Source organism: Nymphaea colorata, chromosome 1, assembly GCF_008831285.2.
Source record: "Nymphaea colorata isolate Beijing-Zhang1983 chromosome 1, ASM883128v2, whole genome shotgun sequence".
NCBI lineage: Eukaryota > Viridiplantae > Streptophyta > Magnoliopsida > Nymphaeales > Nymphaeaceae > Nymphaea > Nymphaea colorata.
The window spans coordinates 384,027-502,142 of NC_045138.2; the positions used below are offsets into that span (position 1 = coordinate 384,027).

At 35.7% G+C, this 118,116-nt stretch overlaps 3 protein-coding genes and 2 pseudogenes across 4 annotated transcripts in view; 4 read left to right on the top strand and 1 right to left on the bottom strand.

Annotated features, from left to right (window-relative positions):
• Positions 1–554: 554 nt before the first annotated feature.
• On the bottom strand, positions 555–2,295 carry LOC116266294 (transcription factor MYB77-like). Of its 2 annotated transcripts, none has more exons than XM_031647454.1 (2): positions 2,067–2,295; positions 555–1,445 (listed from the first exon to the last, which is right to left on the bottom strand). In XM_031647454.1, the coding sequence occupies exons 1-2, from the start codon at positions 2,266–2,268 to the stop codon at positions 745–747; spliced, it is 903 nt and encodes a 300-aa protein (XP_031503314.1). In that variant the 5' UTR covers positions 2,269–2,295; the 3' UTR covers positions 555–744. The 2 variants fall into 2 exon arrangements, with proteins under 2 accessions (XP_031503314.1, XP_031503307.1); XM_031647447.1 differs by having other exon boundaries at positions 555–1,511.
• Positions 2,296–21,844: 19,549 nt separating this feature from the next.
• LOC116260704 (uncharacterized) lies at positions 21,845–47,171 on the top strand. The gene is made up of 5 exons (XM_031639144.1): positions 21,845–22,337; positions 22,672–23,114; positions 36,537–36,679; positions 36,910–37,141; positions 47,049–47,171. The coding sequence occupies exons 1-5, from the start codon at positions 21,845–21,847 to the stop codon at positions 47,169–47,171; spliced, it is 1,434 nt and encodes a 477-aa protein (XP_031495004.1).
• Positions 47,172–54,948: 7,777 nt separating this feature from the next.
• LOC116260738 (alcohol dehydrogenase 2-like) lies at positions 54,949–57,378 on the top strand (annotated as a pseudogene).
• Positions 57,379–98,687: 41,309 nt separating this feature from the next.
• LOC116250133 (alcohol dehydrogenase 1-like) lies at positions 98,688–101,284 on the top strand (annotated as a pseudogene).
• A 16,655-nt stretch (positions 101,285–117,939) lies between these two features.
• LOC116245706 (transcription factor MYB77-like) overlaps positions 117,940–118,116 on the top strand; it is a 1,638-nt gene continuing 1,461 nt past the window's right edge. Inside the window, exon 1 of the mRNA XM_031617217.1 lies at positions 117,940–118,116. This exon is cut by the window's right edge and continues 30 nt beyond it. Within this exon, the coding sequence (XP_031473077.1) occupies positions 117,954–118,116 (163 nt within the window). The 5' untranslated portion in view covers positions 117,940–117,953.

A 118,116-nucleotide genomic window follows, 5' to 3' on the forward strand; every position in this document is an offset into this window, starting at 1 on the left:
AATGATATATATATATATATATATATAAAAGAGAGTCTCAAAATACACTAATGATACACTTCGCTAGCTTATTATGAGATCATCCGGCGGTAATTAAATGTTCGACTTGATTGGAGAAGAAGGCATCAGTTTGGCCGGAAGTTCACCTGTGGACCCGAACCAAATAAAGAATCTTAAATAAATGCATGTATGGTTGACAGATCACAGTAGTCTCCAACTTCTTTCCCTTTTTCTTCGAAATCTACCTACAAAGAAAAATCCCATGATTTTTCATTTCTGATTTTGGTTTTCTCAGGATAATCTATCTCAATAACTTGTAAAGATTAAAACATGGACAAAATCAACCGAAAAAGAAGGAATATAATAGAAGTTTCTTTTACTGCAGTAATACTACAGCAAAAAAGAACTGTCGCCAAAATAAATTCCGTTTCCAGATACACCATGTTTATAAAACTCTGGTTAAAATCATGATGCTTCCAACGTGGGTTTTTTGCTCCCGATTACATAACAATCCATGCATGCAAATATGCAAAAAAAAAGTGAAATATGCAGGAATAATTATTACCATTAGTAAAATTGTTTAGCACTAGCAGTTCAAGAACTACAAAGAGGCTGTCCATTGAATTATGAACAGAAAAGCTGGGAAAAGGGATTAAAAAAAAAGTAAAAAAACTCAAGAGATAGAGAAAGACTTGGCATTGTTTCAAAAAAGAGAAGAACTACAACTCTTGGAAAGAAGCAAAATTAAGTCCCAACTCCAAGAAAGTCTATGAATCCAACATTCTTTTGCATGGTACAGGAATCCTCTGGTTCCTCACTGTGGCTGTTGATAACCCTGAACTTCTGCGGACCAGCAGAACTCTCCCCATAGCTACTCAGTTCATTCATGGTTGTCACTCCATTGCTGCATTCCTCAGTACTCAAACTAGAAAACCCAAGAAAATTAGGAGGGACTACTCTTCTGTAGTTAACCTGGCCTTGGAAGCCATTGCTCCAATGACCACCACAGATAGAAGGGTCATGATAGTTATAAGGGAAGAAAGCACTGTCCCTTCTTTCTCCAGGGATAATGCTCCCTATGATTGTTCTGGTGATCTCCGATGCCGGAAATGCCCAAGAAGCTGCCGCCATCTGCTGCGGCAACACAAGAAACCCGTCTTTGATCTCCTTGCAGAGGCCTGAATTGATGGTATCAGCAGCTTCTTCGTCTGTGGAAGGCTTGGTTAGAAAGTTGCTCATGGTGATGTCCCCAGGGCTGCTGCTGATGAAGTTGTGAGACCTTCTCTTCCCAAAGAGGCGGCACCGCTCGCGGCTCCGCCGGGCCATGATCACATGCCAGTGGTTCTTGACAGCATTATCTGTTCTTCCAGGGAAGAATCTTGCTATGAGAGCCCATTTGTTGCCATGGACCCTGTGGGCATTAAGAAGTCTTTCTTCCTCCTCCTCTGAAAAGGGCCTCCTGTTAATCCTAGGGTCAAGCTGATTAAACCACCTTAATCTACAACTCTTACCTACAAGCAACAACAAACCCCAGAAAAGAGAAAAAATCAATATCGGCATCCTGTGCTAATTAAGGAAGTTGTGAACTTACATCAATAATGACAATAATTTAACTGAATCTTTTAGAAAACAAGTTTTAGATCATCGTATGTTTGTTCTTTCATTCAAAAGAGTTTCTTTTAAGCATATAAACATGCTAACGTTATTCAGAAATGGAGTTTTGATTGTTAAACTGGGTAAACATGGCTGCTTGTGGGGTTTGAGCTCGAAATTAGACCTCTTGGTTAAGATGGTGCAACTCTACCAGGTCCGCCTTCATTCTGGCCTGGTTATTTTATTATCATCAACTCTAATTTCTCCTCGAGGACATGAACACGATGGGAATATGCTGCGAAATTGACGAAGAATGAAAGGTTTCTTGTTTTTGCTGCTTGACCGTGTTGCTGATTTCAACACTTGTTATTGAAATTCATAAAGGAGGAAGAAAAGAAGATGAAGAATACCAACTTGTGCAAGAACTTTTGCAAGAGAGAGAGAGAGAGAGAGAGATGTTCTACAGCATGTACCTGAGCGACCTTGGAGTTTCTCTGCGATGGAATTCCAATTCTGAGGGCCGTATTGCTCCACGAGCTGTCTGAGCTTTTCGTCCTCTCCTGGCCTCCAGTGGCCGCGGGGACATGTCTTTGCCTCGTCGACGTTGGTGGCGGTGGTGCCGGTGCCGGTGGTGGTGGTGGTGGTGACTGAAGCGCCACCACTTGCCTCATCCATCCTTGACGACCTCAATCGACTCCTCAATTCTTCATCTTCTCTGTATCTTCCGATAACTTATAGAAGTTAGAGAGAGAGAAAGAGAGAGGTCACATTAGTGTAGTTTAGGGGTCACTTTTGTTGGTTCTGCACGATATGAAGGTGCAGGACTTGCGTGTAATCCATTCGTTACAAATTCCCCATCAAACTTACCAATTCCCTAACTTCCTTAACAATATTCTCTCTCTCTAGCAATTTTGGACAAATTGGTCTTCTTTATTAGTTGGGCCAATGACCAAAATGATCCTTGACTTCTCATATAATCTATATTTAGATATTGATGTCTACACAGTGTTGCAACAACCACATTACTAAGTGGTCTATGTTGGTCATCAGACCATTATGGCTGTTCAATAGAATGCCCAACTAACAGATCCTCTTTCTCTTCCCTTTCTCTTAAGCTTTCCTGCACGAGAATGTTGAAGCTTATTAGGACTTTGCACCTTATAATTTTGTTCTATTCACCCTAATAATCTCTGTCCTTTAACCTTATATATAAGATGAGACATTCTATTCTAAATTCTTTTCGAAGATTAGTTGCTTTACAGTGGTTTGGTCATCAGGTAAAAAGGAGACATACGTGGTAAATCTCAATCCACATCCGACCCTTGAGTTATGCATTTGCTGCCCACCTCATGTAAAGATGTAAATTGTTTGGATCCATGAGTTTAAATCCATTTTTTACGGATTTAAACTAGAACAAAAAAATTGAAGTTTTGTATGTTGGGTGAGAAGGTGTAGTATTTCATCAAACCGCCCAACAAGAAATATGAAACCCCTACCATTTTTCCCATCTCCCTAGAATACCAGGTCTGCTTTCAGTGTCTCACAGTGATGAATATTTCAACTTACATGTCAATGCTCTCTTTTTGCAACATAAAAAGTTGATGTCCTGAGGACTCGAAATGAAAACTGGCAGTCTACTACTGCCTACCCACCAAAGATAAATAAATAGAAGATTTGTGTGAATATTAGATTTTTATGAACTAGTCATGATGAAAAGTTCATTTAAGCTGATACCATCTCAAGATTCTTCATCTGATTATGGACCTAGACCCAAAGCCACTCTGGGTGAATGACTCCTAATGCTAGTTGGGACATTGGGTCCCACACCAGATGGAGATTTGGAGGGGCCAGTAGTGTAGACAAGAAAGACTCAACTCAACTTAATTAAAGTGAATTGATTTGACTCATTAAGGCACACAGGCAATTACTCTATGGGCTATTAACTTACAGCTTGTTCAAGTAAGGTGGCTTAACCACTGAAGTTTGGCAGTCATTTCAAGTTAACCATTGATTATGACTTCAAATTTATTTGAAGCTTAGTAAAAAAATGTATTTAATTAAGCAGAAAATTGAGGAGATCAAGATCAAAAGGGAGCTTGAGACAAAGTGGGACCAAACAGAAGCACTTGGTAAGAGCCAGCATATCACATCAAATATAGTCATTTTGATGAACCCTAAAGCTACAAGAAATTGCACTTGGAATAACTTTAACCAAGTTGCATGTGTATACCAACCACATTAAGTTGCCTTGATTTGGACTGCAGTCCAGCTGGGCCATCCCAAATAAGTTCCCTTGGTTAGTTTGCCTTGCCTTTAAATATGCATCCAAAAGGGATTTGATTGCATGTTTGGTCTCATAAAGGAAATCAGTTTCTCTATAAAGTTGCATCCAGCAAGCCATTTGGGGTGGTGGGTGGATCGGAATTGGATCCAACTGTTACCATTCCTGGATCCAGAGAATTAATTGGATCTTTTGTATAGTTGGATCTGGATTCACATTTGACAGTGGTCTAACCTGTTCCACCTTATGGTCACCTCTTTTGACATTGTAGAACTTAGATTAAACTGAAACCACCAGAAAGTCCCCAGTCTGTAAGAAGAAAAGCCTCCTCCTTGAAGGGTAAAGAAGGAAATCAATAATTTTTTTTCTTATTTCTTCCATAAATGGTCAAATTACCCCTCCGACGGGCCGAGCATGTGTGCATGCTTGGCCACCGAACATGCAATGTGCTAGATGTGTCGCACAAGGAATGGTTGGATTCCAATTCACATTAGAGTCATGAACAATGTGCCCATCTATTAGTATCTTGTAATTGGTTATATGTTTGGCCCCCAATACGAGCATGCATGCTCATGGTTCAAAATGACCAAAATGCCCTTCAGAAACAGAGAAACATCCTTGAAGGCAAAAATGAAAAGATAGAAGTACCTATGACAAGGTGGATGTTTGGGTCCAAATGCCCACTGTACCCTCTTAAGTGTTGCCTATTAATATAAAATTCTCTATTACATCTTCGCGCTCATTTTTGTTTCGATCAAATGGGTTTGAACTACAACAAAATTGCTTTAAGTCAATTTACCTAGCTAGGTTTATGAATCCCTCACATTTAACGTACTTAATCTAAAAAATCATGACAAAATGAACTCATATCAGATTTTTGATCCAATCCGATCCATTGACATCTCTAGAAACCAACTAGCCAGGTTGCATTTGTCTATGTTCTTCTGATTTCTTCCAATAAGGAGTCAAAGAAAGACAGAAGCTACAAGTGATATGGAAAGGAGAACAAATCAAACAGAAATGGATAAAATATGGTTATTCTTTGCTCTAAGATATGGTTATTTTATGCCCCACGAAATCAAACTCTGCCTTTTTTCACAAGTCTTAACTAAATACGTGTTGTTCATTTTTTTTATTCTTTCTGGTATGAGTGTTGAGGGTTTGTTAGTGCATTCAATGCATAACCATTGTGCATCGATCACTGCCAAATCTTGCGCGGTTCTGCCTGTGAGTATTTTGATTTTGCTAATTTGTCTTGAACCAGTCAAAAGGAAAATAATACACTCCAATTGGTAAAAAAAATGTGAAGATGAATAGATGGATTAGAGAGTGTTTGATTCGCTGTTCTTTGTCTGTCACTTGCGTCCTATAAAACACTGTTCTGGTGTTACGAGCATACCCTAAGGGGTAGTTTGGCAGTAGGACTCATTGTGAATGTTCAGTGAATCTGCCCAAAAAATTGAGAAAAATTAATAGAACAATAGTTCTAGTGTCCAAATAGATCCATGGTTTCTTATATTAGTTGATTTATCATGCATGCAACAATGGTACAAATTGAGTCTTTCTTTTCTTTATAGCACTGTATAAAAGTTTCGATGTATTTATTTATATTTATAAGAGTAGTGGCCAAATACCATTTGGCGGTTGTCTAGTTGTAGATGTCATTTGGTCTATGAAAGGTGACCAAACCCATGATATATAATTCCTACGCTGGTTTGACTGACTCGGTTCATTCTAAATGCCCTCTAAGAGGTCGTTTGTAGAAAATAAATTTAAACAAAATATGGACATTCAACTATATTTGTAAATACTAATTCAACATAAAAGTCTTTTAATTCAAGTTGTTTTTAACAAAAAACACTTATATATTTTTCTACTATTAAAAATTTGGTGTCATAAGAACCGTTTATTTTTTATTGTTACTAGAAAGACATATTAATTAAAAAAAAAATTGGACTTAGTGTACGATTTTTCCTAAAACATTATTAAGATCATATCTATATGGTTAGGCTATACAACAAAATATTTTAGCAATCAGTTTTTACTGGTCTGGTTTTTTTTCCCTGACCTAGTGATCTGTGAACTACCAATTAGTCATATTACATGCACAAATACACGCACACGCACACGCATCATTTTTCTGCAAAAAAAAAAACTGATTTCTTATTGTAATTTTTCATCATATATGATGGTACAGATAAGCCATGTGGAAATATTGATCTGATCCTGAATCCTTTTCCAGAAATAACGAATTATTAGCCAAAAGTTATTAAAAAGGATTCGTTGTCTTCCCCACCGGAACTAATATTTTAATATATCACCAACCCAACGTCTCTCTTAAGAATATTGACATCTAAGCCTGTTAGTTAGAGAAAATAACTTTGTCCCTAGCGTTCGTTTGGCCCTTCAGAAATTAGATGCTCATATTAAAATCTTCCTGTCGTATTCGTTAAGAGTTTCAGCCAAATAGTTCATGCATCAGTTCATAAGATTTTTATATTAGCTTTGTTGACAAAAGAATACTGGATGTTATTTACGTTAGTTCTACCATGTCCTTCAGCCTTGTTAATTAATTAGATATAATAATATCATTTCTTCTATCTATTTAGCTACCATTCTTCCAAAAAAAATTATATATATATATATATATATATACCATGTTTTTGACATATAAATATATTTTTCAAGTCACTTGATTTTATTATACGTGCCCGTTGGTTTTGAAGTGACATAAAGTTCCTTGCTCACCTTTGCTGGTTGATTCTTATCAAATTCAGATACATATATAAATCACATTTTTATGCTTCCGATGAAAATTGTCAAAATATTGAGATTTTATCAGTATTAATTGGAAAATATTCTTACTTGATGTTTATCTAGACCTCTATAAGCTGAAAATTAAAAATACGCTAATGAGGTCTTTGTGGAACAAATCAAGCATCGGCTCGCATTTTGGCTACCTAATTACTCAACCTTCTTGACACCATAAACAAGAAAGTTGACAAATTTAATTCATGCATTAATCTTTCTCTAGATCACATGCTACATGGTACTTCAATATTAGCTCTCTCCCATTTTCAAAAAGAAAAAACAAAATTTGTTACGGATTCTAATCTAACTCTCGAATAAATTATTTAAGTATCAGCAATCTGGATTGTTTAACTAGATGCATCCTCTTGCGCCCAAAAAAAGAAAAAAATCATATTCAGGGTGGTTTGGATGTATGAACCGATGACGTATGTGTCTTTGCATAAAAAAAACACCAACTCAAGGCATGGCTTAGAGGACAAGTATGCATGTAGATATGAAGCGTGAGCTTTTTTATTACTATTTTCCTCTTTGTTCCTTCACCTTGTTACTTTTATATTGGTACGTAGTTAAACTGTCTATCTAATTAAATAGTTTTTTATGCGCATGCAGTTGCGTCTCCCCCATTTTTCTTTTGCTCGTGAACGGAGAAAACTCGATCTATATATATATATATATATATATATATATATATATATATATATTTTTGGACTGTTCGATTTTACAACAGACGGTCCAAATTTCTCCCTCCCTTCCTCTCTGAACCTGCAATGAGCTGCCGGGGGCTCCGGTTGCAATAAGAGTGGGGAGAGAGGAGAGGAGAGAATCGGGAAGGGAGAGGGAGGGATGCCTGGCCCATCCGATCTAGGATCGGATGGCTCAGATTTGATGTCCTATATATTATATATATAAGACTTTCTTCTGTTATTGAGAAACCGTTAAAAGATTAATATATTCTTCAATTCTCTTTCTCATTGGGTGTGAACAGACGGAAAGGACGATCGGTTGCCCCTTGTGGAAAATCTGAAGGTTTTGGCTTTAAAAGTAAGTCAATACGTCAGTGGTAATTGAAAATTTGGTCGATTGGCTTTTAATTCTTGACGGGGACACAATCTTTTATTGTGTGTTTGTATGGAATAATTCTTGGCTTAGCCCATTTCGTGCTAGATCGGCTTCGTTGACCAAGCAAACCCAGTGAATGGGACGAAGTAATTAAGCTGACAAAGCTTGTTAAGCTTTACGGCTGCAAATGGGTAGCTTCCTATAACACGCTTCATTAGAACAAAATTTAAAAACTTGATGCTAACAAATAGTTACTATATTCGCATTAGCAAATGTATTTCCTGGCAGGCCTATGGTTTATCAAGGCTTTAGCAAGCAACTATTTTAGTCTATTCAGTAGTAAGTTTTCAAATTTTGGTTATCTGGCAACTGTTCCGCATTTGACAGATGATATATATATATATATATATATATATATATATATATATATATATATATATATATATATATATATATAGAGAGAGAGAGAGAGAGAGAGAGAGAGAGAGTACATTTGGTTTAAATTCCAGATAGTACCAGTTAAAGATGAACTTGTCGGTTCTTATCTTTTGTAAACCTCACATATCGTTGAATTAGGTTCATTGTCTGCCGGACTCCGTTTTTGTGAAGTTTTAGTGAATCCATGGTTGGTTGTTGAACCTAAAAATTTCTTAAAAACATATGCACAAACTCCTAAACATAATCCAATCGGGATTTCTCGTACTCTAACTATATATATATATATATAACCACCAAGCTGGACAAGGGCAATATCACGAGAAATCCCAAACAACTGAATGACAGAATTTAATTCTGAATCTTCGATTTCACTCCCTTCGCCATTTTCTTTTACCACATGTTAAGCGCATATGTTAGAATTCATAGTCCAAATTATTTTCACCCAATTGGATGAGGTAAACAAGTCCAATAAGATCTGAATTACTAAATAATTAATTAAGATTTGAGGAGGGATCTCTCTCTCTCTCTCTCTCTGCACATACTTATTTATTTAAATATTTTAATAATTAATTTTCATGGGTAGGGTTTTTCTCTTTTTCCCAGGTGGTCTGGTTTTTACTACCTCAAAGGATATCAAATGTTAGAATTTAAGTTGCAAATATAAAAAATAAGTTACTTTTTCAAGAGTCCAAAGTACCCCTAAGAGAAATTGGGGGTTTTGTTCAAGGGAACTTTTTTGTTTCCTCTCTCTTTCACTCTCTGTCTCTCTCTCTCTTCCTTTGAAGGATATTTTGGACTCTAAAAAAAACAACTTGTTTTCCATATTTGTAATTTAATCTTCACCATCTGATCTCTTTAAAATTAATTCCATAAACAATTACTCTCAAGTCTCATATATGAGAGTCTAATAGCTACCGATTTTTCATTGGTAAGTCCAACAACTCCAGCAAATCTATTCAGTTTACAAGCTGAGGTTAAACCATATTTTTCCCAACCATACTATTTTGGACGCCAACAACGACAACAACATTCGAAAACCCATCAAAGATTAAATATCTCCCAACCGCAATTTCACCACCCACCTTCTCTCTCTCTCATCTGAATCAACACATGCTTAGTTTCTACTTGCGATATATATATATATATATATATATATATATATATATATATATATATATATATATCTGTGTGTGTGTGTGTGTTGTCCCCTGCATATGTAAACTTATGATCTGTGAATTAGTTCAAGTTAACAAAGGTTGAGGCAAATATTCCTTCTGAATTTTTCTCTTTCAGCACCTTTCTAGATCTTTTTTTCAGCTTCAGGCCGTCACCTAACATAGATTGGTATCTTCATTACTTTCAGTTTCTTCTTCTAATCATAACCCATCTATAATGCACCAAGAACAATATGTAATCGTTTTCTAAGTTATGGTATTGTGTATGCTTATTTAACAAGAAATATTGCAGCGTCATCAAGATTTTAAGTGTGATATTAACAAGAGTAGTGACATCTTGCTTGCCTGCTGAAAAATGAGACTGTAGCTAAAGGTACCACCATGGAATTGAAAAGGAAATTTCTTATCGATTTTTGTACTTATGTTGTTTCACGATTGGTTGTTTAGGTTAATCGGTAAACTGAAAGTCAAATAATTTACCTTGTCGCGGTTATCTCATGTTGGATCATTTGGTTCTAGTTAAAGTTTGTGTTTTCCTTAACGGACATATGTTCTTGATCAAGATCCATGGCCTTATTTATATTTACCATAGATTATTAAGGTTTAATTTTGCTATTTTTACTGGGCACAAGTAAGGGATTACCAAGTAGAAGAGCATTGCCAAATATTACATGCATATGAGAACCTGAGAATATAATTAAATTATTTTATTCTTTTGTTACCTTTGACCATGAATTCCATTGTTTTGGATGGCAAATATTTAATCATCTTAGAGCATAGTGAAAGTAACTGCCTGCTACCCAGAATCCAGTCTTCTTTTTTATTTACCAACATGTGATGATTCTCTCCTAAACAAAATTTTTTTGATGTAGAAGATGAATTTTGCACTTAAACTGATTGTTTTCTAAAATAAAAACACTCTAGAAGGAGATGTGTTGTTGCCAACCTGCACATAGCCCAGAAAAAAAAACAATCTGCAACACAAGTCAAGGATAACTTCTCCATTTAGCATCTCGATGGAGCTTAATTTATTTATGAGCACACAGAAAACAGACTAAAAAAGCTCAATTTCCATTGCTTTAAACAAGTAGCAATTGGATTACAGTTGTGGTAGTAGGAAGTTGAAATGAAACCAATTGTCATGAAATTGCTAAACAAAAGAAAATTTTCTAATGAAAGATATCATTACAACAGCGCCATTTTCACAAAGACGTAAAGAAAAATTTAGAATCAATATGATTTTCATATTCAAATAATTAAGAAACTTTTAAAAAAGTCTCAAAGAATTATGACAATGATTCCATGATCATATTACCGTTACTTTTGAATTGTAAACAAGTTATAAATGTCAGTATATTTCCAATATATCAGGTCTAGTATTTGGTAATTTGTAGTTAGCATATGTTAATGATATGAAGTTTCTCAAAAGTACATTTCAAGATTGAAATTAATGCTTGTAATGCATGAGATTAGAGGTGAATGATGAAGTTGTCAATGTACAGATACCAAGAACCCATCATGCTTACAGTGGAATCTATGACTTGTTTAAGTTTAGCTACAGTATTTGATTAGTATAGCTCTTTGATTTAAAATTGCGAGCAAAGTTGGTATCCATCAAAACAACTTGTCACTTCGTTAGTGATGTTTAATCAAACTCAACAAATAGAATTTTTAAGAAAGAAAAGGCAAAAGCAAAAGCAACTTTTCATAAGGAGAAATTACTTTGCAGATAGCTTTTTGTTTCTTTGCCGGCCTTACGAGTAGCTAAAGCTACCTAATCCCCCATATAGGATGTCCAAATTAATGAATGTGCCAATTTATGAACATAAGGTCGATTAGAACGCACAATTAAGGAGATTAGCATTAGTGGCAAATAATGTTACCCTTTTTATTTCAAGAACTTGACATGAATAGATGTTTCACAGGAATGCATGTTCATTCTCATCCAATAGAAGGAGTGCATTAATTTGAATGCATACAACATTTGCTTTTGGGCATTAGTTAGAATTAGGAATTGAATGTTGTGGTTCAGTGTCCTACCAAAATCTTTTTATTCAAAGTAGAAAGTGCACCAATTTGGGAGGGTTCTTTCTGGTGAAACTGCAAGTGCTTGAGCTGTCAATGGCCATTTGGAGACTTAAAGCTTGATGAAGTCACTTCTTTGAAGCAGCAGAGGGTTGGTGCACATCTCCCCATAACCCAAAAAATGTGAGATCATATTGGAGGTGTAACACTACCCAAATGTGCAGATTAAGAGTTAAAATTGGATCCTGTTGAAGTTTTGGTTTTTATTTTCAAGGATCTATGTATATACTTCTGTGTCATATTATTTGTTATGCTAGTCGATAGCCTATTTTTTAAACACAAATTGAAGCTAATCGGAAGGTTTATTATGAGTGAGAGGATTACGACCCACTGCGCTGCCCGAGACAACCTTTTTTCTACTAGAGGGCTTATTGAGATCTACCATGCTCAAGTGAGTCAGTTTTGGGTCAGGTTAAATGATGATCATTTTTATGCATAGTCACAAATAATGTTTCGAAGTGTTAAACAGTGAATTTTTTCTCACGTATAATACGGTGAACTTGAAAAAAGGGAGAAGATACGGTAGATTTTTAAAAAGTTAAAAAAATAAAATAAAAACTAAAAATAGGAGAAAATAAAATAGGTGAGAAACTAATAACACAAACATCAAAAGATAAGTAGATTTGCAATAAATAGAAAATAAAAAATGAAAAAAAACTGTTTGGCTTTAAAACATGAAAAAAGTAAAAAAAAAAAACAGAAAAACGCATTTTTTTGTTTTTAACGTTTTTTCAAAAAATGCATTAAAAATGTATTTTGTCATTTTTAACGTTTTAAAAAAACGTGTTTTTAAATTTTTAAACAGAAATTTAATTTATCCTGATATTTTTGTGTTTTTTTGGAAAAGAATGTGTTTTTTGTGACTATGTTTTTATGTATGTGTATATGTATGTATGCACATATTTATATATGTATATGTACATGCATACGCGTGCATGATGTGTGGAAAGTGGAAGTGAGAGTTGTTTTCTATTCATGACAAGGACTTGAGTAATTGGAGCTGTTATGTGTTATTGGAAACCAAACTGATGCTTGCATTGATTACTATTCACTCCCCATTATAACAAAGGTCAAGTATTGATCCTTCATTCAAACAATGTGGGTGAATATTTGGAGTCATCACGATCCAGGGATTTGGAATGAAAAAAATGAAAAAGAAAAGGCAGAGATCTAAAAACCAAATTATAATCAAAGAGATGAAAATAAAGGAAATGACTAAAACCTAGGCATGGCTCAGCCAAGAAGAATGACATGTTCAGTAGAATGATCAGGAAATTTCCACCTAGAGACCCAACTTTAGACTTAAGTTCAAAAAAAGGGCTTCACATTTTTATTTTTGTAATATACGCCCAACTTTTGATGATAATGTAACAGACATGGACATGGTGGTCCTTTTAAATTTAAAAAAAATATATTCACCATCATTAAAAAAAAAGTCTTTAACTTGTCTCATATGTTAATAGAGTTAGGGAATAATGCTAAAGCTGGGTCTTTATTTGACTTCATCAATAAATTTGAGATTTAAGAAATCATAAACATAAGAACACGACTTGGTTCTTTGCCCTTCCACCTCCGATGGTGAAAGGGTCCAACACCTTACGACACATGGTATAGTTTTCCCACATGTCATCACGTGGTGTGGTCGTCGTAGGTGAAAGACTATAATAAACAAGATACTCTGTGAACATAAATTTTGTTTCAGGCCGATTATGACCAAGAAACCATGTCCCTAAATGGAACTTTGTGCAAAGATCCTTGTGCTCTGTAAAATTCAAATAATTGCCCTCTTTACATTATTTTAATCAAAGAACAAGGAACTTGTATAAGGCAAATCAGGAAAATCTATCCACACGGGCGTACATAGGATTTAAGTAAATCCCTATTCACGTTTGAACATTTCTCCTTCACTTTTTTTTTCTAAGTATCAAAGTTCATTACCTAGTAAGGTGTACTTTATTGGCATTGTTCTCATAAGCAAATATGCTTCAGAATAAATTTAATGATGAATTTATATTCTTAATCCCACTACAGCAAAGATGAGACAAGCAGGTTATATGGAGAGAAGCCATGGAGCATAACCCGGCTGTTTGGCAACAGGGATACTCTGTGATTGTCACATGAATTTGCCTCAAAGATTGGTGCAGACTCATGGGTTATCAAACATGATACTAAAAGGCTTCGTCTTCTTACCAAACCTGTTGATGTTGTTGTTGAAACCTATTGATGCTGTTGTCCATTGCATTGTCACAGTATTTGATGAGACCCACTGCATATTGCTACTGTTAGTGCAGAAGAGATTTGGGTATAGTTTGGATGACAATGATAGAAAATGGGTTTTGTGAAAACCTGATTTTGTAACTCAGTTTCAATTTGGTTCTAGAAATTTAGTTTTTGGATGTTTGGATGGCAGGCTAAAACTTAGTTTTCTAGACTTTTGCTCGCTTAATACCGTTTGGATGAAATTAACATGGTTTCGCCATGTTTTAAATTTGAAAAATGAATCTAAAATTAATTTGTATTAGATCTAAATAGGCCAAATCTAAACTCAGTTTGCTCATTGAGTTATTTTTTGGAGATAATAACTTGGTTTTCTGATGTGTTAATTTTTTTTAAAAAAAATCTACTATTAATTCGTATTGAATCTAGAATAACCAAATCTAACCTTAATTTTACATGTTGCATAAAAATATTGGATAACAATACCAAAATTAGGTCTAGACCCAAATCCATGAAGCTGAAATAGACAACTTGTGAAACTAATGGTGTAATTAATTATACTCAGAGATTAATAGTAGATTTTGAAATTCTTGGAGAAACAAAGAAATGCTTTTCTTTTTCTAAGATGTTTACAAGCGTTTAAAAAAAAAAAACTCAAAAGTGCACCAAACAAACGATTTCCTCCTTAACTCTAATTTTTCATAAAATATGAAGATATTTCACTCAAAGCAACCAGTAACAAAAACCTCTATAATCAGCGAAATAGAATTAGCATGTCCTCATGAAATTTACCAAGGACTAATAATCATAAAAATAAGACAAATTAAGTTATTCATCAAACAGTATTTTCTACAAATTAAATTAAACCATGTTAACTAGTCAGTAAATAAAACCTTTTCCCCCTACCCCAGAGTCCACGGCTGCTTGGGGGCCTTGATGGGAAGCGACACCTGTCAACTAAGCATTGTGCACCGAGTGTTTGCAGTCCATAGGTAGGAGTACAGAGATTAAACTGATGATCGGACTTTCACTACAGTCGAATTGGACTTTCACTACAGTCGAATTTGAAGTTAGAGCACCCATTGTTAGCAACAGTTTGCAAATGATTATGATTTGCGCTATGCCCTAGAGATGTCAAACAGATGGAATACAAATTGGATATAACCTTTGTTATACCTGATTTGTCATATCTTCACATATTTGGATTTGAATACGAATGGAAAAAAAAATATTATACCATATCCCGATCCTATATTTTTAAATTTATAATGCAAATATGAACAAATCCAACTTTTATTTTCACATTCGAATTCCAATCAAACTTTTAAAATATACAAACGGATCTGAACCGACAACGTTCAAAACATATAGATGTTGAAAATAAGATAATCAGTTCTATTTGAATCCTGAATCCAATCCGATATTATTTAAAACTGAATTTGATGCCAATTGCATGTCATTCATAAATCTTAATTCTGATATTCAATTTGACTTACCAATCAGAATGTTGAAATTTCTTTTTGCCATATATGCTTTTCTTAAAGTAGGTTGGTGAGATATCCAATCCAAATCGGATCCATTGACATCCCTATTTTTGCTCATGGAAAGATGTGATTGTGCAATTGGACCTGTCACCTTGATCACCTGTCCCACGAATAAGTGGTTGGACAAATGGGCCATGAGGAAGCGCACACCATTGACAGCCGCGAAAATGGCGACTGGTTGGAAAGCTGAACAAGAAGGTCTTCTCCCCAATCAATGGGCTTCATTTTTCTGCTTATCCATGTCTTACCCAATAGAAAATTGGCAAATTGCACTTCAAAATAGACTACTGGCCACAACCTGTTAACTATGGGCTTTCAGCTCAAGGAGGGGATGTACAAAAGACTGAGTGCAGCTTGACATCCACCAAACAGATGAAAGCTATCATAGAGTTAGTTAAAGATCTACCTTCATATATAGTGCATCCTCATCAGAAATCAACTTACTGGGATTCAACTTAAAAAACTATTTGATTCATGAAGTCTGCCCAACATTAGTCAACTCGTCTTGCTTTTCAAGTATATATATATATATATATATATATATATATATATATATATATATATATATATATATATATATATATATATATATATATATATATATATATATATATATATATGTTCTCTTTTATATGTTTCATTTTTTGCTCCAAATGGATCCCGTAGAGGCTGTTTGGCATCAGGAACATTGTGTGATTGTTTTATAAATTTTTTCCAAATATTGGATACATTCATGGACTACTTGAATGAATTTACCATGAATTTGTCTGAATATTTGTGGCAGATTTTTTGAACACTCCCACAGTGATCTTCATGTCAAACAGACCCTTAGGGATGCGGAGAGCTTGGCTGGTTGGATCTGAACCTGGATCAGGTTTATACTGTATCTGATCCATTTGCAGCCCTACCAAGTCAAGGCCCAGAGAGCCGAGATATAAAGCAACATGGATTGTGATCCAAATCTTTGACGAGTCGGGATGCAGGTCCAAGTTGCGGTCCATATCAACTAAGGAGCAAAAACAGCACAGAAAATATTATCAAAACTGGTTGAATCTGGACCTGGATCAGGTTTATACCATACCTGATCCATTTGCAGCCCTACCAACTCAAGGCCCTGAAAGCAGAGATAAAGTAACATGGATTGTGATCCAAATCTTTGACAGTTGGGACGCAGGTCCAAGTTGAGGTCCATATTAACTAAGGAGCATAAACAGCACAGAAAATATTATCAAAACTGGTTGAATATGGGCCTTGATCAGGTTTCTACCATATCTGATCCATTTGCAGCCGTACCAAGTCAAGGCCCAGAGAGCAGAGATATAAAGCAAACGAGTCGGGGTGCAGTTATTTTTACATATATATGCTAAACTAAAATTTTTGAAATTTACATACAAATTTTTAAATTTGAACGTTGCTGTGAAAACTGGTCGTTGTCGATAGTATTCAGTTGAGGTCTGTCACTTAGATGTAGACTGAACAGGTTAATTGCAACAAGACTCTGTGATCACATGCACTTTTTCACTCACACATTGGTTATATTGCTTGGATATACAATGAATCGAACCAATTTGAACACGACTTGAACTTGTTTGTATATGCTCAACTTGAGCTCGACTTGAACTTGCTTGAGTTATGAGTCATAAAAGAGTCGAGTTCGAGTTCAAACTTGACTTGAGTTGTGTCTTCCCTGTTTGTTAATCTTTGTATGCTGATAATTTTTTTTTATGAATTTTTAACACTTTTTCCATAGTTTCATTTTCATTAAAAAAAAAAATCAAGTAACACATGCTTAAATGAATTGAGCCAAACAATATATAACCCAGCCAAACTCGAGTTGAACTTAAGGCTGGGTGTCAGATCGGGCACCTAGCCTGACTCGGGGCCGGCTCGGGTGGGCCTGACTTAGCCTTGTTTGACTCGATAGTATTTTGAATATTAATTTCATTGATATATATACATACATACATATATACATATATATATATATAATTATAATATTTTATTACAATTATTTATATTTATATAATATTTTACATTAAAAACAAATTTTTAATTTAATCGGGTAGAGCTGAACTCGGTTTGAGCTTTGGTATTGGGTGTTGAGCCAAGCCCGGGCCCTGGTTTCAGGTGTTAGGCCAGGTCCAGGCCTGTATTTTGGGTATCGGATGGACCCCAGCACGACTGGTTATCGAGCCGGGCCGGACCAATGCCCAGGTCTAACTGAACTCCAGTCGAGATCCGCTCACTCGTAGCAGATTCGTAACTTCCTGTATAATCTGCCCTTCACTTGACTCGTATAAAAGAAAACAAATAAGTGTAGCTCGTATCCGGAATATTTATGCCCTAAATTTTCCACTAGTTAACAGTTAAAGACGATTACTCAGAGTGTAGTTAGGATATGGACAAGATCCATGAGCAACCAGTAAAGTTTAAGTGCAGCACGAGGAGTATGGTGCGAGGGCGTCAAATGGTTTGGATTTTTCCTCCAACGAGTGACCTGAATCTTTATATTGGGGTATCGCTAGGGATGTCCACCCTAAGATACAATCTAACGTTTGATTCATATGCAGATTTGACTGGTTAGATTTCATAAGAAAATGCAGATCTGATTAGGAAAACTGGGTGGAGCAACAGGAGTATGGTGCGAGGGCGTCAAATGGTTTGGATTTTTCTTCAAACGAGTGACCCGAATCTTTATATTGGGGTATCGCTAGGGATGTCCACGCTAAGATACAATCTACTGTTTTGATTCATATGCAGATTTGACTGGTTGGATTTCATAAGAAAAATCAGATCTGATTAGGAAAACTGGATGGAGGTTTGTTATCGTATTTCATACCCAATTTCGGTGGACAATTGAATCAGATTACATGGAAAAATTTGGATAATTAGTATTTGTATACCTAAATCTGAATAAGACTCTGATACTCATAAACAATACCAAATTACTCAATTATGTTGATGTTATCTCCGATCCAAATCTAATTAGTCAACGTCCCTAAGCAGTGATTCTATTTCTTTCTATCAGAAATTTTCTGACTTTTATTATCAAAAATAAAAAATATTTGAATACTGCAAAGTCAGCCACGGTCCATTGCCGTGGCGGACAAGTGAGTGGCCCCCACCATTTGAGAGATAAAAGGGCGCAAAGTTGTTTCAACAGATTGAAGAGAAAAAAACAGATCACACTGATACTGATGGGAAAATACATGTGAACGACAGAAACATCTAGAATTTAGTTAAAGAAGCAGAATCTGAATTTAACTAACATGGATGAGAGGAAGAATGGTGTATGGAATCCAAGGAAGAGTGTGAAAGTCAAGGGCTGGGGCCAGTGAAGAATAAGTAACTGAATCAAAGGCTGAATTACTTCCACCGACAAGTGTGCGTGAAGATGGACCCATTCACTCAACTTGATTTTTATGAGGGAAGGGCCAAAGTCTACATGTCAATTGTAATTGTCAGATCCTTATCTTTAGTTCTTCTTTTGCTTTTTTTTCCTTCCACTAGAAAATTGCTGCTGTTTCATGGAACCAACATATATATACATATATATATATATATATGCCAATGTTTAGATTATGACAAGGTTTGGATCTGGCTGTTGGAGTCAATATGTATCTTTGCAACCAAGTCTAAATTTGACTCTTAGTCCACTCAAGATTGAAATAAGTTTGGATTGAATGTCATATATCGGACTTGCTTTTACTTAATGAAATCAGACACCCTAAAGATTAAATTCATTTTATAACTATCTTTTTTTGCTTTAGTTTGTGGGAATACCCTTGGCCTACCGTAAAGAAAATGATGTCTTAGTCACTTTGTCTTTTTTATTGGTGGATACTGTGGATTAAATCCATTTCACAACTGCCTCTTTTTTACTTAGTTTATACAAATACCCTTGGTCTATTGATGCTCTCGCACTATGTGTTCTTTCCTCGTGGTTGGTTTGGATTAAATTCATTTCAGAACTGTGCTTTTTGCTTTAGTTTATTCAGATATCTGACGAGGCTGCAGCCCCTTCCTTTTTTCCTTTAACCTTATTCTGAGTATAGAGTAGTATACATGTCAACTAGAGTGTTGCATCCACCTTTTGCAGTCCCCTACAGTAGGACCCATAATAATTGAGCTAATGCCAAACTTTTGTTGGCCTGTCAGTCTGGCCAACTAAGCTATACCGCTTGGAGCTTTTTTTATACGTGGGGATAGAATGAATTGCAAATGATCAATTTTGTATAGGATTATTACAAACGGACATCAAATGTAAGTTAGCTATTCTACTTTGTGGAATCAAATTTAAATTGAACTAGTCAGATTATGTTGAAAGAAGAAAAAAAAAGAAGAATAAAAAGAGAAGAAATATTCTAGCTATCAGCCACATATTAGATGAATAAGGGACCATAAGGACTACCGATCTCTCAACAATCTGATTTCCATTCTCATATAATACCCATCATGTACATTATATTCTCACCATGCATAGTTTCTCCTATGACACTGTGACATATTTTTTAAATTATTGGTATTTGATTTTTTTAATGTTTTAAAGTGAGAAAAATAATTAATGCCGAGACAACATTAAAAATTTAAGACAAATAATTTCTTTAAAAAATGAATGATTGTCTAGAAAAAAAAAGAAGGGGCCATTGTCAATTTGTTGTTGATTCCTTGATTGGGATTCTAAGAGGAAAAGGAAATACGAGGCATCTAAAGATGGTAGGCTGAACCACACGCAAGTGGACAATGGTAATGTTTATTTCTTTGATGTAAGAATGATTTTTTAATTGGTCAGAGCCAACCTTGCCTAGCTACTGCCACTTCATCATGTTCTGTTGCTATTGTTAGAAAAGCCTTTCACATCCAGTTCTGAGCTCACAGTTTTGCAAACAGAGTTTGTTGAAACTTGAATGACAACAGCTGAACAGGATTAGTATGAGTCCCAAACATTCTGAACCTAAGTTTAAATATGAAACACTCTGTAATGGTCATCATGGGGACATCATCATCTTTGTCTCTTCAAAATAGGGATGACCAGCCTTGAGTTTGGCAAGTTTGATGGCATTCCCTCGTGGCGCGAACAAGTTGTACTTCTAGTCAATGGTCAGTTGGATGGGATAAATAAAATTTTGGATTTTGAAAAAAAAAAAATCATGCATCCAAGCTTTTTACATAATACAATGAGAAATCCGATAAATGTGAGAAAGTGGAAATGTAGGTGATGTAGTAGTTTGTGGTTCAGGAATTTTTTCGGATTTATTTAGCACCAATCATGGACCTTGTCAGCTTGTGGAGCACTTCCTTCGTCTTCCTTATCCTTTCATTTTCAGATTTTAGCAGTGGTCGACCTAAATTTGTTTGGCCTTCCTTCGACCTCCTCTCCTTCCATTTTCAGATTTGTAGTTCTCTTCCTTTGCCAGCTCTTTCTTCTACCAAGAGAAGAACAGAGGAGGAGATGACAACAGTGATCGACACCCTTGTGCAAACACCTATTTCTATTCTGTTGGGGGATGTAATCAGCTTGTTGAAAGAAAAGGTGGACCTCGTCTTGAATGCCAAAGACGATCTCGAGGTGCTCCAGCAGAAGCTGAGATACTTTGAGAAGGCCCTCAAAGTCACACATCACAAGCCCTTTTCAGCAATGAGCGCAACAGAGATCAGGAGGGACAGCTGAAGGATGTTTTTTATGATGCCCAGGACACCATTGAAAGAAACCATACCACGATTGCACTTTGCAAAAGGGACAAGCATTCTGTAACTTCATGGTAAGGAAGCCCTGGACTACTCTGTGCTCTTGCTTTAAGGAACATGTATCTGCTTCCTACAAACTTGCAAATGACATTAAAACTATCAACCAAAAGCTTGATAAAATAAAAGAAAATAATAAGATGATGGAAGATGTGTTTGGAAGAAATATTGGTGGTGAGGGTCCTGTTCATGGTGAAAATGACAATCCCTGAGCGACAACCCATCACATGGGTGCACAACCATCCATAGGTAGGGAGGATGATAAAAAGGACATAGTAAGAAAGCCCGTGTCAAACGACTCTATAGAGAGTAGTAATACACAGGAGGGTGGTGTTTCTATTATTTCTATCGTAGGAAAAGGCAGAATCTGCAGAACAACTCTTGCAAAAATGGTCTTTAAAGAAACCGAAGAACATTTTGGAAAAAGTAGATGGTGGGTTTGTGTTTCAGAGAGACCAAACTGTAAGGATTTGGGGCAGAAAATACTACGGGAAGTGCACAAGGGAACTGGAGAAAACCTTGATTGTTCCTTGAGTGAGTTGTGCACACAATTACGGAATTAGCTCCCAAAGGAAAAATTTTTGTTGGTCCTAGATGATGTGTGGGAACTAAAATGGTGGAACGAAGAGGTAGAGGGAACAATGATGGCGGGTGCAATTCGGAGCACGATTTTGATTACCAGTAGAAAGAAAGATGTTTCAGATGGGATGCGTGCTTCTTATATGCATGAATTACGAGAATTTAGTTTTGACCAAAGCTGATAGTTGTTTCTAAAGGAGGCACTAAGAGAAGGCCAAACAGAAGAAGATTTGGTGACGCATAAGATGAGAGATGTTGGATAGAGAATAGTAAGGAAGTGTGGTGGGTTGTCGCTTGTGATTAAGACGGTAGGGTCGATGATGTGTACCAAGAAAATGCATACAGAAGATTGGAAATTCATCGAGGATAGTAAGATATGGGAATGGGAGATGTCTGCAAACTCATCATCATCCTCTGAAATTGGTGGCAAAATTCTTCCAGGTCTCATGCTGAGCTATAATGACTTGTTGCATTATTTGAAGAGTTTTGTTTATTGTTGCATTTATCCAAAGGATTATGAGATTGAAAGGGAGATATTGATCAGGCAGTGGGTGGCGCATGGATTGATTGAGGAAAAGGAAGGTACATATGTGGAAGTGACAGCAAACCAATACATTAAAGATCTGATGAACCGATGCTTGATTGAAGAAACCAATGATAGATTTTATTGGGGCACTTGTCTGAAGTTGCATGACATTTTGCATGACCTTGCCTTATATATAAGTGGCAAGGAATATAGCCATGTATCTGCTACTGAGCACACCCGCAATCTGTCCTTGCTTGCTGTAGATGGTGCAGAAGTGCAAAAACGTAATGCCTCGGGAGAAGAAAATAAGTTGCTCACATTGTTGTGCAATTCATATTTTGATTCAGACTTGTCTTTGATCTATATTAAACACTTAACTAATTTCAAGTGGTTGAGGGTGTTGTCATTGAGGTGATGGCAAATGGATGATTTGCCAAATTCCATTGAAGACCTTTCACTTCTGAAATATCTCGATCTCTGCTATTCTAAAGTAAGACGGTTGCCCAGTTCAATCGGCAAACTCTGTAACTTGCAAACATTGGATTTAAGTTATAGTTATATTAAGAGTTGCCCAAGGAAATGGGTGAACTTGCAACTTGAGGCATCTTGGCTTGAAAGAGACAAAGGAATCGGAATTTGTAGCGGAAGGTCTGGGGAAGCTTACTAATTTACGAACCTTGCATAGGTTTATGGTATGTGATGACAAAGGGAAGACAAGACGTTGGAATATGAAGGAACTAAAAGACTTGAATAAACTAACGGGGGAATTGTCAATTGAACGTTTTGGTGGGGGAAGGGTGAAAGTAGTTGATGCAAAGAAAGCAGAGCTTAAGGAGAAGCATGAGCTAATTTGGGTGAAATTTGACTTCGAGGCGCGAGAGGATGATAAAGTTGGTAATGCTTCTGAAGAGAGGGGTTTGCTGGAGGCTTTGGAACCTCCACATGGCATAGGGAGGTTGGGAATTTGTGGTTATAAAGGAGATAGGCCTACGTGGAATTTGGACACCAATTACGGGGAGCTACAGATGCTATGCCTAGATGTTTGCATCGCAAAATTTTTGGTTGGTTTTGAAGTGGTCCAGAAAAATGAGTTTTTGTTTTGAAATAGGAAAGAAAGGGACTCGCCCGTCGGTACGAGGGTCGACCGTTCCTGGCGCCTTTATCGGGGGTAATCAACCCAAGGGCTATGTTTATTATTGATGCATTTCGTTTTAATTTGAACATCTCTTTGATTCCATATGTGGTGTAGAAAAATATTGAAAGTTTGATGTTTCAAACTTTTGAAAAGGTTCTTGAAGAGTGCTTGAGTATGTGAAATATTTTGGGAAAACTAGAAGGAAATCCTTGTGAATATCATTGGAAAGCTTGAAAAGTTATTTTGAAATCATTTTAGTGCTTTCTTAAGACATTAAGTAGGTTTTGAGATTTTGCTCTAATTCGGTTACTACATACTTAAAGTTTCATCTTATCTTGCTTAAGTTTTTTTGGAGAGGTGCTTGTAATCATACGTGTCATTAAATGAGTGAAAATGAATGGATGCATTGATCTATATGATTGAAAAGGAAAATCATTCATTCCTACCATAACATTCATCTAGATACATTCCTACCATAACATACATCTAAGATTTTTGTTTTTGTAAATATCATATATATGAAGGAAAGGTCTTTGAAAATGGATTGGGGTTGTAGACCATCAAGCATGAATCTAATATTGGGTCATTACTTGGTTCGTGGACTTGATGAAGTCGGCAAATAAAAAATTAAAATCTTAAACGAAAGAATGGAAAAGATGAAGGAATACATCCAAAGAGGGATGTAGACAAAGAAAAAGATCTTGAAAATCATAAAACCACATGTTGAAAAAGAAAGTTATGTATTTGTATACATATATGAAAGCTTATGAAAATGATGTTTATATCAAGTAGAGAAGAGAAGATCATTTTAGAAAGAGAAAGAGAGATTTTAAAATAGAATACACGTACATATATATATTTATATATACGTATATGAGAGTTTATAAAAGTATGTTAAATCATAGAAACAGAAACAACAAAGAAAGATATTCATGTGCATGCATACGTATATAACATCTATATATGCATACGTTTTTATGAAAATAAAAATCAAGGAATGATTTAAAATAGCTGACTTCAAATTTTGATATAGGCTGGAAGGGAGCTTGGACTCATGCAAGAGCCTAAGCTAAGTCTCCAAGGCCGCATTAGAGAGATTTCTTTTGAAAATGTTTTGAAAAATATGATTTATATAAAAACATAAAATATTTATGGTTTGGTTACAAGGGAATATGTTTCTTCCACCGTCGGGTATGGAAGAAAATCTAGCAACACATCGAGGAACTCTTTAGGGTTCATGCAAATGCAAATTAAAAGGAAACTAATGCGAAATGTCATGCAAATACATATTAACATGTACATATTCGTGAGGGTTTCCCCGGGTTGGACAAGTCCCAACCTCAAAAATTAGTATGAAGATAAAGAATCCCCAAACCACACTCTCATTCCCACCATACATTCACATATAAATGAAAAACCAAGCAACTATGCATGGATAATATATAGACAATATTCAAGGAAGGAAAGAGAGAGAGAGAGAGATGGAAAGAGAAAGATTCAACTAGGAGGAAGGACATGAAGTAACTATGAAATAAAAGATCATCTCATCTTTCCATGCTTTCGGTGCACTTGAGCATAACCTCTTGTCTCTAAAAAAAAAGATTGAATGTTATCTCCCTTGGCCATGGGGAGAGGAAGATGAGATGAAAATGAGGAAAACAAAAGAAGTCTATATTCAAGAAAAGAAATAGCAACAACAACAAGATTATATTTGAGAAAATGAATAACATGATTTAATCGTAGAATGAAAGATTATTTCATATTTTCATGCTCCCGGTGCTCTCGAGTATAGCCTCTTGACTCTAAAATAGAGAGTGAGAGCTATCTCATATGGCCATGAGGAGATAAAGAAGAGAGGAAAGAAAATAAAGAATGGAGTGAGGTTTGGATTACATACCTCTAAATGAAAAAAGCTTAGAGAAAATGAACACCTTAGCTTGAAGATTCTCTTGAGTGAAGCTCCAAGATGATGCCTCCAAGAGAGTTGTAACTTGCTCCAAATTGGAGAAGAAGAGAAATGAAAAGAGGAAGAGGAGGAAAGAAAGAGCTCAAGAGAAATCCTAAGTCTTCAAGTGAGAATACTTTAGGGTTTCTCCCAATGACCACTCTTGCCCAAGATGGGGGAAAGTAGGAGTATTTTTACAGGATTTTGGAGCCAAAATCCATAAAAGACCAAAATTGCCATCTAAAAGGATGTTCTTTGTCAAAAATGAGGGCAAATGAGTCTTGTTTACCAAAAAAACCAAAATTGCCTTCTAAAAGGAGATTCTATATAAAAAAAAAGAGGGGCAAATGGATCTTTTTACCAAAAAGACTAAAATTACCCTTTAAAAAGAGGTTCTTTGTAAAAAAGAATGGGCAAATGGGTCTTGTTTACCAAAAAAACTAAAATTGCTCTCTAAAAGAGGTTATTTGTTAAAAAAGAGGGGCAAACGGGTCTTGTTTACCAAAAAAACCAAAATTACCCTCTAAAAGGAGGTTTTATTTGCATCTCCATAATTTTTAGTTTTTTTGGAGTGCTCCAAAAAAATGAGATTTTTATTTGAAAATAAAAGAGAAACGGACTCACCCGTCGGTACGAGGATCAACCGTTCCCGGTGTCTTTTCCAGGGGTAATCAATCCAAGGGCTATATGTTTATTATTAATGCATTTCATTTTGGCTTAAACATCTTTTCTATATGCAGTGTAAAAGAATATTGAAAGTTTGATGTTTCAAACTTTTGAAAAGGTTCTTGAACAATTGCTTGAGAATGTTAAACATTTTGATGAAAAGTAGAGTTCAGAAATCTTTTAAATATCATTTGAAAAGCTTGGGGAATCACTTTGAGATCATTTTAGTGTTCTCTTAAGACTTTAAGTAGGCTTGAGATTTTTCTCTAATTCGATTACCACCTAATTAGAGTTGCATCTCATCTTGCTTAAATTCTTTTAGAGATGTGTTTGTGCTCATTTGTGATATTGAGTGGAAGTGAATGCATTGATGCATTAATCCTTAGATGAAAGGAAGAAAAATGACTCATTCCTTCCACAACATTCATCTAAGACATTCCTACCATAACATACATCTAATATTTTTGTTTTTATAGTTATCATATATAAGAAAGAAAAGTTTTTGAAAATGGATTGGGATTGAAGACTATCAAGCATGAATCCATTATTGGGTCATTACTTGAGTTGTGGTTTTAATGAAGTCCGTAAATAAAAAATTAAAATCTTAAATGGTAAGATATTGGAAGAATGAAAAAGATGAAGGACTACATCCAAAGAGGGATATAGAGAAAGAAAAAGATCTTGAAAATCATAAAATCACATGTTTTGAAAAAGAAAGATATGTATTTGTATACATGCACAAAAGCTTATGAAAATGATGTTTATATCAAGCAGAGAAGAGAATATCATTTTAGAAAGAGAAAGAGAGATTTTAAAATGGAATACACGTACATATATATATTTATATATACGTATACGAGAGTTTATATGTATGTTAAATCAGAGAAAGAGAAACAACAAAGAAAGATATTCATGTACTTACATACGTATATAACATGCATATACGCATACATTTTCATGAATATGAAAATCAAGGAATGATTTGAAAATAGCCAAGTTCAAATTTTCATATAGACCGAAAGGGAGCTTGGACTCATGCAAGAGCCTAAGCTAAGTCTCCAAGGCCGCATTAGAGAAATTTCTTTTGAAAATGTTTTGAAAAATATGATTTATATAAAAACATAGAACGTTATGATTTAGTTTGCCACAAGGGATATATTTCTTCCACTGTTGGGTATGGAAGAAAAGAAATCAAACAATAAGATGTTCATTAGGGTTCCTAATGGGATGATTAAAAGGAAACTAACGCGAAATGTCATGCAAATGTATATTAATATGTACATATTCGTGAGGGTTTCCCTGAGTTGGACAAGTCCCAACCTCAAAAATAAATATGAAGATAAAGAATCCCCAAACTCATTCCCACCATACATTCACATATAAATGGAAAACCAAGCAACTATGCATGGATAATATATAGACAATATTCAAGGAAGGAAAGAGAGAGAGAGAGAGAGAGATGAAAATAGAAAGATTCAACTATGAGGGAGGGCATGAAGTAACTATGAAATGAAAGATCATCTTATCTTTCCATGCTCCCGGTGCACTTGAGCATAGTCTCTTGTCTTTAAAAAAAGAGATTGAGTGTTATCTCCTTTGGCCATGGGGAGAGGAAGATGAGAAAAAAATGAAGAAAGAAAGAAGTGAGATATTGATTACATACCTCTAGTGAGAATAGCTTTTGGAAAAATAAACACCTTAGCTTGAAGATTACCTTGAGTGAAGCTCCAAGATGATGCCTCCAAGAGGGTTATGGCTTGCTCCAAGTTGGAGAGAAATGGAAAGAGGGAGAGGGAGAGAGAGAGAGAGCTCAAGAGAAACTCTAAGTCTTCAAGTGAGAATACACTATAATTTCTCCCAATGGCTACTCTTGCCCAAGAGGGGGGAAGTAGGGGGTATTTATAGAGGATTTTTGAGCTAGAACCCAAAATTTGAATTTTTTTTTTGTAAAAAAACCAAAATTGCCCTCTAAAATGAGGTTCTTTGTAAAAAAAAGAGAGGCAAATGGGTCTTATTTACCAAAAAGTCCAAAATTGTTCTCTAAAAGAAGGTTCTTTGTCAAAAAGGAGGGGCAAATGGGTCTTGTCTATCAAAAAGACCAAAATTACCCTATAAAAGGAGGCTCTTTGTGAAAAAGGAGGGGCAAGTGGGTCTTGTTTACCTTATAGACCAAAATTTTCCTATAAAAGGAGGGGCAAATGGGTTTTGTTTACCAAAAAGACCAAAATGATCTTCTAAAAGGAGGTTCTTTGTAAAAAATGATGGGCAAATGGGTCTTGTTTACCAAAAAGACCAAAATCACACTCTAAAAAGAGACCTTTTGTTAAAAGGAAGGGCAAATGTGTCTCAAATGCTTGATTTGGATTTGAACTTGGGTTTTTGGATCTAATTTGGATTTGGATTGTGGCTTTGGACCAATTTAGATCCAAAAATTGGGTTTTGTGTTTTTAATAAAAGAGGGCATTCTTTTTCGTAAAATTTGGGGTGATTACAGATACCCCTCTTTGTTACTGAGCCGATGCTAACCGTACTTAGTGACAAAGATAACCACCACAAATTTTTCAAACAAAACATTTTTGGAGAGATGTTTTAGGCTTAACTCCTTACCTAAATGGGTTGTTTGAGCTTATATTGCTGGTTTAACCCCTTGCCAGCATGGGTTTGCTAATATTGAATTCAGGTTTAACCCCCCTGAAATGGGTTGCCTTGGCTCGCATTGCAATTTTTACCCCTTACCTTTGTGCATTGCGTTAGCTTGCAGGTCCAACCGCTTACTTGTGAGGGCTGTGTTGACTTGTAGTGCAAGTTTAACCCCTTTACCTGCGTGGGTTGCTTGGGTTTGCATTGCAGGTTTAACCCCTTGCCTGCGTGGGTTGCTCTTTTGTCCATAGTTTCAGGTTTTACCAATTTTCTAAATGGGTTGCTCAATAACAAGTGACAATGCAAGGAAATAACATTCATCACCTCGAACATCTTTGTTGAAGCAATGATTGAGACCCTATTACTCATTCGTTAGTTGTGACAAGGCTAAATTTTGAACTTGTTAAAATTCCCCAAACTAGCGTTTGGGTTAAGCTTGCTTCAAAAAAGCCCTTAGCCAAACGGCGAAGTTGCGCTTGCTCCATAGAATTCTCTTGTCCAGTAACATGGTTGAGCTAGCTTTTAGAAAGCTCCGAGCCTAGCGGCTGGATTGCGCTTGATCAAATCTTTACCTTAACAGCTGGTTGATTTGATTGGGTTATGATCGTATTTTTTATGGACAATGATAATTGTTCATAAAAAATGTTTGTCTCAAAAGAAATTTAGAAATGCCCTTGAAATATTTAAAAAAATGTCCCAATATTAGCAATTGCCATGATTGATAGGATCTTATTCAAAATAGATTGCTAGGTAGAAGATAAAAGGTTGATGTCTTAGATTGAGACTGAAGCGAATAAAGTAATGAAAATTGCCTCAATCAAATAAGGTATGAGCAAAATTATAAAAATGAGGTATATGTTCCCTTAACAGGGAAATGAGGATGCAAGGTAATGACATATATATGAACTTTGGTATGTAAGAATTTGTGTTTTGTCTCTGAGGTGAAGAAATTGAGACAAAGCTTATAGGAGGGAAATTTGTGATAAAAATATGATAGGTAGATGATAATTCTCATAGTGAGATATCAAGTTGATAATATAGAAAAACATAACATCTCAATTTTGAAAGAATTAAATCTCGAGTAGAGTATAAATATATGAGGTTTGACTCAAGAAGATATAGGTTGAACCGGGGTGAATGAATAAGTCAAAAATTAGATGTCCAACGATTGAAAATATAATATATCGAGGCATTAGCCAAAATCTTGGACTAAATGATGGCCCAATAAAATCATGGAAGTAGTAAAATGGGAAGAAAAACATTTCATATGTGTTGAAGTTAAAAAAATTATTGGGCTAAATATAAGTGTGGAAACAAAGAATGTATGGCACGAGTCAAGCACATGTTGATCACAGACTGAGATTGAGGTGGAGAAAATAATGAAAATTTCCTCAAATGCATAAAAATTAATATGAGAGGGTGAAAGGTAATATCACGTGTCTGAGCTTCGATATCAAAGAATTTTGACATGCAATTGGGACAAAGCTTGTATGAAAGAAATTTGTTGTAGAGGGGCAAATGGGTCTTGTTTACCAAAAAGACCAAAATTGCCTTCTAAAAGGAGGACTTTTTGTTAAAAGGAAGGGCAAATGAGACTCAAATGCTTGATTTGGATTTGAACTTGAGTTTTGGATCTAATTTGGATCCAAAAATGGCGTTCAGTGTTTTGATAAAAGTGCGTAGTCTTTTAAAAAAAGTTGAAGTGATTATAGATGCCCCTCTTTGTTACTAAGCCGGTGTTTGTCGTGCTTAGTGACAAAGATGAGCACTGCAAATTTTTCCAACGAAACATTTTTGGGGAGATGTTTCAGGTTTAACCCTTTACCTGAATGGGTTGTTTGAGCTTATCTTGCATATTTAACCTCTTGCCTGCATGGGTTTGCTAATATTGAATTCAGGTTTAACCCCCCTGAAATGGGTTGCCTTGACTTGCATTGCAAGTTTAACCCCTTACCTGTGTGCATTGCGTTGGCTTGCAGGTTCAACCCCTTACCTGTGTGCATTGCGTTGGCTTGCAGGTTTAACCTCTTACCTGTGTGGACTGCGATGACCTGTAGTGCAGGTTTAACCCCTTTACCTGCATGGGTTGTGATGACTTGTAGTGCAGGTTTAACCCCTATAACGACATGGGTTGCTTTGGCTTGAGTGCAGGTTTAACCCCTTTACTTGCGTGGATTGCTTTGGCTTGCATTGCAGGTTTAACCCCTTGCCTGCGTGGGTTGCTCTTTTGTCCATAGGTTCAGGTTTTACCCCTTTCCTGAATGGATTGCTCAATAACAAGTGGCAATGCCAGGAAATAACCTTCATCACCTCAAACTCCTTTGTTGAAGCAATGGCTAAGACTCTATTGCTCTTTCATTGGTTGTGACAATAAAATTTCCTATCACCTCGAGTGCCTTTTGGTGAAATTTTTGTTTTCACCCAAGGCCAGATTTTGAGCTTGTTAAAATTCCACAAACTAGCGTTTGGGTTGAGCTTGCTTTAAAAAAGCCCTTAGCCAAATGGTCAAGTTACGCTTGCTCCATTAAAATCCCTTGTCTAGTGACATGGTTGAGCTAGCGTTTAGGAAGCTCCGAGCCTAACGGCCGGATTGCGCTTGATCAAATCTTTAGCTTAAGATCTGGTTGATTTGATTGGGATATGATCCCTTTTTCTATGGACAATGATAATTGTTCATGAAAAATATTTGTCGCAAAAGAAATTTAGAAATATCCTTGAAATATTAAAAAAATGCCCTTGTATTAGCAATTGTCATGATTGATAGGATCTTATTCAAAATAGATTGTTAGGTAGAAGATAAAAGGTTGATGTCTTGGATTGAGACTGAGGTGAAGAAAGTAATAAAAATTGTCTCAATCAAATAAGGTATGAACTAAATTATAAAAATGAGCTATATGTTCCCTTAACAGGAAAATTAGGGTGCAAGGTAATGACATATATATGAACTTTGGTATGCAAGAATTTGTGTTTTGTCTCTAAGGTGAAGAAATTGACACAAAGCTTGTAGGAGAGAAATTTATTATAAGAATATGATCGGTAGATGATAATTCTCGTAGCGAGATATCAAGTTGATAATATAGAAAAATGGAACATCTCAATTTCGAAAGAATTAAATCTCGAGTAGAGTATAAATATATGAGGTTTGACTCATGAAGATATAGATTCAACAGGGGTGAATGAATAAGTCAAAAATCAAATGTTCGATGAATGAAAATAGAATGTAATCAGAGCATTAGAAAAAATCTTGGAATAAATGATGACCTAATAAAATCATGGAAGTAGAAAAATGGTAGAAAGATACACCATATGTTTTGAAGCCAAAAAATTATTGGGCTAAATATAAGTTGGGAAACAAAAAAAAATGTACGGCCCGAGTCAAGCACATGTTGATCACAGACTAAGATTGAGGCAGAGAAAATAATGAAAATTGCCTCAAATGCATAAAAATTGATATGAGAGGGTGAAAGGTAATATCACGTGTTTGCACTTAGATATGAAAGAATTACGAGCAATCTATCAATAGACGATGTTTGATTCATGCATGTCTAATGATTGAAAATGGAGTATACTTGAGTACAGCAAAGATTGGCATTCAATTTGGAATAAATGATAGCCCAATGAAATCATGAAAGTAATAAAATAGGAAGAAAAATATACTATGGGTGTTGATGCTAGAAAATTGTCAAGCAAAGTCACGTTTAAGAGTGTGATTCTGGATAAATAAATGATGGATTGACAAAGAGCAACTGATGTCCCAACTTATGGAAGTAGTAGAATACAAAGAACTACACCCTATGAGTGTTGAGGATAGAGAATTATGAGGAAAAAAATGTTAAGTCAAACAAAGTTGGTAATTGAATTAGAAAAACATGAGGTTGGATCAATGAATAAATGAGAGATTGACAAAGTACGATGACATGTAGATTTTGAATCAATTCTACAACAAAAAGATGGACTTGTCAAAGAATAATTGATGACCTATGGAAAGAAAGACACACTCTGTATATTGAAGCTAGAAAGTTATTTGGCTGCATATGAATGAGGGAAAAAATATTGCATGACCTGAGTCAAGTGAGTTGATAATTGAGCCAATAGGTAGCCATCATGTTCAAGAATATGAGGTCGGACAAATAAATAAGGTATTGACAATGTATAATAAAATTTAGATTTTGGAGCAACTCTAGAAAAATAGACTTGCCAAGGAATAATTGATGATCCAATGAAATTATGAAAATAGTAAAATGTGAAGAAAGACACATCATAAGTATTGAAACTTGAAAAAAATATTTGGCTAAAATGAGAACAAAAGAATGCATCACCTAAGTCAAGTAAAGTTCGTAATTGACCCAATAACTGGCTATCATGTTTAAAAATATGAAGTTGGACAAATGAATGAATGAGAGATTGACAAAGTATGATAAAATGCAAATCTTAAAGTAATTCAGGAAAATGGATTTGCTGAATAACAGTATTTGAAAAATCAATGTCATTTAGATAGTAGGGTTAAAGCATGAGCTTATTGTGTGATCATGTTGAAGAGTATATAGAGTTGATCGAAGAAGACATTGATTTAAATAAGAAAATGGAATGTAAAATTATTCAATTGATCAAAGATTGTATAAAAGACAAATATGTAATCATCATACAATGATAAACATCCAACATTTTTGAAAGTCACCTTTATCATGCATATATTTGGAAAATGAGCATAGGACCCTAATTGAATTGGGTTTGATTGAGTATAATTATTTCATATAAGATATGCCAATATACTTTAGCCAAGAGGCTTAGTACGAGCATAGACTTCTTCATTCGGCAGCTAAGGGTAAGGTTTATCAACTTCTTATTAGACACTCGTCGATATACCACAAGTTACCACTCATCGTACTAACGAGGGAGCTTTTCTGCCCAAGGTATGGTCTAGTTGTAAGGCTTAGTCTTGTGCTACCGCCTAAAACCAAACCTGACAATATGATGACCGAGACAAAATAGGTATGGAAAATTTTGAAATATGAAAAATCGTGTAAAATGAGTTGTATCTAATGCAATGTTGCCTACGATGATGATTAAAATAAGAAGAAGAACAAACATTGTCTTCAAACAACTCTTAAATTAAGGAGGGTTGTATTTGATACTAGATCTAGGTGAACATAATTGATCATCTTCAATTAGTCTTATGTGCAAGAATGTAAACATAATCACCAAGCAATGCAATGAAGTGTCAATAGGGTCAAGGTCAAAATAGGGGACATGCTTTATCGTTGGCACTATGTGAGATGTTCAAGTTAGTAAAAATGCATCAATTATAACTATAGCCAAACGATGATGGGTCTCATCACGGTCGCCATCTGTTTGCATCCCCAAAATTTTTGGTTTTTTAGAGTGCTCCAGAAAAATGAGATTTTTATTTGAAAATAAAAGAGAAAGGGACTCGCCCGTCGGTACGAGGATCAACCGTTCCTGTCGCCTTTACCGGGGGTAATCAATCCAAGGGCTATGTTTATTATTGACGTATTTCATTTTAGCTTCAACATCTTTTCTATATGCGGTGTAGAAGAATATTGGAAGTTTGATTTTTCAGACTTTTGAAAAGGTTATTGAACAATTGCTTGAGAATGCGAAACATTTTGATGAAAACTAGAGTTGGAAAATCTTTTAAATATCATTTGAAAAGCTTGGGAAATCACTTTGAAGTCATTTTAGTGTTTTCTTAAGACTTTAAGTAGGCTTGAGATTTTTCTCTAATTCGGTTACCACTTTATTAGAGCGTCATCTCATCTTGCTTAAATTCTTTTAGAGATGTGTTTGTGCTCATTTGTAATATTGAGTGGAAGTGAATGCATGGATGCATTAATCCTAAGATGAATGGAAGAAAAATAACTCATTCCTTCCACAACATTCATCTAAGACATTCCTACCATAACATACATCCAAGATTTTTGTTTTTATAGTTATCATATATAAGAAAGAAAAGTTTTTGAAAATGGATCGGGATTGTAGACCATCAAGCATAAATCCAATATTGGGTCATTACTTGAGTTGTGGTCTTAATAAAGTCGGTAAATAAAAAATTAAAATCTTAAATGGTAAGATATTGGAAGACTGAAAAAGATGAAGGACTACATCTAAAGAGGGATATAAAGAAAGAAAAAGATCTTGAAAATCATAAAATTACATGTTTTGAAAAAGAAAGATATGTATTTGTATACATATATGAAAGCTTATGAAAATGATGTTTGTATCAATTAGAGAAGAGAAGATCATTTTAGAAAGAGAAAGAGAGATTTTAAAATGGAATACACGTACATATATATATATTTATATATACATATACGAGAGTTTATAAAAGTATGTTAAATCATAGAAAGAGAAACAAAGAGAGATATTCATGTGCATGCATACGTATATAACATGCATATATGCATACGTTTTCATGAATATGAAAATCAAGGAATGATTTGAAAATAGCCAACTTCAAATTTTGATATAGACCGAAAGGGAGCTTGGGCTCATGCAAGAGCCTAAGCTAACTCTCCAAGACCGCATTAGAGAGATTTCTTTTGAAAATGTTTTAGAAAATATGATTTATATGAAAACATAGAATGTTATGATTTAGTTTGCCACAAGTGATATATTTCTTCCACCGTTGGGTATGGAAGAAAACAAATCATACAATAAAATATTCATTAGGGTTTCTAATGGGATGATTAAAAGGAAACTAACACGAAATGTCACGCAAATGCATATTAACATATATATATTCATGAGGGTTTCCCTGGGTTGGACAAGTCCCAACCTTAAAAATCAATATGAAGATAAAGAATCCCCAAACCACACTCTTATTCCCACCATACATTCACATATAAATGAAAAACCAAGCAACTATGCATGAATAATATATAGATAATATTTAAGGAAGGAAAGAGAAAAAGATAGAGATGGAAATAGAAATATTCAACTACGAGGGAGGGCATGAAGTAACTATGAAATGAAAGATCATCTCTTCTTTTCATGCTCCCAGTGCACTTGATAGTAGCTTCTTGTCATTAAAAAAAGAGATTGAGTGCTATCTCCTTTAGCCATGGGGAGAGGAAGATGAGAAGAAAATGAAGAAAGAAAGAAGTGAGATATTGATTACATACCTCTAGTAAGAATAGCTTTTGGAAAAATGAACACCTTAACTTGAAGATTCCCTTGAGTGAAGCTCTAAGATGATGCCTCCAAGAGGGTTATGGCTTGCTTCAAGTTGGAGAAAAATGGAAAGAGGAGGAAGGAGATAGTGAGAGCTCAAGAGAAACTCTAAGTATTCAAGTGAGAATACACTAGAGTTTGTCCCAAGGGTTATTCTTGCCTAAGAGGGCGGAAGTGTGGGGGCATTTATAGAGAATTTTGGAGCCAAAACCCAAAATTCAATTTTTTTTTGTAAAATAGTAAAATCGCTCTCTAAAGGAACGTTTTTTCTCAAATATGAGGGGCAAATGGGTCCTTTTTACCAAAAAAGACCAAAATTACCATTTAAAAGGAGGTTCTTTGTCAAAAAAGAGGGGCAGATGAGTCTTGTTTACCAAAAAGACCAAAATTACCCTCTAAAAGGAGGTTATTTGTAAAAAATGAGGGGCAAATAGGTCTTGTTTACCAAAAAGACCAAAATTACCCTCTCAAAAGAGGTTTTTGTCAAAAAGGAGGGGCAAATGGGTCTTGTTTACCAAAAAAACGAAATTACCCTCTAAAAGAAGGTTCTTTGTCAAAAAAGATGAGCGAATATGTCTTATTTACCCAAAAGACCAAAATTACCATCTAAAAGGAGGTTATTTGTCAAAAAGGAGGGGCAAATAGGTCTCAAATGCTTGATTTGGAATTGAACTTGGGTTTTTGGATCTAATTTGGATTTGGATTGTGGCTTTGGACCAATTTAGATCCAAAAATTGGGTTTTGTGTTTTTAATAAAAGAGGACATTCTTTTTGAAAAAATTTAGGGTGATTACACTAGAATATTGCTAATCGTGGGAAACAGTGATAGAAATTAAGTCGTCAGAAGAATTGAAGGTCAGGGACTGCCCAACATTGTGTGAATTGCCGAGCATGCCTTTGTTGAAGTTCTCGAAGTGTGATGGGCTCAACACGATTGGTGACATGCCAGCTTTAAAGAGGTTGTGGTTGTATGACCTGAACATTTTGAAGCAGCTCCCTACTCGCCTTCCTTCACTTGAGGGACTGAGCGTGAATAATTTGCCCAACTGGTAATTAACATTTACTTCTATGCCATGCTTAAGAGAGGCAAGCTTTTACGATTGTCCAAAGATGCAGACACTAGGCTTGATTTCTGCTCTATCGGAGCTAGTGGGGCATGAGGGTCAAGCGACTCATTTCCAAAAGCTGAGAGTGTGGAATTGCCCAAGTGCAAGATTGGGATGGAAATCGCTTGAGAAACTGCGTGAACTCATTGAGTTGAAGTTGGATTCAAAATCAGCAGTACTAGTGCCATTGGCATTGCCATCACAGGTATCGACATTTACACGAATGTTGATGAGGAGGTCAAATGGGGAAGAGTGCCTGAGTGGGTGTGGGGTTTCTCGCAACTGGAGGAATTGTACGTAACCTCTTTCTCTGAGGACATCAGCTTGGGAGGCCACTGGCAGTGCCTCCCGAAGCTCAGAACGCTGTTGCTTGAAGACTTCCCCAATCTGAAATCTCTGGTGGACGTGAATAATATTACTCATGATGAACAAAAACAACAAAATGAAACATGTCCCACCGATGCACAGCAACAGATCGCCTGCCTCTCCAACCTTCAAACGTTGATCATGAATTCATGTCCAGCACTCCATCTGCCGCAGGAAATAACGGACCATCTTGGGGGAAGATTACACGTATATAGATAATGTTATTGAAAATCAGTGACAAATTGTAATTAATTATTTTGGTTAAATATGTGTGTTTCCATTTCGTCGCTTCTTCTTTCTCTCTTTCTCTCCCTCTTGTTTGATTTTGGTCCGATAAATTGAAGTGTTGTTGAACTGAACTGAATTACCTTTTATGCATCAACAGAGTCTCTCATTTGATTTTTTTGTAATTGAGCACAAATATCAATTATGTGAATACCGGCAAATACCATGCATAAATGATAAATGCGGTGCTGTTTGGGTCAAATAGAAGGCAATGTCCGTTGGCTTGAATCGGTACAGATACTATTAACTTACTTTTTTCCTTTAAGAAAATTTAAAAAACAATTTTTAAAAATTATTTTGTTTTATATCTATCAATTGGTGCACAAAGCCCTCGATTAATTAGCCGACGATAAAATCCCAAGTTGGCCATTATCTAAAACTAGGCCTGAGCCTGTCCCGACTCAGAAAACCCGAGCGCGAGCTCGGCTTGGACCTGGCCCGATTAAATTTAAAAATATATTTTTAAATAAAAATTTATACAAATATAATTAATCATAATAAAATATGATATATATATATATATATTAATCCAAAAAAAATTTTAAAAAAAAAGAACACATTATCGGGCCCACCTGAGGTGGCCCGATAAATTATCGGGCCGGCCCGGGTCCCTTTTTTCTGGTTTTGAGTTGGGCTGCATACCGGATACCCGATGGCATCTCACCCCAGGCCAGTGCCCAGGCTTAGGAAAGAAAAATGGGGCAAAAAAACTCTTCCGATAAATAAGAATATATAAAAATTAATAATATTTTTCTATTTTGTTATTAAAATTTATTATTTAGGCATCACTATTAGGTTACTATTGTGGATATTTTAAATTGATACCATCATCATCAAATTTGCTTGTCAAATACCCTATTGATTTTCTCATTGAAGATTTTGATATTAAGAATATATTGTTTAATTAATCTGATCTAATAACAATTTCAGTTCCAATTGGATTCAACCAATTCGCAGAATCGTAAGCTTTCGGATATGATTCAAAAACGATTTTATGATACCGATTGAACCAACTAGGCTTCTTGTAGGTAGGTTGCCAAATATCAGGTAAAAAAAAAAAGACATGTCAACTTTGTACACAATACTTTGGGTGAGAAAATTATTTTCTAGTGTAATTAGTAATCAAATTGAATAGTAGCGGCCCAAGAAATGAGGTTTATATCTCATACTCGGCCCAGCCATCAATATTCAAGTCCATGTTTGGCGCAGCTTGGCTTGACAGTAATGAAATATTAAGAACAAATGTAACCTGACATGATTTGACTGTAATATATATATATATATAATTTGGGCTGTGTACCCTCCCACCAGATGGGTACACCTGATGCCCTGCGATACTTATCACATGCCATATACCAATACTCTTCTTACCATTTAACTTCCACCGACGGCTCCTCCTCCCCCACCTACATCTGCTTTAACGATCCCTACATTAATTTTCTAGATTTTGTGTTAAACAAAATGATCAAACTATTCTTTAAGTACCAAGAAAAGCCACCCGGCTGACCCTTGCCATAAAAAAGAAATAGATTTTAGACCAAAGACAGTGGGAATTTAAAATTTAGACTTTGAGAGAAAGAAAAAAAGAGGGAGACAGAGGGAGAGAGAATTAAAGAGATATATGTTTAAACAGAGAGAAAGAGAGAGAGAGAGAAAAAGAGAGAGAGAGAGAAAAAGAGAGAGAGAGAGAGATTTTAAAAAAGGAGAGTGTGGTTGATAAAAGAGAGAGAGGGAGATAGTTTCAGAAGAAATCAAAAATCAAAGGAAGCAACAAAGAGAAATCAAAGGCAAAGAAAGGGAGAAAGAGGGGGAATAATGAGTGGATTCAGGACCGAAGCTAAGCGTAGATATGTAGTGGGAGAATCATCAGGCCGACCTCTATTTATTCATCCTTTCCAAAATTCGAAGTGCATTGAGAGTTGGAGCTTGGAGACCAAGAACTAAACGGAGACCATTGGCTGCTGCTGATGGGTGAACTCCAAGCTCACATCAATCGCAAATAACTCTTAAGATCACACTAAATTTTTGTTTCTGAAAAAGGATACTAAGTTTTGAACAACTGTAATTTCTCAAGGACAATAAACAAATCTCAATCAGACCCAAATCCAGATCCTTTGATCACTGTCTTGAAAAGCATTCAATTTGGAGGTTTTCCTCTGCTCTTTGGATTCAATTTCTAGAACTGTCCAGCAAGTAGAGACGTCCAATTGAAGGGAAGGGGAGTGGAGAAATTAGCAAGCAGAATTTGTTCACATTAAATTTACTTATATGTCACCTGTTGCATGCACTCTCTACCAATGGTAATGCACAATTACCAGGCATGCAATAGACGTCAATATATTAAATTTGAATCAGATATCTTATCGATCTGTTCCGAAATAATTGGATATGGAAAAAGATTTTTGAATAAACATCCTATATCCTATGCTCTTACACTTTAAAAATTAGTCACATTTGGTTCAATAATTGGATTTAGATTCGGATATGAATGCAAAAATCGGATCCAATCGGACTCAAATCATGAAATCAGATTTTGGATTCAGATTCAGATTTTTGAATGTCAATATGTGAATATTTGAAAAAACAGATACGATAAGAATATATCTGATTCGAATCTGATCCATTGATATCTCTACCTGAAAGTCAGCAATAAATGCACACCTCGACGAGATAAAGTGGTTGAGAGTATCCCCAAGGAAGGGATGTAAAATAATCTCAAGAACTGTAGCATAGCGATTGGCAAATGCACGTGTAGGATGCACGTCGCATGTTCAATTCCCATGGGTGCTACTGTAAAAAATAAGATTGTGATACTCAAGTTACCACCCCCCCCCCATCTGCCAAAGGAGTTAACAAACCATGTTGGAAAAAGCACCGGGTTAACTGTAGTCATAGTCATAAAAAACTGTCTTTTTTTAATAAAAAAAAGACCCCCAGGATAAAAAAAAAATCAAAATAATATAAATAGGAAAAATCTCCTTTTTCTTTCTTTTTTTTTAACTTCAAAATAATTTTTCTGCAATTTTATCATGTTTTTCCGTTATTTTTGTTTTAATGTTTAAAATAATTATTATCCAATTAAGAAACCGTATCGGATTCAGATTCAGATCAAATATATATATATATATATATATATATATCAATGCTCTTACATTTTGGAAATCGGCTAGATTAGTTCAAAAAGTGGATTCCGTATGAATGTAAAAATCAGAATTCGGATTGTGAGATCGGATTTCAAATTTCAAATCAAAGATGACTTTTCTTTGTTTCTATCGAATCAGAATATGCGAGTATCTGAAGAAACGGATCCAATTTGAATCTGACCCATTGACATCCCCATTAGTTTGCAGGAATTTGACTAATTGGCACTGGTGTGTGGGACTATTAACTATCATAACCTCCTATTGTATTAATGGCGATCGCTCCACTCATCTTTAATTTTGCTTGCCCCACATAACAAGACATGTATGTTAATATTCATGAGTCATGAGTCTCACTCAACCATTTGATTTACTTCATACATTTCCATTACTAGGGATGTACACCAGCTGAGTCAAGCTCACTCGAACTCTACTCATATCTTGTTCATCCCGACCTCCAGTTGAGTTCTACCAGGTTAGCTAGAGGTCAACCTGAGTAGACTGAGTCCCGTCCAGCTAGAAAAGAAAATGATAACCTAGATTAAATGAGCTTACTTGAGCTTAGGGATGTCAATATATTGGATTTGAATCGAATATCCGATTGCACCCATAAAAATTAGATGTGAAAAAAAATAATATCTGATTAAAAAATCATATCGGATTTAAGAAATAACATCCGACCAGATTCAGATTCGGATATACATAAATACCCGATCGGATTCGTACCAGATTTATTTTTATACAAATTTCCTATATCTAATTTTAATCTGATCCTGTTGACATCCGCGCCGGAGCGTAATCGAGTCAAGTTCATGTTATAAGCTTAATGGAGTCAAGTTCATGTTATAAGCTTGAGTTTTTAGTTAATTTCGAGCTTTGACTCATTGACAAACGAGGTGAGCAGAGTTGGAGTTGAGGGAGTTAGAGTCACGACTCATTGTCCAGCCCTAGATCATTAGTTTCGTATCCTAATTGGATTTAAGCAAGGGGTTCTCAAGTGCACCGGTAGCTAGGAACCCTCAATTTGGTTAAACCCAAGATCTGTATAAATTTTAGATTTTGGAAAACCTGATTCCACAAGATCTTATGTTAATATTTGTATCTATATCTCGAAATCATGGCCATTAACTGCTAACCGTTGTCACAGGTCTCGTTCTGTGCTTTTTACGGGCAAGGCTTTTCTGGAGTACTAAAAAAAATTGTTTTCAAAAAAATTGTTTTCCGTGAAAGATCTCAAGAATTCAAAATATTTAAAGTTATATAAAAACTTACGAAATCTTGAGTTTTTCACTTTTTAATGTCTTACAAACATTAATAAAAATTCAAAACAGTTATTAAGAAGAAAAATAGACCATGAAAAACTAAAATATGATTATATTTGTTTAGGGAATATTGCAAAAAAAAGGAAAAAATGCAATGCTTTTGATCGTTCCAAAATATCATGACATTATTTCGCTTTTTCTTATTTCCCTTTTTTCAGTTTTTAACACAAACAAGCCTGTAATCGGCATTTGAATCTAAATTTCATAAGATATTTGAGGTATAGCAATACCCTGGTCATGATATGAACTCATATATAAGGAGTTTAGGGATTCAAATGATTTGGATTTCTAACTTCATGTTGGGTTTAATCTAATTGAGATCCCTTCTCAAAGATTAATTAATTGTTTAGTAATTTAGATCTTATTCGACTTGTTTACCTCATCCAATTGGGTGAAATAATGTCGACTATGAATTCTAACAGATGTGGTTAACATGTGGTAAAGGAAAATTGAGAAGAGAGTGAAATTGAAGATTCAGAATCAAATCTCAATTCTGTCATTTAGCTATATATATATATATATATATATATATATATATATATTGTTAGAGTACGAGAAATCCCTATTGGATTATGTTTACGAGTTTGTGCATATGTTTTAAGAAAATTTTAGGTTCAACAACCGTGGATTCACTAAAACTTCAAAAAAACGGAGTCCGGCAAACAATGAACCTAATTCAACTATACGTGAGGTTTACAAAAGATAATAAAAACAGGCAAGTTCATCTTTAACTAGTAATATCTCGAATTTAAGGCCAATGTACTCTCTCTCTCTCTCTCTATATATATATATATATATATATATATATATTTATTTATTTATTTATATTTATTTATATATATATATGGAAAATTAAAGCATCTGTCAAATGCAGAACAGTTGCTGACTAAAATTTGAATACTTGTTGCTGAATAAACTATAAGTCGTTGCTAAATCCTTCATCAACCATCGGCCCAACATGAAATACAATTGCTAAAGCGAATATAGTAATTATTTTATAGCACGAAATGATCTAGCCCGTGGTGACATCTTCACTCTTATTCCACCACCCACCTTCTCCCTCTCGTGTGAATCAACACACATGCTTAGTTTCTACTTGGGGCATATATATATATATATATATATATATATATATATATGTATGTATGTATTTCTCTCTCAGCACCTTTCTAGATCTTCTTTTCAGATTCAGACCTTCACCTTACATAGGTTGGTATCTTCATTACTTTCAGTTTCTTGTTCTAATCATAACCCATCTGTAATGCACCAAGAACATGTATATGTAATGGTTTTCTAAGTTATAGTATTGTATAAGCTTATTTAACAAGGAATATTGTAACTTCATTATCATTTTAAGTTAAAAATCTATTTATAGTGTGATTTTAACAAGAGTAGTGACATCTTGCTTGCTTGCTGAAAATGAGACTGTAGCTAAAGATACCACCATGGAATTGAAAAGGAAATTCCTTATCCATTTTCGTACTTATGTTGTTTACATGATTGGTTGTTTTGGTGAATTGGTAAATTGAAAGCCAAATAATTTACCTTGTCGCACTTATCTCATGTTGGATCATTTGGTTCTAGTTAAAGTTTGGGTTTTCCTTTACTGACATATGTTCTTGTTCAAGACCCATGTCCTTATTTATATTTACCATATGTAATTAAGGTTGAATTTTCCTATTTTTACTGGACACAAGTAAGGGATAGAAAAAGCCTTGCCAAATAAGGGTATGGAGGTGACATGAAAATCATATATCTCTAAGTGCATGAGGCAATCAGCTTATGACCTTAACATAGAATTACATGCATATTTAAATTATTTTATTCTTTTGTTACATTTGACCATGAATTCCATAGTTTTGAATGGCAAATATTTAATCATCTTGCGTAGAGTGAAAGTAACTGCCCTATACCCAGAATCCAGTCTTCTTATTTTCTTTACCAACGTGTTGATTCTCTCCTAGAGGATTTCTTTTGATGTAGAAGATGAATTTGGCACTTAAACTGATTGTTTTCTAAAATATGAACACTCTAGAAGGAGATGTGTTGTTGCCAAACTGCACATAGCCCAGAAAAGAAAATAATCTGCAACACAAGTAGTGGATAGCTTCTCCATTTAGCATCGAGATGGAGCTTAATTTATTTATGAGCACACAGAAAACAGATTAATAAAGCTCAATTTCCATTGCTTTAAACAAGTAGCAATTGTATTACAGTTGTGGTAGTAGGAAGTTGAAATGAAACCAATTGTCCTGAAATTGCTAAACAAACAAAAGAAAATTTTCCAATGAAAGATATCCGAACAACATCACCTTTGCCCTTATAGATGCCCTTTGTTTCATTTTCACAAAGATGCAAAGAAAACTTTAGAATCAATGTGATTTACATATTCAAATAATTAAGAAATTTTTAAAAAAGTCTCAAAGGATTATGACAACGTTTTATAATCAATATGATTTACATATTCAAATAATTAAGAAATTTCTAAAAAAGTCTCAAAGAATTATGACAATGATTCCATGATCATATTACCCAGTTACTTTTGAATTGTAAACAAGTTATGAATGTCAGTATATTTCCAAAATATCAGGTCTAGGATTTGGTAATTTGTAGTTAGCATATTAATGATATGGAGTTCCTCAAAAGTACATTTCAAGATTGAAATTCATGCTCGTAATGCATGAGATTAGAGGTGAATGATGAAGATGTCAATGCACATAGATCAAGAGCCCATGCTTACAGTGGAATCTATGACTTATTTAAGTTTATCTACATTATTTGATTAATATAGCTCTTTGATTTAAAATTGTGAGCAAAGTGGATATCCATGGAAACAACTTGTCACTTTGTTAGTGATGTTTAATCAAACTCAACAAATAGAATCTCTAAGAAACAAAACACAAAAGCAAAAGCAACTTTTCATAAGGAGAAATTACTTTGCAGATAGCTTTTTGTTTTTTGGCCGGCCTTACGAGTAGCTGAAGCTACCTTAATCCCTCATATAGGGTGTCCAAATTAATGAAGGTGCTTAATTAATGAATGTAAGGTCGATTAGAACCCGCAATTAAGGAAATTAGCATTAATGGTAAATAATGTTACCCTTTTTATTTCAAGAACATGACATGAATAGATGTTTCACAGGAATGCATGTTCATTCTCATCCAATAGAAGGAGTGCATTAATTTGAAAGTATACAACATTTGTTTTTGGGCATTAGTTGGAATTAGGAACAGAATGTTGTGGTTTCAGTTTCACCACCCTCCCCAATTGTTGCACTTTCTACTTTGAATAAAAAGATTTTGGTCTACCAAAATCTTTTTATTCAAAGTAGAAAGTGCAACAATTGGGGAAGGTTCTTTCTGGTGAAACTGCAAGTGCTTGAGTTGTCAATGGCCATTTGCAGAATTGAAGCTTGATGAAGTCACTGCTTTCAAGCAGCACAGCGTTGGTACACATCTCCCCAAAACTACAAAAGTGTGATATCATATTACCATTCCTGGATCCAGATAATTAATTGGATCTTTTGTATAGTTGGATCTGGATTCACATTTGACATTGTTCTAAACCTGTTCCACCTTATGGCCAACTCTTTTGACATTGTAGAACTTAGAGTAAACTGAAATTACCAGAAAGTCCCCAGTTTGTAAAAAGAAAAGCCTCTTCCTTGAAGGGTAAAGAAGGAAATCAATAAAATCTTTTCTTATTTCTTTCATAAACGGTGAAATTACTCCTCCCACAAGCCCATGCAAGCGCCAAGCATGTATGCATGCTTGGGCGTCGAACATGCAATGTGCTCTAGGTGTCGCAAGAGTACTATTTGTGTAGTCCATATTATTAGATGTGTCACACAAGGAATGGTTGCATCTCAATTCACATTAGAGTCATGAACAATGTGCCCATCTATTAGTATCTTGTCATTGGTTATATGTTCGGACCCCTATACGAGCATGCATGCTCATTGACCAAAATGACCAAAATGCCCCATTATTTGGAAACAGAGAAACATCCTTCAGGGCAAAAATGAAAAGATAGAAATACCTCTAACACAGTTGTGTGAGGGGTCGAACACGAAGGTAGGTGTTCAGGTCCAAATGCCCACTGTACCCTCTTAAGTGTTGCCTATTAATAAAAGATTGTCTTTTACTTCTTCGCCCTCATTTTTGTTTGGAACAAAGGGATCCGAACTACAACAAAAACGCTTTAAGTCAATTCACCTAGCTAAGTTTATGAAGCCCTCGCATTTAATCTCAAAAATCATGACAAAATGAACTCATATCAGATTTTTTTTATCCAACCCGATCCATTGGCATCCTTAGAAACCAACTATTCAGGTTGCATTTGTCTATGTTGTTCTGATTTCTTCCAATAAGGAAAGGAGAACAAATCAAACAGAAATGGATAAGATATGGTTGTTCATTGCTCTAAGATAGGGTTGTTTTATGCCCCACGAAATCAACATCCTGTAAATTTAACAGCGAGGTTTTTCTCTTTAATTTCCAAATAAAAAACAAAAGCAACAAGAGTTCCATCCACTTGGCTAGGCGTAGTTCGGAGTCTGAACTTTGTGATGATTAGGAGTTAAAAATGTTGGCAGTGCTTGTTTACCTTGTCTAATCTATTATAAATGAGGTTGTGTTTGTTCCACATTAAATCTCAGGTCCGTGGTTAGGATCTCAAATCCATAGATTTAAGATCGGGCATCCTTCCGTCGCACCTTAAATCCATGGTTTTTAACATGTAGCATGGATCTTAAATCCATGCTACTGAGATTCACTGCTTGATGAAATTGAAATCTCCCAAAACATATCTTCTTATGCAGCATCAGATCTAAGAACTAAGGCTAGCAAACTCAAATTGAATGTATGAGATCCGAGGATTTGAGGTCTCACCTCCATTCAACTTGGGTCAGTGGCCCTTTGAAATTTTATTTTACGGCACATCGGTCAACTTTTGGAGTGTAAATGAGTTGAAGGGCAAAGGGGATGCTTTTGGAAACAACATATATAGTCATGTTTAGACCACACGTAGCCCGCACTTGTTCACTTGTTTCAGCCCATGCTTTGAAGACAATTGCATGTAAAGACCACACATCTATCTTCATCTTCATGAATGGATAACAAAAGAAAAAAGAAACAATATGGTAGTACACATGATTGGACTTCTTGTGCTGCTTTTATTTTACTACATTGGTTTGTCAAGGCATCACCATCCTGTAAATTTAAGTCTGCCCACATAAAGGGGAAGACATACGTTCATGGAATGGAACTTGCGATGAAGAAAAGGACCACTAGCAATGGAACTGCATTCCTTACAAAAGCTTAAACTAGTCAAGTCTGAAAATGAATCAAAGATTAGATTATGCACCGTCGACATCCCTAGTGTTTTCGTTGTGAAACTCAGCCACCCAAAGAGGAATTGAAATTTTGTATTAGTTCTACATGGATCCGATTCAAATCTAATTTGCTACTTTGAACACTGAAGGTCTTTTATATTATTTTTAAAACTTGTGAGCTATCGACGTGATCTTTTATCTTGTTTTAAAACTTTTTTTATTTAATAAATCCTACACATCACATTAATTTATTTGAGTTTTTTTAACCATTGGCTTCATCGGCAGATTCCAGACACAGAAATTAAAAATGTGTTTCAATGACAGTTTTTTCAACTTTCATGATATTTCCGAAAAAAATCGGAAATTTTTTAGTATAAAATCTGACCAACTCACTAAATAATATAAAATTAATTAGCTTAAGACAAAATCACGTTGATAATTCATAACACATAGAACAAAGAAGGTCAAATGAATTAATCACAATCTCTAAGGTGCTCTACAGTTTTGATCATCCTTTTTTATGTTATGTTGAAATTGCTACCAACGCGATGGTTTTAATCATCCTTTTTTATGCTATCTTGAAATTGCTAACAACACGATGCATATAATTTTCGACAACGATCTCAATTATGATGCTTAATTTTCATTATGGTGCCCAAAATAGCTAGAAAGAGAGAGAAAGAACTGACAAAGAAATTTACAAACAACAAAACTCTAGAGACCAGGCCTCATGGGCGAAAGGGGGGTTCCGCATGGGCCCTGGCGGCACTTAATATTTTTAAATATATATAAGCACTTGTCTTAAATAATTTTGAAAAAAATGATATTTTGACCCGTGTTAAAATTTAAAAACTTTAATTTGACTTTGTTCATGAAAATTTTTTTTTGCTGTGTCAGCATCACCAATCAACAAAAAAGGGACATGAAAAAAAAATAGCAAACAAAGTAAGGACAAAAAAATTATAAAGAAAAGTAATAATGACAATAACGAAAGTAAGAGGAGGAGGGGAGAGACAGGGTAATCAAAAGAAGACATCCTCCAGCAAATGCAAAGCACGAGGTAGACATGTGCCTTCACAATACATATATATGATAGAAGCAACACTTACTGTGAGTTTTTGAACGAAAAAAGGGTGAAAACTCTACCACATTAGCTACCAACTAGTAACCTTCATGGTGAAAACGAGAAAGACAGAGAGAGAAAAAAAAGGGTGAAAACTCTACCACATTAGCTACCAACTAGTAACCCTCTAAGGATCAACCTAACTCTATACTCCTTAATACTATCATGATAACACCTTTCAAAAAAATATTAATATAAGAAAATCCTCCGATCAATGTATAAACTAGATTTTATAAAATTTTAAAAAGGATTGATTTAAGCTTTCCCAAGTATTATAATTTGATTCATACATCACAATTTTAACTTTTTAACAATATATTTCATGCCTTTTACTTATTTATATAATTATGTTTGTGAAAAACAACTCAAACGTTATGATGCACACACAAAAAGTAATATATATTAAATATAAAAAATCAGTAGATTAAATACCATTATTATAGGGGCAACATTCGGAAATTTATAATGCTTCTAGTGATAGACTACACACACATATATATATATATATATATATATATATATATATATATATATATATATATATATATATATATATATATATATATATATATATATATATATATATATATCTTCAAGGTGGAAGCTTAAAAGAAAATTAACGAAAAAAGAGAAATAAAATATTTATTTTAGTCATATAGCATTAACTGACAACTTTTTCTGTTTGATTTTTTTTTATTATTCCATCTTGAAAAAATGAATAACCAATATGATGCCTTATGGGTCATCATTACCAATCAATTTCACACACACACTATAATATATATATATATATATATATATATATATATAAAATAATGGTGACTTTGGTTTCTCAAAGTCACTAATGGTGACTAATATATATATATATATATATATATATATATATATATATAATGGTGACTTTGGTTTTTCAAAGTCACTAAGCGGTCTACTTAGAGTCATTGGTCTAACACTTTGGACGGTTAAAAGAAATTAAAAAAAAAATTACAGATATTTAGGCACGCAAGCCGAGTTCAAGCCATGAAATTTAGGCACTCAAATCTTTAGGAGCACATTTATATATTAGTGTGCAAAAATGAGATGTATCAATGCCAAAAAAAAAAAAACAAGGCTAGTGTGGCAACTGCCCACCGCTAACTATATGTGGCTCTACCACTACATTGTAACCCATGTTTTCGACCACTTAGCACAGCACTCCACCTCATTGGCATAAAGGGTCTAGTGCTCATGTCACTTTAACAAGTGACCAGCTGCCGACCAGCTATGGGTTCATATTGCATACACAAGCTGCCAATATGAACAGTATATAAACGAAATTATTTTGGTATTCTGTCCTACATTCTCTGTTTTGACTCCTCAAAATGTCAATTTCTAGTATCGTGATGGAGTACTAATATGTAAGTTGAAACATAGTAGAGACATCACTCTAAAACACCGAAAGCAAATATGATACTTCAAGGGATAAAGGGAAAGATGGGAGTCTCGGCCCTCTAATTGGGTGGTAGGATAAAATACTCTCCTTACTCATCCAAAAAAAGATAAATTTTTTCGATGAATTATCTCAAATACGCAACAATATGGAGTAGACTCAAACACATTGTATGCTTTCCCTCATAAAATAATACAAACTTTTTTGTCGGTCTCGACCCACTTTGACGATCATGTAGAAACAAATCTAAAGTGCCTTGTCTTCCAAACCAAGTGATATTCAAAACTTTTGAGAACTTATAAAGTGGGTATATATATATATATATATATATATATTGCCAATTCATCAAAACTCAAATTCAGATTAGAGACGGCATAAGGGAACTAATTCCAACTGGTATGTAAATCCAAACTTGATCTGTATCTAAGGTATATGATAATCTCTAATAACTGAGGATTTCAAATTTGCAGATCTACGGTGCCAACTCCTTCCCCTTTCAAACCGCATTTCCATGATTGTTTTTAGATGTGGCATGGATTTGAAATCCGTCACTTGATTATTTAATTGGTGGACTTCACCTAGTGTGCTTCCTTGATAAGGGATCTAAAAGGTTCGGAGGATCTCATTAATGTGGATCTAAAATCGACGCTACATGTTAAAAATCATGAATTCAAGATCAGATGATGGGAGAGTGACACTTTAAATCCATGAATCATCATAAGAGAAAAAAAAAAGAACATAAACACTGACAGTGAGTAAGGCACCTCAAATGGGTTCTGTATACTTTGCACTCTTTCTATCTGTAGATATTTTTATTTTTATTATATATTTGTAATTTTAAGAAGTTAGTTCGGTTATATGTTATGACTCTAAAGGGATGATGTGTTATGATTTAGAAATAACTAAAATACAATTATTGGAATAAATACAAGACACTTCCTCTATAAGGGAAAACTAAAATCTTAAAAACAAAAAATCCCATAATTGGATATATATATATATATATATATATATAAAGAGAGAGAAAGAGAGAGAAAGAAAGGCAATTAAGTTACAGACGAAAACTAGAACTTTTTATCTTTTTGCTAAAAATTATTTTAAATAAACTATAAAAATCTTTGTATATTTATAAAAATTCTTTATATAGAACATGCTTTGAAACAAGTTGCTTTCATCAAAAATGTTGATTTTTCTATCATCAAAATGTTGATAGTATGGGAGCCATTCATTTTTTCTAACTATAAAAACTTAAAAAATGATCCACTTAATATATATTTTGCATCAACATATCCTCAATATCATATTGGCTAGGTTAGATTTAAAAAAAAAAAACTTTAAATATCATGTTTAAAGGGTTTGACATGTCTCTGACCCATAGGCCTGGTTTCTACCAATCTCTCTCTCTCTCTCTCTCACACACACACACACACACACATATATATATATATAAAAAATTGGTAGAAACCAGACCTATAGATCAGAGATAAAAATGAGACACTTTAAATTTTTTGCTTAAAAAGTATTTTAAACAAAATAAAAACATCCTAATATGTTTATAAAAAACTAATTTGATGTAAAACATGGTTTTCTTTACCAAAAATTTGGATTACTCCATAATTAAAATTTTGATGTTATATGAGCTGTTCAATTTTATGTCTTACAAAGGTAAGATCAAATTCAAAAAATAATTAACTTAAGACCAATGTTATCGAATCATTTTTTTGTTATTTTGTCCAGACCCTTGTACCTATTTAAAGCGTAAAGTTCAATGCAGCAAGATCCAGATCTACAAAACTAAATTTTTGAAAATTTCATGTCCGTACAATAAAATCCGGATCCGCTGCTCCACTAACTGTCAATTTAAAGAGTCACGGGATATATCTATAGTGGCTAGAATGTGAGTTCAGATATATGTTAAATTTTTGCTTAATATATAGTTGTTTGCTTTTTCTTATGCATATAATTGGTTTCACATAGCAGATAATTGCATAAACCTTTCTCACATAAATGTTTATTTCATATAAATAGCTCCTTATGTTTACATATTGGCCAACTCAAAAATTGCAATTTAAAGTGTTACTGTTCCGTTATTTGGCAAGAAGATTATGACTCACCGCGGTGAGCAGCGGCATAGCGAAGGTAGGGTACGCGAGGGCCCTGGTCCCACCTCAAAATTTTTTTTAAAAAAAAAATTACATGTAAATTGTAGAAAATTTTACTTGTTTATATAAAGGTTTTGAAAAATGATATTTGTGTCTTAGTTAAAATTTAAAAGCTTTAATTCTGCCCCCTTCAAGAAAAATTTTTACCTCCACCCCTGATGAAGTATCAATAATGACAACAACGTACCTTTCAACCTAGGGTCGGTGCTCCACCAATTTCGATACACAAATATAGTGTCTATGAGAGTCGAACTATAGACATGCCTAATCACATATCCTTACCCCGGTTGGCTACACTATACTCCTTGATACTAGAGTTGGCACTGGCTAGAGAACTACATCTGCTTAACTTTTTTATGAGAATTTGAATGTAAACCCAAATATAGGTCCAAGTAAGGGGATAGGGTCCTGACCAAATATGGACCTGTTGCAAAGTCTAATTAACTTTGAATTTGTCTAATTTGACTTGGAATTAAACCCACACATGTAACTATACAACTATGGATCAAGTTTGACTTGTTTGGATTTGGACAACTATCAAAATCGGCAAGAAAGTCTTACACCCAGGAGTCAAGGGGGGCATGGGCACTGGCCCCGCATCATTTTTTTTTTTAAATTTATATGTAAAATTTAATAAAATTTACTTGTTATATAAAAATTTTAAAAAATGATATTTCGTCGTGTGTCAAAATTTAGAAACTTTAATTTTTGGCTTCACCAATGCTTTCCCGACTCCAAATTCCAATCTCGATCAAAACTTGGACTTTTTTCACTAGATACCAAAGTGGGCAAATCAATTCTTGACAGAATTGAACTTATTATATATATATATATATATATATATATATATATATATATATATATATATATATATATATATATATATATATATATATATATATATAAATAAGATAATTGAATGGTGACACTGGATTATTAGAGTCATACAGTCATCTAATTAAAGCCGTCTGATTCATCATGATGAACAGTTAAGAGAAAAACAAGGAGAACAATGTGATGAGTGTTTTTGTCATTTAATATTAGTTCTCATTTTTTTATTCATGTTTTTTTTTTCTTAATCATCCATCTGCATTAGATGGACAGTCCATCTTGGTTTGATGGATAATGTTCGTTAGATGATTGAGTAACTTTGGATAGTCAAAATCACCGTTCACTCACTTTATATATATATATATATATATATATATATATATATAAAAAGTTGGTAAAATGCAAAAACCAATCCATTTGGATAAGAAACAAAAACTTGACCTATTGAAACTAATTATTAAAATATTTTTTTTGAAATCTAACATTACAGATATAATCTTAAAAGTATTTAGGGGAGACACATATATTAAGTTAGTCATTTTTTTACTTAACTAATATTTTTTTAATAGTGAAAAAATGATCAATTCTTATCACATCAAAATTTTGGTAGTACAAAAATCAATTTTTCTTACAAAAATGACTTGAACGAAAACATGATTTGTATTAAATTAGTGTCTACAATTCATTAAAAAGTTCATATTTTGTTTAAAATGGTTTTTAACATAAATTTAAAAGGTCGTTTTTATCCCTTACCGAAATGGTCTTATACCTACCAATCACTATATATATATATATACATATATATATATATATATATATATATATATATATGGATCGACATCGACCCCGTTGAACCATTGCACAGACACACATAAAAGGGTATCACCTTGACTGCGTGATAAGTCTATTAGAATATCAAAACTATATATATTCAATCGATTTATATTTTTAATATAAAAGTGGATAAATTGTGGCTTAACTTAAAATTAAAAAAAAATCTTCAAGTCTTAAAAGAGAAGCTTCTGTTTCTTTAGGGTTATAAAATTTCTTTTATATGGGATCCAAAGCGTACATCAACATCGCATTTCACCATTATATAAAAAAATTTCAAATCCTCAGTATGTAGCCAAAACTTCATATGACCTCGAATCATCCGATTTGAAATTCGTTATTGTCTCAAATCACGTCAAATCTCAGGTCCAAAGATCATAGATTTAAACACTTTGCAGCCAAACAAAACATGACCTCAAATCATCGGATTTGGAATTCCTTATAATCTCAAATAACGTCAAATCTGAGATTCAAATGCTCGTGTTTCACTAATTTAATCACTTTCCAGCGAAACAAATTGTAACTTATTTTTGTCTCTGGTTAGAGCTCATCCAATGAATTGCCCCACACCAATATTGAAAAAAATCGGTTCCTTATTGAATGGGCCGATTCATCGGTTCTTTGAATCGGTTGTGAACTAGATAAAAATATTGAAAATATATTCCTTTTTTGAAATACATATAAAAAAATATAAACGTTAATTAAATATACAAAATGTTATTATATTTGCAGAAAATAATAGGGGCAACCTTAAATCAGCCGAACGAATTGAAGTTAGCGTGCTAACCACTCCATTCATTCAAATCTCTAACCACCCCATTCATTCAAATCTGCCGACTATCTCGAAGGGTCCTAGTTCATTAGGAGGAAAGTTGAAAAGGATTTGAGTTACAATTCCTATGATCGTTGGTGTGGCACAGTGCCCGTTGAGAATTTTCTTGAAAAAATCAAACATTTCCTTGACTTTATAAAAACTAAATTCGTGAACATCAATTCTCTCAAGAACGCCTGAATAGTTTTGAAGTCATTAATGTCATTTCGTTCGAATACCCATCTGCCCGTATAGTAGTTTTTAACGTATCTTCTTACACTAACAAGATTAGAAAAGATAATCATATTTCTATTGTTGTCACTTGTTATGTTGGTACAATCCGACCATGGAATGATGGATAGACTCAAGAAAAAATGGCAGAATCATCGTAACTTGCAAGACGCTCTTAAACTACCAGTAAATATCAAAAATATCTTCCTCCCTCTCGGAAGATGAAAGGAAATTCAAAAACCAGCAAAACCACGAGCGGTATGCTGTCTAATGACTCTAATCTGAGGCGCCATTGGATCTTTGAGCGAAAAAGGGAAAAACAAAACTCTCCAGGGAAAACCAATGAAGAGGAAGCCGAAGTGAGACACGCAAAGCGGTATTGACGCGTGCTTCCTCCCCAAAAAACAAGCGCCATTAGTCTCTCCGTTAAAGCCCCCTATGCTAAAGTTAAAAATAACTCTGAGCTCCTACACTCTGGACATCGAAGTGATTCGGATTGTTCGGGAAATACAGATTTTTACCTTGTTCGTCTCTGTTGAAGCGAAATGGCTACTGCTGGTCAGGTGATCCGATGCAAAGGTATAGACAGTCTGATTGAAAAAAATCTTGTTGGTTACTTTGTGGATTTTCAAGGTTTTGGTCTGATAGATGTTGGATTATCATTAGTTTTCTAGTTCCTTTTGTGCGGTTTTAGAAAGAAGAAAAGGATTTTAATGTTGGTCTGTTTTGACGTTTGAAGATTTCCCTCCCGTGGATATGCGGCGAAGTTTGCTGCAAGGTTTTGGGGTTCTTTTAGATTATATTTTAATGGAGGTGATCGAGATCAGAATGAGCGGAACCTTTGTTTAGATGGTAGTTCTTCCTTTCTTTTGTTGAGACACTTTCATCTGATATGTCTGTCTGCTTGTGTTGGTGTTAGCTGCTGTTGCATGGGAGGCAGGCAAGCCGTTGGTGATGGAAGAGGTGGAGGTTGCTCCGCCTCAGGCCATGGAAGTCAGAGTGAAGATCCTCTTTACCTCTCTATGTCACACTGACGTTTTCTTCTGGGACTGCAAGGTAGTTTTTAACACCTTATCCACTGATTCTTTCTTCTTCCATGTCTAAATCTTGACCTTCTTTAGAAGTTGTACGGTTAGAAATGGAAGGAAACATGATAGACAGTATGCTTCACTCGCGGTCGGTTCCTTTGACTGATTTCTTTTTCCTTTTCTGAATTTCTGCAATGCAGACCCAGAAGCCTTTGTTCCTAGGATCCTTGGACACGAGGCCGGAGGGTGAGTTTTTTCCCTTATTCTTTACTAGTTTTATATTTTTCTTTTGTTGATTCCAGGTGTGTCTCTGTGTCATTGACTGCATGGTGTTTCTTGTTTTTATAAGGTTACTGCGATCTTTCTAAGAAAAAACAATGTTTTTCAAATTTGATCTTTCAAATGCCCATGATGGTTTTCTTCTTCCCTGCATTGCTGGTTCTCGCTCTCTTGATTAATACATCCATTATCCAAGATCAAGGGAAAGGCAGTAACGTTCTTTAATTAAACCCAAATGATCTTCCATCCGCAGTCTCTGCAGTTTTTTCATTCGCAAAGATGGCCCTTCTCATAAAAAATAAAAAGAAACTCCCTTGAAGATCTTACTTTCTGGTGCTTCTTTGATATGCCTAATCTCCACAAAGTCGCTTGTTCTGGTTTGGTATTTGCCATGTCTTCTCTTGTTTTATGGTCTTCCACCCCTTCTTTTTCTCCATTGTGTGTTGCCTTTAAAGCAAGACCTGGATTTACCAGGATTGTCGAGAGTGTTGGTGAAGGTGTGACAGAGCTAAAGCCTGGTAATCATGTTCTCCATGTCTTCACCGGTGAATGTGGGGAATGTGCTCACTGCAAATCAGAAGAGAAACATGTGTGATCTCCTTAGGATCAACACAGACAGGGGAGTGATGCTTGCTGATGGGAAAGCAAGGTTCTCCATTAAGGGGCAACCCATCTACCACTTTGTGGGTACCTCCATTTTCAGTGAGTACACAGTTGTGCACGTGGGTTGTCTTGCAAAAGTTAACCCAGAGGCACCTCCTGACAAGATTTGTGTCGTTAGCTGTGGAATTTCAACAGGTAACAAGAACATCTGACCCCTCCCATCTTCTAAATTCTTTCTCAATCTTGCTCAAGACATGCTGGTTTTCTGCAGTGATCAATACTTGTTTGAAACGTGTTTTCAGGATTTGGTGCTACTGTGAATGTTGCTAAACCAAAAAAGAGGTCAATCGGTAGCAGTTTTCGGATTGGGTGCTGTGGGCCTTGCTGTAAGTTTTCTTTCTCTTCTGAATCGGTGGCTGTTTTATGAATACCTTTATGATGCATTCTATTAGGGTTGTGAAGGTGCAAGAGTTTCAGGTGCATCAAGGATTATTGGGATTGATCTGAACCCCAACAGGAAGGTAAACAATGACATTAATGTAATAGATCGTTTTGTGGTGATTTCAAGGTGTATATCACTGACCCTTTCTTATTTTTCTTTGTTTTCAGCAAAGAAATTTGGTTGCACAGAGTTTTTGAACCCCAAAGACTATGACAGACCTATTCAACAGGTTAGATTCCAGATATGCCAGTTCTTTGCTTTCCTATGGCATGCATCCTTTGTTTTAACAAATTAAGGATGTATTTCTTAGGTTCAAAGTGGACAGTAAATTTTGATTAAGAATTAACGGTTGCTTGCAGGTGATTGCTGAGTTGACAAATGGAGGTGTTGACAGGAATGGCGAGTGCACAGGACACATTGATGCCAGGATCTTAGCTTTTGAATCTGTCCATGATGTAAGTGATTTCACTGACATATTATTGCTTGATCTACATTGACCATCCGCATTTTCTTGATGTCTCTCTTTAAAAGGACAAAAACTTTGCATTTACATGCTTGTGAATGCATATTCTGCAATAACTTTCGGTCCCCAAAAAATCCATTATTACACAGTGGTATTTAGTCATCTTCTAAATACCACTGTGTTACGAGGATGGGGCATGGCTGTCCTGGTTGGTGCCCCTCACAAAGATGCAGTTTTCAAGATGCACTTGTTTGCATTCCCAAAATTTTGGGTTTTGGAGCGCTCCAGAAAAATGATGTTTTGTTTTGAAATAGGGAAGAAAGGGACTCGCCTGTCGATACGAGCATCGACCATTCTCGATGCCTTTACTGAGGGTAATCAATCCAAGGGCTATGTTTATTATTGATGCATTTCATTTTGGCTTAAACATGTTTTCATTCTATATGTGGTGTAGAAAATATTGAAAGTTTGATGTTTCAAACTTTTGAAAAGACTCTTGAAGAGTTGTTTGAAAATATGAGATGTTTTGAGGAAAAAGTGGAATTAGTAAATATCATTTGAAAATCTTGTGAAATCATTTTGAAATTAATTTAGTGTTCTCTTTAGATTTTAAGTAGGTTTGAGATTTTGTTCTAATTCGGTTACCACCCAATTAGAGATTTTGGAAGGGTGCTTGTGATTATAAGTAAAATGAAGTGGGTGAGAATGCATGAATGCATTTATCTTATATGATTGGAAGAATGTAAAACATTCATACCACAACATTCATCTAAAGTCATTTCTATTACAACATACATTTAAGATTTTGTTGTTATAATTATTGTATATAAGAAGGAAAAGTTTTTGAAAAGGGATATAGATTGTAGACCATCAAGCATGATTTCAATATTGGGTCATTACTTGGTTTGTGGTCTTAATGAAGTTGGTAAATAGAAAGCTCGTGAAAGGAGGATGTTAAAAGAATACAAGAGATAAAACACTCTTATGAAAAGAAAGAGAGAGAGATAGATAAAGACATGCATATATGTGTACATACCATCACATATATGAAAGCTTAATAAGAAAAAATGTATTAATTTGAAGAGAAAAAAAGAGGTTTTAGAGGAAAAGAAAAAACATACATACCTATATAAGGGTATGTATAAGAAATTTCGTAAGTGGAGATATATAACTTGAAAAGAGAAATAAAATATTCGAAAGAGAGGAAATAAAGCACATATACATATGCATTCATGCATATATGAAAATTTGCAAAATGAAAAGTGAAAGCATAGAAAGAGAAAGATGGAGGATCATCATGTGTGCATGTAGTGTATATAATATGTATATACATATGTGCCTTCAAAAGATTAAGAATCAAGGGATAACTTAAAATTACCAACTTCAAGTTTAATGTGGGCCAAAGGGGAACTTGGACTCATGCAAGAGTCTAAGCTAAGTCCCTAAGGTCCTATTAGGAGGTTAGTTTTGAAAATGTTTTGGAAACTATAATTTATTTATAAACATAGAATGTTATTACTTAGTTATGACAAGGGATATATTTCTTCCACTCTTGGGTATAAAAGAAAACAAGCATAATATAATGAGACACTCATTAGGGTTCCTAATGGGGTGACTAGGAAGGAAACTTATACGCAATGACATGAGAATGCATTTTTAATATGTACATATTCGTGAAAGTTTCCCCAGGTTGGACAAGTCTCAACATCAAAAATTAATATGAAGATAAAAATGAAGAACCTCAAACCACATTCTCATTCTCATCGTATATTCACATATAAACGAAAAACCAAACCGCTATGTATGGGGGATACATAGACAATATTCAAGGAATGAAAGAGAGAGAGAGAGAGAGGGAGAAAGATTCAACTAGGAATAAGGGTATGATATAACTATAAAATGAATTACCATCTCATCTTTTCATGCTCCTGGTGCACTTGAGCATAGCCTCTTGTTTCTAAGAAGAGATTGAGTGCTATCTCCTTTGGCCATGATGAGATGAAGATGAGAAAAAAATGAAGAAAAGAAGACAATGCTACATTCAATAAAAAAGAAAACATGATTCGATCATTAAATGAAAGATCATCTCATCTTTCAATGCTCCGGGTGTACTTGAGCATAGCCTCTTGTCTCTAAAAAGAAGTTGAATGTTTCATTGGGAGATGAAGATGAGAAGAGAAACTAAAAAGAATAACAAGACTATATTCAAGAAAAAGAAATAGCAATAACATATTATTGAAGAGAAATAACAACAGCAACACAACATGAATACTTGAAAGAACATGATTTAATCATAAAATAAAATATCATCTCATCTTCTCATGTTCTCTGTGTAGTTGAGCAAACCCTCTTGTTTCTAAAAAGAGGTTGAGTGCTATCTCCTTTCGCCATAGGGAGATGAATATGAGAAGAGAAAATGAAAACAACAACAAGACTATGTTCAAGAAAAAAGAATAACATAATAATATTATATTAATGAAGAGAAAGAATAACAACAACAAGAATATTTGAAAGAGCATGATTTAATCATAACATAAAATATCATTTCGTCTTCTCATGCTCCCGGTGCACTTGATCATAGCCTCTTGTCTCTAAAAATAGGTTGAGTGCTATCTCATTTGGCCATGGGGAGATGAAGATGAGAAGAGAAAAAAGAGAGAAATGAGAAAGGTGATGATTACATACATCTAATGAGAAATGACCTAAGGAAAATGAACACATTCACTTGAAGATTTTCTTTGAATGAAGCTCCAAGATGATGCCTCCAAGTTGGAGAAGAAAATAAAGAGAGAAAGAGGGAGAGAAAGAGGGAGAGAGAGAGAGCTCAAGAGAAATTCTAAGTCTTCAAGTGAGAATACACTAGAAACCTCCCAATGGTCAATCTTGCCCAAGAGGATGGAAGTGGGGGGTATTTATAGAGGATTTTGGACTCAAAACCTAAAATTTTAATTTTTCTTTTGAATTTCACCCCATTTTCATCCGAATTTCACATAATTTTGAATTATTTTGAAAAAGAAATGGTTTGAAAATGGGAATGATTGACCATTAGGCTTATAAAAATATATATATATATTTTTAAAAAATGAGTTAGGTATTTGTCCACTCAAGAAGAATAAAATCACCCTTTAAAAGGAGGTCTTTTGTCAAAAAGAGGGGCAAAAGAGTCTTGCCCACCAAAAAGACTAAAATCACCCTATAAAAGGAGGTCTTTTGTCAAAAGAATGGGCAAAAGGGTCTTGCCCACCAAAAAGTCTAAAATTGTCTTCTAGAATGAGGTTCTTTGTCAAAAGGAGGGGCAAATGGATCTTAAATGTTTGATTTGGATTTGGACTGTGGCTTTGGACCAATTTAGATCCAAAAATTGGGTTTTGGGTTTTTAATAAAAGAGCGCATTCTTTTTTTGAAAAAGTTAGGGTGATTACAGATGCCCCTCTTTGTTACTGAGCCGGTGCTAACCGTGCATAGTGACAAAGATAAGCACCACAAATTTTTCAAACAAAACATTTTTGAAGAAATGTTTCAGGCTTAACCCCTTACCTGAATGAGTTGTTTAAGCTTATATTGTAGGTTTAACCTCTTGCCTGTATGGGTTTGCCAATATTGAACTCAGGTTTAACCCTCCTGAAAGAGGTTGCCTTGGCTTGCATTACAGATTTGACCCCTTACCTGCGTGGGTTGTTCTCACGTAGCGGGTTTATCCCCTTTGAATAATAAAAAAAAATGCCCCAGTATAATCATCATATTTCACAACTGGGAATAATATAGATTGAATGGTAGAATGATAGATCGGATGTGAAAAATATAAATATTCGTCATTGATTGAAAGGTGAATACAAAAGGACTAGGCATAAAATTTCTTGAGGTGAAGGGCATTAACAGGATCGGCAAGTTCCACCCATCAGCATCGATCAGTTGGTTGGAATTTCGGTGCAAGGCTTCTTTAACAACATATGGGCCTTCCCAGTTTGGTGCCCATTTACCACGCATTCGTCCGCTGAAGTATACAACTTATCGTAGGACCAAGTCATTCACTTTGAATTGACTCTCAATAATTGACTTTGCAAATTGTCTAGCGACCCTTTGATGATAAGCTTCAACATGCTTACCCGTTTTTAACCTCTTTTCATCTAGCAAATCGAGCTGCATTAGCCTTTTCTGTTGATATTGATTTAGAGAAAGCTCTATAAGAGAAGCGAATTTCAAAGCGAGTTTCAACACAAGTAATGGTAGAACTACTTCTGTTCCATATACTAACTCTGCTGGAGTAGCATTTGTTGGAGTTCTCATAGTGGTGCGATATGCCCATAGAGCGTTATGCATCTTTTCATGCCAGTCTCTTTCTATTTATACTGTCTGTTCCAGGATGCGAATCAAGATCTTATTGGTGGCCTCCACCTGTCCATTACCTTGGGGGTAGTAGGGAGCTGAAAAATTATGTACAATGCAGTATTTGATGCACAGTTGTCTCATCTTTTCATTTTTTAAATGAGTCCCGTTATCAGATGCTATATAGGGACTCCAAATTTGCAAAGAAGATTTTTATGAATGAAGGACGCTATATGACGTCCTTCCACATTTCTGAGTGTGACGACTTCTACCCATTTGATAAAATAGTCTGTTTGCAGCAATAAAATACTTATGGCCATTAGAAGTTGCGGGGGATATCAGTCCAACTACATCAAATGCCCACAAAGAAACTCTTCCCTTTGTTAATATTAGTTCTCACTTTTTTCTTCATGTTTTTTTTCTTAATCATCTACTTGTGTCACAGATGGAGGGCTTCGATTAAATGGTTGGGTAACTTTGAATAGGGAGAGTCATGTTCACTCACTAGTAATGCTTTAGTAAAAAAAAAAAAAAAATTTAAAGTTCCTAAGAAAAAGTTAATAAAGGACAGTTGAGGAGGAATGGGCCAACCATAGAAAGCAAAAACCCCACAACTTCCCAACTAGTAAATAACATTAACTTTGGTCAGGTCCACACTTGAACGCAATTTAAATTGGCTCTATGAAATTGGAATTTGTACTTATTTGTAGCAACCGAATCCAGATCTGATTAACATAACATCTGTAAATTGGGTTCAATTTTTATTGATCTCAGTCGAACACACTGGCCCTGAGAGGCATCGCGTAATTAGTAAACTGATGGGTCAGTGAAAGTTCGGTCGGTCATGGTCATCAGTTTAATATCTCTCAACACTGAATTTGGATTCAATCATGAAACTTCATTCTGAATCGATATTTCATTAATAGTATTCTGGTTTTCTCTATATGATCGGACTTCGTGAATTCAAAACCAAACCCAATTCTTTTAATTGTTAATAATTTCAGCTTAATTGACTAGAAAAAATGCATCTCAACTTGAAGAAGTCATTGTCATAAATGCTTTATGTTTGATCATGGTGGAAACTGTGTGCCTGTACTTGACTTGTGGAAACTGTGTGCCTGTACTTGAAAATAAAACGCAAAGGTCTGATAAAAGGCAAAAATCTGAATCCTTTTTCCCATGGAAATAGAAGGTGATCCCATCCCCACCAATGAACCTTGGATCTTGGCACACCGCTCCTGGCTTGTCACAACCTATTAATTAAACATGCAAAACCAATAAAAAGTTACTTACCTGATCAACATGCACTCACTACTATACATAGATTAGATGATATCAGAGTTAGCCTAGCTTGGGTAAGCTCCAGAGCTGATATTCACTGGCGCTTTTCACGCGTCAAAACTCAAGAGAACAGATAACTTGCCACGGACAGTGTCCATTTACTAGAGCAACTTGATCCTATCACCCTAAGCTATGTGTCAATAAAGGTTTCGACAAGCCAAACAGATTATATTGATCCCCATCTATATGGCCAATTTAAGGGCTGAACTAAAGAATGATATACATCTAATACTTGATACTTTTAGAAAAAAAAAAACCAATTCAAGGACTTGTGTTTAATATGTATACATAGTACACACACGCACGCGCGTGTATATATATATATATAGAAGGTTTGGATGGAGAAATTTGCTGGCCTCTCATAGCACAAAACATGATGTATTTCATTGAAATGCCGTAGTAAAAGAAGCTTAAGATAGATGAAAAATGTCTGCTCATATATATGTATATATATCATGGCCACAGAAAATGTATTTTTTTCAAAAAATGCGGTAAAAAGGAAAAAAAATAGGTAAGCCAAAAATGGTAAAAAAAAAAGCCCTTGGCGATTTCATGTTTTTTCTTAAGGTCAAATTGCTTGTTTCTATTTATTTTATATTTACTTGCTCGTTATGTACTTATTTTTTAATGTTGTCTTATTAGTTTTTCACTTTTGTTGTTTTCCTAATTTTTAAGTTTTTTATTTTTTTTAAAAAAATTATCGTCTTTGTTCATTTTTTTTTTCTTTTTTTGTTTAAGCTCATCATATTATACCCGCTCATCATATTATACCCGAGAAAACCTTGTCATTAAAATGCAGAAACGATATTTGTTACTATATACTTGTGTGTGTTTCCTCGAATTTGGATACTAATAAATATGAAAATTGGTGGATACTAATCCAAACTTTCCATCAACATGATCATATGATTCACAACTTTACACTTTCTGTTAGTACTATCTGAGATATAAATCAGATGACCAAGATCGGTGCACAAAACTATACTTTCAGAGAGAGAGAGCAAAATGAACATTATTATCAACGATCCTGAAAATTGGTGCACCATATGGTTAATGACTAAAATACCCTTCATTTACAATAAAAAAACTTTTTGTAACGATAGAAATAAAATAAAATAGTAAAAAACTATAATAAATAAATTCTTTAACAAATTATCAAAATGTCCTTCCCTCCTTTCAGGCAACTTTTTCTCTGTTATAAAAAAGGTTTGGAGTTTCGGAATGGCTAAAGTTGACGACCACTTACGGCAAATAGGCTTCCAGGATGCGCAGGGCACTTGTAGTAAGAGGCGCTGCTTCTTCCCTCCCTTGCAGCGGGCAATCTTGTAGTGCTTCACTTCTGCCACCATCTCCCATTCCACAGAGAAGATGATCACCAACAAACAAAGAGCGAGAGAACAATTTCTCATGTACGCCTTCGCCATGGCCGATTTTCTTTCTTTCCAAACTGTTTATGTGTTGTTGAGTCCTAACAATGAAACCCAGTGCCCTTTTATAGGACTCCAGTTGATACCAAATGTCGAATCTTACGGTCCAAAAACACACGAATACAAACAAAAAGACCTAACATAAAGGTGGAAAGAGATATATAGCTACACCACTTGACCTGCTGGTCAAAACCCATTTCTTTAAGTTTCCTTTTTTTTTTCCTTGCCCCTTGCTCCTAAGCAGGGGTGAACACGAGCCGAGTCGAGCCCAAGTTCAGTCAGCTGAAGCTTGGCTCGACTAATGAAACATCGAGCTCCAGAAAAGCTCGACAGAAACATCTCTAGCTCGACTCGATAGTTCGACAAACTCATTTGAATAGAATTGATATTCATCGTTACTTATTGAGCTCGAACTCAACACTATTGAGGCTCGACAAGCTCATTTGAATATAATTGATATTCATCGTTTCATGTTGAGATCGAACTCGACTCGATTAAAGCTCGACAAACTTGTAAACTCGTTTGAATATATTGACTTGATTAGAGCTTGACAAACTTGATTAAGGCTTGAGCTCGACTAGGCGTTATGTGTTGAGCTCGAACTCAACTCGATTATTTGAACATGTCAACTCATGAACTCGATCTTGACTCGTTAAGCAAATGATTCAACTCAAACTAGTTCACGAGCTGTGCTTTAATGAGTCAAGTTCGAGTAGCTCGACTCATTGTCCACCCATACTCCTAAGTTCTAGAGTTGTGTCTGTACGAGGTGGTGAGATTTTCTTGTGCTTCAACTTGCATGCATCCATCAATATAAAGCTAATTAAGTATCGGTGGATACGAAATGCATTGGTTCCGCGACGCCTACTTATAAGGTGACTCAGATTCGATTAAGCAAACCACTCAGCTTCAGATTCATCAGGTTATAAGTTCTTTACCATCCAAATTTTATAGGCATCTGATTTTAATGTATGCTAATTAACTTAGGGATGTCAATAGATTGGATTGAAAGCGGGTATTTCATTATAGATTGCTTTAAAACAATCGGACATTGAAAAAGAACATTAACAATGGATTTAGGAAATTACATCATATTTGGATCTGGAAATGATGTCGGATAGAATTTGGAATTGGATTTGAACCTAATTTAGGTTTAGTTTTATAAAAAAATATCCCCTATCTAGTACTACCCATATGGAATAAACATTTCTTCAATGGCATTTTAAATCTGAATTCAAATCTCAATATGCAAACATTTGATTCATCAAATATGGTTAGACCAAAAGGGGACATCCGATCCAAATCTGGCCCACGGACATCCCTGCTGTGTTAGCACTTCGGAGCCGAATCGGATCCGTTTGCATCCCCAGTCATTGGTTGGACCACAAGAGTAAATCTAAGTATTTTTTATTTATTTTTTGATCAGGGATAAAGTTAGGCACTAAAATTGTTGACTGAGTTGAACCACTATGGAAGTCAGATGCCTTTTTCTTTGCTTCATTGTGAGAAGGTCGCAGTTGGGAGAATGCCAACAATCTTTATTGCTTACGAAAAGGAAAAAGATTGCTTGACAATAAAATAAATTTGTTTATGGCCATTTTTTAAAGTGCTTCATAAAAGTTATCGCCATAAGAAACTAAAGCTTTTGAGGCAGAGTTTTTTTGTTGGTGTTAGAAATTCAAATAATTTACATGTAAATCATAATTATTTTCTTTTTTCTTTCTAGAGGTAAAAAGTCATAAAACCTATATATAACAGTGCTTCGAAAGGATTTTTGTTTTTATTTTACTATGGACAAAATTTCAAGAAGTTATTCATTTATGTGGTAAAATATATTCTTTTTAAGAATATTTTCTGTGCTGTTTAAGCTCCTTAGTTGAGATGGACCTCAACTTGGACCTCCGTCCCGACTTGTCAAAGATTTGGATCACAATCCATGTTGTTTTATATCTCTGCTCTTGGGCCTTGACTTGGTAGGGCTGCAAACGGATCAGATATGGTTTATGTTCATTTTTGCATGGCGGTTCCAAAAAAACGCTCGACGGGTGGGTCTTGCAGTCAAGCTCCCTTCTGCCTTTGCACTCGAGGGCCAATCTCCGTCCGGCCCGAGGAAACCTTTGCACGCCTCCACCGATCCAGTTCACCACCGCGAACCCCAGTTAGATTAAGGCATGATACACTTTTTAGTTATTGGGATGACCCAAGTACTCTCTTTCCGATCCATGAAACAACTCTTAGAGATCTTTTTCCCTTTTGGAAGATACAGGAGTGAAACAATCAACCTATTGATATTGAGAAACCAAAAAGATTCTTCCAATGTATCATTTCTGGGTCCAATGGAGTTCATAGGTATACAAAGAAGCCCCATCAAATAGAGATTTTTTCTTTCGACCATATTTCGCATTTATTCTGACTCTTTTTCACATTCGATAAATGTTGGTTGATCATATTTTCATTATAGTTATATGATTCAGAGTATCATTTCCTATTTGATCCTTTTGGATTCCATATTCAAAGTTGCGTTCATACCCAATGAGAAAGAGAATGAAGAATATATTAATCTTTTAACGGTTTCTGAATAACAGAAGAAAGTCTTATATATATAATATATAGGACATCAAATCTGAGCCATCCGATCCTAGATCGGATGGCCCAGGCATCCCTCCCTCTCGCTTACCGATTCTCTCCTCTCCTCCCTCCCCACTCTTATTGCAACCGTTGCAGGTTGGAGAGGAAGAGAGAAAAAAAAAGGAGTCAAGAGTTCAGAGAGGAAGGGAGGGAGAAATTTGGACCGTCTGATGTAAAATCGAACGGTCCAAATTTAAGGCCAACAAGATAAGGTCATGGTTCAGTTTATATATATATATGTATATATATATATATATATATATATAGACCGAGTTTTCTCGGTTCATGTGCAAAAGAAAAATGGGGGACACAACCGCATGCGCATAAAAAACTATTTAATTAGATAGACAGTTTAACTACGTACCAATATAAAAGCCAATATAAAAGTATGAATTGGTACTTAGTTAAACTGTCTATCTAATGAAATAGTTTTTTATGCGCATGCGGTTGTCTCCCCCATTTTTTTTTTTGCACGTGAACCGAGAAAACTCGGTATATATATATATATATATATATATATATATATATATATACAAATTGAACCATGACCTTATCTTGTTGGCCTTAAATTTGGACCGTTCGATTTTACATCAGACGGTCCAAATTTCTCCCTCCCTTCCTCTCCAAACTCTTGACTCCTTTTTTTTCTCTCTTACATATATATATATATATATATATATATATATATATATATATATATAGACCGAGTTTTCTCGGTTCACGTGCAAACGTGCAAAAGAAAAATGGGGGAGACAACCGCATGCACATAAAAAACTATTTAATTAGATAGACAGTTTAACTACGTACCAATTCATACTTTTATATTGGCTTTTATATTGGTACCTAGTTAAACTGTCAAGCACATTAAGTTGCCTTGATTTGGACTGCAGCCCAGCTGGGCCATCCCAAATAAGTTCCCTTGGTTAGTTTGCCTTGCCTTTAAATATGCATCCAAAAGAGATTTGATTGCATGTTTGGTCTCATAAAGGAAGTCAGTTTCTCTATAAAGTTGGGGTGGTGGGTGGATCGGATTTGGATCCAATTGTTACCATTCCTGGATCCAAATAATTAATTGGATCTTTTGTATAGTTGGATCTGAATTCACATTTGACATTGGTCTAACCTCTTCCACCTTATGGTCACCTCTTTTGACATTATAGAACTTAGAGTAAACTGAAATTACCAGAAAGTCCCCAGTTTGTAAAAAGAAAATTCTCCTCCTTGAAGGGTAAAGAAGGAAATCAATAAATTCTTTTCTTATTTCTTTCATAAACGGTGAAATTACTCCTTCCACAAGCCCATGCAAGGGCCAAAAATGTATGCATGCTTGGGTGTGAACATGCAATGTGCTCGTGTAAATTTAAGTCTTCCCACATAAAGGGAAAGACATAGGTTCACGGAATGGAACTTGCAAAGAAAGTGCATTCTTTAAGTCAATAAATGCAAACCCGAAACCAATCAAGAAGAAAAAACAAGACTAAAGCATGAGAGAGTGCATTCTTGATACCATAAGTGCAGAATTGAAAGTGTAAGGTTGTGTTTGGTTCACCGTAGATCTAAGATCCATGATGATATGAAAACTGAAATATCTCAAATCCATGGATTTAAGATCGGACACCTCCCCAAATATTCAATCTTAAATTCATGGTTTTTAACATATAGCATGAATTTGAAATTCATGCTTTTAAGATCCTCAATTTTAAACTGAAGATATCTAAAAACATGTCTATTCATGCAACTTCCAAACAAACACAACCTGAAGGGAAAAAAACAAGATGAGAGAGAGTTGATAATGAATGAGTTTTCAAGACGAGAGGCATGAAAGAACAACAAAAAAAACATTCATATAGAAGAAGGAGAAGAAGAGAAAGTATAGAAAATGGTATGAAGTATCTCTCTCTCTCTCTCTCTCTCTCTCTCTCTCTCTCTCTCTCTTCTCTAGATTGGTCAAAGGTATTACTCGAGCCTCTATATATCCTTGCGATCTCTTTCACTACACCTAGGGGTGAAGATGCCTTTCTCTTTTAGGTTGTATTTTTCATTAAAATACATTAAGCCAAAGAGAAAATATTGCCTCTATTGTTGTATTATTTTTGGGAAAATGTGAGATTTTGAAAGATAAATGTATCCACAAAAGATGTCATTTGATGATATTTTAGGATATTGTGGATGTGATAGTTCATTTTGAATAATAATGTACATAGAAACATACGATCAGAGAAAACTTTTAAGATATGTGATAATTTACAAGGAGTGAAGAATTTGCACTAAGCATCACCATGCATAAAATTGTAAATAATTAGATGGATACTGGTGAACAAGAGCAAGGCATCTTCTTAAATAATTTAAGCTTGCTTGTTGTAGTAGTAGTCGTAACCCTAGATTAGTGACTAGACTACCTAAACAAGTAGTTTTTTACATAACTATCTAGTGAAAAACCTAGCTAACGTACAGATAACCAAAAGGAGTAACTAAAGATCAGTAAATGAATATGTTATATAATTTGTGATAACTACTCTTTAGACATTGTACCAAAGCCTTCTTTACACTATATTCAAGCTTCAGCTTACCTTGTTAACATGATGTCATGGACAGTTTTATCTGTATTATCCTCAAAAGTTTCACTTGCATCTAGATATCGACTCCATCATAGACCTTATACTCAACTTCTACCTTGTCGGATGGAACCAATATGTCTTCATCCTTCACTCGTGGAGCTCCCTTTATGATCGAAGAAGAGAGGAGAACTCAAGAAGAAGAAACCTGCAATCGAGAGCTGCGAACAGTAGAAGAGAAGAGAAGAAGCGTGAAAATGAAGTGGTCCAGCAGAGCCTTTCTTCTCTCCCTCTCTTTCTCTCGATCAACGATGGATTGACTCTCTCTCTCTCTCTCGTGGCTCAAATATGCGCGCGAGTGAATGTTTATTGAAAAACTTCGCGCCCTTTTATCTCTTAAATGGTGGGGGCCACTCGTTTGTCCGCCACGGCAATGGACCGTGGCTGACTTTGCAGTATTCAAATCTTTTTTATTTTTGATAATAAAAGTCAGAAAATTGTTTATAAAAAGAAATAGAATCACTGCTTAGGGACGTTGACTAATTAGATTTGGATCGAAGATAACATCGGCATAATTGAGTAATTTGGTATTATTTGTTAGTATCATAGTCTTATTCAGATTTAGGTATACAAATACTAATTATCCAAATTTTTCCATGTAAACTGATTCAGGTGTCCACCAAAATTGGGCATGAAATATGATAACAAACCTCCATCCAGTTTTTCTAATCAGATCTGGATTTTCTTATGAAATCCAACCAGTCAAATCTGCATATGAATCAAAACGTTAGATTGTATCTTAGGGTGGACATCCCTAGCGATACCCCAATATAAAGATTTGGGTCACTTGTTGGAAGAAAAATCCAAACCATTTGATGCCCTCGCACCATACTCCTGGTGGTGCACTTAAACTTTACTGGATGCTCGTGGATCTTGTCCATATCCTAACTACACTATGAGTAATCGTCTGTAACTGTTAACTAGTGCAACTACGAGCTACGCTTATTTGTTTTCTTTTATACGAGTCAAATGAAGGGCAGATTATGCATAAAGTTACGAATGTGCTACGAGTTAGTGGATCTCGGCTGGACTTCAGTTAGACCTGGGCATTGGTCCGGCCCGGCTCGATAAGGAGTCGGGCTGGGGTCCATCCGATACCCAAAACCCAAGCCTGGACCTAGCCTAACACCCGAAACCTGGGCCCGGGCTTGGCCCGACACCCAAAACCCAACCCTGGACCTAGCCTAACACCTGAAACCTGGGCCCGGGCTTGGCCCGACACCCAAAACCCAAGCTCAAACCCAGTTCAGCTCTGCCCGATTAAATTAAAAATTTGTTTTTAATGTAAAATATTATATAAATATAAATAATTGTAATAAAATATTATAATTATAATTATAATTATATACATATATATGTATGTATATCAATGAAATTAGTATTAAAAAATATTATCGAGTCAAACAAGGCTTAGTCAGGCCCACCCGAACCAGCCTCGATGCCTTTTTTCGGGCCCGAGTCAGGCTAGGTACCCGATCTGACACCCAGCCTTAAGTTCAACTCAAGTTTGTGGGTTATGTATTGTTTGGCTCAATTCATTTAAGCATGTGTTACTTGATTCTTTTTTTTTAATGAAAATGAAACCATGGAAAGAGTGTTAAAAATTCATAAAAAAAATTATCGGCATACAAAGATTAACAAGCAGGGAAGACACGAGTCAAGTCGAGTTTGAACTCGAACTTGACTATTTTATAACTCATAACTCAAGCAAGTTCAAGCCAAGCTCAAGTTGAGCATATGGAAACAAGTTCAAGTCGAGTTCAAATTGGTTCGATTCATTATTTATCCAAGCACTATAACCAATGTGTGAGTGAAACAGTGCATGTGATCAGAGAGTCATGTTGCAATTAACCTGTTCAGTATACATGTAAGTGACAGACCTCTACTGAATACTATCGACAACGACTAGTTTTCACACCAAGGTTCAAATTTAAAAATTTATATGTAAATTTCAAAAAATTTAGTTTAGCATATATAAAAATTCTGAAAGTTTTTATTACAGCTCCTGTTAAAATTATGAAACTATAATTTGATCTATGCAACAAAAAATTACGGGCTCCACCTAGGCCTGCTTATCGGGCCGACCCGACACATAAAACGCGAGCCCGATTCTAGCCCAATTAAAATTAAAATATATGTATATTAATATAAAACAATACATAAAAATTTAATTGTAATAAAATATTATAATATATAAAAATCAATAAAATTAATACTTAAAAAATCTTATCGGGTCGAACCGGGATTAGTCTGGCCTACCCGGACCGGTCCACTAAGTTATCGGCTCAACCCGGTGCCTTTTTTTCGAGCCCGAGTCGAGCTAGGTACTGGGTACACGACCCAACGCCCAGGCTTAGCTCCACTTGATATTGGCACACACATGACGAGTGGTCTGCTGTCTTACAAATGATTTAGCATACCACCATCTAGTTCTTCCTTCAATGCCATTGACTTCAACTGAACAAACCCTTGTTTTCTGAATTCAAACATGTTTGGAAGACTGTTTCTCAGATTTAGTTCTAGATGCATCTTGCAAGATATTTTCATAAGAAAAGATCCAAATTTTTTATTATGAACCTTACCCAACTAACCAAATTATAATGTGGAATTAATTAGTTTAAGACAAAGTGGATTTGAAAATTCGTACCACCATTGGGAAAATTAAATGAAATAAGACGACTGCAATCTCTTAAATGTGTCACAGTTTTAATATTAATCACTTTTTCTGTTATCAAAAGCATGAAAATACATTATTGCCAATGGTGTAGATTTTGTCAATTTTTAGTATATCTTATCAAATCTCAGTTTGACCTCTAATGCATCTTGCTCACAGTGGCAGAGCTGGAATTTTTTCCCCTAAGAAACATTTGAGTTGGTAACATAAGTTTGGTGTGGGCAAGAGGAGAGCCAAAATTTTTTCCCGAGGGGAGCCGAATTAAGGTTTTAAAATTTTGACAGGCCCAAAATATCATTTTTCAAAATTTTTATATAAGACAAGTGAAATTTTCTAAAACTTAATTGTAAATTAAAAAAAAAATTAAAGTGGGCCCAGGGCCCATGGAGAACCCCTTTGGCTTTGCCCTTGAGTGTGGGCATAGCATGTAATTTTTGAGTCATGACAATGTGATCTTGAGATGCTATAATAAGATTTTTGTTCGGCTGATGTGGGCAATTGCCCACACCCGCCAACAAGTGGCTCCACCACTGCTTGCTGCCTCAAATCCCATCGAGAAGTTCTTAATTTGGCACGATCATGACGATGCATCCTTGTGTGACACTAAACTATCAATCGAACATCACAACCGGCAACAGAGACAGGTATAGGAGAGGTTGGAAAGTGCATCTGAAGGCACAAGCAGTCGAAGGATCGAAGTTCTCCCCTTTCTTCTCGCTCACTATTTCAGGACGTGAGTGGACCCATGGTAGATCGTCAACTAGCGCACCGCACCATTTGCAACCTAGAAAAGTAGTCCATACGTGAATCAAACTGAAAATCACGCTCTCACCAGCCATTTATAAAAGAGGGATACTTCTTTTACTTTAATTTTTAGAACATAAGTTCAAAGAGGAAGTCTATCTTGACTGGGGATGTAAATCAATCAAATTTAGACAACCGTTTTCAAATAACCTTGATATAGAGGAAAATAATTAACATATGATTAAGGAATCATATCAAATTGAGGTATAAGAAAAAATTTGATTGGATGTGGATACGATTTTAAAAAATATCGAATCAGGTTTTGATCTGGATCTGGATTCAGTTTCAAACAAATATCTCATATCCATTATCCATACATTTTGGAAGTTAATTATTGACATATATAATATGGTTGGGATCCAATTGCGCATTTAAAAGTCAGATTTGGGTTTGGATGCAAAAATAAAAGTGGGTTTCCAATCGGATTCGGGTTATGAATTTAAAAATTGGATTATGATATAGTAGACTTTTATATGTCCCTATTAAAATTTAAACATATCAATACTCAATAAATCAAATATGGTAAAATATAAATACAATTCAAATTTGAACTATTGACATCATCCCTGGGCTTGAACCTTCTTTAGCAATGTTAAATCCCTTTGTATGAATCAATTTCAGAGAAATTGCCCAAACTTGATCACTTAACAAGTCTTGTTTGAGCTGAGTTCATTGAGCTTAGTTGACCTGGAGTAGGCTCCTTGACCACGACAATGTCTGGTCTTTGTGTAATGATAATGTGATTTTCAATATAAGCTGGTTTCCAATTAACATCTAATGACTCCCTTTCTCATAGCATGTTACCTAATTTCCACTTAATTAATTAAATCTTCTTCACACTCTCTCTCTCTCTCTCTCTCTCTCTCTCTCTATATATATATATATATATATATATATATATATATATATATATATATATATATATATATATATATATATATATATATATATATACTTCCAAAAGAACCAAATATAAATGGTCAGGCAAGAGATGAGATAGATCTCCTTATTGTTTCCCTTGGTCGCAACTCTTCCTTGTAGCATTGAGATGAGTAAAAGGATAACTTCCATGGCTACTTTCTCTCTCTCTCTCTCTCTTTATATATATATATATATATATATATATAATATATATATATATATATATATATATATATATATATATATATATATATATATATATATATATATATATATATATATATATATATATATATATATATATATATATATATATATATATAGTGATTGGCAGATATAAACTACTTAGATAAGAGATAAAAACCATATATACACTAACTTAATATAAATCATGCTTCAGTTTAAGTATTTTTATAAAAAAATCTTTCTACTCTTAAAATCGTATTTATAACCAAAACGTTAGATTGCAAAAAAATAATAATAATAACAATAGTTGATTTTCAAGGGTCTGTTTTTTTTTTTTATCTAACTGGTTTAGTTTTTACCAATCTCTCTCTCTTTCTATATATATATATATATATATATATATATATATATATATATATATATATATATATATATATATATATATATATATGGAAAGATGCACTTGTCTGTGTGAAAGTGCATGAATATGAAATCAGATGAAGTTTTAAATGGGTTGGATCAGCGACAGCTAAATGCATAGTGACTGAAAATGACAAGACGCTCAAACCAGATGTGACCTATTTGCAGCCCATCTTATGGCATCGGCAGCTGCTCCAAAACGGTTGGCGGGAACGAAGCATGCACAGGCTGGAGAGAGGTCGATTAACAACATATGTTTTTTATTTTTTATTGAGTAGGAGGTTGACAATTTATTAAGATTGGGACGTCGTGGGTTACCTGATACTTCGCCTACCTTGGGTTCGAGACCAAGCCTTAAAAAAAAATGGCACCCAGTCAGCTGGAATGTTATGGGACTGGGCCAAATGGGCCCAATAATAAATTTTAAAGTATATTTTATTATTTTTAATATATAATTATTTTATTATAATTTTAATATTTATATATAATTTTATATTAAATATATATTTTATAATTTAAATTGATTGGGCCTGATCCCAGCTGGGGCCTGAATTTCCGGTGTCAGGCTAGGATTGGGCCCGACTTACAATTTATCTTTTGAAAGAAAGAAAAAGACTTGGATATCCAGTCCAAATTGGAAAGAAAATCATACAACAAATCCATATCCAATTTACTAATCCAATCTAAATTTTTCTTACAAAAGCTTAAACTAGTCGAATCTGAAAATGAATCAAACATTAGATTATGTACCGTCGACATCCCTAGTGTTTTCATTGTGAAACTCAGCCACCCAAAGAGGAATTAAAATTCTGTATTAGTTCTACATGGATACGATTCAAATCCAATTTGCTACTTTGAACACTGAAGGTCTTTTATATTATTTTTAAAACTTGTGAGCCATCGACGTGATCTTTTATTAAAACTTTTTTTTATTTAATAAACCCTACACATCACATTAATTTATGTTAGTTTTTTTTTTTACCATTGGCTTCATCGGCAGTTTCTAAACACAGAAATTAAAAATGTGTTTGAATGACAGTTTTTCAAGATATTCCCCAAAAAATTCCGGATTTTTTTAGTATAAAAGCTGACCAACTCACTAAATAATACAAAATTAATTAGCTTAAGACAAAATCACGTTGATAAATGATAATTCATAACACATAAAACAAAGAAGATCAAATAAATTAATCGCAATCTCTTAGGTACTCTACAGTTTAGTGATCCTTTTTTATGTTAACTTGAAATTGCTAACAACGAGATGGTTTTAATCATCCTTTTTTATGTTATCTTGAGATTGCTAACAACGCGATGCATTTAATTTATGACAAAGATTTCCATTATGATGCTTAATCTTCATTATGGTGCTCAAAATAGCTAGAGAGAGAGAGAGAGAGAAAGAACTGAGAAAGAAATTTACTAATGACAAAACTCTAGAGACCAGGCATCATGGACGAAAGGGGGGGGGGGGGGCATAGCCCTGGCAGCACTTAATTTTTTTAAATGTATATGTAATTTAAAAAAAAAATCACTTGTCTTATTTACAAATTTTAAATAATTATATTTTGACCCGTGTTAAAATTTAAAAACTTTAATTTGACCTTCTTTATGAAAAATTTCATGCCTTTTACTAATTTATATAATTATGTTTGTGAAAAACAACTCAAACGTTATGATGCACACACAAAAAGTCATATATATTAAATATAAAAAAACAGTAGATTAAATACCATCATTATAGGGGCAACATTAGAAAATTTATAATGCTTTTAGTGACAGACCACACACACACATATATATATATATAAGAAATTGATCTTTTCAAGGTGGAAGATTAAAAGAAAATTAAAGAGAAAGCAGAAATAAAATATTTATTTTAGTCATAGAGCATTAACTAGCAACTTTTTCTCTTTGATTTTCTATGAGTATTCCATCTTGAAAAAATGAAGAACCAATATGATGCCTTATGGGTTGTCATTACCTATCAATTTCACACACACACACTATATATATAGTGAATGGTGACTTTGGTTTTTCAATGTCACTAAACCATCTAGTTAGAGTCATTGGTCTAACACGATGGATGGTTAAAAGAAATAAAAAAAAAAAATTATAGATATTCTTGTCGTCTAATATTATTTTAAACTTTTTTCTTATTATTTCTCTCTCAATATCTATACGTTTCAAATAAACTGAACTTGTTATCATCATTCACTCACTCTCTCTCTCTCTCTCTCTTTCTATATATATATATATATATATATATATATATGTGTGTGTGTGTGTGTGTGTGTGTGTGTGTGTGTGTTGTTTTGAATTGAGTATTTTCAAGTCTATGTGATACCTCTTCCTTTAAAAAAACAAAAAAACAAAATTAATGAAATGCTTGCCTCAGCTCAATATATATATATATGGTTTTGAATTGAGTATTTTCAAGTCTATATGATACCTCTTCCTTTAAAAAAAAAACACAAAATTAATGAAATGCTTGCCTCAGCTTAAAGCCAATCTTCAGCTCGAGCTTAATCAAGCCGAGTTCAAGTTTAAGAACTCGAGCATAGTCGAGTTAGAGCTAATGAAATCAAATTCGAGTTAAACTCGAGTTGAGCTTGAGTGGAGTTTGAGTTTCTTTCAGGACATGCAAGCCAGGTTCGAGCCAAGAAATTTGGGGACTCAAATCTTTAGGAGCACATTTATATATTAATGTGCAAAAATGAGATGTATCAATGCCAAAAAAAAAATAAGGCTAGTGTGCTTTCCCTCATAAAATAATACAAACTTTTTGTCGGTCTCGACCCACTTAGACGATCATGTAGAAACAAATCTAAAGTGCCCTGTCTTCCAAACGAAGTGATATTCAAAACTTTTGAGAACTTATGAAGTGGGTGTATATATATATATATATATATATATATATATATATATATATATTGCCAATTCATCAAAACTCAAATTCAGATTAGAGACGGCATAAGGGAACTAATTCCAACTGGTATGTAAATCCAAACTTGATCTGTATCTAAGGTATATGGTAATCTCTAATAACTGAGGATTTCAAATTTGCAGATCCACGGTGCCAACTCCTTCCCCTTTCAAACCGCATTTCCATGATTGTTTTTAGATGTGGCATGGATTTGAAATCGGTCACTTGATTATTTAATTGGTGGACTTCACCTAGTGTGCTTCCTTGATAAGGGATCTAAAAGGTTCGGAGGATCTCATTAATGTGGATCTAAAATCGACGCTACATGTTAAAAATCATGAATTCAAGATTAGATGAAGGGAGAGTGCCACTTTAAATCCATGAATCATCATAAGAGAAAAAAAAAAAGAACATAAACACTGACAGTGAGTAAGGCACCTCAACATGGGTTCTGTATATTTCGCACTCTTTCTATCTGTAGATATTTTTATTTTTATTATATATTTGTAATTTTAAGAAGTTAGTTCGGTTATTAACATTAACATAGAGATCTATCTCAAATGGAATTTGAATAAATTGGGAAACCAATTAAAAAGTATTTATTTGTCATCAAAATATCGGGTGACTGCGAGGTTAACAACCATTAATCCAAAAAAAAAAAAACCCTCTTCCCCACGTCAACAATTCACATTGTCTTTGGGGTCATGTGCTACATTGGCATCAACAATGACTCCAACTATTGAAGCTCAAGTTACAAACTGTCACCATAACCCTTGACACTGTATATAAAGAGAGAGAGCGAGAGAGAGAGAGAGAGAGAGAGAGAGAGAGAGAGAGAGAGAGAGAGAGAATTTGGTAGAAACCAAACAATTAAGTTACAGACGAAAACTAGAACTTTTTATTTTTTTGCTAAAAATTAACTTAAATACCTATAAAAATCTTCGTATATTTATAAAAACTCTTTTTATATAGAACATGCTTTGAAACAAGTTGCTTTCATAAAAAATGTTGATTTTTATATCATCAAAATGTTGATATTATGGGAGCCATTCATCTTTTCTAACTATAAAAACACTATAAAAACTTAAAAAATGATCCACTTAATATATATTTTGCATCAACATATCCTCAATATCAAGGTTAGATTTAAAAAAAAAAAAACTTTAAGTATCATGTTTCAAGGGTTTGACTTGTCTCTGACCCATAGGCCTGGTTTCTACCAATCTCTCTCTCTCTCTCTCTCTCTCTCTCTCTCTCTCTCTCTCTCCCTCCCTCTCTCACACACACACACACACACACACACACACACATATATATATATATATATATATAATTGGTAAAAACCAGACCTATAGATCAGAGATAAAAATGAGACACTTTAAATTTTTGCTTAAAAAATGTTTTAAACAAAATAAAAACATCCTAATATGTTTATAAAAAACTAATTTGATGTAAAACATGGTTTTTTTTACGAAGAATTAGGATTACTCCATAATTAAAATTTTGATGTTATATGAGCTGTTCAATTTTATGTCTTATAAAAGTAAGATCAAATTCAAAAAATAATTAACTTAAGACCAATGTTATCGAATCCTTTATTTGTTATTTGTCCAGACCCTTGTACCTATTTAAAGCGTAAAGTTAAATGCAGCAAGATCCAGATCTACATAACTGAATTTTTGAAAATTTCATGTCCATACAATAAAATCCGGATCCGCTGCTCCACTAACTGTCAATTTAAAGGGTCACGGGATATATCTATAGAGGCTAGAATGGGAGTTCAGATATATGTTAAATTTTTGCTTAATATATAGTTGTTTGCTTTTTCTTATGCATATAATTGGTTTCACATAGCAGATAATTGCATACACCTGTCCCACATAAATGTTTATTTCATATAAATAGCTCCTTATGTTTACATATTGGCCAACTCAAAAATTGCAATTTAAAGTGTTACTGTTCTGTTATTTGGCAAGAACATTATGACTCACCACTGTGAGCAGCGGCAGAGCCAAGGTAGGTACGCTTGGGCCCTGGTCCCACCTCAAATTTTTTTTTTTAAAAAAAATTACATGTAAATTGTAGAAAATTTTACTTGTTTATATAAAAGTTTTGAAAAATGATATTTGGGCCTTAGTTAAAATTTCAAAACTTTAATTCCGCCCCCTTCGCCACCCCCGATGAAGTATCAATAATGACAACAGCGTACCTTTGAACTTAGGGTCGGTATTCTACCAATTTCGATACAGAAATATAGTGTCTATGAGAGTCGAACAATAGACATGTCTAATCACATATCCTTATCCCGGTTAGCTACACAATACTCCTTGATACTAGAGCTGGCACTGGCTCGAGAACTACATCTACTTAACTTTTTTATGAGAATTTGAAGGTAAATCCGAATATAGGTCCAAGTAAGGGCCAAGTAAGGGGATAGGGTCCTGACCAAATATGGACTTGTTGCAAAGTCTAATTAACTTCGAATTTGTCTAATTTGACTAGGAATTAAACCCACACATGTAACTATACAACTATGGATCAAGTTTGACTTGTTTGGATTTGGACAACTATCAAAATCGGCAAGAAAGTCTAACGCCCAGGAGTCAAGGGGAGCCCGCATGGGCACTGGAACCCGCATCATTTTTTTAAAATTTATATGTAAATTTTAAAAAAATTTACATGTCTTATATAAAAATTTCAAAAAATGATATTTCGTCTTGTGTCCAAATTTAGAAACTTTAATTTTTGGCTTCACCAATGCTTACCCAACTCCAAATTCCGATCTCAATCAAAACTTGGACTTTTTTCACTAGATACCAAAGTGGGCAAATCTATTCTTGACAGAATTGAACTTATTTTATATATATATATATATATATATATATATATATATATATATATATATATAAAAGACAATTGAATGGTGACACTGGCTTTTTAGAGTCATACGGTCATCTAATTAAAATCGTTTGATTAATCATGATGAACAGTTAAGAGAAGAACAAGGAGAACAATGTGAAGGGTATTTTTGTCATTTAATATTAGTTTCCATTTCTTTATTTATATTTTTTTTTCTTAATCATCCATCTGCATCATCAGTGGACAGTCTATCTTGGTCAGATGGACAATCTTGGTTAGATGATTGAGTAACTTTAGATAATCAAAATCACTGTTCACTCACTTTATATATATATATATATATATATATATTTGGTAAAAAGCAAAAACCAATCCATTTGAACAAGAAACAAAAAGTTGACCTATTGAAATTAATTATTAAAATATTTTTTGTGAAATCTAAGATTATAGATATAATCTTAAAAGTATCTAGAGGCGACACATATATTAAGTTAATAGTGAAAAAATGATCAGTTCTTATCGCATCAAAATTTTGGTAGTACAAAAATCAAATTTTCTTACAAAAATGATTTGAAGGGAAACATGATTTGTATTAAATTAGTGTCGAAAATTCATTAAAAAGTTCATATTTTGTTTAAAATGCTTTTTAACATAAATTTAAAAGGTCGTTTTTATCCCTTACCGAAATGGTCTTATATCTACCAATCACTATATATATATATATATATATATAGGTCGACATCGACCCCGTTGAACCATTGCACAGACACACATAAAAGGGTGTCACCTTGACTACGTGACAAGTCTATTAGAATATTAAAACTATATATATTCAATTGATTTATATTTTTAATATAAAAGTGGATAAATTGTGGCTTAACTTAAAATAATAAAAAAAAAATCTTCAAGTCTTAAAAGAGAAGCTTATGTTTCTTTAGGGTTATAAAATTTCTTTTATATGGGATCCAAAGCGTACATCAACATTGCATTTCACCATTATATAAAAAAGTTTCAAATCCTCGGTATGTAGCCAAAACTTCACATGACCTCGAATCATCCATTTGAAATTCGTTATTGTCTCAAATCACGTCAAATCTCAGGTCCAAAGCTGATAGATTTAAACACTTTGCAGCCAAACAAAACATGACCTCAAATCATCGGATTTGGAATTCTTTATAATATCAAATCACGTCAAATCTGAGACTCAAATGCTCGTGTTTCACTAATTTAATCACTTTCCAGCCAAACAAATTGTAACTTATTTTTGTCTCTGGTTAGAGCTCATGCAATGAATTGCCCCACACCAATATTGGAAAAAATCGGTTCCTAATTGAATGGGCCGATTCATCGGTTTTTTGAATCGGTTGTGAACTAGATAAAAATATTGAAAATATATTCCTTTTTTGAAATACATATAAAAATACAAAAGTTAATTAAATATACAAAATGTTATCATATTTGTAGAAACTAATAGGGGCAACCTTAAATCAGCCTGACGAATTCATTCAAATCTTGATGAGAAAACCGTTGCAACATCACGCATGGATTTGGCAAGTTTTCCTTCCTTATTAACTCTACTACTGTTGCCATTCATGCCTCATCTAGCCGTTAATGGGACGTTGAGAAATATTCCTTTATTGTAAATCTTTCCCCAACGTATATCTATTCCTTGTAAGTCTGGAAAATAATGTAATGGAAAACCAGAGCGAGACTGCGTGATGTTTTTGCCGTGGATGTAGGATTTACAAATCCGAACCACGTAAATCCGTGCGTGCACTCTCCTTCCTCCTCTTTCTCTCAAATTCTAACATGGTATCAGAGCAGTTTACCCGACCACTTGGAGATAATTAGTGAGGAGCTGAAATCGGTTCATCTCTGACATATGCAACAGAGAAATTCTGTCGACTGTGAGAATTCCAGCGATAGGAGTTGCTGTGGAGTACAGGAAGAACGGACAGAGATAGACGCAACGCTTAAAAACAGAGGACCGACAGAGGAGTCTCTGCTCAGTCCGTGATTCCAACCTATGGCATTGTTTTCTTCCATAATCTCAGCTGTCGAGCATGGAACGAATTGAATTCTAGGTCTTTGAAGATCGTTCCTGCACTATCCCATATTTTTTTGGAGAACTCTGGAGGAAGCAGTCGATTTTTGCAGTTCCGTTTTTTTTCAGGAAGTTGTGTGAGACAGCCAGTGACCAACTCTCATCCGCTCCCCAAATCTGATAAGGACGTTTTTGTTCTATGTGATATTCTTCATCCTCTATGTTCAGTTGATCATAAAGCAGTGATAGCCTTTAAAGGGTCAAGTTCTTTTTTTATTTTCTTACTTATCCATGGCATCGTCGTACGATGGAACCAATGACTCTCAGGGACAGAACTCGACAAATGGATCTTCTACACAACAACATATCGTCGTGGAGACAGGTACCACTATTCTCAAAATTACAAATGTTCCATTGAATGGCTTAAATTATATGTCATGGTCCAAAGCTGCTACTTTGTTTTTGAGTGGGAAACTTAAACTAGGGTACGTTAATGGAAAAAAACCAAAACCAGCCATTGACGATCCTAACTATGATGAATGGGAGTCTGGAAATCATATGGTCATGTCTTGGTTATTAAACTCGATGGATTATAAAATCGCTGAAAGCTTTTATTACTTTGATACGGCCGAAGAAATATGGAATGCTGCTAAAGAATTATATAGTGAAAAATATAGTACGGCGCGCATGTATCAACTCTCCCATGAAATCTATGAGTTGAAGAAAGGTCATATGTCCTTGAGTGACTATATTGCTACACTCAAAGGAAAGTGGAATGAGATGGACTCACATTGCCCCCTCTCAACCGATCTTGCTCGCATTAAGAGGCAGCGAGACCAAGAAAGAACTTTCAAACTCTTAGCTGGTTTAGGCGAGGATTATGAACAAGCAAGAAGCCAAATATTAATGACCCCTGATCTGCCCTCTTTGGATATGGTGTGTAACACCCTTTTACGAGAAGAGAAAAGGAGAAAGGTGATGAAGACCAGTGACACTATTGATACTAAAACCACCAGTGAAAATATTGAAAAAGTTGCTTTTAATGTCTCGGCCAGCAAAAGATTTGAAGGAAAAATAGAAGCTCAGCAGTCGTTCAGAAATAGAGGCAAACGACCAGTGTGCACTTATTGCAAAAAAGAAGGGCATGTTCGAGAAAAGTGTTGGAATTTACACGGAAAGCCTACAAACAAGGGAGATTTTCCAAAGCAGCAGTATAAGCCTCAGGCCCAGCTAGTTCAGTCCGATGTTCAATCCGACGAAGGTGAGGTTACACTTGCCACTATTGCAAAGATGATTAAAAATATGAATGGCCAGAGACACACCAACACGGTAACAGCCGCATCGGCATTCACTTCACCCGGGAATCAGCCAGGTATGAATTCAAACTTCTCTCTTACTAGAAAATACTCTTGGATCGTGGATTCCGGCGCATCCGAACATATGTCTTGTTTTCACAATAACTTGAAAGATATAGAAAATAAAAGTGAAAATAGAACTGTCACTATAGCTGATGGTACCTCCCTTAAAATTGTTGGAGTTGGAAAAACAAATCTCTTTGAAAAGGAATTGAAGACTCTTTATATGCCTAATCTTGCATCCAATCTTTTATCTGTCTCTAAGATTACACATGATCTAAATTGCAATGTTATTTTTTCTCCCAACAATGTAATCTTTCAGGACAGGTTGACGAAGAGGACGATTGGTGAAGGAAAAGAAGAGAATGGAGTGTATGTGATCAATCAAAATCATAATGTTGCTATGATTGCTAGTTCGGGATTTGATTTTCACTTGTGGCATTGCAGACTTGGTCACCCCTCCAATAGAGTCATGTCTTTAGTTTTTCCTCATGAAATATTTGACTTACATGTGTGTGAAATTTGTCAATATGCGAAAATGACTCGCCCTCCTTTTGGTTTGTCTGAAACTGTTGCTAGTAAACCATTTGATTTGGTACATGCCGATGTTTGGGGTCCTGCCCCAGTAGTCTCTTATAATGGTTTTAAATACTACTTATCTTTTATTGATGATTTCTCTAAGGTAACTTGGTTATATCTTCTTAATTCCAAGGACCAAGTTTTTGAAAATTTTGTGATTTACTATAATATGGTAAGAACTCAATACAATGTTCGTATTAAGACCTTGAGAACTGATAATGGGACTGAGTTTAAAAATTGTTTTTTTGAAAATTTTGAAAATACGAGTGGTATGATGCATCAATACTCATGTGTAAAAACTCCGCAACAAAATGGAGTAGTCGAGAGGAAAAATCGTCATATTCTTGAAATTACTCGTTCCTTACTTTTTCAGTCTTGTATGCCTAAACAGTTTTGGAGCGAGGCGATTATGAGTGCTTGCTATTTGATTAACCGAACTCCTAGTTGCAGACTAAGAGGAAGATCACCACTTCACATCCTTACTGGGCGCAAGATCAGTATCAATCACTTGAAGTTGTTTGGCAGTACCGTGTATGTTATGATCGACAAAACTGAACGCGACAAACTTAGTCCGAAAGCTCGCAAATGTGTGTTTATGGGATATTCAGTCAGCAAAAAGGGCTATAGATGCTACAACCCTCACGACCAGCGCATGTATATTTCTAGAGATGTCAAATTTGATGAGTCAGTGCCATATTTTAAAAATCACCGTCATCAAGAAAGGCGACAGGGGGAGACTACCTTACCAAATATTAGCATATATGATGATTTGGTCGCTATTTCTACAAACCAAGGATATCCAAATGAACAAGAAGAAGCTCAAGTGCAAACCTTGATCGAAAGCATGGGAGCTCATGAAGTTGAAATTGAAGGCCACACAACTGGAGTCGCCGAGCCAAGAAGATCACAAAGAATCATTCAAGCGCCTAGGCACTTGAAAGATTATGTTACATACAAGGCAGTCATGCATCCCATCGAAAAATGTGTGACATTCAAAAATTTCTCCGAGAAACACTGTGCTTTTTTGGCCACCATAGAAAAAGAAGTAGAACCAAGATCATATGAGGAGGCCAAAGATAACCCTGTTTGGATCAAAGCCATGCAGGAAGAGATTGATGCCCTAAACAAAAATCAAACATGGGAAATTACTCAATTGCCTGAAGGAAAACGCGTAGTTGGCTGCAAATGGGTTTTTAAAATCAAATACAATAGCGATGGTACAGTGGAAAGATACAAGGCTAGGCTTGTTGCAAAAGGGTACACTCAAACACAAGGATTGGATTATGAGGAAACTTTTGCCCCGGTAGCTGTTCGAATATTGCTCTCGATCGCTTGTAATTATGATTGGCCATTATTTCAATTAGATGTAAAAAATGCCTTTTTGCAGGGAGACTTACAAGAAGAAGTATATATGAAGCTACCTCCTGGATGGTCTCAAGAGAACTCTACATCAGTATGCAAGTTACGAAAATCAATATACGGACTTAAACAATCTCCTCGAATGTGGCACTTCAAATTGAGCAAAGCTCTCGAACAATATGGATTTTATAGGAGCAAAGCCGACAACTCTCTGTTTATCAGTAAGAAAGACAATGACATTACTTTGGTGCTTATATATGTAGATGACATAATTATCACAGGTAGCAACGGTCTCAAAATCAAGGACGCAAAAGAATTGCTTCAAAAAACCTTCGACATAAAGGATTTGGGAAGGTTAAAATATTTTCTAGGGATAGAGATTGCTCAGTCGAGGAAAGGGTTGTTTATGTCACAAAGAAAATATGTCATTGATCTACTCAAAGAAACCGGAAAACTTGGATGTCGCCCTGCAGATACACCTATGGTTTTCAACCACAAAGAAGATATCACAAAGAGAAATGACATCCCAGAAATTTCAAGATATCAACGATTGGTAGGGAAACTTATATATCTCACTGTTACAAGACCCGACATCACCTACGCAGTAAACCTTGTTAGTCAACATATGCATGATCCAACTGAGAAACATTGGAATATGGTTGAACGGATTCTCAAGTATTTGAAAAAGTCTCCCGGCCAAGGATTATTATATAAACGAAATGGTCATGTTAACATTAGAGCATATTCTGATGCAGATTGGGGAGGAAGCATAGATCATAAATCCACTACCGGTTATTGTATTTACGTGGGTGAGAACCTTGTATCTTGGCGAAGTAAGAAACAACGAGTCACTTCTAGGTCCAGTGCAGAAGCAGAGTACAGGGCGATGGCCACTACAGCTAGTGAAATCATTTGGATTCGCACTCTTTTATTTGAAATTGGCTTAGAATTCAATTCTCCCACGCCAATGCATTGCGACAATCAAGCTGCTATACACATCGCAGCAAATGCTGTGTTTCATGAAAGAACAAAACATATAGAAATTGACTGTCATTTCATACGAGAAAAAGTTCAAAATGGTGAAATCAGTACTCCCTTCACACCGAGCTCAAGACAACTTGCAGATGGATTAACCAAAGCGATATCAAGAAAAGAATTACATGATGCTATTAACAAGTGGGGCTGCCATGACTTGTACGCCCCACTTGAGGGGGAGTGATGAGAAAACCGTTGCAACATCACGCATGGATTTGGCAAGTTTTCCTTCCTTATTAACTCTACTACTGTTGCCATTCATGCCTCATCTAGCCGTTAATGGGACGTTGAGAAATATTCCTTTATTGTAAATCTTTCCCCAACGTATATCTATTCCTTGTAAGTCTGGAAAATAATGTAATGGAAAACCAGAGCGAGACTGCGTGATGTTTTTGCCGTGGATGTAGGATTTACAAATCCGAACCACGTAAATCCGTGCGTGCACTCTCCTTCCTCCTCTTTCTCTCAAATTCTAACAAATCTACAGACTATCTCGAAGGGTTGTAGTCCAGTAGGAGGATTTGAGTTACAATTCCTATGAACATTGGCATGGCAGAGTGCGCTACCACACTGTTGGGAATTTTCTTGAAAATATCAAACATTTCTATGACTTTTGAGAGTTTTCCTTTTTACAGAAAAAATCCGGCCCTTCAACCAAAAAAAGAATTAAAAAATCCAAATTCGTCATCATCAATTCTGTCAAGATCGCTTCCTGCATAGTTTTGAAGCCAAAGCAAAAAACAAAACTCCCCAGGGAAAACAAATGAAGAGGAAGCCGCAGTGAGACACGCAAAGCGGTATTGACGCGTGCTTCCTCCCCAAAAAACAAGCGCCAGTAGTCTCTCTCTTTCTTTCTCTCCGTTTAAGCCCCCTATGCTAAAGTTATAAATAACTCTGAGCTCCTACACTCTGGACATCGAAGTGATTCGGATTGTTCAGGAAATACAGATCTTTACCTTGTTCGTCTTTGTTGAAGCGAAATGGCTACTGCTGGTCAGGTGATCCGATGCAAAGGTATGGACTGTCTGATTGAAAAAAATCTTGTTGGTTACTTTGTGGGCTTTCAAGGTTTTGGTCTGATAGATGTTGGATTATCATTGGTTTTCTAGTTTCTTTTGTGCGGTTTTAGAATGAAGAAAAGGATTTTAATCTTGGTCTGTTTTGACGTTGGAAGATTTCCTTCTCGTGGGTATGCCGCGAAGTTTGCTGCAAGGTTTTTGGGTTCTTTTAGATTATATTTTAATGGAGGTGATCGAGATCAGAATGAGGGGAACCTTTGTTTAGATGGTAGTTCTTCCTGTCTTTTGTTGAGACACTTTCATCTGATATGTCTCTGTTAAGATTTGAGAGAAAGAGGAGGAAGGAGAGTGCACGCACAGATTTACGTGGTTCAGATTTGTAAATCCTACATCCACGGCAAGAACATCACGACAGTCTTGCTCAGGTTTTCCATTTCATGTTTTTCAGACTTACAAGAAACAAATATACGTTGAGGAAAGATTTACAATAAAGGAATATTTCTCAACGTCCATTAATGGCTAGATGAGACATGAATGGTAACAGGAGCAGAGTTGATAAGAAAGGGAAACTTGACAAATCCATGCGTGATGTTGCAACGGTTTTCTCAACACTCCCCCTCAGGTGGGGCGTACAAGTCATGGCAGCCCCACTAGTTAATAGCATCATGTAATTCTTTTCTTGATATCGCTTTGGTTAATCCATCTGCAAGTTGACTTGAGCTCGGTGTGAAGGGAGTACTGATTTCACCATTCTGAACATTTTTTCGTATGAAATGACAGTTAATTTCTATATGCTTTGTTCTTTCATGGAACACGGTATTTACTGCGATGTGTATGTCAGCTTGTTTGTCGTAATGCATTGGCGTGGGAGAATTGAAATCTAAGCCAATTTCAGATAAAAGGGTGCGAATCTAAAGGATTTCACTAGCTATAGTGGCCATCGCCCTGTACTCTGCTTCTGCACTGGACCTATAAGTGACTCATTGTTTCTTACTTTGCCAAGATACAAGGTTCTCACCAACATAAATACAATAACTAGTAGTGGATTTACGATCCATGCTTCCTCTGCAATCTGTATCAGAATATGCTCTAATGTTGACATGGTCATTTCGTTTATATAATAGTCCTTGATCGAGAGACTTTTTCAAATACTTGAGAATCCGTTCAACCATATTCCAATGTTTCTCAGTTGGATCATGCATATGTTGACTAACAAGGTTTACTGCGTAGGTGATGTCGGGTCTTGTAACAGTGAGATATATAAGTTTCCCTACCAATCGTTGATATCTTGAAATTTCTGGGATGTCATTTCTCTCAGTAATATCTTCTTTGTGGTTGATAACCACCGGTTTATCTGCAGGGCGAAATCCAAGGTTTTTGGTTTTTTTGAGTAGATCAGTCACATATTTTCTTTGTGACATAAACAACCCTTTCTTTGGCTCAACAATCTTTATCCTAGAAAATATTTTAACCTTCCCAAATCTTTTATGCCGAAGGTTTTCTGAAGCAATTCTTTTGCATCTTTGATTTTGTGATTGTTGCTACCTGTGATAATTATGTCATCTACATATATAAGCACCAAAGTAAGATCATTGTCTTTTTTACTGATAAACAGAGAGTTGTCGGTTCTGCTCCTGTAGAATCCATATTGTTCGAGAGCTTTGCTCAATTTGAAGTGCCACGCTCGAGGAGATTGTCTGTATATCGATTTTCATAACTTACACACTAATGTAGAGTTCTCTTGAGTCCATCTAGGAGGTAGCTTCATATATACTTGTTCTTGTAAGTTTTCCTGCAAAAAGGCATTTTTTACATCTAATTGAAATAGTGGGCAATCATAATTGCAAGCGATCGAGAGCAATATTCGAATAGTATTCATATTGGCTACCGGGGCAAAAGTTTCCTCGTAATCTAATCCTTGTGTTTGAGTGTATCATTTTGCAACGAGCCTAGCCTTATATCTTTCCACTATACCATCGCTATTGTATTTGATTTTAAAAACCCATTTGCAGCCAACTACAGTTTTTCCTTCAGTCAATTGAATAATTTTCCATGTTTGATTTTTTTTTTAGGGCATCAATCTCTTCCTGCATGACTTTGATCCAAACAGGGTTATGTTTGGCCTCCTCATATGATCTTGGTTATACCTCTGTTTCTATGGTGGCCAAAAAAGCACACTGTTTCTCGAAAAAAATTTTGAATGTCACATTTTTCGATGGGATGCATGACCATCTTGTATGTAACATAATCTTTCAAGTGCTTAGGTGCTTGAATGATTCTTTGTGATCTTCTTGGCTCGGCGACCCCAATTGTGTTGCCTACAATTTCAACTTCATAAGCTCCCATGTTTTCGATCAAGGTTTGCACTTGAGCTTCTTCTTGTTCATTTGGATATCCTTGGTTTGTAGAAATAGCGACCAAATCATCATATATGCTAATATTTGGTAAGGTAGTCTCCCCCTGTCGCCTTTCTTGATGATGGTGATTTTTTAAAATATGGCACTGACTCATCAAATTTGACATCTCTAGAAATATACATGCGCTGGTCATGAGGGTTGTAGCATCTATAGTCATTTTTGCTGATTGAATATCCTATAAACACACATTTGTGAGCTTTCGGACCAAGTTTGTCGCGTTCAGTTTTGTCGATCATAACATACACGGTACTACCAAACAACTTCAAGTGATTGATACTGATCTTGCGCCTAGTAAGGATGTGAAGAGGTGATCTTCCTCTTAATCTGCAACTAGGAGTGCGGTTAATCAAATAACAAGCTGTCATAATTGCCTCACTCCAAAACTGTTTAGGCATACAAGACTGAAAAAGTAAGAAACGATTAATTTCATGAATATGATGATTTTTCCTCTCAACTACTCCATTTTGTTGTGGAGTTTTTACACAAGAGTATAGATGCATCATGCCACTTGTATTTTCAAAATTTTCAAAAAAACTGTTTTTAAACTCAGTCCCGTTGTTGGTTCTCAGGGTCTTAATACAAACATTGTATTGAGTTTTCACTATATTATAGTAAATCACAAAATTTTCAAAAACTTTATCCTTGAAATTGAGAGGATATAACCAAGTTACCTTAGAGAAATCATCAATAAAAAATAAGTAATATTTTAAACCATTATCAGAGACTACTGGGGCAGGCATGTACCAAATCAAATGGTTTACTAGCGATAGTTTTAGACAAACCAAAAGGAGGACGAGTCATTTTCACATATTAACAAATTTCACACACATGTAAGTCAAATATTTCATGAGGAAAACTAATGACATGACTGTATTGGAGGGGTGACCAAGTCTGCAATGGCACAAGTGAGAATCAAATCCCGTGCTAGCAACATAGCAACATCCTGCTTTTGATTGATCACATAAACTCTATTCTCTTCTTTTCCTTCACCAATCATCCTCTTTGTCAACCTGTCCTGAAAGATTACATTGTTAGGAGAAAAAATAACATTACAATTTAGATCATGTGTAATCTTAGAGACAGATAAAAGATTGGATGCAAGATTAGGCATATAAAGAGTCTTCAATTCCTTTTCAAAGATTGAATGCCGATGTGGTTGTTACCGTGTTGGTGTGTTTCTAGCCATTCATATTTTTAATCATCTTTGCAATAGTGGCAAGTGTAACCTCACCTTCGTCGGAATGAACTGTTGGGATAAAATGCGGATAGGCACAAATCTACTAAAAAAGATTCAATAACGAAGTATAGCCCAAACCGATCATGCAAGAAGCAACAAAACAACGACCAAGCAATCACAAATGCACAAGAAGATTTTTACGTGGAAAACCCCTCAAAACAATGAGGGTAAAAACCACGGGGTACTACGACCCAAACTCAATCCACTATAATCAATGATATAAGTTGTACCACGAGGGGCTACACAAAGCCAACCCTCCAACAATAATATCTCACCAAAGCTAAAAAAAACAAGGGAAAAATATCACCGATTGAATGCGGAAACCGTGGATTGAGAGGAAATGTGCCTGGCTTCCTTCTTGGAATCGAATCTTGCTCTAGGCAAATGCTCGCAACCTTCTCTTCCTCTTCTCCTTCTCTCCTTTCCTCTTCTCCTTCTCTCCTCTTACTGTGCAGCCACCAAGAGAGCTCAGCCACAAAAGAGTTCCCCTCTCTTTTTCCCCAAAACGGAACCCTAGAGAGAGAGAGAGAGAGAGAGAGAGAGACGTATGAGGGATGGGGCACCATCGGGTGCCCTTCCCTATTTCTCCCGCCCGTCACTTAAGTGACGGGCCGGGTCGGGTCCTCTCTTGAGGCTGGATCCGACCCAACAAGCTCCCCCTCCAGCTTCAAGAGAGGAAACATACCTGCAAAAATGAACAAAATTAATATACTGCCTTAAAGGCAGTCATCCCAACTAAGTCTCTACACATATCATGCTTTTCTTTAGGTAGAGACTTCGTCATCATATCTGCAGGATTATCATCTGTATGGATCTTATCAAGAACAAGTTGCTTCGACTCTAGAACATCATGTATCCAATGATACCTTACGTCTATATGCTTTGACCTTGCATGAAAAGTACAATCCTTTCCAAGTTAAATAGCACTCTGACTCTCACAGTAAAGCACATACTCGTCTTGACTGAACTGAAATTCCTGCATGAACCTCTTCATCCATAGAAGCTCCTTGCTTGCCTCTGTAGCTGCAATAAACTCTACTTCAATAGTAGATAATGCTACACATTTCTAAAGTCTGGATTGCCAAGAAACTGCACCGCCTGCATATGTCAATAAAAAACCAGATATAGATCTTCTCCCGTCAATGTCTCCTGCCATGTCTGAATCTGTATAGCCAACAAAAATAGATTTTTGTGCCCCAAAACAAAGTGAAAAAATGCTAGTTTCACGAAGATATCTCAAAATTCATTTAACTGCTTCCCAGTGTTTCTTTCCTGGATTTGAGACAAACCAACTACTAAGTCCAACTGAATGAGCAATATCAGGTCTAGTACATACCATAGCATACATCAGACTACCTGTGACTGAGGCATAGAGAATCTTCTCCATATCTTCCTTTTCTGAATCTGTCCTTGGACTCTGCTTGGTGCTCAACTTGAAATGCGCTGCGAGAGGGGTGCTAACAGGATTAGCCTTGTCCATGTGAAATCTTTGAAGTACCTTCTCAATGTACTTCTCCTGAGATAGCCATAGCTTCTTCGACTTCCTATCTCGTGTGATCTTCATACCCAAAATCTGACTAGCAGATCCCAAGTCTTTCATAGCAAAAGACTTGCTCAACTCCTTTTTCAAGCTTGAAATTTTCGAGATACTATTGCCAACAATAAGCATGTTATCAACATAAATCAACAAAATGATAAAATCATCACCTGAGAATTTCTTCACAAAGACGCAGTGATCTGAAGTAGTCTTTGTGTAGCCATACTCCCCCATAAATGACTCGAACTTCTTGTACCACTGCCTAGGTGCCTGCTTTAGACCATACAAGCTTTTTTTTAATCTACAAATATGGTTTTCTTTACCTTTCAAAAGAAAACCTTCTGGCTGTATCATATAAATTTCCTCATCAAGATCACCATGAAGAAAAGATGTCTTCACATCCATCTGCTCGATCTCCAAATCAAGACTGGCTGCCAAACTAAGAACAACTCTGATAGATGACATCTTGACCACCGGTGAGAATATCTCGTCAAAGTCAACTCCTTTCCTCTGATTGAATCCCTTCACAACTAACCTAGCTTTGTATCTTGGGTTTGAAGAGTTTTCATCATGCTTCACTCTAAAAACCCATTTTTTTCTCAATGCCCTCTTGCCTTGGAGCAACTCTACAAGCTCGAAGGTGTGGTTGTTGTAAAGTGACTGCATCTCATCTTTCATGGCTTCCATCCACTTTTCCTTGTGCACATCATGCATAGCTTCTTCATAGCATTCAGGCTCACCACTGTCAGTCAACAAAATATAGTCATGTGCGGGATATCTAGTTGAGGGACGCCGCTCCCTCGTGGATCTTCGCTGCCGATCTACATATGAGGAAGAACCCTCCAAATTATGATCGTCACCTTCGTCATCTGAATTAGTAATATATGGCATGTCTACTTGTCCTTTTCTATCATGTATCTGCCCAACAGCATCATCTGGCACTGCTCTTGAAGTATTCTGCAAGGGAATAGAGTGCACATCAACTGGCAAATAGCTGCTATGAGAAGAATTCTTTACTGCTTTCTGAATATCCTCAATATCCTAATCTTCAGCAAATACCACATTCATGCTTCTGATAAGCTTCTTCTCAACTGGATCATATAATTTGTAACCAAATTCATCCTCGCCACAACCCAAAAACACGCACTGCCTACTTTTTGATTCCAACTTCGACCTCTCATCTTTTGGTATATGCACAAATGCCCTGCATCCAAATACACGTAAGTGCTCATAAGATACATCCTTCCCATACCAAACTCTGTTAGGAACATCACAATCCAAAGGAACATGTAGAGACAAGTTAATCACATAAGCAACAGTATGTAAAGCTTTACACAAAAAAGAATCAGATAACTTAGCTTCAGACAGGAGACATCTAACTCTCTCCATGAGTGTCATGTTCATCCTTTCTGCCACGCCATTCAATGGAGGAGTCTTAGGTAGAGTCTTTTGGCGCCTGATGCCATGAGATCTGCAATACTCATCAAATGGATCAATATACTCTCCCCCATTATCGCTGCGAACACACTTCAGCTTCTTTTCAGACTGCCTTTCAACCAGTGCATGAAAGTCCTTGAAAACACCAAAGACTTGGTCTTTCCTCTTCAAAGAATAGACCCAAACTTTCCTAGAAAAATCATCAATAAACGTGACAAAATAAAGTGCACCACCATGTGAACTTACTTTCATAGGACCATATACATCTGTATGAACCAGCTCAAATGTTTCTGACTTTTTGGAAGGTGATGTCTCTTGAAAGAGACCTGTGTCTGCTTTCCAGCAAAACAATGACTGCATTTATCAAATTTATCCTTCTTTACATCTAGCAGAAGATTCTTCTTGATCAAGAATTGTAGTATCTTGTCACTCATATGTCTCAGCCTCCTATGCCACAACTCAACAGATTTCTCATCATGTGTCACATGTACCATGTCTCTGGAAATCGATGTCTGCATAGTATAAAGATTATTGCTTCATCTCTTGCCTCGAGCAATAATCAAAGAATTTCTAGTAAGCTTCCACTGGTCATCACCAAAAGTGTTGTCATACCCTTCTTCATCGAGCCTTCCTGCAGAGATAAGGTTCAGATGCATGTCAGGTGCATGCCTCACATCTGTCAGCTTCAATAGAGCTCCATTCGCATTCTTCAGAATGACATCGCCTTTGCCTACAACGTGAGACAAATAACCATTACCCATTCTCAAAGTACCAAAATCACCACAAATATATGAAGAGAAAAAATCCTTATGGGAAGTAACATGAAGAGCTGAACCACTATCAACAAGGCAACAAGTATCGTCTCTGGCAACATTAACCATGTTAGCATCACAAACAACAAACATTTCATGTTGTACAGCAGCTGCGACATTATCATCTCGGTCATTTTTCTTCTCCTGTTTCTCCCCAATTTTATTCTCCTTCTTCAGATGGAAGCAGTACTTTTTTATGTGACATTTCTTTCTACAGTGGTGGCATTCCAAATCCTTATATCTCGATTTGGACTTGCTTCTGCTTTTATCTCTGCCCCTATCACTCTTGAATTTACTCCTCCCCCTGTTCTCTGTGAAAAGAACATCTGTCTGAGAAGAGCAAGCCTGAGATTTTCTTTTCATCTCCTCATTGAGAATACCTGACTTAACAGTCTCTAAAGAAACAACCCCATTAGCTGCAGAGTTAGTAAGCGAGACTCTAAATGTCTCCCATGAATCAGGCAAAGTAGCAAGCAATAATAATCTCAAAATCTCATCTTCAAATTTAACGCCCATACTGGATAACTGACTAATGACCCCCTGAAAATCTGACACTGAACTGCCCTCCCTGAATCTTAAATTCATTAATCTTTTCAGAAGAAATAATTTACTAATTCCTGTCTTGAAGGCATAAAGATTTTCTAATTTTGCCCACAAACTACATGCATGATTTTCATCTTGGATATGGTTATAAACATTTTCATCCACAAATTGTCGAATGAAACCACAAACTTGTTCGTGTTCAAATTCTCATTCTTCATCAGATTTAGAATCGAGCTTTTCTTTGGCAAAAACTGGGAGGTGCATAGCCTTCACATATAAGAGATCTTTCACCTTATTTTTCCATAGACTATAATTAGTCCCATTTAGACTAATCATACGGCTAGTACCAAAATCAATTTTGTTATCCACCATGTTGGCTCTGATACCACTTTGTTGGGATAAAATGTGGATAGACACAAATCTATTAAAAAAGATTCAACAATGAAGTATATCCCAAACCATCATGCAAGAAACAACAAAACAACAACCAAACAATCACAAATGCACGAGAAGATTTTTACATGGAAAACCCCTCAAAACAATGAGGGTAAAAACCATGGGGTACTACGACCCAAACTCAATCCACTATAATCAATGATATAAGTTGTCCCACGAGGGGATACACAAAGTCAACCCTCCAACAATAATATCTCACCAAAGCTATATGAGAAAAACAAGGGAAAAATATCACCGATTGAATGCGGAAACCGTGGATTGAGAGGAAATGTGTCTGGCTTCCTCCTTGGAATCGAATCTTGCTCTAGCCAAATGCTCGCAACCTTCTCTTCCTCTTCTCCTTCTCTCCTTTCCTCTTCTCCTTCTTTCCTCTCTTCTTCTCCTTCTCTCCTCTTGCTGTGCAGCCACCAAGAGAGCTCAGCCACAAAAGAGCTCCTCTCTCTTTTTCCCCAAAACGGAAACCTAGAGAGAGAGAGAGATGTAAGAGGGATGGGGGCACCATCGGGTGCCCTCCCCTATTTCTCCCGCCCGTCACTTAAGTGACGGGCCGGGTCGAGTCCTCTCTTGAGGTTGGACCCGACCCAACAATAACGTCAGACTGAACCAGCGAGGCATGAGGCTTATACTGCTACTTTGGAGGATCTCCCTTGTTGGCAGGTCTTCCGTGTAAATTCCAGCACTTTTCTCAAACATGCCCTTCTTTTTTGCAGTATGTGCACACTGGTCGTTTGCCTCTATTTCTGAACAATTGTTGAGCTTCCAATTTTCCTTCAAATCTTTTGCTAGCTGAGGCATTAAAAGCAACTTTTTCAATATTTTCACTACTGGTTTTAGTATCAATAGTGTCGCCGGTCTTCATCACCTTTCTTCTTTTCTCTTCTCGTAAAAAGGTGTTATACACCATATCCAAAGAGGGAAGGTCAGAGGTCATTAATGTTTGGCTTCTTGCTTGTTCATAATCCTCGCCTAAACCAGCTAAGAGTTTGAAAGTTCTTTCTTAGTCTCACTGCCTCTTAATACAAGCAAGATCGATTGAGAGGGGCAATGTGAGTCCATCTCATTCCACTTTTCTTTGGTGTAGCAATATAGTCACTCAAGGACACTTGACCTTTCTTCAACTCACAGATTTCATGGGAGAGTTGATACATGTGTGCCGTATTATATTTTTCACTATAGAATTCTTTGGCAGCATTCCATATTTCTTTAGCCATATCAAAGCAAGAAAAGCTTTCAGCGAGCATCCATCGAGTTTAATAACCAAGACAAAACCATATGATTTTCGGACTCCCATTCATCATAGTTATGACCGTCAATGGCTGGTTTTGGTTTTTTTCCATTAAGGTACCCTGGTTTAATTTTCCCACTCAAAAACAAAAACAAAGTAGCAGCTTTGGATCATGACATATAGATTAAATCATTTAATGGAATATTTGTAATTTTAAGAATAGTGGTACCTGTCTCCACGACAATATGCTGCAGTGTAGAAGAAGATCCATTTGTCGAGTTTTGACCCTGAGAGTCATTGGTTCCATCATACGACGATGCCATGGATAAGTTAGAAAACCAAAAAAAGAACTTATTTTTTGAAGGCTATCACTGCTTTACGATCAATTGAACATAGAGGATGAACAATATGACAGAGAACAAAAATTCCTTATCAGATTTGGGGAGCGGATGAGAGTTGGTCACCGGCTGTCTCACACGACTTCCTGAAAAAAAAAAGGGAACTGCAAAAACCGACTGCTTCCTCCAGAGTTCTCCAAAGAATCTGCGATAGTGCAGGAACGATCTTCAAACACCTAGAATTCTATTGCGTTCCGTGTTCGACAGCTGAGATTATGGGAGAAAACAGCGCCATAGGTTGGAATCACGGATTGAGCAGGGACTCCACTGTCGGTCCTCTGTTTTCAAGCGTTGGGTCTGTCTCTGTCTGTTCTTCCTGTACTCTGCAGCAACTCCTATTTGGAATCTCCAAGTGCTCAGGTAAACAGCTCTGATACCATGTTAAGATTTGAGAGAAAGAGGAAGAAGGACAGTGCACGCACAGATTTACGTGGTTCGGATTTGTAAATCCTACATCCACGGCAAGAACCTGAGGTTACGTTGAGGAAAGATTTACAATAAAGGAATATTTCTCAACGTTCCATTAACGGCTAAATGAGACATGAATGGTAACAGGAACAGCAGAGTTGATAAGGAAGGGAAACTTGACAAATCCATGCGTGATGTTGCAACGGTTTTCTCATCAGTCTGTCTGCTTGTGTTGGTGTTAGCTGCTGTTGCATGGGAGGCAGGCAAGGCGTTGGTTAGCCTCAGGCCATGGACGTCAGAGTGAAGATCCTCTTACCTATCTATGTCACACTGACGTTTTCTCCTGGGACTGCAAGGTAATTTGTAACACCTTCTCCGCTGATTCTTTCTTCTTCCATGTTTAAATCTTGACCTTCTTTAGAAGTTTTACGGTTAGAAATGGAAGGAAACAGGATAGACAGTATGCTTCACTGGCGGTCGGTTCCTTTGACTGATCTCTTCTTTCCTTTGTTCCCTAGGATCCTTGGACACGAGGCCGGAGGGTGAGTTTTTTCCCTTATTCTTTAATAGTTTTATTATATTTTTAATTTGTTGACTCCAGGTGTATCTCTGTGTGCATGACTGCATGGTGTTTCTTGTTTTTATAAGGTTACTGTGATTTTTCTAAGAAAAAACAATGTTTTTCTAACTTGATCTTTCAAATGCCCATGATGTTTTTCTTCTTCCCTGCATTGCTGGTGCTCGCTTTCTTGATTAATACATCCATTATCCAAGCTCAAGGGAAAGGCAGTAACGTTATTTAATTAAACCCAAAATGATCTTCCATCCGGAGTCTCTGCAGTTGTTTCATTTGCAAAGATGGCCCTTGTCATAAAAAATAAAAAAAACTCCCTTAAAGATCTTACTTTCTGATGCTTCTTTGATATTCCTAATCTCCACAAAGTCGCTTGTTATGGTTTGGTATTTGCCATGTCTTCTCTTCTTTTATGGTCTTCCACCTTCTCTTCTTTTATGGTCTTCCACCCTTTCTTTTTCTCCATTGTGTGTTGCACTTAAAGCATGACCTGGGTTTACCAGGATTGTCTGGAGTTTTGGTGAAGGTGTGACAGAGCATAAGCCTGGTGATCATGTTCTCCCTGTCTTCCCCGGTGAATGTGGGGAATGTGCTCACTGCAAATCAGAAGAGAGCAACATGTGTGATCTCCTTAGGATCAACACAGACAGGGGAGTGATGCTTGCTGATGGGTAATTAAGGTTCTCCATTAAGGGGCAACCCATCTACCACTTTGTGGGTACCTCCACTTTCAGTGAGTACACAGTTGTGCACGTGGGTTGTCTTGGAAAAGTTAACCCAGAGGCACCTCTTGACAAGATTTGTGTCCTTAGCTGTGGAATTTCAACAGGTAACAAGAACATCTGACCCTTCCCATCTTCTAAATTCTTTCTCAATCTTGCTCAAGGCGTGCTGGTTTTCTGCAGTAGTACTGATCAATAATTGTTTGAAACGTGTTTTCAGGATTTGTTGCTAGTTGATACTGTGAATGTTGCTAAACCAAAAAGAGGTCAATCGGTAGCTGTTTTCGGATTGGGTGCTGTGGGCCTCGCTGTAAGTTTTCTTTCTCTTCTGATTGGTGTTCTATTATGAGTATGCGTTTTCGTATGAATACCTTTATGATGCATTCTATTAGGCTTGTGAAGGTGCAAGAGTTTCAGGTGCGTCAAGGATTGTTGGGATTGGTCTGAACCCCAACAGGTTCGAAGAAGGTAAACAATGATAGCAATGTAATTGATCGTTTTGTGGTGATTTCAAAGTGTATATCACTGACCCTTTCTTATTTTTCTTTGATTTCAACAAAGAAATTTGGATGCACAGAGTTTTTGAATCCCAAGGACTATGATAGACCTATTCAACAGGTTAGATTCCAGATATGCCAGTTCTATGCTTTCCTACGGCATGCATCCTTTGTTTTAACAAATTAAGGATGTATTTCTTAGGTTCAAAGTGGACAGTAAATTTTGATTAAGAATTAACGGTTGCTTGCAGGTGATTGCTGAGTTGACAAATGGAGGCGTCGACAGGAGTGGCGAGTGCACAGGACACATTGATGCCATGATCTCAGCTTTTGAATCTGTCCATGATGTAAGTGATTTCACCGAAGATTATTGCTTGATCTACATTGACCATCCACATTTTCTTGATGTCTCTCTTTAAAAAGACAAAAACCTTGCATTTACAGGCTTGTGAATGCATATTCTGCAATTACTTTCGGTCCCCAAAAAATCCATTATGTGATATTAAATCTCTAAGGATTTAGTCATCTTCTAAATACCGCTGTGTTACAGGGATGGGGCGTGGCTGTCCTGCTTGGCGTCCCTCACAAAGATGCAGTGTTCAAGACGCACCCCAATAACTTCTTGAACGAGAAAACTCTGAAAGAAACATTCTACGGAAACTACAAGCCCCGCAGCGACATCCCCGGGGTTGTGGAATTATACATGAAGAAGGTAATCTCTCCCTCTCTTCCTTCCGAAGACAAATTGAGAAGGGTATGCGAATCTACATTCAAATCATGATTGCAGGAGCTCGAGTTGGACAAATTCTGCACTCACCGCGTTTCATTCAAGGACATCAACAAGGCCTTTGATTTGATACTCAGCGGCCAAGGCATTCGCTGCATCATCAGCATGGAGGATTAGGCATGGATCAAGAGGAACCCGTGCTGCAAAACTTACAGATAATAAAGTAGGAGATGCTGTTGTGTTGCTTCGTTGCAGCTTCTCGGAAGAGTCAAGCGATCTTTTCTTTTGCAGGGAGTCCAAATTTTCGAGTTATTTTGGTTGTTTTGTGTCATAGTCGCCGTCTCTTCTATGATGTATGGATTCTGCCTTCATACTACGCACTTGTTAATCTTTGTTTATCTACTTTGTTTTCTGAAACTTTTAAAAGGAACACAGTACAAAGTCTCTTTCCTATTCCTTAAGATTTAAGCAAAGAAACTCTTCCCTTTGTTAATATTAGTTCTCATTTTTTTCTTCATGTTTTTTTTCTTAATCATCTACTTGTGTCACAGATGGACGGCTTCCATTAAATGGTTGGGTAACTTTGAATAGGAAGAGTCATGTTCACTCACTAGTAATGCTTTAGTAAAAAAAAAAAATTAAAGTTCTTAAGAAAAAGTTAATAAAGGACAGTTGAGGAGGAATCGGCCAACGCAAAAACCCCACAACTTCCCAACTAGTAAATAACATCAACTTTGGTCAGGTCCACACTTGAACGCAATTTAACTTGGCTCTATGTAATTGGAATTTGTACTTATTTGTAGCAACCGAATCCAGATCTGATTGACATAACATCTGTAAATTGGGTTCAATGTTTATCGATCCCAGTCGAACACACTGGCCTTGAGAGGCATCGCGTAATTAGCAAACTGATGGGTCAGTGAAAGTTCTGTCATCAGTTTAATATCTCTCAACACTGAATTTGGATTCAATCATGAAACTTCATTCTGAATCTATATTTCATTAATAGTATTTCTGGTTTTCTCTATATGATCGGACTTCGTGAATTCAAAACCAAACCCAATTCTTTTAATTGTTAATAATTTCAGCTTAATTGACTAGAAAAAATGCATCTCAACTTGAAGAAGTCATTGTCATAAATGCTTTATGTTTGATCATGGTGGAAACTGTGTGCCTGTACTTGACTTGTGGAAACTGTGTGCCTGTACTTGAAAATAAAACGCAAAGGTCTGATAAAAGGCAAAAATCTGAATCCTTTTTCCCATGGAAATAGAGGGTGATCCCATCCCCACCAATGAACCTTGGGTCTTGGCACACAGCCCGTGACTTGTCACAACCTATTAATTAAACATGCAAAACCAATAAAAAGTTACTTACCTGATCAACATGCACTCACTACTATACATAGATTAACATGATATCAGAGTTAGCCTAGCTTGGGTAAGCTCCAGAGCTGATATTCACTGGCGCTTTCCACGCGTCACAACTCAAGAGAACAGATAACTTGACACGGACAGTGTCCATTTACTAGAGCAATTTAATCCTATCACCCGAAGCTATGTGTCAATAAAGGTTTCGACAAGCCAAACAGATTATACTGATCCCCATCTATATGGCCAATTTAGGGGCCGAACTAAACAATGATATATATCTAATACTTGATACTTTTAGAAAAAAAAACCAATTCAAGGACGCGTGTTTAATATATATGCATAGTACACACACGTGTGTATATATATATATATAGAAGGTTTGGATGGAGAAATTTGCCGGCCTCTCATATGTATTGCATTGAAATGCCGTAGTTAAAGAAGCTTAAGATAGATGAAAAATGTCGGCTCATATATATGTATATATATCTTGGCCACAGAAAATGTATTTTTTTCAAAAAATGCGGTAAAAAGGAAAAAAAATAGGTAAGCCGAAAAAGGTAAAAAAAAGCTCTTGGCGATTTCATGTTTTTTCTTAAGGTCAAATCGCTTTGTTCTATTTTTTTTATATTTACTTGCTCGTTATGTACTTATTTTTTAATTAGTTTTTCACGTTTGTTGTTTTCCTAATTTTTATGTTTTTTTAATTTTTTTTTTAAATTATCGTCTTTGTTTTTTTTTTGTTTAAGCTCATCGTATTATACCCGAGAAAACCTCGTCATTAAAATGCAAAAACAATATTTGTTACTATATACTTGTGTTTGTGTTTCCTCTAATTTGGATACTAATAAATATGAAAATTGGTGAATACTAATCCCAACTTTCCATCAACATGATCATATGATTCACAACTTTATTCTTTCTGTTAGTACTATCTGAGATATAAATCAGATGATCAAGATTGGTGCACACAACTATAGTTTTAGAGAGAGAGAGCAAAATGAACATTATTATCAAGGATACTGAAAATTGGTGCACCATATGGTTAATGACTAACATACCTTTTATTTACAATAAAAAGAACTTTTGTGTAGATAAAAATAAAATAAAAGAGTAAAAAACTATAATAAATAAATTCTTTAACAAATTATAAAAATGTCCTTCCCTCTTTCAGGCAACTTTTTCTCTATTATCAAAAAGGTTTGGAGTTTCGAAATGGCTAAAGTTGAGAACACTTACGGAAAAAAGGCTTCCGGGATGCGCAGTACGCAGTAAAACTGACAGTCGTGAGGGCAAGCTGCAGGGCACTTGTAGTAAGAGGCGCTGCTTCTTCCCTCCCTTGCAGCGGGCAATCTTGAAGTGCTTCGCTTCTGCCACCATCTCCCATTCCACAGAGAAGATGATCACCAACAAACAAAGAGCAAGAGAACAATTTCTCATGTACGCCTTTGCCATGGCCGATTTTCTTTCTTTCCAAACTGTTATGTGTTGTTGAGTCCTAACAATGAAACCCAGTGCCCTTTTATAGGACTCCAGTTGATACCAAATGTCAAATCTTACGGTCCAAAAACACATGAATACAAACAAAAAGACCTAACATAAAAGTGGAAGGAGATATATAGCTACACCACTTGACTTGCTGGTCAAAACCCAATTTTTTAAGTTTTCCTTTTTTTTTTCCTTGCTCCTAAGTAGGGGTGAACACGAGCCGAGTCGAGCCCAAGTTCAGTCAGCTGAAGCTTGGCTCGAATAATGAAACATCGAGCTCGAGAAAAGCTCGACGGAAACATCTCTAGCTCGACTCGATAGTTCGACAAACTCGTTTGAAAAGAATTGATATTCATCGTTACTTGTTGAGCTCGAACTCCACACTATTAAGGCTCAACAAGTTCATTTGAATATAATTGATATTCATCGTTTCATGTTGAGATCGAATTCGACTCGATTAAAGCTCGACAAACTTGTAAACTCGTTTGAATATATTGACTTGATTAGGGCTTGAGCTCGACTAGGCAGTTATGTGTTGAGCTCGAACTCAACTCGATTATTTGAACATGTCGACTCATGAACTCGAACTTGACTCGTTAAGCAAATGACTCAGCTCAAACTAGTTCACGAGCTGTGTTTTAATGAGTTGAGTTCGAGTAGCTCGACTCATTGTTCACCCATACTCCTAAGTTCTAGAGCTGTGTCTGCACGAGGTGGTGAGATTTTCTTGTGCTTCAACTTGCATGCAATCAATATAAAGCTAATTAAGTATGGGTGGATACGAAATGCATTGGTTCCGCGATGCCTACTTATAAGGTGACTCAGATTCTGACTCAGATTCGATTAAGCAAACCAATCAAATTCAGATTCATCAGGTTATAAGTTCTTTACCATCCAAATTTTATAGGCATCTGATTTTAATGTATGCTAATTAACTTACGGATGTCAATAGATTGGATTGAAAGCCGGTATTTCATTATAGATTGCTTTAAAACAATCGGACATTGAAAAAGAACATTAACATTGGATTTAGGAAATTACATCATATTTGGATCTGAAAATGATGTCGGATAGAATTTGGAATTGGGTTTGAACCTAATTTAGGTTTAGTTTTATAAAAAATATCCCCTATCTACTACTACCCATATGGAATAAACATTTCTTCAAAGGCATTTTAAATCTGAATTCAAATCTGAATATGCAAACATTTGATTCATCAAATATGGTTAGACCAAAAGGGGACATCCGATCCAAATCTGGCCCACGGACATCCCTGCTGTGTTAGCACTTCGGAGCCGAATCGGATCCGTTTGCATCCCCAGTCATTGGTTGGACCACAAGAGTAAATCTAAGTATTTTTTATTTATTTTTTGATCAGGGATAAAGTTAGGCACTAAAATTGTTGACTGAGTTGAACCACTATGGAAGTCAGATGCCTTTTTCTTTGCTTCATTGTGCTGAGGTCGCAGTTGGGAGAATGCCAATAATCTTTATTGCTTACAAAAAGGAAAAAGATTGCTTGACAATAAAATAAATTTGTTTATGGCCATTATTTAAAGTACTTCATAAAAGTTACCGCCATAAGAAACTAAAGCTTTTGAGGCAGAATCTTTTTTTTTTTGGTATTAGAAATACAAATAATTTTCATGTAAATCATAATTATTTTCTTTTTTTCTAGAGGTAACAAATCATAAAACCTATATATGGCAGTGCTTCAAAAGGATTTGTGTTTTATTTTACTATGGACAAAAGTTCAAGAAGTTATTTATGCGGTCTGAGAACATTTTCTGTGCTGTTTGTGCCCCTTAGTTGATATGGACCTCAACTTGGACCTGCGTCCAGACTCGTCAAAGATTTGGATCACAATCCATGTTGCTTTATATCTCTGCTCGCTGGGCCTTGGCTTGGCAGGGCTGCAAATGGATCAGATATGGTATAAACCTGATCAAGGTCCTGATTCAACCAATTTCGATCATATTTTCTGTGCTGTTTATGCTCCTTAGTTGATATGGACCTCAACTTGGACCTGCGTCCCAACTCGTCAAAGATTTGGATCACAATCCATGTTGCTTTATGTCTGCTCTCTCTGGGCCTTGACTTGGTAGGGCTGCAAATGGATCGGGTTTGGTATAAAACTGATCCAGGTCCAGATTCAACCAGTTTTGATAATATTTTCTTTGATGTTTATGCCCCTTAGTTCAGGGGCGGAGCCAAGATTTCGTTTAGGGACGGGCCAAAAAATACAACTTAAAATTTGGGTAGGGCCAAAATGAATCTAAATAAAAAAATACATTGAACAACTAAATTTTTTTTATTTTTTGAATGTAAATTTTTTTTTTTGAGCTACTTAGGGGCGGGCCACGGCCTAGGCGGGCCCTCCCCTCCCTCCGCCCCTGCCTTAGTTGATATGGACCTCAACTTGGACTTGCGTCCCACTCGTCAAATATTTGGATCACAATCCATTTTGCTTTATATCTCTGCTCTCTGGGCCTTGACTTGGAGGGCTTCAAATGGATTAGATACGGTACAAACCTGATCCAGTTCTCGATCCAAGCAGCCAAGCTGTCCGCATCCCTAAGAGGTCGTTTGATTGTGTTGGAACACGGCGGAACAGAACAGACACGTTCTGTTTTGACAAAATTGACACAAACGTCGGACAGAGAACAGTAAAGACAGAACAGACAGAGAACGAAGGGTATAAATAGGAGAGACGTTCGTGCGCGTTCCGTCGTTTACCACGGAACAGCACATCGAGGAACGCAGACTCTCCCCGTCCCCGAGCTCCTCTTGCCTCGCCCTTTCTCTTTCTTTCCCTCTCTCCTTCTCCTTCGTCTCCGCCCGACCTGCTCATTCTCTTCTGTCCGTCTCCTCCCGAGCTTCCCCTTCTCCTCCATCTCTGCCCCCGTCTCTGCCCCTTCTTCTCTGTCTCCGCCCCGAGCTGCCCCTTCTCTTCGTCTCCACCCGGTCGCTGCCCTAGCCCTTTCTCTTTCTATCCTTCTCCTTCGTCTCCGCCCCCTCGCCCTTTCTCTTTCTCATCCTGAAAATCTATTGCATCTTCACCAGCAGATCCTCCTCACCATCGCGGTGTGTGCCCTTCCATCTTTTTTTCTGTTCTTGAAGATTCCCACACACTTGCAATCCATCAGACTAATATCTTATTGATATTATGGAAATGAAAAAATTGTAAATGGTCTGCCAAATAACATGGTCCCGTGCCTGGCCAAGGGGCAGTAACTACAAGTGGACGGAAGAAGAGAGTAACTACAGTCTACAGGTATGCTCCTGAGCTTTTCCCCTTTCCATTTTGGAAGTAATGCATTTAAACTCGAAATGCTAGTCATATTGTTTGACACTGATGCTATCCCAAATTTGAATGCAGGTGATATGATAGTTGGACCAACCAAAACTCCTTTCATGGACTAGATATCGACAGGCTTGACACAGTATTACCCAATTTTATGTTCTATGCCTAGAACGATCTTGCATGCCAAACGTTTGGCAAAATGTTTGAGAGAGAAATGCCAAACAAATGAATGAATGGCATTTGCTCTTGAAGTCGCTTTGAGGTCAGAGTAGCCTTGAGTTTGTAAGTATGGCATGGGCACAAACAAATGAATGGGATCTTATGTTAATCATGTTATTCTGAAACTGATTTTCAGGTATTTTCTCTTCATTAAGATCGATCAATCTAAATGTGCACATGAATTTAGTTTAGAGAGAATGGAAAAGTCATAAAGAATTTGTGAATATGGTTATAACATGCGGCCCACAGGAGCAATGTGAATGGCTTCACAACTGTTCGTGTAGCTTCTTCACCTGCAGAACTTGGGAACCGATACTAGGATCTCCAAACACAAAAACAGAAAAAAAGAACCTAATGTGTTAGGAGCCTTGAAAGTTATGACAAATGTGGACTGTCAAAATTTGAAGCCCATATGGAAACCTCCATGTTTTCAATATCAGGTGAGATAGGAACATGGATAATCTGTATTGTCTCTAGCCTCTAGGCCATTTGAAGAACTCTCTCCCTCTCTCTCTCTTTCTCTCTCTCTCTCTCTCTCTCTCTCTCGTCAAAATCTGAAACCAGTCTGGGTCTATCTTGGGCCCAACCTGACTCGCATTCCATATGTACAACTGTGTTTTATGTGCTCCGAAGTTACAGTAACATTGAAATTTAGACATGACGGCAGAAACATTTAAAAACCAATAAGCTTTGACAACATTGCCACATGACTGAGACATCATATACTACAAGTTTAATGCACACAATTGTCGGAGTCACTCTGTTCATCTGAGTTTGACGAATCTCTACATTTCAAGTACTACGTGAGTCTGTGATCTTAGCTGCTAGAGAAGAATGCGTAACCTATCGCCTATACACAATGCCCAATAACAAGAGAAAGAGCGAGAGAGGAAACAGACAGCCTTGGTTGCTTACCATTTGTCGTCATGAAGGCGGAGCCTTTTCTGCGGTGCTTTATTGAAGAACATAAGAGCAAGAAAAAAAAAAGAAGGAAATTGTAATGTTGCCTACTCTTGTCTCTATTTGTCCCAATCACATATCATAGACGAAATTTCATTTTTTATAATGATTATAAAATTTGTGGAGTGTAGTGATTATTTGGTCCTAATTGGAGATATATTATCAAATTTGTTTACTTGAATTCGGGTTTGAATATAATCTCATATTGTATCGGAACCATTGACATCCTTCTTAAACCCAAAGCGCTTCACGAGAAAATTTCTCTTAAAACAAACGTCAGACAGGACGGACAGAACAGATAGAACAGACGTATGCGAAACAAACGCTGGACAAAATGAACATTGTGTTCTGTTCCTAAAATCATCAAACGGTGGACAAGGAACACCATTATTCATGAGGACAGGACAGTAGTGTAATGGACAGGACGTCCTGTCCGTCCTGTCCCAGTGGACAGCAATCAAACAACCTCTAAGGACCAGTTTGACACCAAGATCACTGTAGGTGTGTTATAAATCTGTCACAAATATTCAGACAGATTTATGGTAAAATTTATTCAGGTAGTCTACGAATATATCTAATATTTAGAAAAAATTCATGAAACAATCACACATTGTCCCTCACGCCAAACAGCCTCTACGGGATCCATTTGCAGACAAAAATAAAACGCATACGTAGAATTGGATTGGAGGATACACATGTATTTCTGATTTTATATATATATATATATATATATATATATATATATATATATATATAAAGCTAACCGAGTTGACTAATGTTGTTTAAGTTGAAATATACACATCAGTCCAAAGCTGATGGAAATGATGCCAATGACGTAATGAACTTTGATACGTTAGACAAAAAAAAAAGTGAAGGAAAAATGTTGAAACGTGAATAGAGATTTACTTAAATCCTATGTACGCCCTTGTGAATAGATTATCCTTGGTTGCCTTATACAAGATCCTTGTTCTTTGATTAAAATAATATAAAGAGGGCAATTCTTCATTTTTTTTACAGAAGAAAAGGATCTTTCCAGAAAATTCCATTTAGGGACATGACTTTTTGGTCATAATTGGTCTCAAACAAAATTCATGTTCACAAAGTATGTTGTTTATTATGGTCTTTCACCTACGACGACCGCACCACGTGATGACATGTGGGAAAACTATACCATGTGCCGTTAGGTGGTCGGACCATCGTAGGTGGAAGGGCAAAACACCCAAGTCTTGTTCTTACTTTTATGATTTCTTAAATCTCAAATTTATTGATGTGGTCAAATAATGACCCAGCTTTCCCATTATCCCCTGACTCCGGTTAACATATGAGATCTGTTACATTATCATCAAAAGTTTGGCTAATATTAGGCTGAAGCATCTAATTTTTTTCTTGGCAATTGCTTCAGCCTTTCATGTTAAAAGTGAGGAAGTTTCCAACTGGTATTGACGATATATATGAATCATGAATGCAGCAGTCGAGAAAGCCACAATGGCCCCAAGCAGAGCCTCACATCTTGTTCTTACGATGGGAAATTCTCGTGACATTTTTAAATTTGTTTCAAGATTTTTGGAAAAAAGTGTGTCGTTGTGAAATGATACAAAAGTTAAAATGATAAGAGAGTTGAAAAATTGCTGAGAAAGAACAAAAAGCTTATTGTCGCTTTACTATGGAAGATCATAAAGCATGATCTTTTTCACTATGGAATTATTTTAATCTCCAAAAGTTTGACGACAAAATCCCACAGTTGTTCTAACAGCAATGACTGAATTCATGACTAAGCATCAAATTTCATTATGTTCCAAAGCCAGCCCTTGTCAACATGAGGTGAAACGGACCACATGGTACCTGGACAGTGTGGTCCGGCACAGTTGAGACCAACTACAGCATGTGAGCTTGCGTCCACCTGGCCAATCGGAGATCGCCAAGTGTCTACGTGCCTACACCGGAGTAGATTGGCCAGCTACTTGATAATTGGTATCTACAGTCGTATTGGCTCATTGTTTGACTCATATTGATCAAACCCACCTGCTGGGCTTTGGGGAACAGTTTCTCGAATCGATTCGGAAACCGATTTTGACAACATTGGTAAAATACCAGTAAAATTAATCCGCGCAATCGGACGATCTCTAACGACTATGTCTACATGGCTCTGTCACGAGAGTAGTACATTATCATCAAAAGTTTGGCTAATATTAGGAAAATAAAAATGTGGAGCCCGTTTTTTGAACTTAAGTCTAAAATTTGGGTCCCTAGGTGGAAATTTCCTGATCATTCTCTTGAACATATTTCTTCGCTGAGCCATGCCTAGATTTTGGTCATTTTCATTTCTTTGATCATAATTTGGTTTCCTTGATTTCTAGATCTCTGCCTTTTCTTTTTTCATTATTTGCATTCCAAATCCTTGGATCATGATGACTCCAAATATTCCCCCACATCTTTTGAATGAAGGACCAATGCTTGACCCTTGTTATGATGGGTAATGAACAGTAGCCAATGCAAGCATTAGTCATGCATGTATGCATGTAAGTATACATATAAATATGTGCATACATGCATATACACAGACATAAAAGTTCCACAGTCACAAAAAGCATGTTTTTTTTTTCAAAAAAATATGAAAAAACTGATAAATTAAAAAAATGTTAAAAACAAAAAAAATGTGTTTTAATACATTTTAATGTGTTTTTTCACCTTTTCATTTTTTTAATGCCAAACAGTTTTTTCTTTTTTCATTTTTTATTTTTTATTTGTGGATATCTACTTATCTTTTGATGTTTGTGTTCTTAGTTTCTCACCTTTTTTTAATTTTTAATTTATTTTTATTTTTTATTTTTTAAAAAGTTTAGCGGACATTTTTCCTTTTTTTTTTTAAGTTCACCATATTATACTCAAGAAAAAACCTCACTGTTGAATGTGACTATACAGAAAAATTATCCTCATTTAACCTGACTCAAAACTGACTTGAGGATGGTAGATAAGCCCTCTAGTAGACAAAAGGTTGTCTTGGGCTGTGGGTTGCAATCCTCTCACTTACTCAAAATAAACCTTCCGATTGGCTTCAATTTGTGTTAAAAAAAAGTTATCGACTAGCGTAACAAATAATATGACACAGAAGTATATAAGTAGATCCTTGAAACTAAAAAAGAAAAAAAAACTTCAACAGGATCCAATTTTAACTCCAATATGATCTCACACTTTTGTGGTCTTGGGTAGATGTGTACCAACCCTCTCCTGCTTGAAAGAAGTGACTTCATGAAGCTTCAAGTCTGTAAATGGCCATTGACAGCTCAAGCACTTGCAGTTTAAAAAGATTTGGGTGGTGAAACTGAAACCACAACATTCAGTTCTTAATTCCAACTAATGCCCAAAAGCAAATGTTGTATGCTTTCAAATTAATGCATTCCTTCTATTGGATGAGAGTGAACATGCATTCCTGTGAAACATCTATTCATGTCAAGTTCTTGAAATAAAAAGGGTAACATTCTTTGCCACTAATGCTAATTTCCTTAATTGCGGGTTGGTTCTAATCGACCATACATTCATTAATTGGCACCTTCATTAATTTGGACATCCTATATGGGGGATTAGGTAGCTTCAGCTACTCGTAAGGCCGGCCAAGAAACAAAAAGCTATCTGCAAAGTAATTTCTCCTTATGAAAAGTTGCTTTTGCTTTTGCATTTTCTTTCTTAGAAATTTTTATTTGTTGATAGGAACCGACAAGTTCATCTTTAACTGGTACTATCTCGAATTTAAGCCAAATGTACTCTCTCTCTCTCTCTCTTATAGATATATATATATATCTGTCAAATGCAGAACAGTCGCCAGATAACCAAAATTTGAAAACTTACTACTGAATAGACTAAAATAGTTGCTAAGGCCTTGATAAACCATAGGCCTGCCAGGAAATACATATGCTAATGGGAATATAGTAATTATTTGTTAGCATCAAGTTTTTAAATTTTGTTCTAATGAAGCGTGTTATAGGAAGCTACCCATTTGCAGCCGTAAAGCTTAACAAGCTTTGTCAGCTTAATTACTTCGTCCCATTCACTGGGTTTGCTTGGTCAACGAAGCCGATCTAGCACGAAATGGGCTAAGCCAAGAATTATTCCATACAAACACACAATAAAAGATTGTGTCCCCGTCAAGAATTAAAAGCCAATCGACCAAATTTTCAATTACCACTGACGTATTGACTTACTTTTAAAGCCAAAACCTTCAGATTTTCCACAAGGTGCAACCGATCGTCCTTTCCGTCTGTTCATACCCAATGAGAAAGAGAATTGAAGAATATATTAATCTTTTAACGGTTTCTCAATAACAGAAGAAAGTCTTTTATATATATATATATATAGGACATCAAATCTGAGCCATCCGATCCTAGATCGGATGGCCCAGGCATCCCTTCCTCTCTCCCCACTCTTATTGCAACCGGAGCCCCGGCAGCTCTGCTCCTGGCAAGAGCAGAGCTGCCGGGGCTCCGGTTGCCTCTGCCCATCGCCGGGTGGTGGTTATCCGGACAATACGGCAGGGGGAGCAGCGGAGCTCATTGCCGGTTGGAGAGGAAGAGAGAAAAAAGAAGTCAAGAGTTCAGAGAAGAAGGGAGGGAGAAATTTGGACCGTCTGTTGTAAAATCGAACAGTCCAAAAATATATATATATATATATATATATATATATATATATATATATATATATATAGATCGAGTTTTCTCCGTTCACGAGCAAAAGAAAAATGGGGGAGACGCAACTGCATGCGCATAAAAAACTATTTAATTAGATAGACAGTTTAACTACGTACCAATATAAAAGTAACAAGGTGAAGGAACAAAGAGGAAAATAGTAATAAAAAAGCTCACGCTTCATATCTACATGCATACTTGTCCTCTAAGCCATGCCTTGAGTTGGTGTTTTTTTTATGCAAAGACACATACGTCATCGGTTCATACATCCAAACCACCCTGAATATGATTTTTTTCTTTTTTTTGGGCGCAAGAGGATGCATCTAGTTAAACAATCCAGATTGCTGATACTTAAATAATTTATTCGAGAGTTAGATTAGAATCCGTAACAAATTTTGTTTTTTCTTTTTGAAAATGGGAGAGAGCTAATATTGAAGTACCATGTAGCATGTGATCTAGAGAAAGATTAATGCATGAATTAAATTTGTCAACTTTCTTGTTTATGGTGTCAAGAAGGTTGAGTAATTAGGAGTAATTAGGTAGCCAAAATGCGAGCCGATGCTTGATTTGTTCCACGAAGACCTCACTAGCGTGTTTTTAATTTGCAGCTTATATATGTTTCTGAATTTGATAAGAATCAACCAGCAAAGGTGAGCAAAGAATTTTATGTCACTTCAAAACCAACGGGCACGTATAATAAAATCAAGTGACTTGAAAAATATATTTATATGTCAAAAACATGGTTTATATATATATATATATATGAATTTTTTTGGGAAGAATGGTAGTTAAATAGATAGAAGAAATGATATTATTATATCTAACTAATTAACAAGGCTGAAGTACACGGTAGAACTAACATAAATAACATCCAGTATTCTTTTGTCAACAAAGCTAATATAAAAATGTTATGAACTGATGCATGAACTATTTATTTGGCTGAAACTTTTAATGAATACGACAGGAAGATTTAATATGAACATCTAATTTCTAAAGGGCCAAACGAACACTAGGGACAAAGTTATTTTCTCTAACTAACAGGCTTCGATGTCAATATTCTTAAGAGAGACGTCGGGTTGGTGATATATTAAAATATTAGTTCCGGTGGGGAAGACAACGAATTCTTTTTAATAACTTTTGGCTAATAATTCGTTATTTCTGGCAAAGGATTCAGGATCAGATTAATATTTCCACATGGCTTATCTGTACTATCATATATGATGAAAAATTACAATAAGAAATCAGTTTTTTTTTCACTATGTTATGTTGCAGAAATGCGTGTGCGTGTGTGTGTGTATTTATGCATGTAATATGAATAATTGGTAGTTCACAGATCACTAGATCAGGGAAAAAAACCAGACCAGTAAAAACTGATTGCTAAAATATTTTTGTTGTATGGCCTAACCATATAGATATGATCTTAATAATGTTTTAGGAAAAATCGTACACTAAGTCCAATTTTTTTTTTAATTAATATGTCTTTCTAGTAACAATAAAAAATAAACGGTTCTTATGACACCAAATTTTTAATAGTAGAAAAATATATAAGTGTTTTTTGTTAAAAACAACTTGAATTAAAAGACTTTTATGTTGAATTAGTATTTACAAATATAGTTGAATGTCCATATTTTGTTTAAATTTATTTTCTACAAACGACCTCTTAGAGGGCATTTAGAATGAACCGAGTCAGTCAAACCAGCGTAGGAATTATATATCATGGGTTTGGTCACCTTTCATAGACCAAATGACATCTACAACTAGACAACCGCCAAATGGTATTTGGCCACTACTCTTATAAATATAAATAAATACATCGAAACTTTTATACAGTGCTATAAAGAAAAGAAAGACTCAATTTGTACCATTGTTGCATGCATGATAAATCAACTAATATAAGAAACCATGGATCTATTTGGACACTAGAACTATTGTTCTATTAATTTTTCTCAATTTTTTGGGCAGATTCACTGAACATTCACAATGAGTCCTACTGCCAAACTACCCCTTAGGGTATGCTCGTAACACCAGAACAGTGTTTTATAGGACGCAAGTGACAGACAAAGAACAGCGAATCAAACACTCTCTAATCCATCTATTCATCTTCACATTTTTTTTACCAATTGGAGTGTATTATTTTCCTTTTGACTGGTTCAAGACAAATTAGCAAAATCAAAATACTCACAGGCAGAACCGCGCAAGATTTGGCAGTGATCGATGCACAATGGTTATGCATTGAATGCACTAACAAACCCTCAACACTCATACCAGAAAGAATAAAAAAAAATGAACAACACGTATTTAGTTAAGACTTGTGAAAAAAGGCAGAGTTTGATTTCGTGGGGCATAAAATAACCATATCTTAGAGCAAAGAATAACCATATTTTATCCATTTCTGTTTGATTTGTTCTCCTTTCCATATCACTTGTAGCTTCTGTCTTTCTTTGACTCCTTATTGGAAGAAATCAGAAGAACATAGACAAATGCAACCTGGCTAGTTGGTTTCTAGAGATGTCAATGGATCGGGTTGGATCAAAAATCTGATATGAGTTCATTTTGTCATGATTTTTGAGATTAAGTACGTTAAATGTGAGGGATTCATAAACCTAGCTAGGTAAATTGACTTAAAGCAATTTTGTTGTAGTTGAAACCCATTTGATCGAAACAAAAATGAGCGCGAAGATGTAATAGAGAATTTTATATTAATAGGCAACACTTAAGAGGGTACAGTGGGCATTTGGACCCAAACATCCACCTTCGTGTTCGACCCCTTACGCAAGACTATGTCATAGGTACTTCTATCTTTTCATTTTTGCCTCCAAGGATGTTTCTCTGTTTCTGAAGGGCATTTTGGTCATTTTGAACCATGAGCATGCATGTTCGTATTGGGGGCCAAACATATAACCAATTACAAGATACTAATAGATGGGCACATTGTTCATGACTCTAATGTGAATTGGATTCCAACCATTCCTTGTGCGACACATCTAGCACATTGCATGTTCGGTGGCCAAGCATGCACACATGCTCGGCCCGTCGGAGGGGTAATTTGACCATTTATGGAAGAAATAAGAAAAGAAATTATTGATTTTCTTCTTTACCCTTCAAGGAGGAGGCTTTTCTTCTTACAGACTGGGGACTTTCTGGTGATTTCAGTTTACTCTAAGTTCTACAATGTCAAAAGAGGTGACCATAAGGTGAAACAGGTTAGACCACTGTCAAATGTGAATCCAGATCCAACTATACAAAAGATCCAATTAATTCTCTGGATCCAGGAATGGTAACAATTGGATCCAATTCCGATCCACCCACCACCCCAAATGGCTTGCTGGAAGCAACTTTATAGAGAAACTGACTTCCTTTTAGAGACCAAGCATGCAATTAAATCCCTTTTGGATGCATATTTAAAGGCAAGGCAAACTGACCAAGGGAACTTATTTGGGATGGCCCAGCTGGGCTGCAGTCCAAATCAAGGCTACTTAATGTGGTTGGTCTACACATGCAACTTGGTTAAAGTTATTCCAAGTGCAATTTCTTGTAGCTTTAGGGTTCATCAAAATGACTACATTTGATGTGATATGCTGGCTCTTACCAAGTGCTTCTGTTTGGTCCCACTTTGTTTCAAGCTCCCTTTTGATCTTGATCTCGTCAATTTTCTGCTTAATTAAATACATTTTTTACTAAGCTTCAAATAAATTTGAAGTCATAATCAATGGTTAACTTGAAATGACTGCCAAACTTCAGTGGTTAAGCCACCTTACTTGAACAAGCTGTAAGTTTAATAGCCCATAGAGTAATTGCCTGTGTGCCTTAATTAGTCAAATCAATTCAGTTTAATTAAGTTGAGTTGAGTCTTTCTTGTCTACACTACTGGCCCCTCCCAATCTCCATTTGGTGTGGGACCCAATGTCCCAACTAGCGTTAGGAGTCATTCACCCAGAGTGGCTTTGGGTCTAGGTCCATAATCAGATGAGAATCTTGAGATGGTATCAGCTAAAATGAACTTTTCATCATGACTAGTTCATAAAAAGTAGTAGACTGCCAGTTTATCTTCTATTTATTTATCTTTGGTGGGTAGGCAGGTAGTAGACTGCCAGTTTTCATTTCGAGTCCTCAGGACATCAACTTTTTATGTTATAAAAGGAGAGCAAAGCAAACCTGGTATTCTAGGAAGATGGGAAAAATGGTAGGGATTTCATGTTTCTTGTTGGGCGGTTTGATGAAATACTACACCTGCTCACCCAACATACAAAACTTCAATTTTTTTGTTCTAGTTTAAATCAGTAAAAAATGGGTTTAAACTCATGGATCCAAACAATTTACATCTTTATATGAGGTGGGCAGCAAATGCATAACTCAAGGGTCGGATGTGGACTGAGATTTACCACGTATGTCTCCTTTTTACCTGATGACCAAACCACTGTAAAGCAACTAATCTTCCACCCCTTGAAAAGAATTTAGAATAGAATGTCTCATCTTATATATAAGGTTAAAGGACAGAGATTATCTAGGGTGAATAGAACAAGATTATAAGGTACAAAGTCCTAATAAGCTTCAACGTTCTGGTGCAGGAAAACTTAAGAGAAAGGGAAGAGAAAGAGGATCTGTTAGTTGGTCATTCTATTGAACAGCCATAATGGTCTGATGACCAACATAGACCACTTAGTAATGTGGTTGTTGCAATACTGTGTAGACATCAATATCTAAATATGGATTATATGAGAAGTCAAGGATCATTTTGGTCATTGGCCCAACTAATAAAGAAGACCAATTTGTCCAAAATTGCTAGAGAGGGAGAATATTGTTAAGGAAGTTAGGGAATTGGTAAGTTTGATGGGGAATTTGTAACGAATGGATTACACGCAAGTCCCTGCACCTTCATATCGTGCAGAACCAACAAAAGTGACCCCTAAACTACACTAACGTGACCTCTCTCTTTCTCTCTCTCTAACTTCTATAAGTAAGAGGAAGATACCGAGAGAGATGAAGAATTGAGGAGTCATTGAGGTCGTCAAGGATGGATGAGGCAAGTGGTGGCGCTTCAGTCACCACCACCGGCACCGGCACCACCGCCACCAACGTCGACGAGGCAAAGACATGTCCCCGCGGCCACTGGCGGCCAGGAGAGGACGAAAAGCTCCGACAGCTCGTGGAGCAATGCGGCCCTCAGAATTGGAATT

Excerpts from the sequence above, each read along its gene's own strand:
- LOC116260704 (XM_031639144.1), top strand. The coding sequence starts at position 21,845 with ATGATGTGTACCAAGAAAATGCATACAGAAGATTGGAAATTCATCGAG. Across the intron at positions 23,115-36,536 it reads TTTGCATCGCAAAATTTTTG|TTCTCGAAGTGTGATGGGCT; the intron begins GTTGGTTTTGAA and ends CCTTTGTTGAAG. Across the intron at positions 37,142-47,048 it reads ATCTGAAATCTCTGGTGGAC|GCATCACCATCCTGTAAATT; the intron begins GTGAATAATATT and ends TGGTTTGTCAAG.
- LOC116266294 (XM_031647447.1), bottom strand. The coding sequence starts at position 2,268 with ATGGATGAGGCAAGTGGTGGCGCTTCAGTCACCACCACCACCACCACC. Across the intron at positions 1,512-2,066 it reads GAAACTCCAAGGTCGCTCAG|GTAAGAGTTGTAGATTAAGG; the intron begins GTACATGCTGTA and ends TGTTGCTTGTAG.